We start from the raw sequence: 144,179 nt of genomic DNA, 5'->3' as shown, positions 1-144,179 counted from the left end.
ATCCAATCCATAAAGTTCCAAGCAGATAGGAGCCAGGCAATGTAAACCATTGTAAAACTGCAGCTGGGGGGGTCTCAGACTGGTTGCAGCAATACAAATTCACTTTTGAATACCAAAGATTTCACATTTTAAAGTGGACCTGAAGAAAGCGAAGGGTTAAGTTATGAGGACAGGTTGCATAGACTAGGTTTGTATTCCCTTGAGTATAGAAGATTAAGGGGCAATCTAATTGAGGTGTTTAAGATGATTAAAGGATTGGATAGGGTAGATAGAGAGAAACTATTTCCTCTGGTGGGGGAGTCCAGAACAACCTTAAAATTAGAGCTGGACGGTTATGGGGTGATGTCAGGAAGCATTTCTTCACACAAAGGGGAGTGGAAATCTGGAACTCTCTCCCCAAAAAGCTGTTGAGGCTGGGGCTCAATTGAAAAGGTAAGAGTATTAAGGGATACGGAACCAAGGCGGGTAGATGGAGTTATGATACAGATCAGCCATGATCTAAATGAATGGAGGAACAGGCTTGAGGGGCTGAATGGCCTACTCCTGTTCCTATGTTCCTCAGCTCAACTTGCCCCTAATTACTATACATTTAACAGAGCAAGTTTCCGCAAAAATGAGTGGGAGAAACTTCTAGCTTTTTTTTAAATAGCGTGCACTTAAACCTTAAGTTACTGCTTGCATTTCTAAGACTGCCTTCACAACAAAGTGTCTGGCAAACCTCCCTCTGTTTGGGGAAGGAGAAGAACAACAGATAATTTTTGATATGTTCATGTCACAGGTAATTCACCTCACACATTTGTGTATAAATGAAGAAAGATTTGCCAAATGCTTTTTTCATGAAGGCATTGCCCCCTAATAATATATTTGCTTCATAATGATTGGTGGCTCACAGGTGTATTATACGCTTAATTACAAAATGCACTAAACAAGTACACATTTAATTATAGAAAGAAAGACTTGTATTTATATAGCACCTTTCATGATGTTCCAAAGTGCTTCATCACCAATGAAGGACTTTTGAAGTGTAGTCACTGTTGTAATGTGGGAAAACGCAGCAGCTAATTTGTGCACAGCAATGAGATAATGACCAGATAATCTGTTTTAGTGATGTTGGTTGGGGGATAAATGTTGACCAGAACACCAGGGAGAACTCTTCTGCTCATCTTCAAATTGTGCCATGGGATCCACCCGAGAGGGCAGACATCAGTTTAACATCTCCTCTGAAAGATGGCACTCCCTCAGTACTGCACCAAAGTGTCAGTCTAGATTAGATGCTCAAGTCTCTGAAGTGGGGGCTTGAACCCACAACCTTCTCACTCACATGTGGGAGTGCTACTACTGTGCCAAGGCTGACATCTAATATGATGTACATATAACTTCAGCAGACGTGCGCTTAATCCTATGGTATATCCTTACTGGTTTAGATACATAATGGGTATACACTTAATTGTGTTGCATACTTAGCAGGTGTACATTTAATCATGAAATACCATTAACAAATTTACAAATAGGTGGAGCGGACTGTAGATGAGATCTCTCCCCTTTTATTATTTCACTGCCTAGCTACTACTGGTATTTATACAATTGCTCTACACATCAAACGTACATAATCGTAAACATATAATTTAGTTAGATAACTCTTCTGATACAAATAGGTCCTGGAGATTTCTGTGCTTTAACCAAGCTCAGGGAGAAGAGATGAAAGTCCTCAATCTCAAAGGCTATGAGGAATCCAAAGGGACATGATTATCCGCAAACCTCAAATCAATCCAGTTCCCAGTGGACTGCGCTCTGCAGCACCAAACCTCATTCACAATTTGCATAAGTAAAAATTCCACATTCCCCAGAAACCTGTAGCATTTCTGTATGATGTTCAGGAAAGAATTGACGCCAGTCACTGGTGATTTAAGAAAATAAATTGTCATTTTGTTCATAAAATACCCCAAGGTGCTTTTTAAAACATTTATTCTCAGGATGTAGACAAGCTATTGCCCATCCCTAGTTGTTCTTAAACTGAGTGGCTTGCAAGGCTAGTGCAGAGGTCACTAAGAATTCAACCACATAGTGTTGATTAGGCAGGTATAGGCCAGAGTGGGTGAGAGTGGCAGGTTCCCTTCCCTGAAGGACCTGTTGGGTTTTTATAACAATCCCAACAGCTTTCATTTAGGTAGAAAAAAAAGAAATAACTTGCATTTATATAGCGTCTTTCACAACCTCAGGACTTCCCAAAGGACTTTACAGACAATTAAGTAATTTTGTTTTGAAGTGTAGTCAATTTGCACACAGCAAGATCCCACAAATAGCGATGTGATAATAACCAGATAATCTGTTTTAGTGATGTTGGTTGAAGGATAAATATTGGCCAGGACATTGGGGAGAATACCCCTGCTCTTCTAAGAAATAGTGCCATGGGATCTTTTACGTCCACCTGAGAGGGCAGACGGGGCTTCGATTTAATGACTCATCCACAGAACAGCACCTCCAACAGTGCAGCACTCCCTCATTACTGCACTGGAGTGTCGGCCTACGTTATGTGCTCAAGTCTCTGGAATAGCAAAAGCCATTATAGAGCTTGAATTACAAGTCCATTATCTGTTAGACTATAACATTTTTGTTTGGCATCAGCCCACAAATTACCAGATTTATTGAATTCAAATTCACAACTTGCCATTATGGGATTTGAACTCTTAACCTCTGGGTTGCTAGTGCAGTACCATAATATCATTATCAGTCCCTTGTAAAACAAAGGCACATTCCTCAAGTCCACATTTTGTTACACTGTTTTAGCGCTCTGTTTTTCCCTCAGTGTTGTTTATAATAAAATAGTGACAGAAAACTAAAATATCCATCACTAAAAGGGTTACATTCACAATAAATAGTTTTCCTGCACTTCAGCTTGGCATTAAAACCTCAAACACGTTAATGAAAAGGTCATTGAAGGCACAGTGACTATATTTTATCAAGATGAGTGATAACAAGCACTGTAAAGCCAAACCAATCTCATCTTGCCAAATGGGGTTTGAGAGGTTTCAATTGAAACAACCTCCACATGTCCTCGCTCGCCTGCCACCCGACAGATTGTAGAGTAACTGCAGTGACATCGAACCCAGCCGGTAATCAGTAGCTCGCCAACCTGCTTCTCACATTGACTGATCATCAAGCGCCACCTGCTGCAATTCTTCCAGATTACATCTAGAAATTTCCAGACTGGGCTTGAATGGAGCACCCTCACAACATAAAAAAATCAGAGATAAGAATTGGTTCTGCTGTTGCCATTCGCAGCTACTCCAGACCCATTTTTTGTTTCTTTACTTGTCCCATTATCACCCTCCTTGCCTTGCACCATCATCCCTTTTGTCATTTAATCACTCTTGTCCTCCACCCGATCACAGACTTTCCCATTTGTTCTTTCCTCCCCTCCCCTCCCTCCACTGCCTTTCCCCAGCTCCGAACTTGCTTAAAACTTTAATTCTTCAACCTCTTCCAGTTCTGACACAAGGTCTTTGACCTGAAACGTTAACTCTGTTTCTTTCTCCACTGACGCTGCCTCACTTGCTGTGCTTTTCCAGCATTTTCTGTTTTTATTTTATATTAGAGATTGGAATAGGTCCAGTGAGGATCCAGCGATTTGACTCTCCCAACTCTCTCATTGTATTTTGAACGACCTCAATGGTTGTGCCTCCATTACCCTGCTTGGTAGATTATCCTAAACATTTATCACTCTTGGGATAAAGAGGTTTCTTTTCTAATACTTGTGCTAATTTTACTTTTCACTAATTTCTATTCAAGTTCTCTGGACCTGATTTCTTGGCGTATTTTTGAAGTAATCGTCTGGATTTAAGATTTTATGTCGTCAGATTACAAAGGAGGAAAATAAATAAGGAAAAACATAACATTATTATAAGATCTGGGTGATAATTTGAAAGAATGATACTCTTTGCTTCTCACTTACTTCAAAACTGTTGACATTCCCGCACTTGTTTTCATAATTCTGTCTGCAGTTTTATGGGAGATATATGTGCATCATGATATTTCTTTTTTGCTTTCATCCTGTGGTGCGCACCCACATGACACAATCTCAACTCGACTACTTAAAGGGCCAATGCAAAAATGGAATTTGGGGCAGCTAGGAGGTTTTGGAAGGAGACGGTGAGGGTTAGTCAACGTGGATTCAGGGCGAGCAAGGGCAGCAACCCGATTTAATGATGCTTCCCTTGACTTACTGCTGGGTGCAGACAGGGGCAGGAGGGAGATCAGTTCCCCAGCAATGGGAGGAAAAAAGCTGCTGCTCTCACTAAGAAGCCATGGTTAGAGGTGGCTGAGGAGGTGAGCAGCAGGAGCATTGTGTCCCGGTCTTGGATGCAGTGCAGGAAGTGCTTTAAAGACATAACCAGGTCAGGAAGAGTGAGTACAGTTGCTGATTCACCTACATCCTGTGGTATGCAACACCCACCCCCCCCCCAACTCTGTCTTGTCAAGCGTACTCCATCACATCAGTCCTCGCACCCACTTAAGTTTCAACAGCACCCATCCTTCAATTTGTATGCACATCCTCACCTCCCCATTTATCCATCCACCGCTGCCACTCACTCCAATCCTGATGCAATGTGATGCATCTGTCTGATAGTCACCCTCACCGAATGCACTGCGTCCATCAGGTAAATACGTGACCTTCAGTCAGTCACAGGTCTGTTCTTTCGCCCCTTGTAGGAGAAGAGTGCAAGACACAAGAGAGAGGGAGGGGATTGAAGGGGGACCTCCACAAATTGTGCAGCTCACAGATGAAGAGGAGGACGCCATGGAGATAAATAGCACATCTGCATCCCTGTCAATCAGAGATGTGGAGAGTGGGAACTTGCAGATGCCTGGTGACAGAATTTAAAATATCTCGGACACAAATACTGACTTTATTTCATTAATGACTGAACTATGAGAAGCCTGTGTATAGTTATTGTCAACATTGTTACTTTGCCAGGACTAATTCACATATATTTCCTTTGTCTTCCAAGGCATTCATGCGTAGAGCAACAGTCTGTGGACAAGCCTGACGATAATTCCTCAGAGGACCTTATTCCTTCTGAAGGTGCACCATCTCAGGACATACAACCATGCACCAGCGCAAATACTCACACTTCAGTGGGACAAGTTAGACAGTCAGTTGGTGATTCATAATTCAAAAGTGAGCTCGAGCAGACATTAGTGGCAGGGACAGCTGTGGAGAGTCCACGTCAGTGGGCGCACTCCTCTCCAAGCTCTGCTCAGCTGGACACAGATGCTGAACCTCGGGGGCCATCATTGAGAAGGAAAATGATAGAGGGACAGCAGCAACTTTGCGAGGTACTGGCAAACATGCCACGCTCAGTCTCCACAATAGCAGAGAGGATGGAGGAGTCCAATTCCAGCAGTAGTGGATTGGTGTTGCAGGTAATTGCAAGAATGTCTTCCATGAAGAGAGTGGCCGCCTCCATGGAGCTTCAAGAACGGCTCTCAAATGAGTATACGCAGGCTATGAAGGAGATGTCTGCCGCCTTAAATAGGATGACAGATACCTTATCTGTGACCTTATAACGCGTCACTGATCTGCACCAAGCTGTTCCCCTCACTCACTCTAACCTACCTCCCTCTGAACTCGCAGCACTCCGTCTCTCAGGTCCAACCCTGACATTGTCATTAAACCTGGTGACAAGGGCAGCGCTTTTGTTGTTTGGCGCTCAGACCTCTATCTTGCGGGGGCTGAACTCCAACTCACTGACACCTCCTCCTACGTCCCCCTAGACCATGACCCCACCTCCGAACATCAAGCCATCATTTCCCAGACCGTCACTGATCTCATCTCCTCTGGAGATCTTCCCCACACGGCCTCCAATCTCTTAGTCCCCTAAACCCGTACAGCCCACCTCTACCTCCTTCTCAAGATCCACAAACAGGACTGCCTAGGGAGACGCATTGTTTCAGCCTGTTCTTGACTCCATGGAACTGAACACTGTGCAATCATCAGCAAACATCCCCATTTCTGACCTTATGATGGAGGGAAGGTCATTGATGAAGCAGCTGAAAATGGTTGGACTTAGGACACTGCCCTGAGGAACTCCTGCAGCAATGTCCTGGTGCTGAGATGATTGGCCTCCAACAACCACTACCATCTTCCTTTGTGCCAGGTATGACTCCAGCCACTGGGGAGTTTTCCCCCTGATTCCCATTGACTTCAATTTTACTAGGGCTCCTTGGTGCCACACTCGCTCAAATGCTGCCTTGATGTCAAGAGCAGTCACTCTCACCTCACCCCTGGAATTCAGCTCTTTTGCCCATGTTTGGACCAAGGCTATATTGAGGTCTGGAGCCGAGTGGTCCTGACGGAACCCAAACTGAGCGTCGGTGAGCAGGTTATTGGTGAGTAAGTGCCGCTTGATAGCACTGTCGACACCTTCCATCACTTTGCTGATGATTGAGAGTAGACTGATGGGGTGGTAATTGGCCGGATTGGATTTGTCCTGCTTTTTGTGGACAGGACATACCTGGGCAATTTTCCACATTGTCGGGTAGATGCCAGTGTTGTAGCTGTACTGGAACAGTTTGGCTAGAGGCGCGGCTAGTTCTGGAGCACAATTCTTCAGCACTACAGCAGGGATATTGTCAGGGCCTATAGCCTTTGCTGTATCCAGTGCACTCAGCCGTTTCTTGATATCACGTGGAGTGAATCGAATTGGCTGAAGACTGGCTTCTGTGATGGTGGGGATATTGGGAGGAGGCCGAGATGGATCATCCACTCGGCACTTCTGGCTGAAGATGGTTGCAAACGCTTCAGCCTTGTCTTTTGCACTCACGTGCTGAACTCCGCCATCATTGAGGATGGGGATGTTCACGGAGCCTCCTCCTCCCATTAGTTGTTTAATTGTCCACCACCATTCACGACTGGATGTGGCAGGACTGCAGAGCTTTGACCTGATCCGTTGGTTTTGGAATCGCTTAGCTCTGTCTATAGCATGTTGCTTCCACTGTTTAGCATGCATGTAGTCCTATGCTGTAACTTCACCAGGCTGGCACCTCATTTTTAGGTACGCCTGGTGCTGCTCCTGGCATGCTCTTCTACACTCCTCATCGAACCAGGGTTGATCCCCTGGCTTGTTGGTAATGGCAGAGTGAGGAATACGCCCGGCCATGAGGTTACAGATTGTGCTGGAATACAATTCTGCTGCTGATGATGGCCCACAGCACCTCATGGATGCCCAGTTTTGAGCTACTAGATCTGTTCTGAATTTATCCCATTTAGCACGGTGCTAGTGCCACACATCACGTTGGATGGTGTCCTCAGTGCGAAGACGGGACGAAGACTGTGCGGTGGTCACTCCTACCAATACTGTCATGGAAAGATGCATCTGCGACAGGTAGGATGGTGAGGACGAGGTCAAGTAGGTTTTTCCCTCGTGTTGGTTCGCTCACCACCTGCCACAGGCCCAGTCTGGCAGCTATGTCCTTCAGGACTCAGCCAGCTCCGTCAGTAGTTGTGCTAGCAAGCCACTCTTGGTGATTGACATTAAAGTCCCCCACCCAGAGTACATTCTGTGCCTTTGCTACCCTCAGTGCTTCCTCCAAGTGGTGCTCAACATGGAGGTGGACTGATTCATCAGCTGAGGGAGAGCGGTAGGTGGTTATCAGCAGGAGGATTCTTTGCCCATGTTTGACCTGATGCCATGAGATTTCATGGGGTCCAGAGTCAATGTTGAGGACTCCCAGGGCCACTCCCTCCTGACTGTATATCACTGTACCGCCACCTCTGGTGGGTCTGTCCTGCTGGTGGGACAAGACATACCCAGGGATGGTGATGGAAGAATCTGGCATGTTGGCTGAAAGGTATGATTCTGTGTGTATGGCTATGTCAGGCTGTTGCTTGACTAGTCTGTGGGACAGCTCTCCCAATTTTGGCACAAGTCCCCAGATGTTAGTGAGGAGGACTTTGCAGGGTCGACTGGGCTTGGTTTGCCTTTGTCGTGTCCGGTGCCTAGTGGTCTGATACCGGGTGGTCCATCCGGTTTTATTCTTATTATGACTTTTTGTCGTGAGATTGTACAACTGAGTGGCTTGCTAGGCCATTTCAGAGGGCAATTAAGAATCAACCACATTGCCGTGGATCTGGAGTTACATATAGGCCAGACCGGGTAAGGACGGCAGGTTTCCTTCCCTGAAGGACGTTCATGAACCAAATGGGTTTTCCATCTGGTTCACCTTGTGCACCTCTCTCTTGTGCACCTTAAGATCCCACCATAGCACGACATTGCTGCCCTGGATGGTCATTGTCTTCCTCATCCGATGTCCGATTGAAAACATCCATGGCACCCCCCATCCTGCTGTACTCCGTTTGAAAACCTCCAAACTTCTGAAGCACGTCTACGATCACAGGAACTCTCTGCAAAACGTTTGCCAGAGGGAACTGAGAAAGCAGCTGTAAACCCTGAGCCTTTATTCATATTGAGCAATCAGAACGTTAATCACCCCTATGAGTTGCCGTTCAATCTCACCTCCATTTCACTGGTGAGTTTCCCGAGCCCCAGGAAAACTATGCTGGATGCGTTAAATTCAAATCCCTGTTGAAATCCCTTCAAATATGCCTCATTAGTATGTGATAAACATCAACCCCCTTGCGTTAATGATCGACCCCCTTGCGATAATGATCGACCCCCTTGCGATAATGAACGACCCCCTTGTGATAATGATTGACTATATTGTGTTATTGATCGACCCGCCTCCAACACAGCCAAACGCGTCTCCATTAAAAACGGAAGTTGGCGCGTTGGAGGCGGGTTGGCATTGGGTTTGAAAATTTTACAATTTTAACCTTCCCACCTGCCCCCAGTCCACCCGTCCTTTGGGGTTAAAATTCCCTCGGGATGCCTGTGCCACTGTGTCATAGTCCAATTTCTGTGAATCTGTAAATATGGACACAGTTGTTGTTACATGTAACATAATGGCTCTTATAACCAGCTTCAGATAGAAATATAAAATGCTATTGGAGGGCTTGAGTTACAGGTCCATTATCTGTTACACTATAAGAAGAACACAATGCCTTTCATACACTGGACTATTTCATATTACTGACAACTACAACCACAGTTTACAAACATTGGTTTCATTCTAGTGGCGTTTAACCCCATTTTAACTGCACCCCATTTTGGGTGGGTGAGCAGTGGTGTGAGTTAGAAACTCAGCCGCTGGTCCAAAATTGAGGCCCAGGCTATGTTAACTGCCGGGCCCCATTTAAATCCCGCCGGCCAACTTCCCACTCATTCCAGATGGGAAGCAGCGGAAAATTGCGCAGCCCAGAGGCCGTCCACCAACAGCCGGATAGTTGCTGGATCAACTACAAGGCTGTCTCCCGGGGGATCTGGCAATTGGCGGGGAGGGGTGCGGCGATCGTGGCAGGGGAGGCCTCAGCTTTCCTTGCGGGGCCTGGAGGAGCACTGCTGCCCAACATGCATAGGTTCCTCGGGACGTCCTGAAGTGCTTCATGGCCAATTAACTGCTTTTGAAGTGCAATTACTATTCATAGAAATTTACAGCACAGGAGGAGGCCATTCGGCCCATCATGTCTGTGCCGGCCAAAGAAGAGCTAACCAGCCTAATCCCACTTTCCAGCTCTTGGTCCGTTGCCTTGTAGGTTACGGCACTTCAAGTGCACATCCAAGGACATTTTAAATGCGATGAGGACCATTGTTATGTAGGCAAAGACAGCAGCCAATTTTTAAATAGCAAGGTTCCACAAAATGCAATAAGATGAATGACCAGTTTGGTGGTGTCGGTTGAGGGATGATTTTGGCCAGGACATCGGGGAGAACTTCCTGCTCTTCTTTGAATAGTACCAAAAGATCTTTTACATCCACCTGAACAGGCAGATGTAGGGTTTCCATCTCCGGTTGGAATGTATTGCTGGGTGTTGGATCACGTGATACCCGGTCACGTGACACTCGCTGATGATGACATTTTTAAAAACCCACATGCACCACTGGAATTTCTGAACTTTGTTCACTTTGTCTGACAAAATACTCTCAATGGGGAAAGAGTGGAACTGGAATGCAGAGTTTCAACCACATACCTACATGCTGCGCCTCGCCGACATCATCCGAAAACACGTCAGGTTCTACATTTAAACTAATGACACTCACCACACCACCACCTCCCTCGACCCTTCCACTCTCTCTCATTTGTCACACTGCTTATCTGACATCCAGTACTGGATGAGCAAAAATTTCCTCCAACTAAATATTGGGAAGATCGAAGCCATTGTCTTCGGTTCCTGTCACAAATTCCGTTCCCTAGCCACCGACTCCATCCCTCTCCCTGGCCACTGTCTGAGGCTGCACCAGACTGTATGCAACCTTGATGTCCCAATTGACCCTGAGATGAGCTACCAGCCATATAGTCACTCCATCACCAAGACTGCTTACTTCCACCTCTGTAACATCGCCCGTCTCCGCCCCTGCCTCAGCTCATCTGCTGCTGAAACCCTCATCCATGCCTTTGTTACCTACAGGCTCGACTATTCCAATGCTCTCCTGGCTGGCCTCCCACCTTCCACCCTCCATAAACTTGAGCTCGTCCAAAACTCTTCTGCCCGTATCCGAACTCGCACCAAGACCCGTTCACCCATCACCCCTGTGCTCACTGACCTACTTTGGTTCCCGGTCCAGGAATGCCTCGATTTTAAAACTTTCATCCTTGTTTTCAAATCCCTCCACAGACTCGTCCCTCCTCTGCAACCTCCTCCAGCCCTATAACCAAGAGTGGCTCGGTAGCACCACAACTGACCGAGCTGGCCGAGTCCTGAAGGACATAGCTGCCAGACTGGGCCTGCGGCAGGTGGTGAGCGAACCAACACGAGGGAAAAACTTACTTGACCTCGTCCTCACCAATCTACCTGTCGCAAATGCATCTGTCCATGACAGTATTGGTAGGAGTGACCACCGCACAGTCCTCGTGGAGATGAAATCCCGTCTTCGCACTGAGGACACCATCCAACGTGTTGTGTGGCACTACCACCGTGCTAAATGGGATAGATTCAGAACAGATCTAGCAGCTCAAAACTGGGCATCCATGAGGCGCTGTGGGCCATCAGCAGCAGCAGAATTGTATTCCAGCACAATCTGTAACCTCATGGCCCGGCATATTCCTCACTCTACCATTACCAACAAGCCAGGGGATCAACCCTGGTTCAATGAGGAGTGTAGAAGAGCATGCCAGGAGCAGCACCAGGCGTACCTAAAAATGAGGTGCCAACCTGGTGAAGCTACAACTCAGGACTACATGCATGCTAAACAGCGGAAGCAACATGCTATAGACAGAGCTAAGCGATTCCACAACCAACGGATCAGATCAAAGCTCTGCAGTCCTGCCACATCCAGTCGTGAATGGTGGTGGACAATTAAACAACTAATGGGAGGAGGAGGCTCTGCAAACATCCCCATTCTCAATGATGGCGGAGTCCAGCACGTGAGTGCAAAAGACAAGGCTGAAGCGTTTGCAACCATCTTCAGCCAGAAGTGCCGAGTGGATAATCCATCTCAGCCTCCTCCCGATATCCCCACCATCACGGAAGCCAGTCTTCGGCCAATTCGATTCACTCCACGTGATATCAAGAAACGGCTGAGTGCACTGGATACAGCAAAGGCTATGGGCTTCGACAACATCCCAGCTGTAGTGCTGAAGTCGTGTGCTCCAGAACTAGCTGCGCCTCTAGCCAAGCTGTTCCAGTACAGCTACAACACTGGCATCCACCCGACAATGTGGAAAATTGCCCAGGTATGTCCTGTCCACAAAAAGCAGGACAAATCCAATCCGGCCAATTACCGCCCTATCAGTCTACTCTCAATCATCAGCAAAGTGATGGAAGGTGTCGTCGACAGTGCTATCAAGCGGCACTTACTCACCAATAACCTGCTCACCGATGCTCAGTTTGGGTTCCGCCAGGACCACTCGGCTCCAGACCTCATTACAGCCTTGGTCCAAACATGGACAAAAGAGCTGAATTCCAGAGGTGAGGTGAGAGTGACTGCCCTTGACATCAAGGCAGCATTTGACCGAGTGTGGCACCAAGGAGCCCTTGTAAAATTGAAGTCAATGGGAATCAGGGGGAAAACTCTCCAGTGGCTGGAGTCATACCTAGCACAAAGGAAGATGATAGTGGTTGTTGGAGGCCAGTCATCTCAGCCCCAGGGCATTGCTGCAGGAGTTCCTCAGGGCAGTGTCCTAGGCCCAACCATCTTCAGCTGCTTCATCAATGACCTTCCCTCCATCATAAGGTCAGAAATGGGGATGTTCGCTGATGACTACACAGTGTTCAGTTCCATTCGCAACCCCTCAGATAATGAAGCAGTCCGAGCCCGCATGCAGCAAGACCTGGACAACATCCAGGCTTGGGCTGATAAGTGGCAAGTAACATTCGCGCCAGATAAGTGCCAGGCAATGACCATCTCCAACAAGAGATAGTCTAACCACCTCCCCTTGACATTCAACGGCATTACCATCGCCGAATCCCCCACCATCAACATCCTGGGGGTCACCATTGACCAGAAACTTAACTGGACCAGCCATATAAATACTGTGGCTACGAGAGCAGGTCAGAGGCTGGGTATTCTGCGGCGAGTGACTCACCTCCTGACTCCCCAAAGCCTTTCCACCATCTACAAGGCACAAGTCAGGAGTGTGATGGAATACTCTCCACTTGCCTGGATGAGTGCAGCTCCAACAACACTCAAGAAGCTCGACACCATCCAAGATAAAGCAGCCCGCTTGATTGGCACCCCATCCACCACCCTAAACATTCACTCCCTTCACCACCGGCGCACTGTGGCTGCAGTGTGCACCATCCACAGGATGCACTGCAGCAACTCGCCAAGGCTTCTTCGACCTCTACCACCTAGAAGGATAAGAGCAGCAGGAACATGGGAACACCACCACCTGCACGTTCCCCTCCAAGTCACACACCATCCCGACTTGGAAATATATCGTCGTTCCTTATCGTCGCTGGGTCAAAATCCTGGAACTCCCTTCCTAACAGCACTGTGGGAGAACCTTCACCACACGGACTGCAGCGGTTCAAGAAGGTGGCTCACCACCACCTTCTCGAGGGCAATTCGGGATGGGCAATAAAAGCTGGCCTCGCCAGCGACACCCACATTGCAGGAACGAATTTTTTAAAAACCCGCCGAGATCTCTGTGCTCCTCCAATTCTTGCCTCTTGCACATCCCTGATTTAAAATCGCTCCATCATTGGCGGCCATGCCTTCATCTGCCCAGGCCCTAAGCTCTGGAATTCCCTCCCTAAACCTCTCCACCTCTCGATCTCTCTCTCCTCCTTTAAGGTGCTCCTTTAAACCTACCTCTTTGACCAAGCTGTTCTAATATCTCCTTAAGTGGCTCAGTGTCAAATTTTGTTTGATAACGCTTCTGTGAAGCACCTTGGGACGTTTTACTACGTTAAAGGTGCTATATCAATGCAAGTTGTTGTTGTTCCAGTCACAGGCTGGTTAGACAGGAGATTCGTACAAACATATGAAAAGGTCATTGAAGTCAGGAAAAGAATTGCATACATAGAATTAACAGCACAGAAACAGGCCATTTGGCCCAATTGGTCTGCGCCCGTATTTATGCTCCACACAAGCCTCCTCTCACCCTACTTCATCTAACCCCATCAGCATATCCTTCTATTCCTTTCTCCCTCATACTTATCTGGATTCCTCTTAAATGCATCAATGCTCTTCACCTCAACTACTCCATGTGGTAGAGAGTTCCATATTCTAACCACTCTTGGTAAAGAAGTTTCTCCTTAATTCCCTATTGGATTTATGAGTGACTATCTTCTAATTATGGCCTCTAGTTTTGGACTCCCCCACAAGTGGAAACATCTTCTTTATGTCTAGCCTATCAAACCCCTTCATAATTTTAGACCTCATTCAGATCACCCCTCAGTCTTTTTCTGGAGAAAAGGGCCCCAGCCTGTTCAGTCTTTCCTGAATAGGAACTATATACCTGGGACAACTGTATGAGTACACAAAAAATTCAACAACCTCGTAACATACCCTTGCCAGGACCTACTAGTCCACCCAGTTTGTCCCACAGTCATGATGTCCTGTGCATCACAATCTCCTGGGAGAGGCAAAAAAACAAATTAAAAGCTCAGGTCAATTGGAAGGAAAAAAATCTGGAAAGTTCCTCTCCGACCCTCTCAGGCGATCAAAACTAGCCCAGGAGATGACGTTGGCCGTGATTAACGTTATACGGTTCCTACCTCTTGTACGAGATGATCTCTGCCCCAGCCAGAAAGAGGTCCAGCTCTCACTTGAGATGAGATTTGATTTTGAAGAATGATTGCAGGCACAGGTAATTTCCTCGTGGCTAGTCCTGCAGGATGCTTTTTAAGACAGGTTTCCCTTACTCCTGAATCATTCTGTGTATTGCCGAGGCTGAGATCATCTCTCCTTCTCCCCTTCCTTCGCTTTTTTTAAACCTTTTTTTTGTTCTAATCAGCGTGCAACAAGGGACATTGATTTGCATTACTGCACCGAGAACGAAAGATAAACCAATTTTATATCCATTAATTTCTTTATCAATATGCACATGGTTTTCAATATTTAAAAAAACTCGATGTTCCTTCCCCAAGTGAAAAATAATCAGAGTGAAATTGGGAAAGGTCAAAGACAGGTAGTTATTGGCCCTCTGGCTATGTGCAGTGCCTGGCGATGTTTTAATCCCTACCTTCCAGGAACTCCTGCAGGTTATATTCAGGTTAGAGCTGCCGGCTTTCTTTTTAACCCATCTTCCACCGAGTCCCATGGTCGTGGGGGTTAAATAAGATGGATTTTTTATTTTAAAAACATAGCCAGCGCAGGCACGATGGACTGCATGGCCTCGTCTGCTGCACAATTCTAGCAAAGTAACAGCAGTGAGTGAGGTTTATGATTAAAACAAATGAGACTTATCGCAAACGTCTCATCCGAAAGCCGGCACCTCCGGCATAGCAGCGCTCCCTCAGTACTGCACTGAAGTGCCAGCCTAGATTATGTACGCAAGTCTCTGGAGTGGGACTTGAACCCACAACCTTCTGACTCAGATGCTAGAGTGTTACCACTGAGCCATAGCTAACACTATAACTTACACTCAGTGATCCAGTGATGTCTATGCAGTTTATGCTAGGTTCTAACTGTTAATAATGTCACCTGGGCCCCTTGATTATATTACCATCTTCTGCACCATGCATTATTCCATAGATTATCGTATGTGTTTTTACACTGCTGTTGAATCAGATCGATTCCATGACACCTCCTTTGTGACTTAAAACTCATTGGTCAGCAAAGCCAGTGGTTTTTTCATTTAAATCTGAGAGGGACCTGTCGGTGCTACTCCTGCTGTATGTCTGCCTCTGCAAACTGATAATTTATTTGTTTTAAAGAAGTGTTTGTAGTCCCCCCCCCCCCCCCCCGATATATATTCATGGTGTATAAAAGTTTTGGATCTACTCCCTGCTGAGCTCAGTTCTGAATACGATCTGCCAAGCACTGCAGATGCATCAGACAATGGAGGAGCACTGTCTGCACAATCTTATCCAAAACATAGCTTCATGGGGAGAATGCAAAGAACTTCTTTGTTCCTCTCAGAAATAAATATAAAAACGGAGTGACTATTGACAACTGCATCATCCATAACATCACAATAACTATTGACTGGTGGTGCTGGAAGCAAATTCAATGGTAACTTTCAAAAGGGAATTGGATAAATACTTGAAAAGGAAAAATTTGCAGGGCAATGGGGAAAGAGCAGGGGCTTGGGACTAATTGGATAGCTCTTCCAAAGGGCTGGCACAGTCACAATGGGCTGAATGGCCTCCTTCTGTATTGTATGATTCCGTGATTCCGCAGTGACTATTGACAATGCAGTCGACCTGCATCATCGATGACATCACAATAACTACTGACTCTGCAGATGTCCCTGCATCGCACTACTGACACCGCGTGATTTAGTGGTTAGGGTTATGGTTTAGAGTTAGGCAATGCTGTTGTCACTAGACACGTCCAGAGATAAAAGTGTAGGTGTTGTGTTGCAAAACAGTAGAATAATCCTGGTTACAGCATTGGTATATATATCCGATTGCAGCAGATTGGGCATTATGGATATTCTTTTACATGTGGTTATTCACTGGTGCATTCTTTTTAATCTCTGGATTTGCTATTAATCACAAACACACATTGTTGATCACGAAAGTGATAATCAATGACCATAGTCAACTTTGTTTGCCCTGGACTTTGTAAATGAAAGTGAAAAAATATAGGAGACAGAAAAAATAAATACAAAAAAGAACTTACAGCAACAAATCTAAAACACTAAACACTTAAAAAAAAATAAAGTTGTAACTGAAATACCAATTGGTTAAGTGTAAAATAAATGATAGCCTAGCTCTTCATTTCACTTTTTTAAAAATTTGTTCATGGGATGTGGGCGTCACTGGTAAGGCCAGCAATTATTGGCCATCTCTAATTGCCCTTGAGAAGGTGGTGGTGAGCCGCCTTCTTGAACCGCTGCAATCCATGTGGTGACGGTTCTCCCACAGTGCTGTTAGGAAGGGAGTTCCAGGATTTTGACCCAGCGATGATAAAGGAATGGCAATGTATTTCCAAATTGGGATGGTGTGTGACTTGGAGGGGAACGGGCAGGTGGTGTTGTTCCACATGCCTGCTGCCCTTATCCTTCTAGGTGGTAGAGGTCACAGGTTTGGGAGGTGCTGTTGAAGAAGCCTTGGTGAGTTGCTGCAGTGTATCCTGTGGTACACACTGCAGCCACTGTGCGCCGGTGATAAACGGAATGAATGTTTAGGGTGGTGGATGGGGTGCCCCAATCAAGCGGGCTGCTTTGTCTTGAATAGTGTCGAGCTTCTTGAGTGTTGTTGGAGCTGCACTCAACCGGGCAAGTGGAGAGTACTCCATTACACTCCTGACTTGTGCCGTGTAGATGGTGGAAAGGCTTTGGGGAGTCAGGAGGTGAGTCACTCGCCGCAGAATTCCCAGCCTCTGACTTGCTCTTGTAGCCACAGTATTTATGTGGCTGGTCCAGTTAAGTTTCTGGTCAATGGTGACCCCCAGGATGTTGATGGTGGAGGATTCGGCGATGGTAATGCCATTGAATGTCAAGGGGAGGTGGTTAGATTCTATCTTGTTGGAGATGGTCATTGCCTGGCACTTGTCTGGCACGAATGTTACTTGCCACTTATCAGCCCAAGTCTGGATGTTGTCCAGGTCTTGCTGTATGCGGGCACAGACTGCTTCATTATCTGAGGGGGTTGCTAATGGAACTGAACACTGTGCGTTTTTTTATTCATTCATGGGATGTGGGCGTCGCTGGCAAGGCCAGCATTTATTGCCCATCCCTAATTGCCCTCGAGAAGGTGGCGGTGAGCCGCCTTCTTGAACCGCTGCAGTCCATGTGGTGAAGGTTCTCCCACAGTGCTGTTAGGAAGGGAGTTCCAGGATTTTGACCCAGCAACGCTGAAGGAACGGCGATATATTTCCAAGTCAGGATGGTGTGTGACTTGGAGGGGACCGTGCAGGTGGTGTTGTTCCCATTTCCCTGCTGCTCTTGTCCTTCTAGGTGGTAGAGGTCGCAGGTTTGGGAGGTGTCGAAGAAGCCTTGGGGAGTTGCTGCAGTACATCCTGTGGATGGTACACACTGCAGGCATGGTGCACCGGTGTAGGGAGTGAATGTTTAGGGTGGTGGATAGGGTGCCAATCAAGCGGGCTGCTTTGTCCTGGATGGTGTCAAGCTTCTTGAGTGTTGTTGGAGCTGCACTCATCCATCACACTCCTGACTTGTGCCTTGTAGATGGCAGAAAGGCTTTGGGGAGTCAGGAGGTGAATCACTCGCTGCAGAATACCCAGCCTCCGACCTGCTCTTGTAGCCACAGTATTTATATGGTTGGTCCAGTTAAGTTTCTGGTCAATGGTGACCCCCAGGATGTTGATGGTGGGAGATTTGGCGATGGTAATGCTGTTGAATGTCAAGGGGAGGCGGTTAGACTCTCTCTTGTTGGAGATGGTCATTGCCTGGCACTTGTCTGGCACGAATGTTACTTTCCACTTATCAGCCCAAGCCTGGATGTTGTCCAGGTCTTGCTGCATGCGAGCATGGACTGCTTCATTATCTGAGGGGTTGCAAATGGAACTGAACACTGTGCAATCATCAGCAAACATCCCCATTTCTGACCTTATGATGGAGGGAAGGTCATTGACGAAGCAGCTAAAGATGGTTGGGCTTAGGACACTGCCCTGAGGAACTCCTGCAGCAATATCCTGGGGCTGAGATGATTGGCCTCCAACAACCACTACCATCTTCCTTTGTGCCAGGTATGACTCCAGCCACTGGAGAGTTTTCCCCCTGATTCCCATTGACTTCAATTTTACTCGGGCTCCTTGGTGCCACACTCAGTCAAATGCTGCCTTGATGTCAAGGGCAGTCACCTCTGGCATTCAGCTCTTGTCCATGTTTGGATCAAGGCTGTAATGAGGTCTGGAGCCGAGTGATGTTGGCGGAACCCAAACTGAGCATTGGTGAGCAGGTTATTTAGTATCTGTCTGAGTGAATTTCTCTAAAATACATCAGGTTCTACTGAAATCCAGGGGAGCTTGGACCAGAAATTGAAGAAAAAGAAATAATAAAATAATTTGTTGAACATGGAGTACTTGTAAAATGTAATTACATTTAGAAATTAATTATAAGTTATGTGCTTATATATATATATATATATATATATATATATAGAGATAGATAGATAGGTATAGATATAGATATAGAGTAGTTTTCGCTTTGGGCGCAATCGGGCACTTGCGCCCGAAATTGCACTGGTTAGGTTACAGTTCACGTTTCCGATAAAATGCATTTGCATATAATCACAAACGTAAAATCTTCTATGAGCCACCGCAATCGGGCAGTGTAATAGAATGTAATCCTTTTTTTGCATTAATAAATATTCATTGATGTATTCTTTGGTGCAGTTTTATTAATGCAGCTGAAAATGGGTTCATCACAAAAAAATAAGCATTTTTAATAAAGGCTAGCCAGTCCTCCACCTGTAAATAATCTGGTTTTAAACCACTGAAAATGACTTTACAAAACTATACTGAACCATTTACTAGTTTGATTGGTGTACACTAGTCACTTTCTTAGTGAATTAAACATCTTTTGACATGTAAAAACTTTAAAACCGAGCCTACTAGTGCCTGTGCGCCTAAGAAAATTAGCGTAATTTGAAGAGCCTTCCCAAACCAGCGCAATTGGTGGAAACTCGCAAGTTCAACCTGGGGGCGTGGCTAGTTTTGTGGGTGGGGCCAGATCCGGATGAAGTGAATCTTAAACCAGCATAAAAGATTGTGGAAAACCCAAAAGTAAGTGGTTTTGGGCGTAACGCGTATTTAAAATTCCACGATTCTTTGCGCTGGTTCAGCTGATTGCACTGGAATCTGGGCGCAAAACTAGCTGAAACTCTCCCCCATAATTTATAAAATATTATGTGGGGCTTTTCATTTGTTAAGGTACAGTTTTTAAACACCAAGTTCAATTGCTGGAACGGGTTTCAACACTTCTCATGTTGGCCACCAGATGGGATAACTTTTCACTTAAACATGGCTAAAATGTATTCCCATTGCACTGCTGCTAAATTGCAGGAGTGGTTCGGTCTGTGACGTTAATGCAAGTTACTCGCACACAAACTACAAGTTTACACTTACAAGAAAGCTCAAGGGTTTTCTTATTGAAGTATTCAAGATCCTAAAGGGTATAAACAAGATAAACATCAATATGTTACCAAACAAAGAACAAATTTGCATTTTATATAGTGCCTTTCAAGACGTCAGGACGTCCCAAAGCGCTTTACAGCCAATGAAGTATTTTTGAAGTATAGTCACTGTTGTAACATTAGGGAAACGCGGCAGCCTATTTTTCACACTGCAAGATCCCACAATCAGCAATTAGATAAATAAGCAGATAATCTGTTTCTCTTTAGTGCTGTTGTTTGAGGGATAAATGTTAGCCTGGACTACCCTGTTCCTCTTCGAAATAGTGAGATCTTTACGTCCACCTGAGAGGACAGACAGGACCTCGTTTTAACATCTCATCCAGAAACAAAGGCCCAGATTTTACTTGAGGGCATAGCCTCAAAATTCGGAAAAGGGGAAGTGAAAAGACACTTTAGATTTAAGCATTTTACACAGAGGGTGGTGAATGTACGGAATGGAATCCCAAGGGAGGCGGGGTAACACTTGAATCAGCAAATTCTAGAGAGATTCGGATAGGTGCCTGGTAAAACATTTGATAAAAGGGATGCGAGTGGTATCATGGGATATATTTCGTCGACAATGGGACCAGGTAAATGGACTGCAGTGGTCTTTCCCTGCCCTGTACATATTTTGATTTGATTCCTTTCTAACAGCAGCAGCTGTGTGCCCACTGTGAAGAGGCTGAGGAAAATTGTTATCGTGGCACTGAATTCAGTGGCAACAGAGTATAAAAGATTTTCCACCTCCTAGGCCCTGTGTCTATACCAACACCATCGTGAAGGCAGGGGAATTATAGTCTGTACAATGAGTCACCAAAAATTGTGGGTGTGAACCCCATTGATTGCCTGAGTTAGGGTGCATTCGCATTAGCATCGCATCGCTGTGAGGTGGATTTGCTTCACTGCAGTTGTTCTGTGAATGCGTCCTCAATGTGGATTAAGGGCCCGACTTAAGGGACTTCTGGGATCAATGAGTCTGACTCATTTTCTACTGGGGTCTTCAGACCTCGACAGAAAATTCACACTCCAGGTTTAGCATTAGGATAAAGCCCTTTCAGCCTCGCATCAGCACTAAAAACTTAAGAGTACGAATGCACCGTTAGCAGATCTCAGCTAAGGCAGCTCCAAGGGCTAAAACTGACTTCAACATTGCCAGGCTACGGGAAGTAGAAATCTGAATCACCATTTAATGACTCTTACTGGAAGATGTGCGTGTGTGGGTGTGGGAGTGAGAGACATGGACAGGATGCGACTTGATGGTATTGGAGCATTACGCAGACACCTCTACCCCAGCATAAGGCCTCACCTTCCAGATGTTGGGGGGGGGGGGGGGGTGGGGGGGGTGGTGGGTGGTTGGGGGCAGTCACCAGGCAAGGACTTCCAACATCCTTGGTCTCTCCATAAATTGCATTTTTAGAGCAACCTTGAAAAAGTACAGATAAGCAACCATGGTCAACAAATGAGGTAAAAGACAGTATCAAGCTAAAAGAAAAGGCTTATACAAATGCAAGGAAAAGTGGATTGGGACAGTTGCAAAGGGATATGAAGAAAGGAATGAGATGCAAAAAGGGAATATGAAAAAAAAAACTGGCGGTCTTTGTGACGAAGAGGATATAGGCATAAAAAATGGCAGCCTAATAATGCCAGTCACATCTGTTAAGTTTTATTTATTTCGGAATGATTCTTTTCAAAAAATATTTATTTTATTAATTCTCGGGATGTGGGCGTCGCTGGCAAGACTGGTATTTATTGCCCATCCCTTAGACGGTGATGGTGGGCCCTCTTCTTAAACTGCTGTAAATAACGGTTTGATACAACTGAGTGGCTTTCTAGGCCATTTCAGAGAGCAGTTAAGAGTCAACCACGTTTGTAAGAGACTAGTCACAGTTAGGCCAGTCTGGGTAAAGACGGCAGGTTTCCTGCCCTAAAGGACATTAGTGCACCAGTTGGGTTTATACGACAATCCGACAGCTTCATGATCACTTTAACTGATACCAGATTCTTCATTTCCGGATTTAATTTAAACTAAATTTAAATCCTTATACTGTCATGGTGGGATTTGAACTCACATTCGTTTGGATTATTAGTCCAGTAACATATCCACTAGGTTTAAATAGGGTATTTCTTTTTTCCAATGAATACTGCTGCCTGCAACTCCCCGACTCTTTGTTTAAACAGGAGTTCAACCATTTTGTAACTACTGATGAATGTTTTCTTCACTTGAGGTGGGGAATATCATGTTAGAGGAAAGCAATGTCTTCATATCCGTTAGCCTCAAGCACTTGAACTCTCTCAACATGTTGCAGGTCGGAGGCTATGATTTGTCCTGTCCAAGTACCCGGGCTTCGGAAATACTAGCCTGACTGCTTCCATTGATACAATTGGTACAGTTTCCCCAAAAGGCAGTCTCTCATGGTTTCAACCAGAGTCTTCACTGCAGTAAGGTGTGACACCCAGAACAATGTGGAACTGTGGTGAAAAGGCACTTTAGGCCCAAATATGATGTGGTTGAGGAAGGAACGATTTCATGGTTTCTGGTTCTATAGCTAATCAGTGGATTCCTCCGAAAAAAGGTGCATAAAGTTGGAGATAAAACCAGTGGCCTTTCTCAGTATTCGTTTCTCACTATAACTCGCAGCTGGGCTTAAGTAGGCTCAAGTGTTGCAACTTCCATTCCTTTTATCCAAAAGAAACCAGATGATTGAGATAAAGTCATTCTAATACACTTCAAATTCATTATGATTCCACTTTCAGATTCAAACAGTGTATTCATACAATTGTCTTCCCCTTAACTTATAAATCATAAATTTAAATCTCTAGTGCATGTTTTGTGAATGTTTTAGTATCACAGATCAAAGCTAAGATTTCCCTTTTGGCTCTTTGAGGAGACCAAAAAAAAGATTTTTCAATGGGTAGCCAATTTCGTTGGTTAATATTTTTGACTTGCACTGTGCAGCGATGTCGTAAGTTTATATTAACATGCAAGGGAAATACACTGTTCGAAGTCAGAACTTCCTTTCGGGGAAACCCATTTGATTGCTCCAGGAGTTAAATCTTTCCACAGAACTGCCAGTTGGAGTTTCAATTTGTTCCAGACAAAAGTAAGTAATAAGAGACAATACATCAACCCCAGGGTTATCCAAAAGCCTCCAGACCAGGTTTATTCCTTTCTGCTCTGTACTTCTGTATCATGTACACTGCACCATTCTGTGCATGTCAATTTTGTAGAAATGTATGATTGTTGTAACTGAGAACAATTGAAATAAAAAGGAAACAATAACCAAGAGAGTTTGCATTTAAAAAATATAGCACTGATTTTATTATCAATATACAAAAGCTCTAAATTTCAAAAATAAATAATGTCAGTCTTTAAAAAAATCATTTTAAAACTTGTATCCCTGTACAAATTGGTTTTCCCTTTGTATCTTTTTGCACACATTTTTTTTTAAAAACCATTAGCCCATTTGCATCACTGGACATTCCAACCACTGTTCAGTTGGAATGCAATAACTAAATGATTTTTTAAACATCTTTTGAAGAGAGGAAATACAATCAGGAACAATCAAATACCCCATCCATTTTACAAGGAAGATACAAAAAAATACCTGCCTACCTTTGTCTGTTGGTTGCTGATGGACCCACTGTACATTTCCAGCATTTCCTGGTGTTAAATTTTCTCTCTCGTGATTAAATGAACTATTCTACTGTTCACTGCACATTATTTTTCTATAATGTGTCTATGAAGAGGGGGAGGGGATTTTTAAAAAATCACTGGAGAAGATGCATTAGCACTCACCACCATCTTGAAAATTCCCAAAATGGGAATTCCCAATGCCCCAAACACTGCTTCCAGCAGTAAGACAGCAAGTCCACAAGAATATCTAGCTTTGTAACTCAAAAAGGTGGAACATATTTTTCAAATTTCCACCAGTTGTAGGATGGAAAGTGACCGCACTCTCACACTTCAGGTCTACACAGGAGGTTGTATGGGCGACATTACTGGCGTCAAGGGGAGAAGTAATTTTGGTCACAAGTTTACCATATACATATACATGTCACAGCCAGTAAAGAGATGATAAATCTCTCAAGGATAGCTATTTAGCCAACTCACTCACCTGCTTCCCTCACAGGTGTAGGTATTAATCATGTCACCAGTGCCCATGACATATTCTATGTTTACCACAGATTAAAATATTTCAAAAAGTTTCTTTTTTTTAAATACAACATTTTCGGTGTGTAAATATGAAAGTTTCCAGTTCCTAAACCACATCTGTGACATATATTTAGTGTCACCATAGTTAATAATAAAAACTCATTGGCCAGTTTTAAGAACAAAACAAAAACCATAAGTTTTGAATAAATAAATTTCTGTAGAATCTCAGAACATCTCCCAGCATCAGAGAGGACAGACTCTGGTCCCTTGGGATTTGAACCTGGGCCCAGGAGTGAAAGGATAGTATACTAACTCACTGTGACAGCCCAACTGAAAGAAAGGTTTTAGATAAACTTTATACCCCATGATGCAGAATGCAACAGTGGGATACGGAGTTTTGCCATAGGTTGGTAAAATCTCCACAACCTTCTCAAGACATTGTCATTCATGGATTAGGTGGTCTTCCTCATTGATAGAGCAAATCAAATATCTGAGTCTGCTGCCCAAAAGACTTTCGCAACAACAGATCTTATGAGCCGCAAATTACTGGCACACGATTACCAAAATAAAAGCAACTATTTCACCACAAATTGGGAAACGTAAACTACAACTGCTCTGGATTGCGTGTGTTCAACAGAAGATCTCGTTAATGCCCATCCGCAGTTCCAAACTTCTGACAAACTCATATCATCAACTTTGGAAATCCTTCGTTAATTGATCCAGTAACATTTAGCAAAAAAATGAAAGACACCCACAATGAAAATATCTTTAATTATTAAACTCAACACATATATTTTAACATATTAAAACGGTAAAAAGGAAGTTTTAAACTTCGGAGTGCTGAAGACAAGAGTCATGATCTTGGATGCTTACTGCTGCTGATGTTATCTGTGAAACTATATACAAGGCAGGGGCCCTGGATTAACACCTTGCAAGTACATTAGTCTGAAATTCCTCTCCACTATTTTAGTGGAGGTGCCAGCACATTTATTTTAAACAGGTTAACTCATCCACTAAAACAGCGAGATAATCATTTCAGATAAAAACTCGTTTAAGCACCAAGATGCTGGCATCCCATGGCATAATTCCAAGTACAAGAAAAGTAATGATAATCAACATTGTACTGCAGGCTTTAAACAATAACTTGCATCTATAAAGCACCTCTCATGTAGAAAAACACCTAAGGTGAGATCTAAACTTTCTAATAGCAACAAGGTTTTGATTCTGGCCAGATGTAGAAATAATGAACACAGAATGGTTCCAATTTATTGCTTTTTTTGTTAAAAAAAAAGAAAATATATTCTGAGCTCTGTACCTAAAAGAGACCATATTCACTGTATATACTTTTGGTGAACTATGTAAGGGACATTTGTTCTTGGGTGGCAGGGGTACATTGTCCCCATTTTGCACACTGATGCTCCCAAGGTCAGTATGATGTATGCCTGTTGCAGTTAAAGTCCATTAGGAACTCCACACATCACAGTACCTACATCATCAGATTGCATTCGAATTGCTGCAGCTATTTCATGTCAAACAAACCTTTGAAAGGAAAATGTTCAAAGGATGAACATTTAAAATCTCCTAAGAACTAATTTACTGCTCAGGAACCATGGAAATATAATGTACCATCAAAACCAACTGTTTTAAACCAACCATTCACCCAATGTTTCACAATGGTACCAACAGTACAGATTATGAAAATCCAGGGGGAAAATGATTTCTGTATCATTTACTCATTCACAATTTCAATGTTTGCCATTTGTCAAACCAGTATCCTCTGTCTCTATGTAATCCTAACAATGTCCCATTACCAATACCAGCTGTATTGCTTGGGGTCTACACAACCCTCAGAGGACTACCAACCAGTACATTTCAGATAATTGAAGTATGCTAAATTACTTTTTCTTTTTGAAGCTATTATCTCAAATTGTCTCCATCCATCCACTGTACACAACTGTGTACCTGTGGCTGTGGTCTATGCTCTCATGGCCCTTTACTGGCTACAAGGAGTTGCTAGAGAGTGATGTGTGCGTCTCTCTCTCTCTCTCTGATTTACTTGCTCTCTCTCCCTGTATGGAACTGACCAGCCAAGATCAGGAATTTGTGAGGACTCTTGCAGGCGTGATCTATGTTCCATCACCTTGTGGCTAAGCATAGTGCTAAATTTTGCCATTAGCCCACCTTCCAGGGAACATGTTTCATCAATAAATACTCAATGGGGCATCAACATCAAGTGCAGTCTTCAGATGAAGCAGGGTTAGAGGGCACGGAATAATTGTACCAGGGCGAGTAGATGCAATTCAGATATCCTTTTAAAGTCATATATCCCGTTCTTATTTTTATACAATACTTCTATTTTATGTTACAGTTAAAATAGGAACATTTCCTAGAATTTGGGAAGCAGTGCAGAGTTAGTTGGGACATAGGAGTTTCTCTGCAGTACAGACTGGGAGAATGGAAACAAGCACTACAGCATCACCACTGGTGGGAGGTTGTATTTACAGCATGACTAGTTTACAAAGTTTCCATTATCACAGTGGACGCAGGAAAAAGTTGACAAAAATGTGGCAACGGAATGTAATGTTTTTGTAGATTGGAAGTACACACAGACAATATTTTTAATATATTACAGATGATATATAATGTTAAAACAAGAACGTTCTAGAAAAGGATGGTGAATTATGTTATAAATGTATCATAGGTTGCAATGTTTGTAAGTATGTTGTGTTGTGGTGACTTGGTATTATCAAGCTCACTTTCTCACTGCAGAAGCAAGAATATCTGGAAGCACTGAAGGGAGGGGGCGGGATTTTGGAGGGGAAAAAACACAAAACCAATTCAATGAGATTTTGACCGACGTAGATATGCTGGTTCAAACATATGCAGTTTCACTAAGATGCACAAACCAATGTTGTGACTGTCGCCCTTAGTAGGTTTCACGATAAGCTTTAAAAATAAAATTGCCAAACCTGTTCTACGTTTGATTGTGGGCTTGAAACACTACCAAGTAATTCAATGAGAGTAACCAATTTATCAAATGTGAAAGATAAGAAAGTGCAATGACTAACAGTAACATGAGGACATCACATCACCCACCTGATCTGCTGGTGAAACCTTTACATCTATAGCTGGAACTGTTTAAAAAAAAACACACACACACACAGCCCCCACATTGAACTGATTTATGTTGCAGCAGTTTTAGTAGCTGATTCAGTGCAAACCTTACCAGACTGTCAACGTGGTTGTCCTGAAGAGGTTTGTCATTGTAGGTGTTTAGAGAGCTGAACCTGCCCAAGAACTCACCCAAACTACAACAGTACTCCTTCAAAAAGGCACGACCAAGGTTTTTGTAGTCTCCACATGGTCCCTTGTCATTATCCAGTTATTTAACTACCCTCGTCAGGGTAGGAAGCTCAAGTCATACCTGGCAATCCTAGCACCCTGCTGGAAACTACAGTACACACATTTTGTACCCTTCCAGTCTGCATTTAAAAACAAAACCTTTGATATATCAAGTACTAGACTCATTACAAAGTTAAGCGGCTTTTATATTGTTGTTCTTTTTGTTTATATTCTGCGAGCCAGCTTCTTGTATTTATGGTGTTAAATTAGCTTTCTGCAGCCTGGCAGCAAACTCATAGATCCAGGTAAAATTGACTTGGCAAATCTGAATTAACACTTTAAACACCAATGAGACCCAACTCCTGGAATTCTAAAATATAAAAGCAGTTTTGGTGACCTGTACAAAACAGAGATGACCTTGTAGATTTTCCATGCTATCTTAATGCCTAATGCACCAAGCAGAGTAAGACTTATGACCCACAATAAATAGGGTGAAACAAACATCCTAGATGGGGTTAAAGTATCACATTTAATTGGAAGGTAGATAGCGTAATCATTGCTGTTTGGGATTCTGAACGGGAACTCACCCTTCTTTAAAAACAGAGTTAACGTTTCAGGTTGATCGACGAGTGTGTTCTGATTAAAAGTCAGTGACCTGAAACATTAAATCTGTTTCCCTCTCCACAGATGCTGCCTGACCTGCTGAGTGTTTCCAGCATTTTCTGTTTTAATTTCAGATTTCCAGCATCCGCAGGGTTTTGCTTTTGTTTTAGTACCTTGGTTATGTTTGGGAAAATACTGCATGTAACATTATTCTCGACTTCTTATAGCGCACTCTGGGTTTTATGACATCACGTCATTGTTGAGAGCTTGCAGGAAACGGATTATTGCTATAAACTTCCTGCAGAAATCTGGCTCATAAAATAGGAGTTTATGAGTCAAAAATATATCAAAAGTTACAGCACTGCAGACCAACAGTAATGTTGAGTAGGGGCCATAAACACAGATACCATTGGCATGCAAGCAGCAAAAGTGAGGCACCCCAGAGAACTGCCTGTAAATACTTATAAGTAAAAAGAAAAACACTGCAGATGCTAGAAATCTGAAACTAACAGGAAAGACTGGAAACATACAGCATGTCAATTAGCATCTGTGGAGAGAACAGACAATCTACGTTTTGTCAGAATGAAGGGTACACACCTGAAACTGACTGTTCTCTGCATAGGTGCTGACTGACCTGCGTGTTTCCAGCTTTTGTAAATACTAACAGTTGCTTTGGGCTGCATTTGCCACATGTGTGAGGCCAACTTGAATGAACTAGGTGATGACTAAACACAGTTACAACACAATTCCAGATGGTTAAACTATAGAACTTTCTCGCTTTCAAATTACAAGTCATTCAGTGGAGATTGAAAACAATTTCATTCGGTCTGTAAACAAACCGCAGGGACCAACCCCACTGTCACCTGCTCTGGTGCAATGCTTAAACACAAAACCTCATGAAGTTGTTGCCCAACTGATTCAATGCTTTATCCCAGTTTATGATGGTACTTCTTTTTAACTATTTCCAGGCCACAGAATCAGACTAGTGCCTTATTCAAATACATACCAAGGTATTTTGAGAGAGAGAGAGAAAAAAGAAAAACAAATCTTTCCCAGGAGATTACACGACTGCTGGTGGGTGAGGAGTGTTGGGGGATCATGACACTCAGTTGCAACAAGGCTACCTATGAGACAGGCTTGTTGGTCTTTTCCTCTCTGTCATTTTCAGATGTTTGTAAAACGCTTTGGGACGTCCTGAGGTTGTGAAGGGCACTATATAAATGCAAGTTCTTTCTTTTTATTGCTCAAGTATTCAGTTCAAATTAGAGAACGATGCTTGAATTCTCCAATTGGTGTGATTTTAACACTGGGCAGTAACTCAATAATCTCAAAATCCGGCACAGAAAGTTGAACTTGCAAGAAATTTGAGCTTGATCATTAAATCCTTTCTTTCTACACCTTACTTGTAACAAAATTGCAATTGTAACATAAAACTGTTCTAGATTCCCAACAAATCGCTCATTTTCAAAACCAAGATTACAGATATTGGAGACCAAGAAGAACTTGCATTTATATCGTGCCTTTCATGGCCTCAGGATGTCCCAAAGTACTTTACAGCCAATTAAGTATTTTCTGAAGTGTAGTGCCTGTTGTAATGCAGGAAATGCAGCAGCCAATTTGCACACAGCAAGGTCCCACAAACAACAAAGGAGATAAACGAGCAGATTATCTGGTTCAGATGTTGGTTGAGGGATAAATATTGGCCAGGATACCGGGAAGAACTCCCCTGCCCTTCTTCGAAATAGTGCCATGGGATCATTTACGTCCACCTGAGAGGGCAGACGGAGCCTCGGTTTAACGTCTCATCTGAAAGACGGCACCTTTGATTGTGCAGCACTCCATCAGTACTGCGAGGAAGAAAAGAGCCAAGATGCTGGCATACATTTGGGAACATCTTACAACAATAAGAGTGTAGTGCTATCATGACTGCTCATTGCCTCTCAGCTGCATCCTAAGTGTCAGGGATGTCTTCTCAGATTTCCTGAATTGAAGAGAAACTGAAATAGTAATTTTAAAACACTTTTCACCTTTCTAAAAGGTTGCTTTTCCTGTATATATAAAAAAAAAGGTGAATTTTTCTACCCATTACGGTGAGGGAGGGATGTTAACGATGAGGATGGAACACTTTCCATTTCAAGCATCCACTATCATTGGTTAAACACGTAAGAGGAATTCTCAGAAGATTTAAAAGGTCACTGCTACAATAGAGAACTTTCTGGCAAAATAAGTTTCCAGAATAGCCAGGAAATACATTGGTGCCGCACCATCACGCTCGTGACCCAAGATCTTGCAAATGCACCGTGTGGTAAGGCACTGAGCTCAAATGACCATAGTCTTGAGTTAGTCTATCTTAGCCACAGCAGCAGAGGGTGCTACAACTGAGTCAAGTATAGGACAGTTTGATGCAGAGCAGAGGCCATTCTGCTCCCCACCCCCACCCAAAAAAAAAACACGCCTCAGAGGCAAACATCTTTAGGCCCACTTCACACATAGAACCACCAACGGATAGTCCCAAGCACTCAAAACAGGATTATTTTTCTGGTATTGAGCATGTAATACTAGTGCTTTTAGACGTCAATGCTTCATTACTACAATGGTGACAGGATATCTTCATTAGAGGGTTTCAAGTCCTTTTATATTATTACTAAGATATTATTGTAACAATATATTGCTGTTAGTTAACCCAACAGGCTGCATTAACTAAAGTGGTTCTAATTTTAACCTAACAATCCCAAACTAAATGAGATAGCTCTAGTTCCTCCTTCAAGGACCCATTAAGGATTTGGTCAGTACCGTACTTCGTCATACAGAGAAGAGGAGGAAAGCAAATTCTGCAATGCTCCTTCCTCCGGCACACAAAAATTAATCTGTCTTCAAAAACACAGTTCCCTCATCATCCCTGCAAAAGACCTAGATAAACAAACAAACGTAGTGTCGGCTGCAATAAGTAAGGCTTTGGGCACTAAATAAAAGAAATAAATAGCTTTAATATATAAAAAGTATTGGCAACATCAAGTTTTCTATAATTATAAAATCTATTTGCATAACTGTAACGTAATGCTCTTACTTACAAGCGGTTTGGATTTTCGCGAAAATTTTACAAACAAAACAGAACAGTGAATCATTGCAAGCTCGGTGACTTTGTATTTAAGGCAATCTGCGGAACCTTCGCCCCCTGATCTCAATCACTGTAATCACTTAGCTGGGTTACTCTTCAATGAAACAATCCGCCACTCCAAGTGTACTGGATGATCATTTTCTCATTGCATGCCCCTGCCCCCGTTTTTAATCTGTATGCATTCTTCGTCCAGCTAAGGTGAAGGATGGGTGCATTGCCGGTACTTTTAAAGGGCTCCAGTCAGCAGAGGGGAGACCCACTTTCCTCAGAACAGCTTTTCTCCCCAAGTTGTGACTTGTCAAAACTAACCACAGATAGACCCAGAGGCTCAGAGATTATCAGATCACAAATCAATAGGTTGGAACTCCTTACTAAGGAAAGGAAAACCAGTGGCATGAATGCCTTGTTGATAGGGGGCAAACGTGTCACCTGGTGAGGGCAAAGGTTACAAGAAATACGGCAGAACAGCTTCAAATAACATTGGAAAAGGATAGGTTTTATAGCAACAGTATTAGTATTTTAACAATCTGGCCAAAAAAAAGTCCTGAACCATTACTCAACTTCAAGACTTCACCAGCAATTCTCTGGTAGCTGATGAGAGGTCATTATATACACACATATCATCCACAATGAAAGTGTCCAAAAATTCATGGGACAATCATATCATTTTGAGAGAAAAAAAACTCAACAAGGTGGCAAATTACAGCAAAGCCTGCATTTTACAGTCACCCCAGTGACCCAGGCTTAATCACTACAGCGAGTGTAGAGTCAGTGACAAGTGGCTGTTCAATGCAGGGATCTCTGTACAGTAAACAAACATACACTTCATTAAACTGTTTCATTCATTAAATCTTTAGTAAGGCACTCTTGTGATTAAGACCACCCAGATACAAACCGCTGGGTCCTCTCCACTCCCCCCTAACCTCACCGCAACAGTTTTTCTTTTTGCATATCTCACTTCCAATGTACTACTGTTCCTTCTTGGGTTGTTGGCGACTGGGGGCTGCGTTGGAGGAGTTGACATTCGAGGAGGTTGGATAAATTGGTGCTATCTTTTCAACACACTTGCGCTTCTTGATTGCCAGAACTGGTAGCACAAGGGCACACAGAATGTGGAAGTGAAAATACATTGACCTTTGAAGCAAAGACAGAGAGAGAATTTATTCAGTGTGCACCTTCCACAACACAAAGCTAACACGACCCAACACAATTACGTCAACCCTGCAGTTTTAGTGCTGTACCAGAGCCCCGCTTAAGACGAATTCTATGAAGATTCAAACGTTCATTGCTACAATAGAAGTTTCCAGAATAGCCAGGAAACACTTTGCTGCCACACCATCACACTCGTGACCAAGATCTTGCAAATACACCATGTGTTAAGGCACTGAGCCCAAATCACCTTAGCCTCGAGTGAGTGTATCTTAGCCACAAGCAGCAGGTGGTTCTACAATTGACCCCAAGTTAGAGAGTGAAAAAAAATTCAGCCAGGATGTCTGTTCCTGATCACACCCCAATGACCCCCTCCTCTCCACCACTGGAAAATGCATGTGCAGGCGTCAAATGGGACAGAATTAGGCTCAGCTGGGTTGCCTGTCACGGTTTAAATTGTTCACCATTCACTGTCTGGGCTCACATATTGTCATGTGGGTGAAATACCCGAGAGTTGCTGACACCCGTGGGACTGTACTTCAGTACCTTCAGGAGAAAACATATTTCTGAAGATTTCAAATGAAAACCATCGAAGAAAGCTGGAGTACAGCACAGATACAAAAAGAAGATTGAGAAATTAACAAGAAAGTACAAGTCTATTTTTGGGTTCGGTCCTGAATAGCACTCCAATTCTGAGAGGATTAAGTCTGGCAGCTGTTAAGAGGAAGAGCCCACATCTGGCCAACGGTAATCTAAACTGGAACTGGTTACATCCGGCTCGGCTGAAGCCGAGCTTTGGGCTCAGTTTTCCTTTTCAAATGCCAAATCCTTTAGCCAGAAAACTTGATGAGCAGCCAGTTCTTAAAATTCACCATCGAGTGAGATACGGAAGGCCATTTTGTTTTGTCTGTTTGATTCAAAATTAAGTTAGAATGAATTTGGAACACTGCATTCCCTGGGATCTCTCACAATTATATCAAGCCACGTCAAAAGTAAATGCATTACAAAAATACAAAAATCCGTGTGTTCACCAGTAACAGTCTGCTCACAAGAAGGCATCTGGCAGTACAGCAGAGCTGTCCAATATACAAGGGGCAAAACTGACACCTCACTCACCCGGCACTGTATTTATCCAGCTTAGTTTGCTGTAAATGGGCAAAATCGTACAGCTGTCATTACAGTGCAGTTCATAGTTGCAAACAGCGCAGAGACGCAAATCTATTACTTGTCTGTCAAGCAGTTAAATTGCTTACAGCTCTCCTGCAACTTACATTCTCTTGTGGGAGCTGTTTGCAGTTTGTACAAGAGAGTACAGTACAGATATTGTGTCAATCTACTTGTTACATATACTGGACTATTACTGCAGTACCATGAACTTTCACCTTCCATCAGAGTTAAAATCCCACCAGTGGGGGAGGGATGGGAAAGATTTCCTCTGTGAATTAGAGGCAACAAAATCATAACGAAAGAAAGACTTGCATTTATATCGGGCCTTTCACGACCTCAAGACGTCCCAAAGTGCTTTACAGCCAATTGAGTACTTTTTTGAAGTGTGGACACTGTTGTAATGTAGAAAACGTGGCACCAATTTGCACACCAGCAAGGTCCCACACTCAGCAATGTGATAAATCACCAGATAATCTATTTTAGTCTTGATGGTTGAGGAATAAATGTTGGCCAGGACATCGGGGAGAACTCCCCTTTCATTATAATGCCTATAAAGAACACCTTAACGATTTTGTTGCAAAGCCCATAGAGGAAATCATCTTCCCCTGGTGACCCAGGAAGGGGAAGGTATCCAGTGATAGGCAGAGACTGAACCAGAACATTCACTCTCTCTCTCTCTCTCTTTCACATTATCCCGAGTGGGTTTCCCCCTTCCTGCCCCAAGGGCAGAATCCTCCTGCTGGGGTCCGGTTCCCACAGGCACTGGCAGCTGTTCCAACAACAGCTTACTATGTTAAAGGCGCTTTATAAATGCAAAACATTTCAAGGTGCTTCACAGGAGCGATTATCAAGCAAAACTGGACACCGAACCACATAAGGAGATACCAGGACAGGTGACCAAAAGTTTGGTCGAAGAGATAGGTTTTAAGGAGTGTCCTAAAGGAGGAGAGAGAAGTAGAGAGGTTTAGGGATGAAATTCCAGAGCTTAGGGTCTTGGCAGCTGAAGGCATGGCCACCAATGGTGGAGCGATTAAAATCGGGGATGCGCAAGAGGTCAGAATTGGAGCAGGGCAGAGTTCTCGGAGGGTTGTAGGACTGGAGGAGGTTACAGAGACAGGGAGGGACGAGGCCATGGAGGGATTTTAAAACAAGGATGAGAATTTTAAAATTGAGGCGATGCTGGACCAAAGCCAATGTAGGTCAACAATGGGTGAACGGGACTTGGTCCGAGTTAGGAAACGGGAAGCAGAGCTTTGGAACCAGAGATCCTGGACGGTGAAATTCGGCAAGCTGCTCAATCATGCGAGGCATCGCGGCCGAGGCTGATGTCCACAGGTGCACCCACTCCTTCGGCCAGCGGGTCACTGGAGAGCGATCAGGAGCCTCTACTAAGATTAGCTTTCTTTCTTAATATCCCGAAAGCGCAGCAGTTAATTGTACTGCTCAAACTCTGCCTCGGGTGACTCAGTACTGATCGGTTATTGAACCTGTGCTTGATCTTGCCCTCACCAGACATCCACATACATGAGCTTGATAGCAATCAAGGAGCCAGGTAAACCCAAGAAGATTTTTCCCCTTCCTAGTCCAGGGACACGGAGTCCCACCGTAGCGCATCTACTGCCGCTCTCTGAGATCTGTATAGACAGGACAAAATCTAGAACCTTCTTGATCTGTGCTGCTCAGTTCCACACAAGGCACTGCCCGTTGCCAGAAAAACCGACCTGATTTGCTGATATCCTTCAGGGAAAGGAACTGCCACCCTGGCCGGCCTTCATGTGATTCCAGTCTCACACTATGTGGTTGACTCTTAATGCCCTCTGAAGTGGGTGGGCGGGGGCTCATTAAAAAACCAACCCGTTGTAAAAACAACTGCAAGAAGGCTCACCACCTTCTGAGGGCAACAAAGAATGGGCAATCGATGCCACCTTTACATTGTCAACTACACCCACATCCCGAGAACAAACAATAATACTAAGTTGAGCTGTTGTTGTAACTGTCTTGGTGATCTAATTTTTTTTTTACAACCAAGTTCAACCATCATAACATTCAAGGAATTACAAAGAAGAGGCTGGCCATTTTAGCAGCCAAACTACATAAATGTGTACATTTCTTTTGGAGGGAAGTAGAAAAGAAAAAAAAATCTCCTGCTGGAAAAATATTCGCAGATATGAATTTGAATTAGTTTCAATGCTTTTTTTTTGCTGTTTGTAGACAAACCCAGAATCAGAACGTAGTTCCACTTACTTGTAGAATTTGATGGTGGGTTCTGTAGCCAGTAGGAGGAAAGGCGTTACGATATAGCAGAGGGCCAGCTGAGTAGCAGCCCAAGTAACCATATCGTAGCCAACTTTCATCGTCTTGGAAGAAAGGAAGTAATGTCTGAAGTTGCTCCTCATCTAAAGGGCAGGAGAAAAGCAAACAAGCAGAAACTGAGCGCAAGATTCGACAAAAATAAAAGTGCCTTGAAGTTTATTTGTTAAGCCTGCATACTGTCAAAATGGCCACTTAGACCAATAATTTTTTTTTACAAAAGATTACGCCACACACATTAAGTGGCTGCATAACACACAGGCTCAGTAGAGTTGCAAACTCAGGTTGGATGTATTTCTGGACATTTCATCACATGACCTCCCGCCTCCAACTGCCCCGTTCCCCCATCTCCAATATTTTTATAACTAATAAACGAAAGTGTTCAAAGAAAATGAAAAAAAAAACACTTATTAAACGCCCCTTTGATTTCTCTCCCAGTGTCCAGGAGATTAACCTTTAATTCTTGGCGACTCCAGGACAATACTGGAGGGTTGGCAACCCTAAGACACAGCGACAATTGGGCTTTGGATCACAAACACTCAATGCCATGGAATGGGTTCAAACCCACACCCGTCCCAGTTTCCAGGTGGTGGGGAGGGGGGGGGCGGGGGTAGTCAATGTAGTTAGTGGCACCTCTCTACATAGCAAGAGAAATCGAACAAAACGGACATGATAGTCCAAGCTCGGTATTAGCTGTGACTCATTGGTAGTGCTCTCGCCTCTAAGTCTGAAGTCATTTGAAAGAATCACCCAGGAATGTCTTTTTTAGGGCTGAGAGGGCATCATGACTGACCACTTACAATTGCCATCAGTTCTGATAATGTGGTCGCTCAAACAGACAAACAATCAATGGCAACTGCTCAAGCCAAGGAGAGATGCAATCCATTTTAGTAATGTACCTGAACGGCTAACTTGCCTGCTCTACTGAAACTGAAGCCCCAATACATTGGCTCTAGCTGTCAACTATCAATCAAAATCTAGAGACAAAGATTGAATTCTGACAAAGGCACTTACACTACATCTGAAACATTAACTTATCTTTTCTCTTTACCGAACCTGGCTAACTTACTATGTATTTCCAGCAATTTGTTTTTATAAGAGTGGCCAAACCTCCCAGATTGTCCGGGATTTCCCCGGGATGGGACACGAATTTCCCGGGCACTGCTGCTGGCAGCCCGGGGCAGCTTCACCCTTTAAATTTCTCGGTGCATTAGCACACCCCCACCCCCACCCCGCTCCGTGACATCCCTGGCTGCTGCCGTAGATAGCCGACCCCCACTTGGTGGGGGGAGGGGTTGGGGACCAGAAACAGGACCAGCAATGGAGAAACAGCAGAGAGTCTGGAGAGAGAGAAAGATTGAGGAGGGAGAGGCTGGAATGCACTGCCTGAAAGGGCGATGGAAGCAGATTCAAAAATAACTTTCAATAGGGAATTGGATATATCCTTGAAAAGGAAACATTTTCAGGGCTATGAGAAAAAGTGAGGGGGCAGTGGGACTATTTGGATCGCTCTTTCAAAGAGCCGGCACAGTCATGATGGGCTCAATGGCCTCCATCTGTGCTGTAAGATTCTATGATTCTGTGAAAATGGTGTGTGGGAGCGGCACCGAGAGAGGAGCAGCCAGTAAAGGAGTGAGTGAAACCTTGGAAATTTACTGTGGGTAAATAGTGAAAGATTGTTTCCACTGGCGGGCAAATGGGGAGCAATGGGATAGAGACTGTGGATTCTCACTGCAAGAACCAAGAGGGAAGGTTTTTGCACTGAAGTCTATTAGACCAGGTAATGCTTTACCACAAGTGGCTATTGAAGCAGAGACTAGTACATTGTTTAAAAGGGAACGTGGTAAATATTTGCTTGCAGTTGGCCTCCTGGTTCTTGGAACTTCTCGCACAACAGCTGCTGGCGCAAAACCACGAATGAAGATTCTCAACTACAGGGGACCCCAGCTTTGTAAGGTAAATGCAATAACACTTGCAGATGCCCCATGACTAGACGTCACATGTTCAACCCTCCAGGCATACCTCCAGCTAGAGTTGTAAACTCAAATATCTTAAAACTACACTCAATATTAGCTGCTGCTAATAATAAAATAAAAATGAAATCTTAAAAAAGAGGGCGATATATCCTACCTTAACCGGCTGCCCTTTCCGTTATCTTATCAGCACCATTAGTCCCCATGCTGTAATAGGTTTTTGTTTACCGTGCGTAACATGGAGTCTTTGCACTTCAGTGACTCAAACTTCCTTATCACAGTACAAACTGAACACACTAGCATGACCCTCTGAGGCCTAGGAGTTTGCTGCTTACCACACCTGTAAATTCACTTTTTTCCAAGTTTACTGCCACCTCAAACTCTACTTTGCAGTCAGCATTGAGGGAACTGCCAGCTTGTTGCAGTAACAACGAAGATGGCTGTGCAAAATGCCATGGAAGGATTTAATTTTCAGTTTCAGAAACACATTCTTCACAATGAAACTTATGTATTGAGATCATACTTTTGAAACTAAAAGTAAGTTTACAAAAAAAAAATTGTAGACTTAACACTATGATTTTTAATATTACTAAACCAAGCTATTCTCTGAAAGTTGAGTAACAGGATTTTCTGGCCAACAATGCAGCTCCTTCAAAATTCATGCTGAAGCAAACAAGTTCGTATTATAGTAGGTACAGCACAGGAGGAACCCATTTGGCCCATCATGCCTGTGCTGGCTCTTTGAAAGAGCTATCCAATTAGTTTCATTCTCCTGCTCTTGTCCCATAGCCCTGTAAATTTTTTCCCATCAAGTACTTGTCCAATTCCCTTTTGAAAGTTACTATTGAATCTGCTTCCACCACCCTTTCAGGCAGTGCATTCCAGATCATTACAACTTGCTGTGTAAAAAAATGTTTCCTCATGTCGCCTCTGGCTCTTTTGCCAATCACTGTAAATCTGTGTTCTCTGGTTACCAACCCTTCTGCCACTGGAAATATTATCTCCTTATTTACTCTGTCAAAACCATTCATGATTTTGAACACCTCTATCAAATCTACCCTTAACCTTCTCTGTTCTAAGGAGAACAACCCCAGCTTCTCCAGTCTTTCCACATAACTGAAGTCCCTCATCCCTGGTACCATTCTAGTAAATCTCTTCTGTACCCTCTCTTAGGCCTTGGCATCCATCTTGAAGTGTGGTGCCCAGAATTGAACACAATAGTCCATCTGAGGCCTAGCCAGTGTTTTATAAAGGTTTAGCATAACTTCCTTGCTTTTGTACTCTATGCGTCTATTAATAAAGCCCAGGATTCCATATGCTTTTTTAACAGCCATCTTAACTTGTCCTGCCACCTTGAAAGGTTTGTGTATGTGCACCCCCAGATCTCTGATCCTGCACCCCCTTTAAAATTGTACCATGTAGTTTATATTGCCTCTCCTCATTCTTCCTACAAAAATGTATGATCTCACATTTCTCTGCATTAAATTTCATCTGCCACGTGTCTGCCTGTTTCACCAGCCTGTCTATGTCCTCCTGAAGTCTGTTACTATCCTCTTCACTGTTTACTACATTTCTGACTTCCGTGTCATCTGCAAACTTTGAAATTATACCCTCTATACCCAAGTCCAGGTCATTAATATATATCAAAAAGAGCAGTGGTCCTAATACTGACCCCTGAGTAACACCACTGTATACTTCCCTCCAGTCTGAAAACAACCGTTCACCACTGCTCTCTGCTTTCTGTCCCCTGGCCAATTTTGCTGCCAGACAGCTGCCACTGTCCCTTTAATCCCATGGACTTTAATTTTGCTAATAAGTCTATTATATGGTATTTTATCAAATGCCTTTTGAAAGTCCATATACTCAACATCAACCCTCGCCGTTACTTCGTCAAACATGATTTTCCTTCAACAAATCAGTGTTGATTTTCATTTATTAGCCCATGCATTTCCAAGTGCCAATTAATTTTGTCCCAGATTAGTGTCTCTAAAAGTTTCCCCACCACCGATATTAGGCTAACTGGCCTGTAATTGCCGGGTTTATCCCTCTCCCCTTTTTTGAACAAGGGTGTAACATTTGCAATCCTCCAGTCCTCCGACACCATCCCCATATCCAAGGAGGATTGGAAGATTGTGGCCAGAGCCTCTGCAATTTCCATCCTTACTTCCCTCAGTAACCTAGGATACATCCCATCTGGACTGGGTGACTTTTCTACTTTGAATACTAACAATCTTTTAAGTACCTCCTTTTTATCTATTTTTATCCTATCCAATATCATTACTGCCTCCTCCTTTACTGCTACAATGGCAGCATCCTCTTCTCTAGTGAAGACCGATGCGAAGTATTCATTTAGCGCCTCAGCCATGCCCTCTGCCTCCACAAGAAGATCTCCCTTTTTGTCCCTAATCGATCCCACGCTTCCGTTGACTACCCTTTCACTATTTATATGTTTATAAAAGACTTTTGGGTTCCCTTTTATCTTAGCCGCTAATCTATTATCATAATCTCTCTTTGACCCTCTTATTCCCTATTTTAGATCTCCTCTGTACGTTCTGTATTCAGCCTGGTTCTCTACTATATTATGAACCTTACATTTGTCATAAGCCTCCTTTTTCTGTTTCATTTTAATCTCTTTTTCTCTGGTCATCCAGGGAGCTCTAGCTTTGGATGCCCTTCCATTCCCCCGCACCGTAGGGATGTGTCTACTCTATACACCGAACTAACTCTTTCTTGAAGGCCTCCCACTGTTCAATTACTGTTTTGCCTACCAATTTTTGATTTCAATCCACCTGGGCAAGATCTCTTTTTAACTCACTGAAATTTGCCCTCCTCCAGTTAAGCATTTTCACATTTGATTGTTCCTTGTCCTTTTCCATAACTATTCTATACCTAATGATATTTTGATCACTGTTCCCCAAATACTCCCCCACTGAAACATGCTTCACTTGTCCCACCTCATTCCCCAGAACTAGATCCAGCACCATTTCCTTCCTGGTTGGGCTGGAAACACACTGTTCCAGAAAGTTCTCTCGAACACATTTCAGGAATTTCTTCCCATCTTTGCCCTTTACACTGATACTGTCCCAGTCTATACTGGGATAATTGAAGTCCCTCATTAGCACTACTCTATAGTGGAGCAGGATTACTCCTCTCATTGGCCTCATCTGTTCTTAATGCAAATTATTCCGTACTATGCTATTTTCTGGAACTTGTGGATCATGTAGAACTTCCTGAATGAAGCAATTTCTGTAATTTGCTGCTCTACCTCCTTCCCACTATTTGGTGGCCTATAGTATACACCCAGTAGGGTAATAGCTCCTCCATTGTTCTTTAATGCTAACCAAATAGATTCTGTCTTTGACCCCTCAACTACATCATCCCTTTCCACTGCTATAATAGTTTCTTTGATCAATATTGCCACACCCCCCCCCTTCTTTCTTTCCTTCTCTATCTTTCCTGAATACCTTGTAGCCAGGAATATTCAGTACCCAATCCTCTCCTTCTATGAGCCAGGTCTCTGTTATTGCCACTATATCATAGTCCCATGTGGCGACTTGAGCCTGCAGCTCACCAACCTCATTTACCACACTACGTGCATTTACTCACATGCACTCCAATCTCATCTTAGACTGCCTCGCATTTGCCCCCTGTCTGATCCCTCCTATTTCTGAACTATTTTTACTCTAGTGCTACTTGTCCCTCCCAGTCCTCTGTGCACCTTGTTTGTCCTCTCCTGTTTCATCCTGCTGTCCATCCCCCTGCCAAATCAGTTTAAACCCTCCCCCACAGCACTCGTTAACTTCTCCATGAGGACACTGGTCCCAGCCCTGTTGAGGTGCAACCCATCCATCTTGAACAGATCCCTCATGACCCAGAACTAGTCCCAGTGCCCCAGGAATCTGAAGACCTCCCTCCTGCACCCTTGCTCAAGCCACACATTAACCTGTCTTATCCTACTATTGCTATACTCACTAGCACATGGCACTGGGAGTAATCCAGAGATTACTACCTTTGAGGTCCTGCTTTTTAACTCCCTCCCTAGCTCCCAAAAATTCTGGCTACAGGATCTCGACCCTTTTCCTTTCTTTGTCATTGGTTCCCACGTGGACCACGACTTCTGGCCTTTCCCCTCCCCACCTCAAAATGATCTGCACCTTCTCAGTGATGTCCTTTATCCTGGCACCAGGGAGGCAACACACCATGTGAGACTCTGAGCTTGAGCGTGAGCAGTTAGTGGCACTTCCTGAACATGTGGTTTTCCAGGACACACTGAGTGTTCTGGAGTTCCCACATGGCACAGGATGAGCATGTGATGGGCCCCAGCTGTCTTGCCACATTAGCTAAAAGTTATTTAAACTGTTTGTTTAGCTTCAAGGCACCTCACTGTTTATCTGACACTAAAACACTAACCATTAAAAACCACTAACCAATGAACTAAATACTTACTGACTTACCCTCAGTGATCCTCCTTGTCTTGTGACAACACTTTTTGACTTTTTCTTGAATTTTGATTCCTCGTGCGGCTCCCTTTATGCTCCGCTCAGTCTTAGTCTATAGGCCCTTGGTTTAAATCACTCAGCATCTCCTTCCCCCTCTGCACCTAATTCCCATACTCACCAAATTCCCAGTTGAAAGTCCTCACTCTGTTAGCACTTCACTCCGTTAGAGGTTCACTCTCTGTCTTTCCCAACCTCTATCGAACAATTGTGATTCTAGTCAAGGAGTTTCCTCCAGTTCTGCCCTGTAAACCCAGGCAGGCTCGTATTGGCTAGTTTGGATAAAGGTGAGTTTAAGAGATCATGGGGACGAAATTTGGTTAAGATCAACCAACTCAAACCCGATCTTGAGAATCCCTACGTGGTCAGTAAAATATTAAGATGCCTACGTGGCAAAGAAGCAGAATGCAAAATGGTTAGAAAGGGTTAATTAGTTAGTAACTGAGATTGGTACAGGTGGCCTGGCCTCCTGCTGGGCCATATGTTTGCGTAATCAGCAGGTTTGCATTGTCTTATCAATGTAGAGTCTTTGATGTGATTCAAGGACTAGTCTGAATGTCTCCATGTTTATGGAAGATCAATATAGGTAACGAGCTTAGCCAAAGTTGAAAGACTTTCCAAGTTGGGAGATAAGGAACAGAAGGAACAGGAAAGAACATTCCAGGTTGGAAGGTGAGGAAGTATCCCCTTTGATGTCTAACAGCAGCATGATCAGCACATGGACGATCTATGATTGGCCGGCAATAATGTAACCTCGCATGGCAACCTATGCCCGGCTTATGATTGGTGTTGACCCTCGTTAAGTATGTTCCAACCCCTATTGATCTGTATAAAAACGTGTGGATTTCTGTATGTTTCTTGTTCTTGCTCTGCTAGCATGGAGGGACCATATCAGGAGTCCAAATCAATGCTGCAGACTAAGAACCCTGCTATTAAAGTTGTGTTGAACTTTAAAATGTATTCGACTCAGTTTTTACTGAACCAGACTGAGGGGAAAGAATCCGGATCGTCAATCTTATCAACAGTTCATGTAAAGAAAACATGGAGATAACGTTGTTTGCCTCCTCCACCCATCAATTAATACTAAGTTTCTGGGCAGTTCAAACCATGTTTGAAATAAGCAGCATTATGACCTTCCATACAGAAGCCATTAATGCTACACATTTTGCATCATCATCTACTAGCTTATTTTTTTGCACTTATTAAGGTGAAGGATAGCAGCACTGGGAAAACTTGGGCAGCAATGTCAGCATCAAGCACTCCAAGGTCAGGTATACAATGGCCAAATACACAGTAAAGTTTTGGGCTGTGGGGCTCCCCCACCAACTGGGATGAGTACCCAAATGTATTTAATTGAGGATCTATAGAGCTGGTTGAGAGGGGGCCTGTACTGCATTATCTTGGTCTGGATTAAAATTTGACTCCCTGAGGTACTAACATCTCAGGCTCCTTCAAACCGGGACTGAATGAAACTACCAATAACACACTGCCTTCACAGGCCACCTCGTCAGGGCAACTCAAATCAGATCATCCCCTTTGTTTGGAAAGGTACAGGAGTCAAGCCAAGAGGCTTCAAGAAAGTGTTGGATAATAATTCCACAGCCACCATGGAGCTTATGCAAGAGAAGTCATGTTTCATCATTTTTAGTAGAGTTCTTCGAGAATCTAACAGGATTGGTGGAGGCTATAGGTTTTAGCTATCAGAAGGCATTTGGCAAGGTCTGTTGCGGAGAGGTTTTTAAAGTTCAAAGCTACTTGAATGGAGGAGGCAGTAGTAAATGTAATAAATTAGCTAAATAATGGGACACAAAGGATATCGAAATATTTTGCAAAAAACAACTGTGATGAAAACATGAAAAATAGAGGACACCACCAAGCTGTACATTAAAGCTGGCTTACCTACAGAAACTATGCAGATAAATCACATGTGGAATTTAACACTGAACACAGTGCAGAACCTGTATTGAAAATAGCAAATCGAATTACAAAATAAAACCCACCCCCCTAAATGGGCTGGGTCGAGCCCACCATGGGGTCAAACTCTCCGTAAGTACTTCTTGGTCCTGAAAACTGGTGCGGTAAGAAATATTGTTTCTCTTCAGATGGCACCACTGTACCTTGAATGTACGTCTGAACACTTGTCGTTCACCTCATGGCTGTTTGTGGGATGGTGCTGGCAGAGACTAAGCTGCCTCGTTTGTCTTAACAACAAAAGGCACTGCACTTCAAGAAAGTAATTCATTGTGTGTTTCAAATTTCAGGGCTGCATTAGATATTTTCTCGGATTCAATGTCATCGATCACTTCCATAAGCGAACCCCATGTCCCCTACGATCTGGAGAGTACCTTTACCACCCGATATCTCGAGCTCAAGGAGAGGTCAGTAGTCAAGTCCCTGATTTCCCCTCTCGCTTTGAAGAAAGTCTGCAGAAATTTGGGAGCGAGAAACAGTCAGTCAGAGAGAAAGAATTCTCTTCTAAAAGTTAGGGCCAACTAGCATCAGGGATTTGCTATTTTGAAAAGTGAATTTAGCCCATTATCAGGGGGTAGCATGGTGTATTTTATTACTTTTGCTGTTAAAGGAAGCAAAACAAATCAGATATCATTTCATAAAAAAACTGTATTCTGTTTGTACCAAATTAAGTGTAAAATAAACCAGCTTGTTGGTTTACTGTTGCTCTTCTCTCACTGGAGTGTTTATCAGTCCGCATAAATTTAATGAACCAAGAAAGGTTTCAGAGCACATGGGAACACAAGCGAGATTACAATATCCAGAACTGACAACAGGAGGTCTCGTCGTTGCGATCCCCAGGTCAAACTACCATATGACTTGATATTGGGCAGTAAAGGTAAACTTCTGATTAGAAGCAGACGCCATGTCCTCTACAAAGAATATTCAGTGACACTAAACCCAACAAAATATTACAGGCCCAAAATTTGTAACAACCAATTAGAATTACATAGAAATGCCAACATTAATGATTGCACAAACTCTACTTCTCAGTTAAATATCAATGTAACTGTAGTCTAGACAGTGTAAATATTCACAACAGGCATAATGAGTGAATACAACTGGTGGCCTCCAATACTGCAACATTAGCACTCTAACATCTCATATCAATATGAACTTCATAAGGGGAGCTGCCCTGATGTAAAAGGATTCAGCCCTGCATGCATCCTGGGTACTACTGGAAATGGGGTTTTAATTTCACAGACTGCTAGATATGCATCCAACAGTTAACCTCCTCCCACCCCCCCCCCCCAAAATGAAGGTTGTATTAATTTCTACCCATTAGATTTTAAATTTGTTTAGAGTTTCAAAAAGGTAAAGACAAACATTAAATGCTTTAAAAAAAATGATGAGCCAAGGAAGGTAGCTCCATTTTACCACAAATACCCAATCACATCACTGTCAGAGCAATACACGACAGTGCAACAGCAAACCTGGCAGGATAGAAAGACCGAGAATTATACACACTGATGTTAGCATGCAGTGAAAAGCACCTCTCACTATTTTTCACTTTAGCATCGAACCCAATTTAATCAGAGCATATTTTCCTAGAAACTGGCCCTTTTTTAGTGCAATGAAAAACTAATTAGCAAATGAAAATTAGCAAAACCAATCTGTTTATGAAGATCACACACAACACTAACCCTGTCTACATGGACATCACTACTCCCAAATGAACCTGGAATAGATGCACCATTAGTGTGAAAGGTGCTGTGTACAGAACACAATCGGTTGCTGTTGCATTCATTCTAATTAACCCTCAAGCTGATAGTAAGGATATACATAACAAGCAACATTACTGAGAGTCTTTAGTCACATATAGCAGTGACACTTGGAGCAGGCACAAACAGGACCTGTGATTAACAGATGCTGGAGCCAACGAGGCTATGGGGAAGTTCAAGAGCTGGCGTAGCTGGGGTCCATAACTGTTGTGTTGCATCACAGTAGCAAGCTTTAGGAGACTTCTTAAGCACAACGCAACGGCATGGAACATAGGAATTGCTAGACGAAAAACAATCAAGGTTCATCTAGTTCGCCTTCTATCATCCTGGTAGTCGAATGGTACAATGACAATGGAGTTGTTGACCAACCATAGTAATCAATCTCCATCAATTAGTCTACAACAGTCTCAGAAATGACACGAGGAAAACCCCAGGGGTGGAGAGCTTTGGGAACCATAGGTCCAAAGTCACCTTTTTCCTCCCAAGCATCCTACACTCACCACATGTCATGTTTCGAATTACTAATATAATGCATCCCAAAATATTATTTTTCAGTGAAAGAAGAAATTTAACAGGAGTGTGCAACATTGTCAAGCATTTGAAGCGATGTAAAGCTGACAGAATGTTTATATATTGTATTACTGTAGAATGGAAAGAACAGTTTGTATTGCTCAATAAGGATCAGAAATTCCATCCATCTACCGCACAACAATTGAGGTTTATCCAAAGTCCTGCATGACTGACTAGAATGTTAGGAGAAAGCAATTAGTATAATCAATGAGAAGAGCTGAGCACAGACAGCCAGCAGCCAGGCCACACCGATGCAGAATAGTATTTTTTAAGACAGAAATGGCTCTCTAGTACGCCATAGTTCCTTTATGAAAGGCCACAAGAGATTTTTATTCTTTGTTAGTTTGTTTTGATTTGTTTTAATGTTCTTCAGCTAAGCTTGCTTTGGGGTTTTACTTGCCCCTCCCTATCTCTGAAACCTCCTTCTGCGCTACAACCCTCTGAGATCTCTGCACTCCTCCAATTCTTGCCTCTTGCACATCCCTGATTTTCATCAGCTCACCAATGGCAGCGGTGCCTTCAGCTGCTTAGGCCCTAAATTCTGGAATTCCCTCCTTAAACCTCTCTTCCTCTCTCGCATCCTTTAAGTTGCTCCTTAAAACCTACCTCTTTGAGCAAGCTTTTGATCACGCTTTTGATCACCTGTCCTAATATCTCCTTATGTGTCAAATTTTGACTGATAATGCTCCGTGAAGTGCCTTGAGATGTTTTATTACATTAAAGGCGTTATGTAAATGCAAGTTGTTGTTTACTGTAACCCAGCACAGGATAGTGCAAGTAACCAGCCTGGTACTGAACACTGTCACAACTGAACACAGCTATTATATTTCTACCACCATATTTACACTGTGGGTACAGTAAATTGCACCAAGGATACAGTATAATTATACTGGGGGTACCGTATATTTACACTGTGGGTACAGTATATTTACACTGTGGGTACAGTATATTTACACTGTGGGTACAGTATATTTACACTGTTACAGTAAGATTCCTGATCATTAAGAGTAGGAATGGGATTGATGAAAAGAATCCTACTCCCGACATCATTCCAGTACATCTATTCCCTGCAACCGTCTGAACTAAATGTTTTTTCAGGGATCCCGAAGGAGGCCGTATGTTGAGATGACTGCAGAAAAAGAACTCCAAAATTTTGCCATAGCCTACGGGGGATCAAGCAGGAAAAATACCAATTTGACACCGGTATGCATGCACAATTAGAACTGCCATACCTCTTAAACATAGATTTATGTGACCAATTAAACATTGATGTTAAAGGGGAACTACTTCATAGAATCATACAGCACGCAAGGAGGACATTCGGCTCATCGTGCCTGTGCCGGCTCTTTGAAAGAGCTATTCAAATAGTCCCACTCCCCTGCTCTTTCCCCACAGCCCTGTAAATTTTTCCTTAAGTATATATGCAATTCCCTTTTGAAAGTTACTAATGAATCTGCTTCCACCACCCTTTCAGGCAATGCATTCCAGATCATAAAATTTCACTGCATAAAAAAATTTCTCCTCATCTCCCCCCTGGCTTTTTTTTGGGCAGTGCTGAGCATTTATAATTTAAGTCAGCAGGAGGGATGTAACATACAAATGCTGTTCAATTAAATCTTAACTGAAATCTCTTAAATAAAAAGAAACAGGATTGTTTTTGAGGCACAACTGAAACAGTAACCAGCAAACAGTGGGTTAATGCAAGTGGCTAACTTAACTATTCCCACCAAACATCAGTGAATTATTTTTCGAGTTTGTAAAACAAAATCGGTGAATGCCCTTCTGCAATTCAATGGATGCTGAAGCTAAGAAATGATGCTTCCCGCTAGTCCACTACCTTGGTGCAGATGGATTCTGAGTACTCACTGCTCTTGCTGCCAGCGTGATAGGGATTGCCGTCATGAAAGTGAAGTAATAGCCAGGGTACACTCCATGCCACAAGGCTGAAAGGATAAACGTTAGAGCTGTGGGGAAGTAGGTAGCCCGATCGTAGCAGACACTGGAGAGAGAAAAAAAAAACAGAAAAAAGCGACCACGTTGAAGGTTAGGAAATTAGACTCTTACACTGCACTACTTCCAACCACTCTTCACTAAGATAGGATTAGTCCTTTCATCTTCTGATTGCCAATAGACTGAGAGGTATTTGAACACACATGATTAAGTTGAACCAAAATAGTGTCTATCACAGATGAAAGTGTACGCTGCCAAATTGGAAGTCAAACAATAGTCTGACTTTCATACAATTTACATACATAATGATCATAATGAATAAACATGCATTGGAAGAGTGCCTTTCACATTCTCAGGACAACCCAAATGGGCCACATTTGAAGTGCAATCACCGTCCTCGTGTAGGTAAACATGGCAGCCAATTTCCATACAGCTAAGTCTCACAAAAAAGAAAAAAAATAGTTCTGCAAGTAAAGCTTAGATTATGTGCTCAAGTTCTGGAGATAACCTGTTTTGATGGTGCTTGTTATGAAAGCAACCATGAAAGGTTTTATTAAAGAAACCATTTTATGTTCAGAACTTCATTTTCTAATAAAAAGGACAGTTTTGCGGAATCTGTTGAAACAGGCGATAGCTGTAGAACGTCAACAAATCAGCTCAAATTGCACCGATTGTCATCATTCAAGATAGCCCTGGGTAGCTCTAATCTTCCAATAGATATATCTATTGGTTTAGCAACTATATGTTTACCTTTTCTGTACTTGTAAGAATAGCTTTTGTTATGAGACCCACTCTCTGGAATGCTGAGTTGATGTAAGTTAGCAGTAAAACCAAGAGCGAAGGTCATGGAGGAGATGATGTAATGGCCTTTTAGCCAAGCTTTAAAAATTCAACCATTGTAAGGAACTTAGGGAAGACCCAATGGGTTAATCATCCTGCGACTGAACTCAGCAACTGTAATGTGAGGTCTCCCGCAGACATTGCATCGTCACGTGTGTCCTCTGTGAGTATCACTTCCTTTAATAAAATCTGTGAAACTAAGACTCTGCATTTAGAACCTTCATTCTTGGCACAGAGATAACAGCTCCAAGCTTGTCTCTCGAACAGTATTAATTAGCAGTGTTGATTGAAGGATGAATGTTGGCCAAGATACTGATAGAATGCCCTGCGCTTCTTCAAAAGTGGGATCTTTTACGTCCAGCTGAACAGGCAGGCAGAGTTTTGATTTAACATCGCATGTGAAAAACGGCACCTCCAACAATGCAGCACAACCTCAGTTCTGCACGTAAAGCCTAGATTATGTGCTCAAGTCCTGGAGTAGGGCTTGAACTCGAACTCTCATTTCTGGCTCACCGAGATGGCTACCGCTCAATCAAGCAGACACTGCAGGCTCATTTTAACCTTGGGCAGTGGTGGAAATGTGTGGTAGCAGATTAGCCTCTCATTATACACACCAAGCGATTTACCTTTTCAATGGAAAGAGAAATCAGGCGGGTGGATAACTGGTGGTCAATTCACTATCGCCCGTTTTCAACTACCACCGAAAGTTAAAATTACATGGTCCTGGGCAGAGCAACATATTTTTTAAATCAACACATTGGCAGGTATTAAGATGTGCCTACAATCCTAATTTACTACACAAGGGTGTGGGCTGCGAACAGTTGGTTATACCTCAGCGAGGTTTGGCTGCCCAGCATTCATTCTGGAAAAGGTTCCTTCCCCTTTCCTCTGCCTTTATGTATAATTGATCTTTACTGCAACTCAACAGCTCATTCTTCATCACTTCCTTGTTTTCAACCTTCAAATTTACTTAAATGTAACTAACAACTGCCGAACATATTGTGCAACTCTTATTCTCTTACATACATACATATTCTTTTTTTAGATCACGCCATTGACTAAACAAATTGATCTCAGTATCCAGTTTCAGTCGTTACCATGTATTAATCCTAGAATTAGAATCCTCAAGGGAATAACTTCAAAGAGAAAAACACTTCTATCTAACTTTATTCTGTTAAGTCCTTCGACATACTCTGTGCTATTAACTTGTTCACATTACACATTATGAGAACTAGAATTCCTTTCAAAGAATCTATTCATCACGCACACAAATGACCAATTACAACAATTCAGGCTCTCATCCAACACTCTATTTGTGCTCACATTAAAAGGTAGCTTCCATGGGCATCCCCCACAGGTCCTATGATTACAAACTACTAACCTCACGTGTAGAGTAACTGGGTCAGATAAACGAGTCTCTTACAAAGTTATCTTGAGTCGGTCCTTTCTCATAGGTGGAAAAATACCAGTCAGGCCATATAGTTCAGGCTAGACATACCGGTCAAATTTATTGCAAGAAAGATATACACACAGGAGCAACATAAAACAGCAGATAAACAGCAACATTGTACTTAACTTACACTGATACTTTAAGCCATTTTTTAAACCAAAACTACAAGCGTGTTTGCAATCATAGAATGATACAGCACAGGAGACCATTCGGCCCATCGTGCCTGTGCTGGCTCTTAGAAAGAGCTATCCAGTTAGTCCCTTTCCCCAGAGCCCTGCAAATTTTTCCCCTTCAAGTATTTATCCAATTCCCTTTTGAAAGCTACTATTGAATCTGCTTCCACACCCTTTCAGGTAGTGCATTCCAGATCATAACAACTTGCTGCGTAAAAAAATTCTCCTTATCTTGCCTCTGCTTCTTTTGTCAATTACCTTAAATCTGTGTCCTCTGGTTACTGACCCTTCTGCCACTGGAAACTGTTTCTCCTTATTTACTCCATCAAAACCCTTCATGATTTTGAACACCTCTATTAAATCCCCCCTTAACCTTCTCTGCTTTAAGGAGAACAACCCCAGCTTCTCCAGTCTCTCCACATAACTGAAGTCCTACATCCCTGGTACCATTCTAGTAAATCTCCTCTGCACCCTCTCTGAGGCCTTGACATCCTTCCTACAGTGGGTGCCCAGAATTGAACACAATACTCCAGCCGGGGCCTAACCGGCGGTTTATAAAGCTTTAGCGTTTGTACTCTTATGCCTCTGTTTAAAAAGCCAAGAATCCTGCACGCTTTTTTTTTTAAAAAAAACAAACAGTCTTCTCAACTTGTCCTGCCACCTTCAAAGATTTATGTACGTACAGCCCCAGGTCTCTGTTCCTGCACCTCCTTTAAAATTGTAAGGACTTGCACAACACCAGGTTATAGTCCAACAGTTTTGTTTTAAATCACAAGCTTTCGAAGCTTACCTCCTTCATCAGGTGAGTGAAGGGTTCTAAAAACGCACAGCATATATAGTCAGAGAACAATGCCTGGTGACACCTTTGATTGCTGTGATCGTCTCCCAGCTGAGGTGTGATAACGGGCAGTTGGAAAGATTATCTGTAATCACCAGGCATTGTTCTCTGACTATATATGCTGTGCGTTTTTAGAACCCTTCACTCACCTGACGAAGGAGGTAAGCTCCGAAAGCTTGTGATTTAAAATAAAACTGTTGGACTATAACTTGGTGTTGTGCAAGTCCTTACATTTGTCCACCCCAGTCCATCACCGGCATCTCCACATCATGTTTAAAATTGTACCATTTAGTTAACATTGCATCTCCTCATTCTTCCTACCAAAATGCATCACTTCACAATTCTCTGCATTAAATTTCATCTGCCATGTGTCTGCCCATTTCTCCAGTCTGTCTATGTCCTCCTGAAGTCTGTTCCTATCCTCCTCATTGTTTACTGCATTTTCGAGTTTCGTGTCATCTGCAAACTTTGAAACGATGTCCTGTAGACCCAAGTCCAGGTCATTAATACATATGCAGAAAAGCTGTGGTTCTCATACCAACTCCGAGGGGACACCATTGTATACTACCCTCCAGTCTGAAAAACAACCGTTCACCACTACTTCCTGTCCCTTAACCAATTTTGTATCCATGCTGCCGCTGTCCCTTTAATCCCATGGGCTTCAATTTTGCTAATAAGTCTATTACGTGGTACTTTATCAAACGCCTTTTGAAAGTCCATATACACATTACCCGCACTACCCTCATCAACCACCTCCATTACTTCAAAGAACTCAATCGAATTAGTCAAACACAATTTGCCTTTAACAAATCTGTGCCGGCTGTCATTTATTAACCCATATTTTTCCAAGTGACAGTTAATTTTGTCTCGGATTATTGTCTCTGAAAGTATCCACACCAACATTAGGCTGACTGGCCTGTAGTTCCTGGGTTTATCCCTCTCCCCTTTTTTTGAATAGGGGTGTAACATTTGCAATCCTCCAGTGAGGATTGGAAGATTGTGGCCAGAGCCTCTGCCTTCTCCACCCCTACTTCCCTCAGCAACCTAGGATGCAACCCATCTGGACCGGGTGACTTTTTCATTTTGAATGCTGCCAACCTTTTAAGTACCTCCAATTTATCTATTTTTATCTCATCCAATTTCTCCACTACATCCTTCTTTACTGTGACACTGGCAGCATCCTCTTCACTAGTGAAGACAGATGCGAAGTATTCATTTAGTACCTCAGCCATGCCCTCTGCCCCCACTAGAAGATCTCCTCTTTGGTCCCTAAATTGGCCCCACCCTTCCTTTGACTACCTTTTTGCTATTTATAGGTTTATCTTTTGGGTTCCCTTTTATGTTACCCACTAATCTATTCTCATACACTCTTTTTACCCCTCTTATTTCCTTTTTCAGTTTTCCTCTGTACTTTTTGTATTCAGCTTATATCATGAGCCTGACATTTATTATAAGCCTCCTTTTTGTTTCATTTTAACCTCTCTACCTTTAGTCATCCAGGGAGCTCTGGCTCCAGCTCCAGCACGGATGCCCTTCCTTTCCTCCTTGTGGGAACATGTCTAGTCTGTACCCAAACTATATCCTCTTTGAAGGCCTCCCATTGTTCATTTACTGTTTTACCAGCCAATCTTAAATTCCAAACCACCCGGGCCAGATCCCCTTTCAACTCATTAAAATTAGCCCTCGTCCAGTTGAGTATTTTCATATTTGATTGTTCCTTGACCTTTTCCATAACTATTCTAAACCTAATGATATTGTGATCACTGTTTCCTAAATGCTCTCCCACTGAAACATGACCCAATTCATTCCCCAGAACCAGATCCAGCACTGCTTCCTTCCTCATTGGGCTGGAAACATACTGATCAAGAAAGTTCTCTTGAACACATTTCAGGAATTCCTCCCCCTCTTTGCCCTTTACACAGTTATTTTCCCAGTCTATGTTAGGATAATTGAAGTCCCCAATTATCACTACTCAAAATTCTTGCACCTTTCTGAAATTTGCCTGCAAATTTGCTCCTCTATCTCCTTCCCACTATTTGGTGGCCTATAGTAAACACCCAGTAGCGTAATAGCTCCTCTATTGTTCTTTAATTCTAACCAAATAGATTCAGTCTTTGACCCCTCAACTACATCATCCCTTTCCAGTGCTAGGACAGTATCTTCGATTAATACTGGCACTCCCCCCATCCTCCCTTTTTTTCCTTCCCTATCTTTCCTGAATACTTTGTAGCCAGGAATATTAAGTGCCCAATCCTCCCCTTGTTTGAGCCAGGTCCCTGTTATTGACATTATATCAGACCCATGTGGCAATTTGTGCCTGCAGCTCACCAACCTGATTTACCACGCTCCGTGCATTTACACACATGCAGTCCAAACCCACCCTAGTCTGTCTCGCATTTCCCTTCTGTCGATCCTTCCTATTTCTGAACTACTCTTTATTCTAATGCTGTTCGTCTCTCCCAGTCCTCTGTGCACCTTGTTTCTCCTCTCGAATACTTCATCCTGGTGCCCCTCCCCCTGCCAAATTAGTTTAAACCCTCCCCCATAGCAATAGTTAATCTTCCTGCAAGGACATTGGTCCTAGCCCTGTTGAGGTGCAACCTGTCCATCCTACACAGGTCCCTCCTGCCCCAGAACTAGTCTCAGAAAAATCCGAAGAGTCTTATTCAGAATCATTAAATGGAGTCTTTTGATGATTCTATGTGGAGCATGCCTTTACCCTTGGAGTTTTACCTACCCACAGTGTCATGGAGATATGGTTATGCTCAATGAACTCAAGAAAAGGCTGCAGCCCAGTTATACCACTCATTTCCTTTTGAAGTATACTGACATTTCCCCCCCTCTCCACACCCCACCCCTCCCCACCCCTCCTCCTCCTCTCCCCACACCCCCCTCCTACACCCCCTCCCCCTCTCCCCCCAACTCACCCCCTCACTCACTCAGTCTCTCCCCCCACTACCTCAAAGCTGTCATTTTGTGTTACAAATCTCAAGACAACAATTTCCCAACACGATACCCCCTGATGAGTCGGCCATTATAGATAATGCAGTGGCAAACTCGCATTCATTATCTGAGGGACTAGTCAAACAATTTCGATCTGGTGAGGTGGGTCCACACGTCATATTATAAACAAAGGCAGGTAACCCTCTCTGATTCGCAATTGATTATTTACACTCACGCCCTCAAGCCAAGATAAAGAAAGTTCTTTTGGAAACAGTAGGCGTACAAGTTCCTTTGAAAACCTCATGGTAGATCTGTCTAGTCACTGTTTCAGATTTATAGGTTTAACAGGCACATTTAGAATTTGGACTGTCGGTCCACCTCACTCACGTTCAAATGGAAAAATGAAATGAGGACAAATGGACCGAGAAGGTACAGTGTTTGAAGTTGTACCATTCCTCATTCCAGAGCTTATAAACCCAACTTAAAATAAAATTGTATCGTAAACACTAGTGGATCTCCCCTGGTATTGCACATGGATACAAAGTTAACAAAATGTGAATTGTGAACACAAGTGCTCTCATGCACCAAAAGAAAAATAAATCATTTTGTACCCTCACGTACCACAATTATGTGAATAAATCTTTGCAAGTAATATACAGTAGGTACATAATGAGGCATGTTACTCGCTCGTTGCAGTTTCATAAAGCTTTCTGACTCACTCACTTCTGGTGTTCTTTGTATAATAATTAGAAATAGAACACATGAACAGGAGAAACATTTGTAAATAGATACATGTAGGAAGCAAATGGATACATACAATTATGAATGTGCATATTTCCAAATCATAGTGAAACATTATGGTTCTACGCATTTCATGTTCCTCATAACACTTTGAATGCTGCACTTTAGTGTTAAACTTTCACTGGATTCACTCAAATTTCATGTTCATAAAGCAACAACAAATCAGCATTCTTTAACTATGAGCAGTAAGGAACATTAGGAGCAGGAGTAGGCCATTCAGCCCCTCAAGCCTGTCATGGTTGTTCTGTACATCAACTTAATTTACCAGCTTTTGTTTCATATCCCCAGATTCCCTTACACAACAAAAATCTATCAATCTCAGTCTTGAAAGCTCAAACTGACCCAGCATCCACAGCTTTTGGGAGAGCGAGTTCCAGATTTCCATTACCCGATGTGTGAAGTGCTGACTTATTTCATTCCTAAATGGCCTAGCTCTAGTTTGAAAATTTTGCCCCTTGTTTTAGAATCCCCCAGCAGAGGAAATATTTTCTCTGTATCTACCCTATCATTTTGAACACCTTGATTAGATCATCCCTCAAACTTCTAAGTACAAGAGCATACAAGCCTTGTACAAGTTTATGCAACTTGTACACATAATTTAACCCTTTAAACCCTGGCATAAGTCTGGTGAATCTGCACTGTACTCCCTCCAAGGCCAATATCTTTCCTGAGGTTCGGTGCCCAAAACTGAATGCAGTACTCCAGATGGGGTCTGACCAATGCTCTGTATAAATGAAGCATAATTTCCTCACTTTTTAAATTCCAACCTCCTTGAGATAAAGGTCAATATTCCATTAGCCTTTTTGTATCTGTGCACTAGCTTTTTGTGATTTGTGTACTTGGACTCCCAAATCTCTCTACTCCCCCACAGCACCTAGTTGCTCACCATTAAGAAAATATTCCAAAGTGGGTAAACTCACACTTCCCCACATTGAACTCCATCTGCCACAGTTTTGCCCACTCACTTAAACTGTCTATTGTCCCTTTGTAACTTTCTGCTCCAATCCACACAACTTACTGTGCCTCCTAACTTAGTGTCATCTGCAAACTTGGATATACAACTCTCTATTCCTTCATCGAAGTCATTAATATACATGATGAGAAGCTACTAATAAAAGGAAATTCTACCAATAACAAAAAAAAGAAACAAATCCAACAAAACAGTTACTATATTTTTCTATAATCCTTCCCTTTTGTTCTTTCCTCCCCTCCCCTTTCCCTGGCTCTGTATTTGCTTAAAAACTGTTAAATCTTTACTTCTTCCAGTTCTGATGAAAGGTCATCAACTTGAATTGTTAACTCTGTTTCTCTCTCCACACATGCTGCCTGACTGGCTGAGTATTTCCAGCATTTTCTGTTTTTATTTCAGATTTCCAGCATCCACAGTATCTTGCTTTTGATTTTCTATAATTTGTAAATTTAATGGCAATTGATACCAGCTCAATTGCTAAATTTAAATCTGAGATAGATAGCTTTTTGACAACCAAAGGTATTAAGGGATATGGGCCAAAGGCAGGTACATGGAGTTAGATCACAGATCAGCCATGATCTTATCAAATGGCGGAGCAGGCACGAGGGGCTGAATGGCCTACTCCTGTTCCTATGTTCCTATGTTTGATTCACCACCTTGAATTTTTGATCTAGTTGAAAATTGTCAAGTAAAACCAACATTAAAAGGTGAGCACTGCCACACATTTTTTTTTAAAATGCTGCTCGAGTTGCGGGAATACAACGGCTTCTTGCAGATCAGGGGCAAGCCTGCAACTAGTCAGCAAGGCAAAGATGCCAAGGTCAGAACAGCAGGTCTGGCACGGTGTCCCTCAACAAGACAACACTGGGCCGGGATAAAACAGGAACACCCAGCAGGAAGTCAGGGTCAATCCAACAAAAAGGAGAGCAGTTATTTTCTGTAATGTAGTTAGCCTTCTCACAGTAAGCAAACTGAACAAAGGATCAATTCAATGAAACAAATGATGTTACATGTCACATGATTTAAGCAGAATTTTGATAGTCACAGATCCTGTGCTATTTGCATTGAATCTTTATACAAGACTGTTAGTAAAAGGCTTACACATGACCAACAATTTTTGCTTACCCCTTTAGCCAAGCTGCAGTTTGAATGTTCCAATTGTCCAGGCACATTTTAAAGCTTGTAGCAGTCTGGTAATGGAGAAGTATAAAAAGCAGTCAGTAATCTGAATGCAGGTTTCTTTCAGTATGAGGGAGGAGAGAAAAACAAAATTTCCCTCCCAGATCTTCAGATAAAGAGTATTGTACACTTTCTATATAATATGCTAAGTACCCATTTTAGCTTAGTTTTCTTTTAATTGGGGCTTTGTGAACTTTATCCCATTTACAGCTAATAAACAGGCAGCAGAAAAGTGTCAGGTTCAGTCTACGACTAATTGTTGAAGATTAAACGCAAACCTCAGCACTAACCTATACTTATCACACAAACAGTTATTCTAATTAGGTTCCTGAGAAACTAGTCAGGACAGGTATAACTTTTTTTTAAATACACCTTCTATTGAGGCAAGAATTGAGTAAAGAAAAGTCTGCACCTTGATATAAACTCCAGAAGGAAAAGAATAATCTGGAGTTGCCTAGGTGAGTGGAAACATCCAATGCCAGTAGTTGCGAGCATGCAGTCTCAGTGCCCATTAAGGGTTACATTTCCTTTTCTTTCCCTCCTCCCCCTTGCATTTTCAGCATTGAGGATTTAACAATTTCTGTACTTTTTAGTCTAAAGTTCTTCTGCAATAAAATCTCAAGCTAAACCCATTTGTCTAATCCCCCAGGTGCTGCACATGATTTAAGAGAGAAATCAGGAGGGCAAAAAGGGGACATGAGATTGCTTTGGCAGATAAGGCAAAGGAGAATCCAAAGAGCTTCTACAAATACATAAAGGGCAAAAGAGTAACTGGGGAGAGAGTAAGGCCTCTTAAGGATCAACAAGGTCATCTATGTGCGGAACCACAAGAGATGAGTGAGATCCTGAATGAATATTTCACATCGGTATTTACGGTTGAGAAAGGCATGGATGTTAGGGAACTTGGGGAAATAAATAGTGATGTCTTGAGGAGTGTACATATTACAGAGAGGGAGGTGCTGGAAGTCTTAACGCGCATCAAGGTAGATAAATCTCCGGGACCTGATGAAATGTATCCCAGGACGTTATGGGAGGTTAGGGAGGAAATTGCGGGTCCCCTAGCAGAGATATTTGAATCATCCACCGCTACAGGTGAGGTGCCTGAAGATTGGAGGGTAGCAAATGTTGTGCCTTTGTTTAAGAAGGGCGGCAGGGAAAAGCCTGGGAACTACAGACACCGCGCGCGGTGAGCCTGACATCTGTAGTGGGTAAGTTGTTAGAGGGTATTCTGAGGGACAGGATCTACAGGCATTTGGAGAGGCAGGGACAAATTAGGAACAGTCAGCATGGTTTTGTGAGAGGAAAATCATGTCTCACGAATTTGATTGAGTTTTTTGAAGGGGTAACCAAGAAGATAGATGAGGGCTGTGCAGTAGACGTGGTCTACATGGACTTTAGCAAAGCCTTTGACAAGGTACCGCATGGTAGGTTGTTACATAAGGTTAAAACTCATAGGATCCAAGGTGAGGTAGCCAATTGGATACAAAATTGGATTGACGACAGAAGACAGAGGGTGGTTGTAAAGGGTTGTTTTTCAAACTGGATGCCTGTGTCCAGCGATGTGCCTCAGGGATCGGTGCTGGGTCTGCTGTTATTTGTTATTTATATTAATGATTTGGATGAGAATTTAGGAGGCATGGTTAGTAAGTTTGCAGATGACACCAAGATTGGTGGCATTGTGGACAGTGAAGAAGGATATCTAGGATTGCAACGGGATCTTGATAAATTGGGCCAGTGGGCCGATGAATGGCAGATGGAGTTTAATTTAGATAAATGTGAGGTGATGCATTTTGGTAGATCGAATCGGGCCAGGACCTACTCCGTTAATGGTAGGGCGTTGGGGAGAGTTATAGAACAAAGAGATCTAGGAGTACAGGTTCATAGCTCCTTGAAAGTGGAGTCACAGGTGGATAGGGTGGTGAAGAAGGCATTCGGCATGCTTGGTTTCATTGGTCAGAACATTGAATGCAGGAGTTGGGATGTCTTGTTGAATTTGTACAAGACATTAGTAAGGCCACACTTGGAATACTGTGTACAGTTCTGGTCACCCTATTATAGAAAGGATATTATTAAACTAGAAAGAGTGCAGAAAAGATTTACTAGGATGCTACCGGGACTTGATGGTTTGACTTATAGGGAGAGGTTAGACAGACTGGGACTTTTTTCCCTGGAGAGTTGGAGGTTTAGGGGTGATCTTATAGAAGTCTATAAAATAATGAGGGGCATAGATAAGGTAGATAGTCAAAATCTTTTCCCAAAGGTAGGGGAGTCTATAACGAGGGGGCATAGATTTAAGGTGAGAGGGGAGAGATACAAAAGGGTCCAGAGGGGCAATTTTTTCACTCAAAGGGTGGTGAGTGTCTGGAACGAGCTGCCAGAGGCAGTAGTAGAGGCGGGTACAATTTTGTCTTTTAAAAAGCATTTGGACAGTTACATGGGTAAGATGGGTATAGAGGGATATGGACCAAGTGCAGGAAATTGGGACTAGCTTAGTGGTATAAACTGGGCGACATGGACATGTTGGGCCGAAGGGCCTGTTTCTATGTTGTAACTTCTATGATTCTATGCACATCCCTTTTGTATTTGAATTTCCAAGATTCCGATTTCTCTTTGAACAGGAACTTCATCTCCCTTTCTTTAAGCACAAGTTATTTTCCATGCTGCAGTTTACCATTTACCCAATCAATACAAACATCCTTACCACAACTTTTTAAAGCCTGCTTTGTGGGAATATAAAATGTGCATTTGCAAATTTTCCTCCTCTGACAAAAATCTAGTAACAGACTGCGGTTTGTACCAAAGATCTTGGGAACAGCGTGATGGCAATAAGACAGCAACAAAAGACTTGTGGGGTGATCGTGCAATTAATAGTAACGGGCAGAAAGTCACAGGCTGCGACCTGCGATTCACGAGATACACAGCCTGCGAGCGCAATTGCCCACTGGCGGCACTGGATCATAGAATCACTCCTCCGATTTTAGTCAATAAAAACCATAAGAAAAAGCTTCGGGATCTTTCTACCTTAATGACGCTAATGCTGTTCTCGATGAGTCATATGCTGGCAATAGCCAATGGGCCATGAAACCTTGGCTCCACAAAGGTCAATTAAGGGTAAGTACAAATAGCCACAGTACAGTACTCTCAACTGATGTGCATTTCCCAACATGAAAAACATTTAATGAGCAGAGAAATGCCTGAAAAAAACCTTACAAACTCAACTGCGGAGCATCTGATTTCCATGACAACTCATTTAGAAGCAGTGACCATTGAACTACAGCACTGGAGACAGTTTTTTTTGTTGAGAAGCATAAATCCATTTGTAGTAATTGTTCTTTGTTGGCCTTTAAAAAGGATCAATTCTAAACACGTTGGCACACTTTGGCATTCCGTGATGGGCACATTATCTCATCAACCTCTACTAGGCCAGAATTGCTCGGATGGCACATCACAGCTCTAAAACACGGGAAAGTATCATCATAAAACTATAATGTCGGGACACCACAGATCCTCCAGGCTGCTCAATGTAGACCAGGAAGGTGGTAGGTTCGATTCCTAGATGTAAGCGAGTGAGTCGATCCCAGGCTGGCCAGAGATGGGAATGTTACCAATTGGTCTATGGGGCAATATCAGCGAGGGTTCTCGATCGTAATAGTGACCCACTACTGCAACGTGCACATGTGGTTGTCAGGTGAGGGCAGGATCGAGCTCACCTTTGAAAATCCGCACTGACACTCATTATCCAAGCTCACATATTAAAATAGGTCACTTGGGCAAGGTGGCAAAGGGATGAAGGTGCAGGTAGAACCACACCCAGTGCGAGTGAGTCTCCACCTTCAGGTCAGAGAATTGGGGAAAAAAATAAACCGTTTTTTTTTAAATACAAAAGGGCATATTATTCATGACGATGTTAAACAGAAATACTTTTAATTAAATCTAATTTGCATTGTGAAACATATTCGATATACCCCAGTGCTATTTGAACTTCAGCTATACAGTACTGAGTTATCTAGTGTTAATGACCAGGAAGCACTATTCTGAATTTAAGAAAATTATTGCTGTCAGGCAAAAGGACGCCAATGAATCAGCAGCTAAATGAATAACAGCAAATTTATTTTAAAACTCTATTAACTGGTTTCATCTAACAGTCCCATTAAATCCCATGTATTGGTATACCGGTGAAAAAGCACACACTATTGTCTTGAAAAATCGCATTGGTACCTTAATCACGTTCCCACACGTGCAAATTAAAACTTGAATGAAGATGCAGTCATCCTTCCTGTAGATGGAAGTATGTCGGAGCATAGTGCATTGCGTTACAGGATTGTGATTTCCTAAATTGAGTCCTTGATCTCAGCAATGCAGTTAATGGGAGGCATTCAGAGGAGATCAGGCCCATGAGGCTAAAGGTGGATTGGGGGGGGGTGGGGAGGGAAGTGGGGAAGAGAGAGAAGGGAAGTAGGAAGGGAGAGAAAATAAATCTAACTGCAAATTATCCTAACAGTTCCCATACTCCGAGTAAAGGAATCAATAACAGCATTGGCCATGAAGCAGGTCAATTGCCCTCCTCCTTAATCAGTGTATGGCACAGGAAGGCAGGAAACCGAGAAAAGAACTTGACAAGTGGTGAAATATGAAACCAATAACAAAAAAAAAAATAAACTAAAATCCTTAAGACTTAAGGTCAAAGTTATGCTGCTTAGTGGAAAGTCCATTTAACCAGAGGGGCAAAGAACAAGATAAAGGGAAATGGAAAAGAACAACTTGCATTTATATAGCAACGTTATTTCAGCAACTAAAAAGTATTATGCATTCAGCACTCTGAACTCTGTTTAAATAAGGCAATGAGTGATCACAATTTTAAAGTGCATAGTTAAAGTTTGTGAAATCCTTCTGAATCTGATGAAATCCACATCACATTAGCTGTCAAATCACCAGAAGTCAAAGTGATTACATGTACATGTTCAACATGTCTTACACTGTGGTAGGGAGAGGGAAGAAAGACGTGAAGTAAAATGATTACAAAGACTTCTCTCTCATTTAAAATCCCAGCAAGTTACATCATCAATTCCAAAGCATTAATTACAGCGGGCGCCAGAGGCACGCAACAGAAACTTCGAAACAAAAACAGAAAGTGCTGGAAATACAAGGCAGGTCAGTCAGCATCTGCAGAGAGAACGGGCAAAAGTTCACATTTCAGGTCAAACTCTTCACCAAAACTAAAAGAAATTGGGACAAATGAACAACCATTTAAATAGAATCAGGACAAAGGTGGAGGGAGACGGCAAAAAAAAATGAAGTAGTGTAATTAAACAAACTATGGATACAAGAGAGACAAAGAACATGTGAATAACTGAAGCAGTGGGAAGTAAATCAGGTCTGAAATGAAAACAGGAGAAGCTGGCCAAACACGGCATGGTCTGACTGCCTGAAGGCTGGGCCGTCACCGAGGACGCAGACTCCTCTGCCAGCAAAGTGTTCTGATGAAGGGTCTCCACCCCGAGCACCAAACCATCTTTCCCCCTCCACTCTCAACTCCAACGCACCCATCCCATATCGCCGACAAAATGGAAGAATGTAGAAGGTCAAAGATGGATGGGTCAGAGTGGGATGGGGAATTATTAAAGCAACAGGGAGCTCAGGGTGATACATGCGACAGAACAAAAGCGTTTGGCAAAGTGGTCACCTATTCTACGTTTGGTCTCCGCAAAGCCACTGCGCCTGGCCCCAAATACTCCTTCCATGTGAGAGCGATTAACATGCACTTCCACGAATGTAATATACCATATTCGCTGCTCACGGTGCAGTAGCCACTCCATGGGGGAGCTTCACGCAAACTTGAGGTACAGCACCTCATCTTTCTCTTGGATGCTCCGACACTCCCTGGCTTTACCACGGATTTTAGAAACTTCAGACCTTAACCACAGTCACCACTTTCTTTGCAGCAGGGGCTATTTTGTCCCATTGTCTGTTGTAAAGGTCCATCATCTAACCATCTCCCATTTTTCTTTAAAGTACATTACAGGTCATTCCACTCTTACTTCTACCCTCTTCCCTTGGATCTGATTCCTTTTAGATGCTTGTGCATTTTTTTCAGTTCTAGTGAAGGCTTATGCCCGAAATGTTAACTTGTCTGTTCTCTCCACAGACGCTGATTAGCTTACAGTGCACTTCCAACGTTTTCTGCTTTTGTTTCAGACTTCCTGCATTTGCAGTTTATTTTTTCTTTTGCTTTTTATCTGCAACAGAGACGTAGGACTTGCTGCGCATGGTTTTCCAACCATTTAAAATAGATGGTCAGAAAATCGGCCCAGCGCATGTCCATATTTCTGATCCTCTAAATGGACGGAGCTGGCCGCTGGCAGCAGCAAGTCGATTAACCATTATATTTGTCAAACAGTAAAGTATTTCTCAAGCAGTAAGCTGGCCAACCAAATAAAAAACAATTAAAAGACATCAGGTGATAAAAACATTTACAATAAACAAGCAGCATATTAAGAAACTCATGATTCATTAACTTACCTAAGTGAAAGTAGTCAAGTCATTTTTGGAAACAGGTGTTGAAGAGAAACGTCACTTATGCAAGAACACATTAGGGGATCAAAATGAGTCATTGCTGTAGCAAGGTTTTGCAATGTTAGAATCTTTGATAATTTTATATTAATCTTTCTCAATCTCATTAAATGATCTATAACTTTAGAGCTGTGATTCCAGCTTGGAATATTTACCAAACTTAAACCATGAAAGAAGAGAAACATCCATCAGACACTCACACAAAATATTCAATTTTGTCTCTTTTGTGTAATAGAAAATATCGGTAATTGTGCAGAAAATAATTCTGTAGAGTTCTAGTCTAATTAAAATCTCAGACATGACACTAAGGTGTTCAACACTTAGTTTGCAACATCTAGCTTACATATTTGCAATATGAGAATCTCACCTCAATATTCCATATGTTTAGGTTCGAGATTAAGTCCCATCGAAAGTTGCCATTTCTATCAAGACCGTTGAACCCAAAGCCACCTGCGTTATTGATTGCATCAGCTAAAAGGGAAGCAGAAAACCAGCATTATTGCTCAATCTAGTTTGTGAAAGAACATTTAAATGTTTCAGCAATAGTTAGTGCAATCTCTCTGTTCTTAAATTTTGTTTAATCACACTCTGTTATAAAAGAAGATGCACTTCAGTAATAAACAATCCACAGGAAATTAATTTGAGCAGTTAATGCTCTCACAAAAATTCAATTCCCAGAGATACATAAGCCATGTAGAACGCAGGTGGGAAATTAGATGGGCCAACCAACATAGACTTATACATGTTACAGGAGTTTTGAAACAATAGAACAGCTTCCGGATTCCATTTAAAGATATCCAAGGAATATATCAGATCTCACAAACTCCTACATACAATTTAAACATTTGAGCCAATGTTTACATCCTGAGAGTTTAGGGTAATAGTAAGGGTGAAGTTCAACTATGGACAGAGAGAGAGTGCGAGAGAGAGAATATAAAAAAAGACAAATGAGAGGTAGGAAGATTTTTCCAGCTTTGCTTTATATAAACGCTCTCCTCCAGTTCATTGATGGGACTTGGCTTTACAAAAAAAAAGCATTTAGCAAGTATTCTTTCATTGGGAAGGAAAACACAAGTGAATTTTGCCATTTGATAAGTGGCTCAGTTTGCATCTGGATAGAATTAATATCCCACCACATGTTTGTAAAAAGCAAAGAAGTTTGCCAGACACTTAAATTGGACAGTGCCCCTTTAACCTCACTTGTAATACAATCATTTCCAAGGGTCACTGCTACCCATTTTTATTAGAAAAGCCATTGCTGCTCACAGACTCTCTTTATATACATTGCCTTTCTCTGGTTTTTAATCTCCTATTGTTCCCCTTCCACACAGCAATAAATTGAACGAGGAAGGAACGAAGGAACAAAGAAAGAGACAAAGAAAGGAGAGAAAGAAAGAGAGAGAAACAGATTGTGTTTACCAGTCTAAATATAGTTATTTTCTGTACCAGCAAGGACGAGACAGGAAATACAAAATTCAGTTTGATTCTACACTAGAAAGCTTCTTGGCAGTGTTAAGCTTGTGCAGACACACACACAATCACACAAAGGATAGTTATCATAATTTGCACTGTCCAACTTGGTACCTCAGCCACTTCTTATGGCTTTGAACCACTGACAGGTAGCTCTCGAAGTTTTGATGTGGAAACAGGCTTTCAGAAGGACACTGGCAGTTCACCACCTTGTACTTTGCAAACCTGCATCGTTCTACTTTTTATTCCAACAGCACCTTAAAATTCAAATCAAATAACTAGAGCAACACTAGACTCCAGGCTCTTCCTTTGCATCTCAAAATTTTGACTGTTAAATTGTGGTTCTCCTCTGATTAGTGTCCAAAAAATTAAGTCAAGCTTTAAATTCAGCTACCAATTTCATTAATATAAGTTAATACCAGCAGATCTCCTGTGGCATTACTCACAGTAAGTCACAGGGTACCTAGTCTTAAACGGACAGGAGCATTGCATTAAACTAGAACTGTCTTTAACCTTCCTTGTCTCTTTAAGGCCGCAAGCCTAATTGCAGGTCGGTACATCTTGAAGTTAATTAGAGCCTAATGATGAACTTTCTTTTTTTTAATACTTTAAATAAATGAATAGATGTGATTTATTAGTGTTTCATATAAAGTATGATGGATTCAAACTTTGACAAACTAGCAAACCTTCCATGGCCTTGCTCACAGTAAATCAGAGGATACGCTGTTTTATAATGACAGGAACACTGTTCCACGTTACAGCCGATGTATTATTCTGCATTAACAGGCTTGTCCCTTTGCGGCCCCAAGGTCTTATTGCTGTATAAAACCACATAATAGCTAAAATAGAATATATTTTCTATTGCTGGAGAAGTTTATTCTGAAGGCAGCAGGAAATGGCTGATCAAAATGTGACCCAGAAATCAGCATGGTGACAACATGTGGCACCTGAAGTAGCAGAGACACATCTCAAAACTTTTGCAATATACTTAGATCTGCCATGATGATGCTCATGGGTATTCTCTGGGCTGGCACGTATTTGTGATGTTTACCTGCTAAGCTGACCTATGCCTTTAAGGCCACTGATCTAAACAGGCAAATAGGAGGCAAGTTAGCAACTGCTGAGGGTAATCAAAGGGCATTTGTAATTTCTTGTAAATGTCAGGCTCCAAGCTAATGACTGGTTTTCTCTTCAAAAAAAAATTGTTTCGCGTCTGCAACAAAGTGACATATGAGCAAGAGAAAGAAACAGACAGACAAAGGGAAAGAAAATGAAACTGAAGAGCTCAATCTATCACGATAATCAAATTATTTCTTCTCAAATCTTCCTTGCCAAATTTATCACAAGCATTGGAAGGCATGGGGCTTCTTGAGGAGGGGAGGGGGGCGGAGAAATTAAACTGAGGGGACATTTTAAAATGATCAATCAGCATTTACGGCTCTACACATTGTCACTTTATTCCTCACATTTTAGAAAACACAACTTTCCACCGAGGCTCATTTCAAACAGTTCACTGTGGACAGGAAGAATTTATGAAAATCCTTCAAGCCGAATACTTCCCAACTGTCACCTGATCCGTCACCCATGAACAAAAACTTAAAAGGTTAAATTTCCAATAGGGTCAAACAAGCCATAGAGACAAATTAAAATTGTTTATTAAATCATTCATTATTTTGATAGCTTCTAAGTATAAATATTTTCCCTATTACTCATGGATTTATGAAGTTTAATTATAGTCATAAAGCTTTAATCAAAAAATGTAAGATACAGTTAAGGAGGCACACCAACTTACTCTACCTAAAGTCCAGGCAAAGTAATACTTGGGTCTGGATGCATGGACTGAGATGAAGAGGTAGCAGAGTCTCCAGAAGAATGAGGTTTCACTTATAAACTTGTCATCCACATTGTAGGAGATAGGAAAGTTCTTTGTAACTCCCATAAACCAAACTAGACATACAAATGTGATAACCACTTTGTTTGCTACAGCTCTCTAGAAAAAAAACACAAAATATATGACGTTTGTCAGCACTGCATCATCAGTAAAAAAAAATTAGATTTTAGGACAATAGCCAAAAGAAAATTATAATGCAATAAATCAAACTTAAACAGTTTTGTGTCAACACCAACCATAAGCACAATACTCAAGTGGTTTATGAACACTAGCAGAAACTTATTAATAAATGATTGGCACTGTTTCAGTCAGACTTGTTGAGCACATGAGAGGTAGACTGGTAGAGGTGAAAAGGTATTCATGATAGTGATATTGGAGTTGAAGATTATGGCATCATGTGCCTGGTAACACACAAATATGATTCCCTCTCCCAGCAGAACACAAAGTATAACTATGTATTAAATATTAAACATTTGTTGACTGAGTTTACAAGTTTATCAATGCGACACAAGTACGTGTGGAACAGGAAAGAGGGGTCTTTAGGTCAAAAAAAATGCATGACACAACTGTGACATTAGAGAGGCATTCAGTGCTATTACTGTAGTCAAGAGACTTTTGTCTATTTGACAAATATAATGGATTAGTCAAACTGTTTTGATCCAAATGAAAAGTTAACACAATACAATATCAACATGGAAGTTAACCTTCTGGCTAATCTTCTCTGTCTCGTTCCAATTTTAGAATTGTATTTCCTTCAGGTTTCAAAATAAATTTTGTGAAATCAAGTTTCTTTGAACCAAAGAAATTTAAAGGTTATTCCATTCTTTTGAAGGAATACATCAATCAGAATTAACATTAATACTTCTGACCTACATTACAACAGTGACCACACTTCAAAAGTACTTTATTCGCTGTAAAGCGCTTTGCAATGTCCTGAGGTTGTGAAAGGCACGATATAAACGCAAGTCTTGCAAGACTTTCCATATTTGTCTTTCCTGCTTCCAGTATTCCAGCATGCCATTTTTTTTGTGCATGCTTACCAGAAATGTTAGCGTTGGGGAATGCGATAGCTTTCATTTCAGGCACCCAGTGCCAGCATGGAGCATAAGTCTCAAGTTCAGAAGAGCATCTCCTGCTGCTCCAGCAGCAACATTTTGTCCCATTTCCCACACCAACCAGCCTTAGATATGTCAAAGTGGCAATGTGAATTAACACCAAATTAAGGGCAATGTTAAGCTGTAGGCCCATGCGCACTAAGAACTGGACTGAGACCAGCCAGACTTATTTTGCATGGGACCCTCGCAGCTCGCAGACAGAGCAGACTTGCATACCATTAATCTAGTCTGGATCTGAACCCAGGTCCCTGAGGTGAAAGTCCAGTGTCTAACCCATTGCAACACCCAGTTCCCCAACATCCACTTTTCATTTTGGTTACAATTTTGCTCTTTATGGGCAATCTCAACAGGACACCATGAATAAAATGATTGCTTGTATACATACCAATGGAGAAGGATCGGGGAATTTGCTATAGCCCCTTTGCTTCCAATGTTCTTCTACTAGTTTCATGTTTATATGGTTTCCTTCAATAAAAGCAATATAGTCCTTGTAACTGCTGGTAGGCCCAGCCAAAATACCTAGAAAATTCAGGTGATAGCTGCAATACTCCAGTAAAGTGGGCCGTGCACTGTAAATATAAAAAAATGGGAAAAACATCTCAATAAATGCAATACAATGGATCTGACAACCATATTTACAAAGGAGACTGGAATAACCATATACATATGCAGACTTGGTCTAACATCCCATTCAACCTTCAACAGCCGGGTAAGAAGGGATGTCACTGAAGTGTAGTTTCCTGTGACAGACCCATCTGAGGTAACAGCACTGCAATGACAATCACACCCACTGGTTGAATAGAATAGAGACCTCTTGGGATGGGGAGAGGGGCAAAGGTACAAAGCAAGCAGCATGGTGGCACAGGTCTTGTTTCAATACATTGAGTCATGCATTGCACAGACCAGCAATGGTGCCAGTACTTCACGCGGCAATAGTTTTTACAGCACCTCATCTTTCGATTAGGCACTTTACAGCTTTCCGGCCTGAACACGAGCTCAACAACTTCAGATCATAACCACCACTCCCATTTTCTCAGTAATGGTTCTGCAGTAACCATTCACACTTCCTCTGGGCCCACCTTTTGTTTCTTCACTTGACCCATTACCTTCCCATTTTGCCTGGCATCATCATCCCTTTTGTCATTCAATCACTCCTGCCCTCCACCCTATCAAAGACCTTTCCCCATTTGTACTCCCTCCCAACACCTTTTATCCCCCCTGGCTCTGTACTTGCTTAAAAAACTCTTCAATCTCTAACTTCTTCCAGTTCTGATGAAAGGGAACCTGTCCAATACGGACAGTTGCACCTCAACAGTGCTGGGGCCGATGTCCTCGCGGGGAGGTTCACTGGTGCTGTGGGGGAGGGTTTAAACTAATTTGGCAGGGGGGTGGGCACCAGGATGTAGCATTAGAAAGGAGAAACAAGGTGCACAAAGGAATGGGAGAGACAGACAGCACTAGACTAAGAAATAGTACAGTATTAGGTGTGATCAGATTAAGAGAGAATACGAGACGGTCGAAGATAGATTTACAGTGCATGTGTGTAAACGCACGAAGCATGGTAAATAAGGTTGGTGAGCTGCAGGCACAAATAGCCACGTAGGAATATAATGGATAACGGAGACTTGGCTCAAAGAAGGGCAGGATTTCAAAAGGAGTTTGCTAAAGTGCCTGTCAGCAAAATTGAAGCCCATGGAATAAAAGGGACAGTGGCAGCATGGATACGAAATTGGCTGAGTGACAGGAAACACAGAGTAGTGGTTAACGGTTGTTTTTCGGACTGGAGGTAGGTATACAGTAGTGTTCCCTAGGGATCAGTACTAGGACCACTGCTTTTTTTGATCTATATTAATGACTTGGACTTGGGTGTGCAGGGCACAATTTCAAAATTTGCAGATGTCACAAAACTTGGAAGTGTAGTAAACAGTGAGGAGGATAGTGATAGACTTCAAGAGGACACAGACAGGCTGGTGGAATGGGCAAACACATGGCAAATGAACTTCAATGCAGAGAAGTGCGAAGTGATACATTTTGGCAGAAAGAACAAAGAGAGGTAATAGAAACTAAATGGTACAATTCTAAAGGGGGTGCAGGAAAAGAGACACCTGGGGGTATATGTGCACAAATCTTTGAAGGTGGCAGGAGAGGTTGGGAAAGCGGTTAAAAAAGCATACGGGATCCTGGGCTTTATAAATGGAGGCATACAGTACAAAAGCAAGGAAGTTATGTTGAACCTTTATAAAACACTGGTTCAGCCACAACTGGAGTATTGTGTCCAATTCTGAGCACCGCACTTTAGGAAGGATGTGAAGCCCTTGGAGAGGGTGCAGAAAAGATTTACCAGAATGGTTCCAGGGATGAGGGTCTTCAGCTATGTGAATAGACTAGAGAAGCTGGGGTTGTTCTCTTTAGAGCAGAGAAGGTTGAGAGGAGATTTGATAGAAGTGTTCAAAATCATGAAGGGTTTAAGTAAAGTAAATAAAGAGAAACTGTTCCCTTTGACGGAAGGGTTGAGAACCAGAGGACACAGATTTATGGTTTTTGGCAAAAGGGCCAGAGGCGACACGAGGAAACATTTTTTGTTTTAAACGCAGCGAGTAGTTATGATCTGGAATGCGCTGCCTGAAAGGGTGGTGGAAGCAGATTCAATCGTGGCTTTCAAAAAGGAATTGGATAAATACTTGGAGAAAAAATTTGCAGGGCTACAGAGAAAGACCAAGGGAACGGGACTAACTGAATTGCTCTTACAAAAAGCCGGCACAGGCTCAATGGGCCGAATGGCCTCCTTCTATGCTGTAATCATTCTATGATTCTCGGTCTTCGACCTGAAACGTTAACTCTGTTTCTTTCTCCACAGATGCTGCCTGACCTGCTGAGTATTTCCAGCATTTTCTGTTTTTATTTGTAATAGTTTTTCCCATCCCAGTAGTGACTTCAGAGGACAACCAGGGACCAGGTGATCCTCCAGCAAGGAGCAGGGCTTGGAAAAAGGAGGAAGAAAGAAAAATTATTAAGTGGTGAGTCAACCCAGTATTTTGCATACCTCCCAGCAGGCATAGGTATATAACTGGCATATAGGCCCAAGGGCAGACAGTGGCATCCCCCCTCAAAATAAACACTAAAAAGAGAAAAAAAACTAAAAGACAGAAAGTGACAAAGTGAAGAAGGAAAGAGTGAAGAATGAAACAATGAAAAATATGATGTGCTAGAACATGGTTTCACCCCAGCAGTTCCCCACAAAAGGAGTTCCCAATCTCAGCCAGTCCCTCCAAGAAGGGAGGAAACAATCTCGCAAAATGTAGGATGGCCGGGGCGGGGGGGGGGAACCAAGAATGCACACGCACAGTCAAAACAGGCCAAATCTCACACACCTCCAGTGGCTGCACTGGCAGAGATCTGTGGACAGGTTCCTTGTCTGCCCCCTCAAAAAAAAATAAAGCTTGGCACTGGAGAAACCGAATAAAAAGAAGAACAAAGGGGAAATGGTTAGGGAAAAAAATATAAATTGAAGTTTATTTAATTTCCCTCTTTCCCATCCCTCCCTTAATCTCATACCATTTCACAGCTGCAAAGGCATCTTGCCATTCAATCAATGCCACTCTTTAAGACAGGCACTAAGGTTTTGTGAGGGTGATTCCCTCACATTCCCTCCTGTGTTGGAGGTAGGAGGCTGGAAGAAAAGGAAAGCAACTTGAAATAAAAGATAAGAAGGGATTGATGACACTAATAGGGGTATACTACAGACCACCTAATAGTGGAAAGGAGATGGAAGAAGAAATATGCAAGCAAATATGTGAAATGAGTAAAAGACTCATAATAATCGTGGGAGATTTTAACTATCCCCAAATAAACTGGCAAGAAGACGTAGGTAAAGGGGTACAGGGAATGGAGATTTTACAATGTGTGCAGGACTCCTTTCCTACCCAGTATGTAAAAAGCCCAAGAGAGGAAGCACCGCTGGATCTAGTAATGGGAAATGAAGCAGAACAGATAAGAGAAGCAAAGGGGGCGGGGGAGGCAATAGTGATCACAACATAATAAAGTTTAAGATAAAGATTGAAAAGGACATATGCAAGACAAAGACCAAAGTAACAAATTGGAAAAAAGTTGATTTTCAGGGGATGAGAATGGAACCGGGGAAAATAAATTGGAAAAATTTACTGATAAACAAAGAAATAGAACAGCAGTGGGAAACATTTAAAACAGTGATCAAGAGTGTCCAGGAGAAATATATCCCACTAAAAGCAAGAACAAACTAGCCAGTGGTGATACACCATGAATGAATAAAGAAATAAGGGCAAAGTTGAACCTGAAGAAAAAGGCATACACAAGTACATAGACAACAAAGGAGAGGATGACAAAAGGGAATACTAAAAGGTTAGGTTAGGAAAGAAGTTAAAAAAAACAATTAGGAAAGCAAAGAGAAACTACAAAATTAAATTATCAAGGAATATAAAAAGATATAGTAAAGTATTTCACAGACACAAATAACAAAAGAAAAATCAGGCTAGGGATAAGGATAGGGCCAGGGCCACTATGGGATACACACAGTAAACTCACAGGTAATGACAGCAAAATGACAGAAATATTAAATAATTACTTTGCCTCAGTATTTACCAGGGAGACTAACATGGTGGGCATGACATTGGAAGAAGAGATCAAAAAAGATAAAGACATTTAAGATAGAAAGGGAGGAGATAATTGATAAACCAATCAAACTTAGAGAGGGTAAAACCCCTGGTCCGGATAGATTGCATCCACGCATATTAAGAGAAGTTAGGGAAGGAATAGCAGAGGCACTAGTACATACGTATAAAATTTCATTAGAAAAGGGAATAGTGCCAGAGGACTGGCGGACAGCCAATGTGATTCCTATATTTAAAAAAGGGAGATAGAACCAGTCCAGGGAACCCTAGATCAATTAGCTTAACGTCGGTGGTCAGAAAGATAATGGAATCCTTACTCAAAGATGTAATAGAAAAACATCTAGAAATCAAAAATGTAATAAAGAATAGTCATCACGGATTTCAAAAGGGAAGGTCATGCCCTTATTGAATTCTCTGAAGTAACAGAAAGAGTCGGCAAGGGTAATACAATAGATGTAATACATTTGGATTTTCAAAAGGTCTTCAATAAGGTACCGCATAGTAGATTCATGACTAAGGTTAGAGCATATGGAGTCAGGGAACAAGGAGCAGAATGGATAGCAAGCTGGCTACAAAACAGAAAACAGAGAGTAGGGGTTAAAGGTAGTTACTCAGACTGCAGTGTAAAAGGTGGGAAGTGGTGTTCCATAAGGGTCAGTACTGGGACCACTGTTGTTCACCATTTAAATAAATGATTTGGACTCGGGAATCGGAAGTACAATTTCAAAATTTGTGGACGACACCAAATTGGGGGGGGGGTATAGATAATAGAGGAGGACTGCGACAAATACAGGAGGACATTAATAAACAGGCGTGCAATTGGCAAATGAATTTCAATATAGATAAGTGTGAGGTATTACATTTTAGTAGGAAGAATATGGGGGGCGCATACTGCTTGGATAATAAGAGTCTAAACGGGGTACAGCAGAAGAGGGATCTGGGGGTATAGATACACAAATCACTAACAGTAGCAACGCAGGTCAATAAGGCCATAAAAAAAGCAAACCAAGCACTGGGGTTCATTTCGAGAGGGATAGAACTGAAAAGCAGGAAAGCTATGCTAAACTTGTGTAGAACCTTGGTTAGACAACACTTTGGAGTACTGTGAACAGTTCTGGTCTCCATATTATAAAAAGGATATAGATGCACTGGAGAAGTGCAAAAAAGATTTACTAGGATGATACCAGAAATGAGAAGTTGTACCTATCAGGAAAGATTGAACAGGCTGGGGCTCTTTTCTCTAGGAAAGAGAAGATTTTGATAGGGTTTGATAGGGTAGGCGTAGAGCAGATGTTTCCACTTGTGAGGGAGACTGGAACCAGGGGTCATAAATATAAGATAGTCACTAATAAATCCAATAGGGAATTCAGGAGAAACTTCTTTACCCAGAGAGTGATAAGAACGTAGAACTTGCTACCACAAGGAGTAGTTGAGGTGATTAGCATGGATGCATTCAAGCGGAAACTAGATAAACACGAGGGAGAAAGGAATAGAAGACTATACTGATATTGTTAGATGAAGTATGGCGGGAGGAGGCTCGTGTAGAGCATAAACAACGGCATGTAGCAGTTGGGCCGAATGGCTGTACATTCTATGTAGTCTCCACTAAACCTCCAACATGGCACAGCCAAATGCTGTAACACATTGGGTGGGGAATGTTGGTACAATGTACAATCCATGCCCTTTCATTTCCTTTCTAAAATATATTTGGAGATGGGTGTGTCTCTCTCTAAACTCTTAATTGCATTTTCCAAGTGTATGGAAAGCACCATAACCTCCCCCAACTCTCCAGTGGAACATACAAGGTAAATAATTATCTAAGAAAAGGATAATAACTAGATTAAGATGGGCACAGGCACGGTGGGCCGAATAGCCTCCTTCTGTGCTGTATTATTCTATGATTCTAAGTTGGAAGTAACCTTCTCTTAAATATATAGAGATGTCAATTGCAGGCCTCCTTATCCTACCTAACAGCAAGACGGCGCTGTTCAATAGTAAGCTCTTCATCTTTACGTCCCAGCCCTATTGAAAATTAGAACAAAGAAATCAGTGAAAAAGAGGGGGATGAAAAGCACGTTAGTATCGGTAAAACTGGACTGATAGTCCGTTCACTCATACACTGCAATAACATTTGGCTTCTGCCCCATTAAAAGATGATGCAGAGCTCAAAGTATAAGTTTCAGAAATGCTAAACACACACACGTTTGTAAACAGTCTGCAGAAGTCTTCCCCTAATAGTGGAGTACATTCACCAGTTCACTGCCACAGGAACTTATGTCTGTCTAGCAGACCAAGGTGAGTTGAGCCCTGTAACAAGTCAAGTCAGCCCTGTCCCCTTAGAATTAAAAAGGCATTTGAATTAGAATTGTGCTAAAACATTCTCACAAACAGCTCTTCATGCTCACAAATAATGGTCCTGTGGAGCACCAGTGCTTCACAGCACAAATACATCGCTGGCTGGAGTTAAACTGTTCAAAATAAAATGTTCCCTAAAAAGTTACAATGTGGCAGCTTCCTTCAAGAAGGTAAAACTTAAACTCAAAATGAGCAGTTGTTTTTTCCTGTAATTCTTGCTGTTGGTCTGTGTTAAACAAAATTTGAACATCGAATTCAGACACTTTTCCTTCAAAACACTGGAGAGAATAAAAAACTCAAGACAGAAAGCGACAAAGTGTGCAAGGAAAGAGTGAAGAATGAAACAATAAAAAAAATATGAAGACTGGGCCACTGTGTGATGGAACATGGTTTCACACCAGCAATTCCCTGCACCAGGAGTGCCCAATCTCAGCCAGTCCCTCCAAGAAGGGAGGAAACAATCTCACAAAATATGGGTAGGGGGGAAACCAAGAACCAGAAAGGGGTTGGGGAGGATGTAGCACAAGTAAATATAACCGAAAGAGATTGAGTTTACCGAGCTCAATATGAAGTAGGGTTACTCATCTTGAATTTTTTTTAATGATATAACTAGCGAGATGATGCTATGTAAAACTAAACAATTTCAGTCAATTTATGTTACTTTTATTAATATAAAAATTTGTTCTTTGCACGTTCCAAAGCCACAATTGCGGAACAGGCTCAATGGACTGAATGACATGCTCCTGTTCCTATTGCCCATCCTTTGTTGCCCTGAGGTAATGGGCCTTCTTGAAGTGATTGATTGTACAATTGAATGGTTTGTTAAGTCACTTCAGGGGCCAGGAAGGGTCGACCATGCAGTGTGTACTCAAGTCACGTGTAGGCCAGACAGAGTAGGGGGTGGCACGTTCCCTTCCCTGAAGGGCATTAGTGATCTTGTTGGGTTTTTACAGCAATATTGCAGCATTCAAGGTGGAACAATTTTTTCCACCAATTTCACAGATTAAAGACAATACTCCATTTAGAAAGATAAGGCAACGACTGTACTAAACACGATACTGTGCACATTCAGTACTGATTGGGGTTGTTAGCATTATGATCTAGGGATCGATGAATCAAGTAGTCCCCTCCGTTTCTTCGACATGACTGATAAATAGTGAACATGGTGGTACTATAAAAAACACAGGAGGAAATCTGTTGTGATGATTTTCATCCACTTTCTCCACTGCTGCTCTTCAGCCTTGGAGTGCTTCATTAAAAAAAAACTTGCATTTATATAGCGCCTTTCACGACCTCAGGATGTCCCAAGGCACTTTACAGATAATGAAGTACTTCTGAAGTGTCGTCACTGTTGTAACGCAGGAAACTCAGCAGCCAATTTGCACAAAGCGAGATCCCACAAACAGCAACACGATAATGGCCAGATCATCTGGTCATTTCTGCTCACGGTTAGGAAGGCTATCGTCACTAGAAGCTACTGTGGCCAAAACGGATTTTTCAAATCTCTCAGAAGCATAAGCAGCAGCTACCACCTCACCTTTCACGCCTCCACGCATGGTTCTTCATCAATACTCTTGAGCTCATTATCTCCTGTGACCTCAAATGGAAGTTTCATATCTCCATTCCCAAAGCTGCCTTAAAAAAAAGTTTACTCTTTTGCCCCAATACTAGCCCTCAGGAATTCTTCACACTCTGTAAAGCCCCAGTCCAGCTAAGACTTGAGTGCGGCTCCAAGTTTAGACAGGCTCTTACACCTCACATGCCTAGACAGGATAGAGAAAAAAAAAATATCCCCCGACATGCAATCCTTTCTCATCTCTAGCCTCCAATTCCTCTCTCTTTTATTGAGAATATACCATTGGTCAGTGTTCTTCAAGTTCCATTCCTATTCCTTTTAGGTTCCATCCTGAAAGCTGCTCCTCTTCTGCGTCGTCAGTGTGCTAAGAAGATGAAATCGTTACTCAGTCCCACACTCTGACTCATTCTTTATTAGGACCTCAAAACTGTGGATCATCCAAATTAGTTCATCCATAACCTTCAGGTTTTTAAAACTGAAAATTAACACCTGCTCATTACTTCCTGATTTACTTTAATCTTTTAGTCTGTTTAAATCTTGGTGGTGCCTGCACTGCAGACCGTCACCCTTTAACTGAATCTCTCAATAAAAATAAAAATTATATGGAATTTTACAGCACAGAAACAGGCCTTTCCACTCAACTGGTCTATGCCGGTATTTATACTCCACACAAGCCTCCTCCCTCCCTACTTCATTTCACCCTATCAGCATTCCTTTCTCCCTCATGTGCTTATCTAGCTTCCCCTTAAATGCATCTATGCTATTCGCCTCAACTATTCCTTGTGGTAGTGAGTTCTACATTCACCATTCTCTGGGTAAAAAAGTTTCCCCTGAATTCCCTATTGGATTTATTAGTGACTACAGCCCCTAGTTTAGGACTCCCCCACAGTGGAAACATCTTCTCTATGTCTGTTATGTGGCAGTAAACAGAAGGGGCACTACGAAGGTGGAACAATGCAGGAGCACCGTAGAAGGAAGAGGGGACTGTTTTCCCCTCAGCCATTAGTTTGGTTTCTGACTTGATGAAAAGCAAACCTAATTAAAACTTTAAGCCCCACTCCTACTCCGCTTCAACCCTCTGTACGAAGCAGCAGCAGCCTGAATTTCAGGTTACACCAGTTTCACAGCGTTTCTCAGATGTCGAGCAAAGTCTTCATTTAAAAAAAATGCATGCAGAGTGCAATATTTCAAATGTTAAATCACAAAGTTATCTGTAGTGTAAAAAGCCCTTAAGTCATAAATCAATGACAAACTACTCCTGGTTCTTTTGCCATGCACAGGCACACTCTGAAAGCCATACAACAACTAAACACATCATTTTCTCCACAAATCTCCACATTTTTTGTAAGAATTGCTTTCACAACAAAAGTAGCAAAAAAAGGAAATTTGACACTTCAGTACTACTAATGACAACCCTAGTTGGCCAACAATGAAATACTGAACTCGTAAGATCTGACTGTGGGGATCTGTTGCTAGGAACTGCATCACCAAAACACAAGCAATGTTAATATCGACATGAGCCAGTGAACACTGTCCACTCGTACACTTGGTAATTTAAACGAGCTGAAAGAAGAAAGCCCTGGAATGCTCTCAAGAGTCACATTTGCAAGAGTGCCCTTACTGCCTGGCAGTTCCCACCAAAAATTACATTCAACAACATGCCTCTCACGTTTATTTTTCAGTTTCCCAGCTGACCTCCTATGTTATAATTTTAAAATTTGATTTTAAAATTCTTATCTGTCTTCAAATCCCTCCATAGCCTCGCCTCTCCCTCTCTCTAACCTCCTCCAGCCCTACAACCCTCTGAGATCTCTGTGCTCCTCCAATGCTGGCCTTTTGCTCATCCCCGATTTTCATCGCTCCACCATTGGCGGACGTGCCTTCAGCTGCCTAGGCCCTAAGCTCTGGTGATTCCTCCCGAAACCTCTCTCTCCTCCTTTAAGTTGCTCCTTAAAACTTACCTCTTGTCACCTATCCTAATATCCCTTTATGTGGCTCGGTGTCAAATTTTGTCTGCTAATGCTCCAGTGAAGCACCTTGGGATGTTTTTTGCTATGCTAAAGGTGCTATATATATATATATATATATATATATATATATATGCGCAAGTTACTGTGTTGTTATTGTTGTATGTCCAGCCACAGCCACCAGCCTGTTCCTGGGCCAGTGTTAGTCTGCCCCAAGGGGGCTGAGTTTTGAATGCAGTGAACCTAACTTCAATGCCAATAAAATATTATAGCCGCATTCCTTACAGAACTCCTTTTGGACCGTCCTTGATCCGAAGACTACAAAATTGCAGTGTGCTGCTGTAATATATCATTCGCAGTTTGCGGGCAGTTCAGTGCTGACACTATATGAGGGGTGAGGGAAGAAGAAAGGAGATGGGGAGGGGAAGAATTCCCACAACATCTAGAAATGTCTGTGTCCAGAATTGAGGAAAATGAGCCAATGCCCATGACTGTCTATAGAGTGTTCATGATCTGGAATGCACTGCCTGAAAGGGTGTTGGAAGCCGTTCAATAGTAACTTTCAAAAAGAAATTGGATATAAACTTGAAAAGGAAACATTTGCAGGGCTATGGGAAAAGAGCAGGGGAGTGGGACTTACTGGATAGCTCTTTCAAAGAGCCGGCACAAGCACGATGGGCCAAATGGCCTCTTTCTGTGCTGTAAGATTCTATGATTCTACGTGAAGTTGGAAATCATTGGAGGAAAACCAAAATCAAACACACACCTAATCCACCAATTAATTACAGTATTACACATAAAAAGCAACTAGATTGACGCATTCAAAAGAGACTTGGGGAACAGAGTGAATAGGTGAGTGGGGGAGAAAAGTGAAAACAATCAGTCTAGGTGTTGAAATTAAGCCCAAAACTAGATGGGCTGAAGGGACATTTATTGTTTCTACATTCTTATATTCTTAAATTACCAGTCTGTATAAACATTTCCTTGGGCATGTACAGAGCAGCACCAGTACAGATCTGGGAAGAGGCAGAATCACTGCCCTCTCCAATGGGACTAGCATCTACCCTCTCAGGTGGATGTAAAAGATCCCATGGCACTATTTGAAGGAGAGCAGGGAAGCTCTCCCTGGGGTCCAGGCCAATATTTATCCCTCAACCAACATCATTAAAAAACAGATGATTTGGTCATTATCCCATTGCCTTTTGTGGGACTTGCTGTGTGCAAATTGGTTGCCGCGTTTCCTACATTACAACAGTGACTACACTTCAAAAGTACTTCATTGGCTGTAAAGCGCTTTGGGACATCCTGAGGTCATGAAAGGGGCTACATCAATGCAAGTTCTTTCTTTCTTATAACAAAGTGGGAAGTGGTGAGAGAAAGAGGGAGAAATCAAAATTGTACCTTCGCTCCTCCACAGTATGATTTCTTTTCCCCCCAGTAATAACTTTTGAGGAAAATAACAAAATTTTACAGCCGAGTAAAAATTCTAAAAATGCATCAAAACAGGAAAGGCCTCCGACGTACAAGGAAATTCGTCAGCACCTTTCTAAGGGTGAACCTCGAAGTACATTTCCCCCCCCACCCCACCCCGAGAAAATAGACTGCCCAATTCAACAAGCTCATCTTGATGAAACCTTTAAACTAAGAAACGCAATATTAAAATTGGGCTCGGTATTAAAACACAGAGCTTTAAGAGAACTCCATGCTGTTGAATTGGAGATTTCTAGCACAGTAGACAATTAATGTGAAGTACAAACGTATAGCGTAAAAGTTAGTTGCTCAGTGAATATGCTGTCAAAACTCAATACTCCGTAATCAGTCACATGGTGCCATTACTTCAAGCCCTATGATTTCTTGCAAAAATAATCTTTCCACCAATGTCACATTGCCTCTATCACTGCCATAAACTATAACAAGAAGGAAAACAAAAGCTGACAGGGAACTTGAAACAGAAGGTCAACCCTGGGAACTGTGCGGAGGTTCGTAAACCAGTCAAGCTTCGTTTCCATGGTCTACTCCATCATCAGAACCACTCAAGTGAATTATTATTGTGCAGCTCACTGGAAGCCATCCACTACCCATGCCAAACATATAGAGACCAAGCAAGCACTAAAATTTTATAACACACACACACACACACACACACACACACACACGTTTTCACTGGCAGGAGGGTTGGTAACCAAAGGACGCAGATTTAAGGTAATTGGCAAAAGAACCAGAGGGGAGATGAAGAGAAATTTCTTTATGTAGCAATCTGGAATGCACTGCCTGAAAGGGCGATAGAAGCAGATTCAATGGGAACATTCAGTGAATTGGATAAATACTTGAAAAAGAAAAATTTGCAGGGCTATGGGGAAAGAGTGGGGGAGTGGGACTAATTGGCTAGCTCTTTCAAAGAGCTAGCAAAGGCACGATGGGCCGAATGGCCTCCTTCTGTGCTGTATGATTCTACGGACATGCAGTTCTTAGAAATTAAATCTCCCTCATTTCCTTCAATTTCTCAACATTTCCTCAACAACTATAAAACACGAAAAATTACCTTCCTCCAGTTTAAAATTCGTAACTTGGTCAGGGATTTTTTTTTTTTTAAAAACTTATTTCTCCTTGCTTGTATCCTCCTTTCACTTTCTCCAGTTTTCATAAGGTGTGTTGTTCTTTCACCTCTTTCTCTTTTCTCCCCTCCCCTCCCCATCTCTTGCACTTCCCATTCCCCCACCCTAGCCCTAGCTCAGAAGCTCTCCTTGTTAAACAACTAAGCACAGCAGGTGGCGTCTGTCTGGTCGGGGATGGGGAGGATTCCAGAGAACGCGGGGCTGCGGGTTGGGGCAGCCTGGAATTCCGGGGAAAGGAGATCAGGAGTTGCGGGGGTCGGGGATGGCGGCGATCGGGAGGGTCCTTTAATGTGGGGTCGGGAGGAGTACTCCTGCATCCTCCCGGCTCCACATTCAGGTAAGTTACTTACCTTCTTTGTTGCAGGCGATCTATAGGGCTGGTTTCCCCAAGTGCCTCAGGGCAAACGAATCTTGGAAGAGGAGACCTCAAGCAGGCATGAGGCCCCTTATTTGCATATGCAAAGGGCCTAATGCCTGCTTCAGGCGTGGGCAAAGGATGCCTCTTGTTTGGCCTTATCCAATATGGCGAGCGCACACTTCCAGTTGGAGATTTCTAGCGCATTGGACAATTAATGTGAAGTACAAACGTATGGCGTAAAAGTTAGTTGCTCAGTGAACACTTCCAGTTGGAAGTGTGCGCGAGCTTTCTGCCCGCCATTTTGGGTCCTTGGTAGGTCACGTAGCGCCTGAAAAACTGGCATTTTACATCCTAATTTCTAGGCCGATTACTTCAATTAGTTTTGCATCAGTATCCAGTGAAATTCTACATCATAAGAACATAAGAAATAGGAGGAGTAGGCCAAACGGCCCCTCAAGCCTGCTCCACCATTCAATCAGATCATGGCTGATCTTCGACCTCAACTCCACTTTCCTGCTCTATCCCTTGATTCCCTTAGAGTCCAAAAATCTATCTTTCTCAGCCTTGAACATATTCAATGACTCAGCATTCACAGCCTTCTGGGGGGTTGAGAATTCCAGAGATTCACAACCCTCAAACATCACTTGGCATTAACATAAAAATCAAAAGAATCCAACAACAAAATATATACATATATAAAGTAAGGTTCTGTTGACTGGCAGTAACCCTGCTTGAACTTCTGTTGGCAAACATCATGAGCGTCACCTGGTCAGTTTAGGGTGCCCTTTGAACACCTCAAATCGTTGAAGGTGGCAGGGCAGGTTGAGAAAGTGGTTAAAAAAAGCATACGGGATCCTGGGCTTTATAAATAAATAAATAAATAGAGGCATAGAGTATAAAAGTATGGACGTCATGATGAACCTTTATAAAACACTGGTTCGGCCACAACTGGAGTATTGTGTCCAGTTCTGGGCACCGCACTTCAGGAAAGATGTGAAGGTCTTAGAAAGGCTGCAGAAGAGATTTACTAGAATGATTCCAGGGATGAGGGACTTTAGTTACGTCGATAGACTGGAGAAGCTGGGGTTGTCCTCCTTGGAGCAGAGATAGTTGCGAGGAGATTTGATAGAGGTATTCAAAATCATGAAGGGTCCAGACAGAGTAGATAGAGAGAAAATGTTCCCATTGGCAGAAGGGTCAAGGATCAGAGGACATCGATTTAAGGGGATTGGCAAAAGAACCAAAGGTGACATGAGGAAAAACTTTTTTTTACACAGCGAGTGGTTAGGATCTGGAATGCACTGCCCGAGGGGGTGGTGGAGGCAGATTCAATCACGGCCTTCAAAAGGGAACTGGATAAGTACATGAAAGAAAAAATTTTGGAGGGCTATGGGGAAAGGGCGGGGGAGTGGGACTAGCTGGATTGCTTTGCATAGAGCCAGTGCAGACTCGATGGGCCGAATGGCCTCCTTCCGTGCTGTAACCTTTCTATGATTTTATGATTCTAACTGGATGAGGGACTTGTAGCCCTACCAACAGCCAATGCTACCTAGGTACAGCCTAGGTGCACTCAAGAGCTGCAGAGAAGGTTTAGAATGAGAGGGCAACAGACAAGTTGAGGCACTGGTAACAGTTTGATGTTTATCGCAGAAAAAAAAAATAGAAAACAAGTTCCAAATCCACTGAATCCACACATACACCTCTTAGAATCATACAGCACAGAAGGAGGCCATTCAGCCCATCGTGCCTGTGCTGGCTCTTTGAAAGAGCTATCCAATTAGTCCCACTATACAATTAGTCCCGCTCCCCCCTGCTCTTTCCCCATAGCCCTGAAAATGTTTCCTTTTCAAGTATATATTCAATTCCCTTTTGAAAGTTACTACCGAATCCGCTTCCACCACCCTTTCTGGCAGTGCATTCCAGATCATAACAACTTGCTAAGTAAAGAATTTTTTTTTCCATTTCCCCTTTGGTTCTTTTGCCAAATACCTTAAATGTGTGTCTTCTGGTTACCAACCCTCCTGCCAGCGGAAACAGCTTCTCCTTATTTACTCTTAGACTATAATTTTAGCAGAATTGCTCGCCTTCATAAACAGGCTCATCTTGAACTGGTGAGAGCTGTTCCAAACACAGTACTTCATAGAGGTTGTCCCATAGTCCTATAATGTTTTTCCAGATTCACTGGAAAAGCCAATTGGGACACAAAGGCCTCAATATTAAACCCCTGCCCAACCCCCATGATGGGGCAGAGAAGGTTTCATTAAAAAATGAAAAAAACGGGGACCATGTTCCCAACCCGCCATGTACCCGCCTGCCATGTACCGGTCACAACAAGTGTGGCATGGAAATCTGCAGGTACAAGTGGCCAATATAACTGTTCCTTCCTTGTTCAATCTTCTCAGAACCTGCACCGTACTCTGACTTGCAAGACAACTGGGCATCAGGCTCTGTACAATTAGGTAACAAAGGGAAAGCGGCCAAGTTTGCTGACGCCACTAAAATAAAAAGAATGAGAGAGAAAGGATGCAGCTGCAGAACAACTTTAACTGGTTATGCCATTGCGCATAATGAATAGCCAATGGAATTTAACTGTGGAAAATGTAAAGTAAAACACATTGCTTGAAAAACTGGGCACCACGAATGCAAGTGAACAAATACAGGGAAACTTTGAAAGTGACTAGTCTACAATTGCTTCCAGGTTCTTTTCTAAGTCTAGGCAACGAGGCAAAGCAAGTGAAAAGATGAATTGACTGCTGGGATACACAGCCAGAACATGGTACAAGTCTGCAGAGGTTATGCCAAGGTTTTACACTGCACTGGTCAGATCACAATTGAGTGCTGTGCACTGTTCTGGTCACCACACCATCGAGACAGAAGTACAGACAGACATCGGAAAGAGTACAGAGAAGAACATTACGACTGATGCCAAGAATAAAGGAGATGAGCTATGAGCAATGGTAAGAGAAACTGCTGCAAGGAAGAAGAAAGTTAAAGATGGATCTCAGCATAGATAAATATTAAATGGTAGAGAGGAGATAAATTCAGAATATTACTTCAAAGTAAGCCAGGAAAGTAGGACCAGGAGACATATTTAAAAGGGTGAAAAATAAATTGAAAACAAGGGATCAGGCCCAAAGAGTTGTAGGTGTTGGGAATAATCTGTTAGGCAAGGCAGTACTGACAAAACACTAAGGAGGTTTCAGCATTTGGACGCTGGGATGGGACAGTTAGGATATGAGAGGAATAATCCTCAACAGGTTGGATGGTTTTCTCCTTGTTCTTCACTTTTCTTATATGGATTTAGTTTTGTGGATGTGTTTTTTGGGGATGGATAATTCCCAACTGGTATTTCTACTAAAGTTGGTAAACATGTGGACTGGAATACACAAATATGCAGAAACAACAGTTTGGGTGTTTTGAAATTCAGGATGGCCAGCAAAAAAATAGCATGAAATGGTTACACTGTACCATAAAGATTAAAATAAAAGACATTGGTTAATATGAAACAGATGTTACTAAATTGGAAGCAACCTTAAAATCATATCTAATCATAAAGAATCCTCTCCTTAATAATTATGAATTAATTTTCTTGAGTAAGGTGGTCATATAGAAGTGGCATAGAGTCAAAACTATCAGCACATGGAGCACTCTGGTAGCTGCAGTTATTGATGCTAGGCTGCTGTTTCAGTTCTAAATTGACATTCACACACGCTGACTTCCCCAACAGATTGGATATCGTCACATCCGAAAACCGATGCGGGAAGGGGCCAAGTCTTGCCACGTCACTCAAGCACACCTTCCCAGTGAGTCATCCAACTGCGCACAAGATTCTTCCACAGGCTGAGCCATACTGCACGTGACTCCAGGGGTTTTAGGTTAGAACAGATGTTGGTGTGATTAACACAATAAATAGCTCTGCACAGTTTATATGCTGCAGGTTAGTTATAACAGATGTTCTCAAGAATGTGAAACATAAATCACAGTGGTTCAGTTGTTGAAAAGTAAGCAAAAAAAGTGACAAAATACAAATCAGTGCCTAGAATAGATCATCGGGTCCTTACCATCATGTATTTGAAAGGCAAGGCTGGTGATCTTCTGGGTGACTATCATCAATGGACTAGAAAGGAAAGGAAAATAACTTCAGCATTAAATTTAAAATTAACAGCAGAAAAATCTACTAAATTTAAACAGAAAATCTGAAACTGCTGGTCTGCAGAAAATGGCTCCCAAAAATCATAAGTTTTATTCCCGATATCGCAAGTCAACGTAGCAATTTGTTTTACAGTATACACAACTTCCGAGCTCCAAGGACACAAGTCTCAAATGTTCAGTTACAAGATAGAATTAATGAACTGGAACTCTTTTACATATGACAAAACTAGCTTCAAACTCTCTCTTCATTAGCTCTCCTAAAATGTACTTCTGATGTTGTCCATTCGTATAGGATTACTGGCTCCAAAATTTCAAGACACTGCGCTGATATTGAACAAATACATTCTAGTAATTGATAACCGATGTTCCACTTTTGATGCTTTACTCTGATAAACTGAACAATTTTATGGAGCCACTGCTAGTCAAGGCGTTATCTATTTTTTCCCCCAAATATCTATGCATTTGTTTGTAACAGATCAATACCATAATTCAAGTCACAGAGGTCTAAGATTCAGCAACATAAAGTTACAGTATTTACAGCAAACACATCTTTTGTTGCCAAGATGATATCTATACAACTTCTGCCAGGACCCTCCCCCCCCCCGCCAACCCCCGGTCTCCTCCCACCCCCCACACACCCATCTCTTTCTTCATAAACAAGTTGTTTTGATAATCTGCTTTCGTCTTTCAGAGGAATTGTCCAAGAATCACGGTGTGCAGTATCTTAGATATTGTTGTTTCAATCCATTTCTAGATTGGGCCATCTATTTTAGTGACATAAATCAATCACTGAACCAACTGATGTACAAACATTCAGCTACAATCACAAAATACATCCGTGGAACTTGTAAAATGAGAGATTTAATATTTACGAACAAATTTCGGGACGCAAGTTTTCTGGACGGTTGGTTGTACCAAAAATATATGACAGGCTGGTACAGTAGATTTCATTGTGCAGCTGGTCCATTCAGGCCCAGTTGTATTAACCTTACCCACCTGATTTTGCTTTTTTTTAAAAAAAACTTTCCTCAGGAGCGATTATTGACTTTCTACAGGATGGTCTGAGGCATAGACATTTGGGATTTAATTGAATCTGTTTCCACCATCCTTTCGGGCAGCGCATTCCAGATCATAACTCGCTGTGTAAATAAATTTCTCCTCACCTCACCTCTGGTTCTTTTGCCAACTATCTTAAATCTGTGTCCTCTGGTTACCGATCCTTCTGCCACTGAAAACATTTTCTCCTTATTTACTCTATCAAAACCCTTCAAGATTTTGAACACCATTATTAAATCTCCCCTTAACCTTCTCTGCTCTAAGGAGGACAATCCCAACTGCTCTAGTCTCTCCACGTAACTGAAATCCTGCATCGCTGGTACCATTCTAGTAAATCTCCTCTGCTCCCTCTCTAAGGCCTTGACATCTTTCCTAAAGTGTGGTGCCCAGAATTGGACACAATACTCCAGCTGGGGCCTAACCAGTGTTTTATAAAGGTTTAGCGTAACTTCCTTGCTTTTGTACTCTATGCCTCTATTTATAAAGCCATGGATCCCCATTATTGACTCTCCTCATTCTTCCATTTCAAGATGAATCACTTCACATTTCTCTACGTTAAATTGCATCTGCCACCTCTCTGCCGATTTCACCAGTCTGTCTATGTCCTCCTGAAGTCCGTTACAATCCCCAACAACAAAGTGCATTTATATAGCACCTTTAACGTAGTAAAACGTCCCAAGGCTCTTTACAGGAGCGTTACCAAACAAAATTTCACACAAAGCCACTTAAGGAGATATCAGGACAGGTGACCAAAAGCTTGGTCAAAGGGCTAGGTTCTAAGGAGAGTCTTAAAAGGAGGAGAGAGAGGTGGAGAGACTGAGAAGTTTAGGGAGGGAATTCCAGAGCTTAGGACCGATGCAGCTGAAAGCACGGCCATCAGTGGTGGAGCGATTAAAATTAGGTTTGCATAAGAGGCAAGAATTGGAGGAGCACAGAGATCTCGGAGGGTTGTTGGGTTAGAGGAGGTTACAAAGAAAGGGAGAGGCAAGGCCATGGAGGGATTTGAAAACAAGGGTGAGAATTTTAAAATCGAGGCGTTCCTGGACCGGGAGCTAAAGTAAGTCAGCGAGCACAGGGGCAATGGGTGAACAGGATTCGGTGTGAGTCAGGATACCGGCAGCAGAGTTTTGGATGAGCTCAAGTTCATCGTCCTCACTGTTTACTACATTTCTGAGTTTCGTGCCATCTGCCAACATTGAAATTATGCCCTGTATACTCAAGTACAGGTCATTAATATATGTCAAAAAGAGCAGTGGTCCTAATACTGACCCCGGGGGCACACCACTGTATACTTCCCTCCAGGGTAAAAAATAATCCAGCATGATTGACAGGGGAATTGCCCAATCATCTACAGCTGGAGCACATTTCCACTGTTTTGCTGAAGTTTCATTCAAATATTAAAGCAGCAGTTTTCTTGCCTAGTTGCAGTGTGCTACTTAAATATTCTGCAGTCACATTTACTCATGAGACTGTTAAAGTTAATACAGCCCTACCACCAGCATCTATACACAAGTAGGTTCTAAAAGTAAAGATTAATGCTGGGTAATAATGAAATTCATTGAATGCTCAGTTATCTCACGGCCAACATGCTACAATACACAGCACACCAAGACTTAATGCAAATGATACAGCAACTATGAGAAGGATGAACAACTCACCACAAGAATCCACTGAGCATAAAGAAAAAGAAAAAACAGATCAACAGGGGAATGGAAAAAATACAGCAAGACAGACGCAAAAACAGAAAGCCCAATGATTGAAATGAAGTGTAAAAATAACCACGGAGTCATCTTTAAAATGGCAAGTGACGTTCACAGGTCAGCACACACTGCAACACCCATCCCTCACTAGATGTTACAATGTTGCAGGTTTTTTTAATATAATATTCATGTGAAATAACCAAAAACTTAAGTGAAGCAGATGCAGGAGCTGCTTGGCAGCTTCAGAAGATGGGGCATTGGACCAGGAATTACCACCCGGATTTGGAATCCCAGTATTGGCAGTGGGATTCATAATAGAACTTCCCCAAAAAGGAGGCAGCGCTAGTTCTCCTTTAGGGAAGGAGAAAGGTTAGGAAATGAGCCTAGAAAATTCCTTCCTTCTTCACTCGAGCGTGGCTCCTGGCAAATCAGCCGTTGCACTAACTGGGCTGGCTGCAGGATGAACCCGCTTTAGTAAGAGGGTGGGAGCAGAGGGAACTGGGATTGGGGGTAATATTCTGGCATGGGTGGAGGATTGGTTATCAAACAGGAAGCAGAGAGTTGGGATAAATGGTTCATTTTCGGACTGGCAACCAGTAACCAGTGGTGTTCCACAGGCGTCGGTGCTGGGTCCCCAACTCTTTACAATCTATATTAACGATTTGGAGGAGGGGACCGAGTGCAACATATCAAAATTTGCAGATGATACAAAGATGGGAGGGAAAGTAGAGAGTGAGGAGGACATAAAAAACCTGCAAGGGGATATAGACAGGCTGGGTGAGTGGGCGGAGATTTGGCAGATGCAATATAATATTGGAAAATGTGAGGTTATGCACTTTGGCAGGAAAAATCAGAGAGCAAGTTATTTTCTTAATGGCGAGAGACTGGAAAGTACTGCAGTACAAAGGGATCTGGGGGTCCTAGTGCAAGAAAATCAAAAAGTTGGTATGCAGGTGCAGCAGGTGATCAAGAAAGCCAACGGAATGTTGGCTTTTATTGCTAGGGGGATAGAATATAAAAACAAGGAGGTATTGCTGCAGTTATATAAGGTATTGGTGAGACCGCACCTGGAATACTGCATACAGTTTTGGTGTCCATACTTAAGAAAAGACATACTTGCTCTCGAGGCAGTACAAAGAAGGTTCACTCGGTTAATCCCGGGGATGAGGGGGTGGACATATGAGGAGAGGTTGAGTAGATTGGGACTCTACTCATTGGAGTTCAGAAGAATGAGAGGCGATCTTATTGAAACATATAAGATTGTGAAGGGTCTTGATCGGGTGGATGCAGTAAGGATGTTCCCAAAGATGGGTGAAACTAGAACTAGGGGGCATAATCTTAGAATAAGGGGCTGCTCTTTCAAAACTGAGATGAGGAGAAACTTCTTCACTCAGAGGGTGGTAGGTCTGTGGAATTTGCTGCCCCAGGAAGCTGTGGAAGCTACATCATTAGATAAATTTAAAACAGAAATAGACAGTTTCCTAGAAGTAAAGGGAATTAGGGGTTATGGGGAGCGGGCAGGAAATTGGACATGAAGCTGAGTTCGGATCGGTCAATGCCCTGTGGGTGGCGGAGAGGGCCCAGGGGCTATGTGGCCGGGTCCTGCTCCGACTTCTTGTGTTCTTTAGATTTGTGGTTGGGATCAGATCAGCCATGATCTTATTGAATGGCGGAGCAGGCTCGAGGGGCCGATTGGCCTACTCCTGCTCCAATTTCTTATGTTCTTATGTTCTTAACTACATTATCCAGGAACCTGCCCATGTCTTGGATAAATGATAGGTTACACAATGGAATTACATGGTCTCACTCCTATCCTGTGTGTGCCACTCCTTGAAAATATAGTTCAAAAAAATCTGTGCAATTTTGTTCATTAAAGGCACACACAAACATTTCTGTTCATTAAAAAAAGAAAGCATAACAGAAATGGATTATTCAAAGGTCGGTGCTCATTTTCACCATTATATTCCCTTTCGTCCATATAGCAGCATTTAAAAGGTTAGCAACCAATGAACATCACTGTTATATTCAGCTGACATTAAATGAGCATTTTGGATGAAACCAATGCCCAATCAAAACTAATTCATAACCACTTAAGAAGAACAAATCTCCAATTGTTAACTATCATCACTGAGAACAATGGACTTGGGAGAGATTACATTCAATAAATAAACTCAGCTCCCAAACAAAAAGTACTGTAACTTTAGTACAGGTGCCACAGAGAGAATATTGTCACACCTGTGTCAAAGGCACTTCAGTTCCCACATCAGTTCAGTTGGTATATGCACCAAGTGTGGAACTGAGTCATTTTTTTTTGGTCCATTCTCTGGATCTGGGCATCGCTGGAAAGGCCCCCATTCATTGCCTATTCCTCGTTGCCATGTGAAGGTGGCGGTGGGCCTTCTCCTTGAACCACTGGTAGCGGTTTTGATACAACTGAGTGGCTTGCTAGGCCACTTCAGAGGGCAGTTAAGAGTCAACCACATTGTTGCAGGACTGGAGTCGCGTACAAGCCAGGCCGGGTAAGGACAGCAGGCTTCCTTCCCTAAGCGGACGTTAGTGAACCAGTTGAGTTTTTAATGACAATTCAACAGCTTCATGGTCACTTTTACCAATTTATTCATTTCCAGAATTTTTAAACTGAATTCAAATTCTCAAACTGCCAAAGTGGGATTCACAAAGGTCCCAGATTGGATTTGTGGTCTTCGCAGAGTTAGTTGATCTCAGGCAGGAGAGCAGAACACTGCACCAACTGGCCCCAGTGCCACAGGGCTAGGGGGAAGATCTAAATATGTTTATTAAAAAAAAAGAAAATCAGCCAGGGTCCCAACTCCTATTCGCTGACCAGTGATTCCAGCTGGAAAGTGCATGCGTAAGGACGCTGAGTATGGGTTTGGATGCAATGCATCGCACAGCCAAATGGCCTGCTAGCACTCACCAACTTGGTTCACACATGAAGAACAGCCACTGGGCTGAGGTAATTGGGAATGGCTGGCACGGACATAAACTATCCCCCAGCGCAAATTAGTGCCGTCCAGGAAAACATGGGAAATATTTGGCTGGGCGAGGGGGAAGCCAATTTCAGTACATGCAGTGTTACCTCAACCCAATTGAAGTAACCAAGACTACCCTTAAGAGGTAGTATTATGTAATTTTAATTCTAGATTAGGTTACCTACAATGGTGCAAAATTAATGGTATTACTCACTTTTAATTCTGCACTAGGATACCTACAATGGTGCAAAACATGCCTTTTATTTTCTTGTTCCATAAAGTAGTACAAATATCCCATTAGACATTGTTAAACCAGCAGAAAATTTACTGGCATCGCAGCAAACTGGAGAGTAATGCAGGATAACAGCACTAAATGCATGCACCACAAGTGTTCTCTAAACTGGTACCTCTCCCTGCGTGTTTTCTGAAGACAGAATAGCATCCAACTTACATGACACAGGTATGAAAGCCCTTTCGAAGAGGGGCTCTTCAGGGGTATGCTTAGAGCTCAATATCAATTTAGCGCCAGTATAAAGCTGAACGATAACCGGAATGCGCACATCACATGATATCACTGACCGCTCACACTCGTTAAAGTTGAGATGAGTAAACAGGAAAATGTTAAACTATAATTTATTTATTACAGATACAGTTGAGGTAGAAGATCAGCCATGATCTTACTGAATGGCAGAGCAGGCTTGAGCGGCCATATGGCCTACTCCTGCTCCTATTTCTTATATTTGTGATTGAGCCAAACGTTGCAGCCCAATCTGAGATCCTAGGACAGTATAACGTCAAGTGGCCTAAATCCTGAACATTTTTGACAGAGCCACTGTTTCATAAGCTATTAGTTAAATATATTCAAGTTTTCATCCTACAAAAATAGAGGTAATGCTTAAGTTATATGTCATACTACGTATTTTTTTAATGTTAGGTCAACCTTCCTCACCTCTCTCCATTGTTCAGCATCTATTCACTTATCTGTTTTTCCCTTACTCTCTCTCCCTCCCCACCCCCAGTAAAAACCCTTTCTTTGTTAAAGGCACTATATAAATGTATACAAAAAAATCCTCTTAAAATCAAACAGGAAAGAATTAGCAAAGTAACTATTTGCAAGATTGTTACAAACCATTCTAATGAGATTTCCCTATGGATTAGAATCCTGCTGACAGCGGTTATAATCCAGTTGACCAACGCAGATAAAAATTAGGTCAATTTATAGGACTATGGAGGTGCAGTGAACTAGCGTGTTGACATCTTGCAGCACAGAGCAGTAGACCAGTCATTTTGTTCCTCACAGGGCAAGTTCTCATTCTCAGCTGGAGCTGTTCAGAATTAGAGAATCAAAGGGGTTTGAAGAGAGTACCTAATGGAGGCTAGGAAGTTCCTCTAAAGGAAATATTGACCGGCTAGTCAACCCACACTATTCACATACCTTGTGTATAGCCAAAAGTAGCGGGGGTAGAGGCACGAGAACAGATTGCCTCCATTTGAGGGAATGGCATGTTGCATGGGGAAAGAGGATGTGAGCAAGCCAGAAACAGAGGAAGCCCCACTTTGAATTCCCCTGGTGTTAGTTGTCCCAATTAACATTAAAATAAACTTTGAACCTTTGAAAGAACGAATGGGACATTAGAAACAGATACCATGAATCAGTCTCCTTTGTTAATCAACACTCAAACTTTCCCCACACTCAGAAGGGCCTACGACTTGCAGATTTGGTGTTTTGTTGAATTCTTTTAGGCGGAATGGGGTTGGGGGGGGGGGGGGCGGAGAGGGGAGGGGGAATCAAAAGACAAAGAAACCAGATATTTTGTCATTTCGAAATTTCTTACTGGCTGATGAAAATCAAAACAACAGTCGGAAGCTGTGCGGACCTAAAAGGAACAAGAATGGTCTGTTTAACTTTGGGATGACAGAGAATGGGGATCCCTCTGTAATGTAGCTACATCCATAGTAATAGAGCATCTGCATTCAAGCAATTGATGTCAATAGGACAAATATCGACCTAAGAATGCTCCCTTTGTATTACATAAACACTTCGAATAGAAGGTGTTGGAGCTTCAGTTGCTGTGAAATCCACCCAACATTTACATTGAGGTACTGATTCCACAGCACCAGTGATAGCAGAAACAATTGCAAGTGTGCAATTCTTTAAAAGTCACGAATGGAGACTTTTATTTCTGGCCAAAGATCCCCCACAGGCCAGCGGGTGACCTGTAAAAGCAAATGGCACCCGCCACCAACTATTGACATTTGTCATGGCCTCTGGAAGAGCCCAGGAAAACGACCTGAGGTAATTGTCCACTCCACTGCAGCCCTGCTGCCCCTTCACATTATAACACTGCCAGTCACTGATGTCAGGGCCACTGCCCCGGGTAGTGCTGTAATACAAAATCGAGCAAACATCTGTTCTCCTCAGGCTTTGATGACCAGTCACAAGGAAAGCACTCCACAAGGTCAATAGGAAAAACAAAACTCCACAACGACAAATTGGATCACGGGACGTATATCCCACAAAAGAAAATATCGGAGTTTGCTGATATTTAACTTCTTAAAAGTACCTTTTAATTGACTCTAAAACAGAGAGAAAAAGTTAATTTCATGGTGCTGACCCAAGTCAATAATTACAATCCTTACGCCCTCTTAATGTTGCCTTTTAAAAGATTTCCTTTCAATTCAAAAACTTAATTACAACTGAGAAATGTCTGAAAAAGAACTCACCCGGAGAAATCTGTGGCCAACAGTCCATAATTAAAGATATATACTCTGCTAATCTGGCACAATGCGAGATAGCCCATTGCTGCTACAAATGAATACCTAAGAAACAAGAAACATAAATGTACTAAAATTATCACCATATTGGACATGTACAAAGAGAATACTAAAAGCTCCTGCATTTTCTGAAAGAAATGTTCTCAATTTCCTCGCCTCTCTTGCAAGTGTTGGTTCTAGCACACAGTTCCATGGACAGGACGAGCCCTCTGGTACTTCAGCCGTGCCTCAGTTGGTAGAACTCTCGCCTCTGAGTCAGAAAGTTGTGAGTTCAAGTCCCACTCCAGAGACTTGAGCACAAAATCTAGGCTGACACTCCAGTGCAGTATTAAGGGAATGCTGCAATGTCGGAGGTGCCGTCTTTCGGATGAGGCGTTAAACCATGTCTGCTCTCTCAAGTGGATGTAAAAGATCCCGTGGCACCATTTCAAAGAAAAGCAGAGGAGTTCTCCCCAGTGTCCTGACCAATATTTATCCCTCAACCAGATTATCTGGTCACTATCACATTGCTGTTTGTGGGACCTCGCTGTGTTCGAATTGGCTGCCGCGTTGCCTACATTACAACGGTGACGACATTTCAAAAGTACTTAATTGGCTGAAAAGCGCTTTGGGACATCCTGAGGTCGTGAAAGGCGCTATATAAATCCAAGTCTTTCTTTTTCTCATCCAGGTGACCATTCTTCATGTATCCAGACATATAACAAAATGTGCATTTATATAGCACTTTTAACCTAGTAAAATGTCTCAAGGTGCTTCATATGAGCTTTATCAGAAGAAGAAAACTGACACCAAGCCAATGAAGGAGACATTACGATGGGTAACCACAAGCTTGGTCAAAGAGGTAGGTTTTAAGGAGAGTCTTAAAGGAGGAGAGGTGGAGAGGCAGAAAAGTTTAGAGAGGCTCAGGTCTATATGACAGAAGGCACAGCCAATGGTGGGGTGAACGAAGTGGGGATGAAGAAGAGGCCAGAATTGGAGGCGAGTTACACACACTCATTCCAGCGGGTCACCAGCAGCAGAAACTGGTTTGATTTTTCCCTTCCTTAGCTCAGGGATGCTGAGGCCAACATTAGCTCCCTTGCCAACCACTGACCCAGCCAAGACCAGCTGACTCAGCACAAATCAGGGATAGAACCTAGTACCTTCCTGGTCTGTATGGCTTAGTATCACGCTGGGATGGTGCATAAACCACTGAGCCACCAGGATGTTAATAATGTTCATGAAAGTCAGCACATTTTTCTCAGTTTTTACAGCTTCAATATCACTCTGTATTTTACCAACTCTATCACCATCTCCATTGCTAAGGCCAAATATACACCTCACCATACATATTATATACTAGTCAAACACTTGTCTTCCTATGTGCTAGGCCACAAGACCAATTTTGAATTTTTCACATCAAGCAAGGTTAGTGGGTTGGGAAAATGAAACTAATGTGGGGGGGTGGGGGGGGGGGGAGGAAGCAGGGAGGGGAGGGAGAGGAAGGGGAGGAGGGAAAGGATGGCAGAGGAGGAGAGAGAGGCAGTGTGAGGGGAACAGAGGGCGCAAAATTCTTGATCGGTGTCCAGGGGAACTTTTTTAGCCAGTATGTGACAAGCCCAACAAGAGGGGATGCAATTCTAGATTTAATCCTGGGAAATGAAGATGGGCAAGTGGGTGAAGTGACAGTGGGTGACCATATTGGGGATAGTGACCACAATTCAGTTAGTTTTAGCATTATTATGGAAAAGGACAGAGTTAAATCAGGAGTAAACGTTTTAAATTGGGAGAAGGCAAATTTTACAGAACTAAGAGGTGATTTGGCAGAAGTGGACTGGACACAACTACTTGAGGAGAAATCAGTGACAAGCCAGTGGGAGGCATTAAAAAGTGAAATTCTACAGGTACAATGCAGACACATCCCCTCAAAGAAAAAGGGTGGCACTGCCAAATTTAGAGCCCCCTGGTTGTCTAGAAGTATACAGGGCAAGATAAAGCAGAGAAAGAAAGCTTATGACTGTCACAGAAAACTAAATACTGCAGAAAGCCTAGAGGAGTATACAAAGTACAGGGATGACGTAAAAAAGGAAATAAGGAAAGCAAAGAGATGGCATGAAAAAATATTAGCTAGTAAAATTAAAGAAAACCCAAAGATGTTTTATCAGTGCATTAAGAACAAGAAGATAGTTAAGGAAAAGGTGGGACCTATCAGGGATGATAAGGGTAACTTGTGTGTAGAAGCAGAGGATGTGGGTAGGGTTTTTAAATGAATATTTTGTCTCCATATTGACAAAGGAAAGGGATGATCCGGACATAGTAGTTAAAGTGGAGAGGTGTGAAATATTGGATAAGGTAAACATAACGAGAGGAAGTACTCGAGGGACTGGAATCCTTGAAAATTGATAAGTCACCAGGGCCGGATGAATTGTTTCCTAGGCTATTGAAGGAAGCCAGGGAGGAAATAGCGGATGCTCTGAGGATCATTTTCCAATCCTCACTAGATACAGGGGAGGTACCGGAGGATTGGAAGACTGCAAACATAGTATCATTGTTTAAAAAGGGTACGAGGGAAAGGTCAACAATTATAGGCTGGTCAGTCTTACCTCGGTGGTGGGCAAACTATTAGAATCAATACTGAGAGAGAGGATAAACTGTCACTTGGAAAGGCATGGTTTAATCAGGGATAGTCAGCATGGATTTGTTCAGGGAAGGTCATGCCTTACAAATCTGATTAAATTCTTTGAGGAAGTGACAAGGAGGATTGATGAGGGTAGTGCAGTGGATGTTTTCTACATGGACTTTAGTAAGGCATTTGACAAGGTCCCACATGGCAGATTGGTCAGAAAGGTAAAAGCCCATGGGATACAGGGAAATGTGGCGAATTGGATCCAAAATTGGCTCAGTAACAGGAAACAAAGGGTAAAAGTCGATGGATGTCTTTGCGAATGGAAATCCGTTTCCAATAGTGTGCCACACAGCTCAGTGTTGGGTCCCTTGCTATTTATGGTATATATTAATGATTTGAACTTGAATGTAGGGGGCATGATTGGCAAATTTGCAGACGACACAAAAATTGGCCATGTAGTTGATAGTGAAGAGGATAGCTGTAGACTCCAAGATATCAATGGGTTGGTAGAGTGGGCAGAAAAGTGGCAAATGGAGTTCAACCCGGAGAAGTGTGAGGTAATGCGCTTAGGGAGGGCAAACAGTAAAAGGGAATACACAGTAAACGGGAATATATCGAGAGGGGTAGAGGAAGTGAGAGACCTTGGAGTACACGTGCACAGGTCCCTGAAGGTGGCAGTACATGTAGATAAGGTTGTGAAGAAGGCATACAGAATGCTCTCCGTTATTAGCCGAGGTATAGAACACAAAAGCAGGGATGTAATGATGGAACTGTATAAAACGCTGGTAAGGCCACAGCTGGAGTATTGTGCGCAGTTCTGGTCACCACATTACAGGAAGGACGTAATTGCTCTGGAGAGAGTGCAAAGAAGATTTACAAGAATGTTGCCAGGGCTTGAAAATTGCAGCTACGAGGAGAGATTGGATAGGCTGGGGTTGTTTTCCTTGGAGCAGAGGAGGCTGAGGGGAGACTTGATTGAGGTGTACAAAATTATAAGGGGCCCAGATAGAGTGGACAGGAAGTACCTGTTTCCCCTAGCGGAGAGTTCAAGAACTAGAGGACATAGATTTAAACTGATTGGCGGAAGGATTAGAGGGGCCATGAAGAAAAAATTTTTTACCCAGAGGGTGGTGGGTGTATGGAATTTGCTACCCGAATTGGTGGTAGAGGCAGGGACCCTCAACTCTTTTAAAAAGTACCTGGACCTGCACCTAAAGTGCTGTAAGCTGCAGGGCTATGGGCCGGGTGATGGAAGGTGGGATTAGAATGGGCACCTGGTTGTTCTTCGAGCCGGCGTGGACACGATGGGCCGAATGGCCCCCTTCTGTGCTGTACCTTTTCTATGGTTCTATGAGCAGGAAGATGAATGAGGAGGGCAGGAGTGGGGACAAAGGGATGGGAACAAGAGAGTGGAGAGGGGGAGGAGAATAGGGAGGTAGTCAAGGGTCAGAAAATCATCTTGCGCAGGATGCTGCTGATGGAAAAATCAATTCAGCTGGTTGGGGGAAGAGGGCTGCCAAAAGACTGCTAGTGGAGCCGCAGCAGTTCAATCTCCATGGCAATGGATGCTGTCTCAGGTTTCATGTTGCACAGTTACCTGGGGGATGGGAATGGAGAAGGGGGAGGAGGGATGGAGTGAAAAATGGAGATGGAAAGGGGAGGGAATAAGAAGAGGGTAGGGAGAAGGGAAGAGGAGAGATGGGGGATGGGTGACAGTAAGGATGGGAAATGGGGAAAGAGGAGCACAATATAGGGTGCTGTTCAGTGGATAATTGGACCAGGGTATGCAGATGTAATTGAGTCCCCATATTGAAGTCATATTTTTAATATAATCCATTACAAATTTTACAACAGAAACTGCCTATGTAAACATCATGGTGTTATTGTACCCTCCCGCCAGTGGTGGCACTGAAGACATAGTTTTTGCTATTGTAAATTCCTAACAAGAACTGCATGCAAACATGATTTTTAATATATTAACATACCCCAAGATGCAGGACTGCACACACCACTGCAAAGCATCATACCATATACAACAGAAGTGTTCTTTTAAAATATGGAAAGTTAACCCCCGTTCTACATAAATTCATCAAAACAAAAGGAATTAAAATACTCTTGAATGGCTTTCAGGGTTTAAGTTTTTATTTTCAGTTCAAACTTAAGAATGAATTACATGTCAACTGCACACCAATATGGAGGGTAGCTTGGTTATTATTTCAAAAGTACAGCACATGTATTGTACTCGAGGATTTTCAGTAGAGCAAGGCTCCAAGCCTGGAACAAAATTCAGTGACACCACATGACACCCCATTACAGGAAAGTCAATGATATCGTCACCATTAAGCTGTTTATATATATTTTTAAAGCATTGAATGAAGTACTGTTTGAAAGTCCAAATACCAGACAGATGAGAAGTGGGATTTAAATATCTTCCATACTCAAATCAATCAAGAACAAAATTTAAACTTTGGAAACTTTGAACATAACCGATTAAGAGCCCATTGATAACCAGAATGTGAAGAACCACTGTGCAGCAGTAATGTCACCAAGGAATCTTGCGATTAGCCAGAGTTCACAGCAAGGCCTTGAACTGCAGGCTACATTTACAGTCTCACATTTCGGGTCTGTGCTAATACAGTGCCCCAGCTGGAATATTCATCAGCTGTCTAGGTATCGGGGAACCTTGGAAAAACAGCCTCACACCTCATTTAGCTCCTAAGTGACTGGGGGAAGGGGTGCGGACAGCAGCTTCATGTTAAACAATAGACAATAAAGTCTATACCTCTTAATTTGAAGTTGCTTAATTTGAGTTACCTGTTAATTCGATTACAAGCTGTGCAATAACACCTGCCGTTGAAAATTTGTCGCTTAATTCAAATTATTAATTAGCATGAACTCCCCATCCCCCGCCACTGTTGTAATGTAGGAACCTCGTCTTGCTGGAAAAGGCTAATGGATCTGAAGAGTTTGGAAGAGACTCTTGTTTTTGCATCATGGATCAAATAGCATCGCACAATCAAGGCCAGCCCCACACGTAGGGGACAAGTGACATTCTCAAAGAAAGGGACAACAATTGGTGAATGATAAAACAGTTGACATTTTACCTTCTTGCGAGCCTAAAGGCATCATGACTGTTCATGAAAGTGGTGCTTTTTTTTTAAAACAGAAGAACTGTACCCAAGCAGAATGCTGGAGGAGGAACTGCTCAGGTGGAGGAACCGCTCAGCATGACTTAGGGGAAAGAAAGTTACAGGTGATGGGGAAATCTAAAAGCCCTTGATGTTTTCATGGAATTGATCCTCTGGCTATAGCATACAGGAATAACAAAAAGGCATTGATGACCAGTGCTCTGTTTAAGGAGTGGCTGCATCACTTCGAATCATACAGCACAGAAGGAGGCCATTCGGCCCATCGTGCCTGTGCCGGCTCTTTGACAGAGCAATCCAATTAGTCCCATTCCCCTGCTCTTTATCCATAGCCCTGCAAATTTTTCCTTTTCAAGTATTTATCCAATTCCCTTTTTGAAAGTTACCATTGAATCTGCTTTCAACGCCCTTTCAGGCAGTGCATTCGAGATCATAACAACACTTCTGCTCATCTCCCACCCCCCCGCCCCCGGTTCTTTTGCCAATTATCTTAAATCTGTGTCCTCTGGTTACCGACCACATCACATGACTGACTATATTCACATACTTTGACCAAAGTATGGCGTTGCAAGGGAGAAAAGTCACCTAGATGGTTGAGAACTGTGGCACTCGCTAAAGTGCCGATGGTTTAAAAGCACTATCTGTTGCCAACTTTCACTCCATCATCAGAGGAAGCAGCTGCATCTAACACTGTAAAGGATCCCACACAGGCTTCGAAACAGCAAATCTCTGATCTCAAGCAGACTAGAGGTTTAAAGCCACTGTCCACTTCAATAAAGAAGTCCACATTCCTGGCCATTGCGGAATCTGTTGATGCTGTGTGGGCAAATCCTGCCTAGCAGTGGGAATGCCAGTGTGAGGAAGAGTAGATCCAGCAAGCAGAGAGGGGTAAAGGAACCAAGGGTGTGGCATCCAATTTTGTGCAATTGCGGAGTAAGTGGCTGATAAACTAAGCCAATATGTCCAAAGTGGCACTTTTCTCTGTTGTACTGAATACTTTTTGAGTGAATGTACTGTTGGCGAGAGGCAAGCCAGAATCATAGGGCGTCATTTTGTTCCTGGCGGGGAGGGCTCCGAAAATCGGAGAATCCCGGCGCAGGACCGGAGCACACCCCAAACCCACGCACTTCCGGGTTCCCCGCTGACGCGCCGGCGTGCGCGCTCAGCCCCGGCTGGTGGGAATCCCGCAGGCAATTAAAGCCAGCGGGATGCCACTTGAAAATATTTATTTAGGTATTTCAGGTCATTAACTGACCTGATTAAGGGATTATGTGAGGAGGGGTGGGATTTTAGAGCAAACTGGGACTGTTTCCCATACTGGGGGAAACACTTCCAGATCAAATGGACGTGTTGCAGCTGTCAGCCTGTGGCAGCTGCAAAGGTCCATTGGACAGGTGGGAGGGGGGGGGGGGGGGGGGGAGGGAGACACTCACCCATTGCGGGAGGCCACTCTGTCACTTGGGACAAAGTTTGGCCTCCACCTCCTTCCTTCTGACAGTCAAAGTCACCAACCTGCACACTTACCCCGGGGTCCGGAGACATGTACCTACCTTGCGGACCCCCTCAGATGTACATCTTGTGGATGGGGGCCGCCGTAGCTGCAGTCATGACCTCCTCGGAGGGTGAACAGCATCACCAGCCTCACCAGCCTCGCCATCCACGTCGTCCACCTCTGACACGTGGAGCTCCACAACAGAGTGCTGTGACACATCCACCTGCACAGCAGGAGGGAGGGCAACCGCAGAGACAGATGCGTCGCAGAGGGCACTACCCTCGCCACAGGGTTCACAGACCGAGGCTCAGCCTCCTGGACCTCTCTGAGCAGCAGTGCACACGGAGGCTCAGAGTCACTCTCCATGTAGTCGTGGACATCTGCAGCCTCTTTCATGCCGAGCTGCTCCTGGCTGGCCCGAGCACCATCTTCTTACCTGTCGCTGTCAAAGTCACCACTGCCCTCAACAACTTCTCCTCCGCATCCTTCCAGGGTGCAACCGGGGACATCGCCGATGTCTCTCAGTCGTCTGCGCAGAAGAGCCCTGCAAATACACCTACACCCACTCTGCAGTGACACAATGGGTGGCATCAGTTGTGGGTCCTCATAGTGATCCTCAGGAGAGGGCATTATTGCACAAACCAGACAGGATTCTCGAAGACATGGCAGTAGTGGTGCCAATATAATATGTAATGTGAGTTGGTCAGAAATTCAATATAAGTAACACCCATGACAAACCCTCAAACACCCTTGTGTATCCCCTTCATGTTCACGACACGTTTGCCTTACGCTGCCTACTGCACATATGTGATGCATGCCCTGTGGCTGCAGCACAGGTAGTGGCAGGTTGAGTGAGGCTGGCCGTGAAAGAGATGCATGAGAGAGTGAGTATGAGATAGAGCCATGAGATTGTATGAGGATTGGGTTGAGTGGTAGTGGCGGGATGAGTACTGGCGAGGTGAGTAGGTGCAGGTAAGATGAGGATGAGGTTTGAGTGGGTATGAGGGGTGATGTGACAGAGTAGTGTTGGCAGTGCTGAAGGAGATGTGGGGTGGGGGCGGTGATGTCGCAGACGGAGTGTAGGGGAAAGACGACGTGTACTCACTTTGGCTGACCTACTGAGGTCATTGGAGCGCCTCCTGCACTGTATGCAGGTGGGCGATATGTTGGTTGCGCTGGTGACCTCCTCTGCCACCTCAAGCCAGGCCTTCCTGGTGGCGGAGGCAGGCCGCTTCCTCCCGCCCGCCGGGGGGAAGATCTCTGTCCTCCCCCTCTTCCTCACCCCATGTATTGATACCTGGAGTGAGGCATCAGTAAACTGGGAGCAGCCTTCCCCCTGGGCTGCTCCATGCTGTAATTGTTGCTATTTGTTGCAGCATCAGTCAGTGGAGGACTGACCCTTTAAATAGAGCGCCTCCAGCTGACAGATCTTACTGCGCATGCGCAGTCCGCCCGCCGCGCAGATCAACAGTGGGGAACCCGGAGGACCAGGTAAGTGGATCCAATTAGTGAATTGGATGCTACAATCGCGCGGGAAGCTGACTAATTTCACCGGGCACGTTACCCATGTGCCCGATAGCCCCCCCCGCCCTGCTAACATCGGGCCCATAGTATTTTACAAAATGACTGAACATTGCGCTGCACAGCTTGTACAATACTCTGTTTTACGACATTTTTTGTTTTAAGTGTTCTGGTAGTGTTTTGCAGTGTTCTTTCATTAAAATTGCTTAAATTGAACTACTGAATAATATTAATTATTTTGAAGCAATAAATGACTGAATTAACAGAAGCAGGCTAATAAGGCAGGGGCCTGTTAAGGCTGTTCCTTCATCATCCCTGGGTCAAAATCCTGGAACTCCCTACCTAACAGCACTGTGGGAGAACCTTCATCACATAGACTGCAGCGGTTCAAAGCGGTGGCTCACCACCACCTTCTCTAGGGCAACTAGGGGTGGGCAATAAATGCCGGGATCTGGGCGTTGCCAGCAAGGCCAAGACTGAATTTTTAAAAAGCATTAAAATTAGGACTGAAAACAGAGCACCATGTTATTCCACAGGAGTGCAATTTTATCCTCTCATTTCCTTGTAAAGAAAACTTCAAAATACAAAATCTAATCCTTCAACCAATCTCCTGCCAATGTACAAAAGGAGCAGAAACAGATCAAAAATTAGACAAAGTCAGACACATATTAATATCTCTAATTAAAGACCTGCACCCTCAGAAGCAACTAAGAGAACTCAATACGACATTTTCATTTATCGGTCAGTTCTTTAATACGCAAACGTGAACTATTAATGACACAAGGTCACCAGCTATAGTCAGGTACAGAACCTTTCCCACTCTTAGCAAAAGTGACCAATGACAAACATTTGCAAAGCTGATCGACACAACTCATGATTTCAGTACTCACTTGTAACGTGGCTATAATACCGTCGTCTTTTGCCATTCTTCAGTTTTTATTACTCCTAGCCTATATATCTTTCCTCTTACATATTTGCTAATTCTCACACTATCCTCAAACAAGCTGATCTCTCTTCCCTTCAAACTGCCGCCCTATTAGCCTTACATCAGTGTTTTCCAAAATTATGGTTGTGGTTATCAGTATGGCCATTCCATTTGTGATCTCATCACCCACGCATGTTACACACTTCTGGAATTCTGCTCTTGGAAGTTTTGGTGAACTGTCCATCACTGCCTTGGGCACCGTGCACTTCTTCACAAGTTACCATCAAATGGCCACTCACCAAAGCTATGGGCTGGCCTCTCCAATCACTCCCTGTGCTGTAATTGAGGCTAAAGCTCTGACTTTTCCCATTAAATCAGATTTCCTCAAGCGCCGTCCTCTTTCCCATCCAGTTCCTTTTTCATGATAATGATCTACTCCACTCACCCCGGTCAACTCCTTTGATGATCATTCCACCCAAAATTCATTAAGTCCCTTAAAAGTGCACATCCTCAGTGCCAACTATCTCATCTTCCTGCAGTGTAATATCTGAATCACTCCTTCTTGATCTCCTCCATGTCCTCCAATGGAGCAATGAAAATCTAGTTTATTTCAATTCTTCTAAAACAGTGTCTTCACATCAATCACAAATCTAACCAACAGTGACCATCCTTTATCTTTGTCTATTGGAGCTCCTGGCCTCACTACTTCATCTGACCTCAAGTACAACTCCCCACTTCATCCATTGCTAAATTCTTGGTTTCCTCTCACACGCCAAACATTTCTTTCCCCTTCGACAATTCAACTCTCTATTAAGTCCAGTCCGTCCAAGATGATAATACTGCTCCAGCATCCATGTAGGCCTTTAAATTTCCTCCCCTCTCTCCTCTCCTGCAAGTATTAACTCCCTGTTGCAACATGGACCCATAGACACTAGACACCCTCCAGTGCCTCACCCACAAGCTCCTTATTCATGCACAAGCCTTGACAGTGAACGTTGGCAGGGTCTTCAATGCTGTGAATTCACCGCCGAGTCCCATCTCCTACTTTCCCCCGACATCCACACACAGAACGTACACATCCAGTAGTGGATGAACCTGGATAGTGATCAGGGGGAGGAAGCGTTGTCAATTTTCTCCTCTGTAACCCAAAAGGCAGAGAAGCCAACCGTATTATCACCTTAGTCAACATCAGTTAACTCAGCGCAGAGCAGGGATTGAACCTGGAACTTTGATATTCTGTATTTTTCAGCTACTCACTGAATAAAACTTGCTGAGCCATCAGGGGGAGGCTCTACTTCTTCACACATCTGGACAGGATACAAGAAAAAGCCCAAAAGGCAATCCATCTCAATACTAGCCTCCAACATCTCTCTCACAACCTTATTTGATACTATGGTCAACGCTTTTCTGAACTTTCCTCCCCCCTCTAACAAATATACCTCTTTACATCGACATTGTTTTGAAATAGAGTCTCCTACTCCAAGTTATTCTTTACAAAACCTCAAAACTGAACACCTCGGGCTCGATTTTAAACATAAATTGTCGGGTGCGTTGGGGGCGGGGGGGGGGCTGCGAAAATTGCAGAAATGCAGAGCGGGTTTGCCACGCGCACCTTCACCACCACCACCCGCACCCCCCACTGCCAACCCGCCACCATATCAAAATTGAGCCCCTCATCGCCCACCTATAATCTTATGGGTTTTAAAAGCTAAACCCCTAATGATTTCTTCCAAATTTACCCCATCTTGTCTTCTATTCTTTTCAATGCTGTTGGCGCCAGCACTACAGGACATGACCCTTCACCTTGGTCTCTTCGTTTTATTTTAAATTCACTTGCAATATAAAATCATACCCCACATTGGCAAGCTTGTATACTACAAAACAAAATAAAAGCCATGTGCAGTAAAACCAATAAAAACAGGCAAGGACCCAGTGGAATTTATACAAATTTGTAGTTGGGTTGGGCAACCAAAAATGGTCCAAAACAGTGGTTATTTAAAAAAAGACAAGTAGGACTGATCTATGAGAATGAAGCCACTTAAGAGAAGTGGGAACACAAAAGTAGAAATGTTGAAGAACAGACGGAGGAAAAGAGATGAGAATGAACAGATAAGTCAGAGATTCAACTTCTACTGCATCTGTGAGCACAAATATCAAGGTGTTCAAAAAAAATACTTGAGTTGCATGTCAGGTGCATTGTATGTAGTTTTGGGGCTTCAAACTCAGCAACTGCAACATTAAGGTTAGCATGAAACAGAATATGCATCACATCAAAATAATTTAGCCTTTCAAATTTACTAAGCAAATTAAGTTAAGATCATTTACTAAGTAGGTTCGACTGCATTAACTGCCTTCAGTTAGCTATTGCCACAAATTCAAATAGATGCAAAGTTCAGATAGCACTGCACACATTATTTCAAATGTACTTCAAATGCTGCCATTCAAGCCCTGATATATTAGCAAAACTGTGCCAAACACTGTTATATTGTGGTGACAAATGTTTTATGTTACAGCAGCAAAGTGTGCCACTCTAAGGCAGTAACAGTGCCCAATCTCAGCCACAGTGCAGAATGGAGGTGTTGATTGGACCTGTCATTGCCCATAAGAACGAGGGAAAATATATATTTTAAGTTTATCAGTTTAGTCATGCTTAGTGATCAGCAAGAGAGGCTTTGATAGAGGCCTAGAGGTGGGTCTCAGCACCCATTCATTCTCTTGACTATAGGAGGTTTATGACCTGGAAGTCAGGTGCGGAAAAAAAATAGAATCTTTCAAACAAATAATTAAATGCAAAATGCAACTATATAGTTATTTTTTGAAACAAACAGTTACCAGATTTACTTGAAACCTAGGCAGTACTTTCAAATTGATGCCTTTTCTTCAGAACGCATTACATACTGGGTTCTGTACCTGTGAATGTTTGAGACGCTTGCTGTTGTCATAATGCAGTAGCACAAAGAAACTTCTATAAAAATGTGCAATGAGTACCTGGAGAAGGAAAGGTAAATCAAAGATCAGGCACTTTGTTTCTAAGCACAAATAAAAACAGTTGCTGTTCATATTTTAACAACTACGAGTTTTAGCTTATATTTTGCATTTAGGAACATAAGAACAAGAGTAGGCCATTCAGCCCCTCGAGCCATTCAATTAGATCATGGCTGATCTGTATCTTGATTCCATCTACCCGCCTTGGTTCCATAACCCTTAATATCCTTACCCAACAAAAATCTATCAATCTCGTTTTGAAATTTTCAATTGACCTGCAGCCTCAACAATTTTTTGAAGGAGAGAGTTCCAGATTTCCACCACCCTTTGTGTGAAGAAGTGCTTCCTGACATCACCCCTGAACGGCCTAGCTCTAATTTTAACGTTATGCCCACTTGTTCTGGACTCGCCAGAGGAGATAGAATAGATAGGGAGAAACTATCAAATTCTTTAATCATCTTAAATACCTCAATTGGATCACCCCTTAATCTTCTATGCTCAAGGGAACACAAGCCTAGTCTATGCAACCTGGCCTCATAATTTAACCCTTTAAGCCCAGGTATCATTCTGGTGAATTTGCACTGCATCCCCTCCAAGGCCAATATATCCTTTCAAAACAGTTGCAGCAACCTCTGTGAACCCAATTTCTTTTTGAAAAATTAAAGATGGGTGCACATACTTTCTAAACATCAAAAAAATTGACCCCATGTTTGTTGATGAATTTGCCATTTTTATTTGAGTGAGTGTAGCGTCTCCTGGACCTGGACCAGGATCACGACTTGAGGGCGACCCAATGCTGCTCTGTCTGTTCTCATTCACTACCCGGAGTGCAATACAGTGTGTTTCTTTTTAAAAAAAAACTAGGTCACAACAACAACTTGCATTTATATGGTGCCTTTAACCTAGTAAAATATCCCAAGGTATTTCACAGGAGCATGAACTTTACTGATTTCAATCTCTACCTCAGCTCCCCTTGCCCTCTGAATTCACCGCCCACCTGTCCTCCCTTAACTTCTCCCTCCAAATAAACTCTCCTACCCATATCCATGCCCCTGAAACCTCTCTGCCTCTCTCTCCTCCTTTAAGACTCTCCTTAAAACCTACCTCTTTGACCAAGCTTTTGGTCACCCGTCCTAATATCTCCTCATGTAGCTCGGTGTCAAATTTTGTTTGATAACGCTTCTGTGAAGCACCTTGGGACATTTTACCACGTTAAAGGCACAATATAAATGCTTCTTGTTGTTGTACATGCTCGTACCCACTCACCAGGGGCTACAGACAAAAAAGATCTTACCTAGACTTTTCTGTTACGCCCTCAATCTCTCCATCATAGAGAAGGCCATCTCCAACGCCTATCCCTCATCACTCACATCCCCTACCCCCTTCCAACCCCACCTCCTTCTGCACCCATCCCTGGGAAAAAAAATCTGTACAGTCATTTACAAATGTCCTTTCAAGCTCCCAACTGCCTAGCCTTTGGCCTTCCATTCACCACAATACTTTTGCAGCCATTGATTTGCTCAACACCCACTCACCCGCACCTTTGAAACCCTTGTCCCCAGAAAAACTTCTCTCTCTCCGATCCTGGTCATCCTCCTAGTATGGCCCCCATCTTAAGTCAATGTCTTTGTCTCCTCCTGAGTCGAATGTTCCAGCTCTACACCACCCCACCTCCCCAACTCTGTTCGTCTGACATTCTTCTGCATCCCCCCTCCCTTCACCCCAGCACTGGTAGTCGTGTCTTTAGGCGTCCAGGCCCCACTCTCTAATTCCCTCCCTAAACCCCTCTATCTTTCCATCGCCCTCTCCTCTTTTAAGGCCCTCCTTAAAACCCACTTGTATGACCAAATTTTTAATCACCACTGCTAATATCTCCTTCTTTGGCTTAGCGTACATTTTTTTTACTAGGTCTCAGAGGTGCCTTGGGATGTTTTGTACATTAAAGGAACTATATAAATGCAAGTTATTGTTCTGGTTATCCCTTCATAATTTATAACACCTCTCTCAAGTCAACCCTGAACCTCCTCTGCACTAATGAGAACAGTCCCAATTTTTCCAAGTCTTTCTTCATATTTGCAATTTCCTCATCGACCGGGCAGCACCCTAGTTAATCTGTGCTGTTCCCTCTCAATTGCCTTAACATTCTTTGCACACTTCTTACTAAGGATTTATTATATCTTGACTTTTTTATTTTATACTCCCTTGCCATAAAACCCAGTATTCCAAGAGCTTTAATGGCCATATCCACTTCAAAAACATTGATTGGTCTTACTTTTTCAGTAATTAAGATAGACCCATTGATATAATGCAAGACAAGTCTAGTTTCATCAAAACAAAGAGTGAATAACAACACCACTGTGTTAGCCAATGAGTTGGAGGCAGGGTGGGACTTGTAGTTTTAATTTATTTACTCAGAAACTACAGCAGAGTCTCTACAGCGATCAGGGTGCCTACAGCAAATTCATAAACTACAGCAGAGTCTCTGAACTCATGACCGAAACTACAGCAAACAGAGGCTTCCGAGTACAGCAGGATTATTTCTCCAGCAAAATGCAGTGAGTGGAGGATAGTTACATAATACCAGTTATGTGCATAAAATTAATCCCCGTTCTTACAGCAGTGCGGTCTCCGGGCAAGATTAACCAATCATCTCCACTATGGCCGGGAATAGCGGTGTCACTATATGCAGCCTAAATCAAATGAGTCATAGCCGAACTAATCCAAACCCCATTTCTTTCTCCACTGTATATAATTTTTGTGGTCTTGGAACCATGAGAGTTTACAGCATAAAAGCCATTCGGCCCACAGAGGGAAGCCCGCTCGGCTACATGCCCCCATATCAAGATCAAAAAAGCTCTTTGAAGCCAATCTTGAAGTTATATTAGTCTACATTCCTAAATAACAAGGAGTAAAAAAAATGTAACTCAGAAATGTTATTGTTTGAAGCATAACAGAGTTCAGCTTCAATCAGAACCCGGACTTTCCAGGTCTGGAGGAAACATCACTACAGTTTTGAAATTTGATAAAATGTGTGTTATTTTCGAATAGCTGCAATCATAATTCAGCCCATGGACCATTTGCAGCCCACCTTCCCTTCAACTTCAGTGCTTTGCAGAAGAGCTGCTTTACATGGTTCTGGGCCTGCATTCATTGCCATGTTGACTGAGTTGGAATTCAGTGCTGGCAAAATGCAGAAAAGGAATACCATTAGGAGCACAGCTATCACAGCTTCTTTAAAAGCAAGTGACAGGGCTGTACTAAATCTGAACTACTTATCCTGTATGCTTTTTTTTCTTTTTGCTGGAAAGGCCCAAACTCCACTTGGCAACTCCCCATAGTAGCATAATTAAAACCAGAAACTCTGTGTGAGAAATCACTGGTGCAGACCCACATCCCATTGTACAGAAAAGGGGAGAGAGATAAACCCAGCAACAACAGGCCAGTCAGCCTAACGTCGGTGGTGAAGAATCGTTTAGAGACACTAATCCAGGACAAAATTAATTGGCACTTGGAAAAACAAGGCTTAATAAATGAAAGCCAGCACAGATTTATTAAAGATAAATTATGTTTGACTAACTTGATTGAGTTCTTTGATGAAGTAACAGAGAGGGTTGGTGAGGGTAGTGCGGTTGATGTTGTGTATAAGGACTTTCAAAAGGCGTTTGATAAAGTACCACATAATAGACTTGTTAGCAAAATTGAAGCCCATGGGATTAAAGGGGCAGTGGCTGTGTGGATATGAAATTGGCTAAGGGACAGAAAGCAGAGTAATGATGAACGGTTGTTTTTCAGACTGGAGGGAAGTATACACTAGTGTCCCCCAGGGGTCGGTATTAGGACCAATGCTCTTTTTGATGTATATTAATGACCTGGACTTGGGTATACAGGACATAATTTCAAAGTTGGCAGATGAAATTTAACGCAGAAATGTGAAGTGATTCGTTTTGGTAGGAAGAATGAGGCGAGGCAATATAAATGAAATGGTACAATTTTAAAGGGGGTGCAGGAACAGAGACCTGGGAGCATAAGTGCACAAGTCTTTGAAGGTGGCAGGACAAGTTGAGAAGTCTGTTAAAAAGGCATAAAGGATCCTTGGCTTTATAAATAGTGGCATAGAGTACAAAAGCAAGGAAGTTATGCTAAATGTTTATAAAACACTGGTTAGGCCTCACCTGGAGTATTGTGGCCAATTCTGGGCACCACACTTTAGGAAGGATGTCAAGGCCTTAAAGAGGGTGCAGAGGAGCTTTACTAGAATGTTACCAGGGGTGAAAGACTTGAGTTACATGTAGAGTCTACAGAAACAGGGGCTATTCTCCTTAAAGCAGAGAAGGTTAAGGGGAGATTTGATAGAGGTGCTCAAAATCATGAAGGGTTTTGATAGAGTAAATAGGGAGAAACTGTTTCCAGTGGCAGAAAGGTCAGTAACCAGAGGACACAGATATACCAGAGGTGACATGAGAAAATATTTTTTTATGCAGCGAGTTGTAATGATCTGGAATGCACTGCCTGAAGGGGTGGTGGAAGCAGATTAAATAATAACTTTGAAAAGGGCACTGGATAAATACTTGATGGGGAAAATTTTGCAGGGCTATGGAGAAAGGACAGGGGAGTGGGACTAATTGGATAGCTCTTTCAAAGAGCTGGCACAGGCACGATGGGCTGACTGGCCTCCTTCTGTGCCATATCATTCTATGATTCTGTGAATTGCCAAGAGTGACAAAAGTTAGTGTTCAACAATGCCTATAGGGAGCCACCTGGCAAACAACGCAATTAGAATACTGGGTACAGACCCTAAAAATGACACTTAGCTACTACAGATCTTATCCACTTCCACAAGCCATGCATCAATGGTAATCTTCAGCTGTCGGTCTGGCAACTACAATCACCACTGTTCAATCCCTTTCTCCCAAACCTGATAAACTTGGACCTTCAGTGCTCAGAAGTTGCAAGATAGATAGCCTGATCACTGAGATGGTTGTAGATGAGCACTATTTATCATAGGATCTAATGTTTTGGTACAAGAGGACACCATTGTATATATGGGAGCTCCCCTGCGAGGGTTGTCTATCCTAATCCCATTCCCCTCTTTATCCTTTCATATTTTTTTCTTCAAGTGCTTATCAAATTCACTCTTAAAATGTAATGATTGACTAACTACCCGTGGTGATGCAAACCACATTCCAACTACCATTTGCATGAAAAACATTTGTCTAACCTCCCCCTTTATGCCTCTGCTACTCACTTTGAATTAATCTCTCTCATTAAGGACTACTTGAAATAATCAATGAAGCTGCAAGAGCAGATCAGAGGCTGGGTAATTCTGTGACGGGAGGCTCACCTCCTGATCCCTCAAAGCCTTTCCACTAAAGATGGCCAGGTGTACAATGGAATACTCACTACTCATCTGGATTGGTGTAGTTGCAACAACTTGCATTTATACAGGGCCTTTAAGGTAGAAAAACATCCCAAGGTGATTCACAGAAGCGCAATCAGACAAAAATCAACACCAAGCCAAAGAAGGAGAAATTAGATCGGGTGGGTCAAAGAGGTGGGTTCTAAAATGCATCTTAAAGGAGGAGAGGGAGATGCAGAGGCAGAGAAGTTTAGGCAGGGGATTAATGCACAGCCACCGTTGATGGGGCGAAAGAAGTTGGTGTAACTCAGAGTTCTCAGATGGTTGTAGGGCTGGAGAAGGTACAGGGATAAGAAGGAATGAGGCAACAAAGCGATTTGAAGACGAGGATGAAAATTTTAAATTGAAGGTGAGCGGAACAGGATACGGGCAGCAGAGATTTCGTTGAGCTGAAGTTCATGGAGGACGGAGAATGGGAGGTGGGCTAGGACGGCTTTGGAATAGTCAAGTCTGGAGGTAACAAAGACATGGAATAGGGCTTGGGCAGCAGATGGGCTGAGGCAGGGTTGCAGTGGCTGATGTTACAGAGGTAGAAATAGACAGTCTTCATGAATGGTAAGGGTATGGGATCGGAAGCTCAGCCAAGGGTCAAATAGGACGCCGAGGTGGCGAAAAGTTTGATTCAATCTTCTGTGACTTCGACTTCGGCTGTTTCAGTGCTGTAACATGGGCGGAAACCTGATCGGAGAGATTCAAATAGAGTTGAGGGTAAGATGGGCACACATTTGAGAGGCAACCACATGATCAAGGAATTTGGAGAGGAAAGGGTGGTTAGAGTTGGGGCAGTACTTTGCAAGGACAGAGGGATTGAGCGTGGGGGGTTTTTGAGGAGGGTGTGAGAATGGCAGTTTTCAAAGGGAAGAGCACAGTATCCGAGAAGAGGGAACCATTTACAATGTCAGTTAGCATAGGGGCCAGGAAGGGAAGCTGGGTGGTCAGCAGTTTAGTGGGAATGGGGTCAAGAGCAGGGGGTGGTGGGTCCCAGACAAGGTGAGCTTGGAGAGGGCATGAGAGAAGATGGGAGAGAAACTAGAGAAAGATGTAGGTTCAATGCTAGGCATGGGGGAAATTTTGCTTAGTGGCCAAGAGGGAGAGAGAGAAGCAGTTGAACGGATTGTCTGAATCTTAGTGACAAAGAAACTGGAGGTCCACACACTTTGTTGGAGGCGAGGGTGAAGGGGACAGGGGAGAGGAGTTAAGCAGTCGGCTGGTAGCGGAGGAAAGAAGCAGGGGATTATCTTTGCTCTTCAGGATGATCCTGCAGCAGTGAGCAACTTTGGCAGGGGAGAAGGCGGCCCAATAATGCTTAATGTGGACCAACCAGATCTGGTGGTGGATGACTAAACCAATTGTGCGCCAGATTCACTTAAGTCTGCGTCCCTTGGACTTAAGGAAGCAATGGTGGGGGCCATGCTAGGGGTTCAACCAGGGTGGGAGAGTAAAGGTTTTACTGGGGACAATAGCATCAAAAGGTGGTGGTGAGGGAGTGGTTGATCAAGTTGACAGCTGAGAACTAGTGTGGCAAATGGAGGGCCTAAGGCTAGACAGCTGGGAGTTTAGAAGTGCAATTGCAAATGACTCGGAACAGAGTTTTCTTTCCAAGAACGGATGCAGAAGTGAGGTTGGAAGGAGGTAGGGCTGTGGGTGGTGAGGGATACAAGGGAGTGGTCGGAGATGGCCTTGTCTGTAATTTAAGACAATGGGAGTAAAGGCCATGTGAGATAGCAAGGTCAGTGGGGTGGCCATAAATATAGGTAGGAGAGTTTAAATAAAGGGAAAGGTTAAGGGAGGGCAGCAGTGAAATCAGAGAGAGGAAAAGGTAAGTTGAGATGGAGATTAAAATCACAGGGGATGAGGAGTCACTCAGTGCAGAGGCTGAGGGATGAAAGGTGGAAGAATATATCCGAGAGAAACTCGGGGTGGCTTGCCGGAGGGAGGGGGTTGAGAATGAGGAATTTAAAGGGCGAGAGAAGTGGAACAAGGTGCCAGAGGAGTAGGGGGAGAGCACGGTGTGATTTGGTGATAAGGACCACACCACAACCACGGGGGTTTGGGCAGGGCAGGTGGTGGAAAGTATAGCCAGGCGGCGAGGCTTCAGTAAGGGGCAAGGTTTCATCACCCTTGAGCCAAGTTTCTGTCGAAGCCATGATGTCAGTGCAATCAGCCACAACAGGGTTGTGGATGGCAAGGCCCTTATTCGCAAGTGAGTGGACATTCTGGAGGTAAATGCAGTGATGGGTAGAGAATGGGAGGAATTCCATATCTAACACCACAACCTGAGAACAAATAAATAAAATGATTTACTCTCAAACTTTTCCAGAATTTTGAACACTTCTCTTAGATCCCCTTTTATCTTTGCTCCAGTGTATAGGGCTCTTTCTTATTAAGTCTATCATGACAATAATGCTCTCATCCCTGGTTTCACCTTAAGTCAATTTATATCATATTCTTCCAATGACACCAATATTCTTTCCGCAACGGGATGCCCAAACTGCACACAATAATCCAAGTGCAGCCTAACCAATATTTTGCACAGATTCATCAACTCTTTGATTTTGCATCCAATGGGTCAAGAGGATCAAGATATAAAACCCAGAAGCCCATTCCCCTGTTGAGTGCTTTTTCTACCTGTAATCTTGTTTTCAAAAATCATTTGGCTTCAGCTTCTTTCAAAATAATAATGGCCACTCTCTTGGATGAAGATGACAATCATGTGGAGAAAAGTCTCATGAGGAACTGTGTATGTGCTATATCTGGAGTAAACCTGTATTTCCTGAAGTTGATGCTGCTTGAAGGGCAAAGTCAGTAACTGTGAAATCTTTACAGAGAGTTTATTTTTTCATAGCTATTATTGCTGGGATATAACTATGTTAAATTTTCTACATTACAACAGTGATAATACTTCAAAAGTACTTCATTGGCTGTAAAGTGCTTTTGGACGTCCTGATCCCATGAAAGGCACTATATAAATGCAAGTCTTTCTTTCCTTTACGTGAGTTGTCAAACAGTACTTCAATTCATTCATTGTAGACATCTGCAGCCATGTCAGTCTGCAGATTATCATTACATCATTTGCGACGTCCATACCCTGGCCATCAGAAGCCCAAGGGAAAGCTTGACTGGTTTATTATACAGTGAAAAGAATGCGAGCAGCTCAGCCATCCATTGGTGCACAAAATTTGACCAGTGTAATGGAAAGTCACTAACCTTCTATAGTGCTTCTTGAATGTACTTGTTACACTCCAAAAGAACACAAATAGTTCAAGTCCTTGCCTGGAGTATTGGGTTAAATGGTTCTTACTGTATAGCCCACTCTGCTTTGTCATTGCAGAATATAGATTCTGTAGTCTTAGTGTTACAAACAACAGCGTCCACAGATCTTGGGATAGGCTGAAGAATTTGACTACCCTGGATGAGGTAGATAGTCAATTTGATAAGAAGCTCCTATGAATTTTGCTACAGAGGTGGTGACACAAGATCTAGGAGCTACCATCATAGACAGCTATTCAATATGATCAACATAGCATCTCCTCAACTTTTCAACAGATTTAAGTGTCTTTGTTATTAATCGCTAATCCTGTGAGCTGAAAGTAGTTAATATTGATGTGGGTACTCGACACCTGTACACAAGACCTAAAACAACGCAGCCTGGCATGCTCTTCTTCCCCCTTGAGTCTAGCAGAGTTGTGGACACCGCCAACTAAGCTTCAGTGAATTGTAACTGCAGGTAGTCCTACATTTGTTCTAAAGCCGTGAAGAGGGATTCAGAATAGCCCATGTTGTCACATTTCAATCCTGAATATACATCAGGAGAAAGAGCCAAACAGAGGGAGCAAATTTCCTCTTCAAGAGGTTTTGTCCTCTCCTTATGCAGAAATAAGATAGTAGAAACAAAATTTTGATGCAACTCATTCTCTCTAATGCAAAGATGATTTTCCTCATCAGAGTGAGGACAGGAGAAGAATAAGTGGGAACATTCGAGAATCAAATGTCAGATTTTCTTATTTCTGACAAACAGCAGTTTGTAATTTCTTCCAATTATTTGGAGTCAATGATGCTCTTCTTTGACTTCCCATAAAACTCAAATAATGCAAACTCATGACTGATGTCAGGTACTGGCTATGTTAACAATGGGGTTTCTGTCATTTATATTCAAGGTCAGACCTTAACAGAAGTTCAAATTTACCATGGACTTCTACTGAAAACTAGCCAAACTTCCACAAAAATGCCTCAATTTTGATATCCAGAGACCAAAACCTTTTACTTTACAGAATGCACTTCATGTTTACAGAGACGGTGTAAGTTCAATTGATTGAGGGGGGTGGTGGGGAAGAGGAGTTGGAGAAACTGCATAGGATATTAATGCAGGTATGGGATAAGGGGTAGATGCCATGATAGAATCATAGTGTATGCTATTAAGAGGGGTAAGTATCCAGATAACTATCCCACTGGGAAAGCTAGCTTTGGGCCTTCACACAGTTTGTGTGGAGAGAAATCTATTTAAAACTAACTGGCACAGTTTTACTTTAAAAGAAAGAACTTGCATTTATATAGTGCCTTTCACAACCTCACGATGTCCCAATATGCTTTACAGACAATTAAGTACCTTTGAAGTGTCCACCCGAGAAAGCAGGCGCGTCCTCGGTTTAACATTTCATCTGAAAGACAGCACCTCCGACGGTGCAGCACTCCCTCAGTACTGCACTGGAGTGTCATCCTAGATTACATGCTCAAGTGAGACTTGAACCCACAACCTCCTGACGCAGAGGCGAGAGTGCTACCACTGAGCCACAGCTGACATCAATTACAGAGTGTTTTCCAGGTATCAACACTCTTCTTCAAAAAGGACAACAAATAGGTAAGTCATGGTTATCACAGTATCTTATACTGGTCACGAATTTGCCATTTAACCAACACCTCAGGTTTTTTGAGCACCAACCTACATACCTTGGACTTAGGAACATAGGAACAGGAGTAGGCCATTCAGCCCCTCGTGCCTACTCCGCCATTTGATAAGATCATGGCTGATCTGTGATCTAACTCCATATACCCGCCTTTGGCCCATATCCCTTAATACCTTTGATTGCCAAAAAGCTATCTATCTCAGATTTAAATTTAGCAATTGAGCTAGTATCAATTGCCGTTTGCGGAAGAGAGTTCCAAACTTCTACCACCCTTTGTGTGTCCTGAAAGGTCTGGCTCTAATATTTAGACTGTGCCCCCTACTCCTAGAATCCCCAACCAGCGGAAATAGTTTCTCTCTATCCACCCTACCCGTTCCCCTTAATATCTTATAAACTTCGATCAGATCACCCCTTAACCTTCTAAACTCCAGAGAATACAACCCCGATTTGTGTAATCTCTCCTCATAACTTAACCCTTGAAGTCCGGGTATCATTCTAGTAAACCTACGCTGCACTCCCTCCAAGGCCAATATGTCCTCCCGAAGGTGCGGTGCCCAAAACTGCTCACAGTACTCCAGGTGCGGTCTAACCAGGGTTTTGTACAGCTGCAGCATAACTTCTGCCCCCTTGTACTCTAGTCCTCTAGATATAAAGGCCAGCACTCCATTTGCCTTATTGATTATTTTCTGCACCTGTTCATGACACTTCAATGATCTATGTACCTGAACCCCTAAGTCCCTTTGGACATCCACTGTTTTTAACTTTTTACCATTTAGAAAGTACCCTGACTGGCATTTTTTGTATTTAAGCATTTTGACTGAATCAAAAACATTACCAGTGCACAAGAGACATAATAAATCCAAATCCAATCAGTACACAAAGGAATTCATACTAATCTGGGCGGGTGATGATCTAACCATCATTTTTACACTTACCATCCAAAGCAGAAGATTGCAAAATATATGCCAATCATTGTGATGACCACATGACGTACGATAGCACCAGCTCTACTGGGACTGAGATAAAGGCGGAACCAGAAGGCAGCAAACAGGGCAAACAACTGACAGACTGCAAAATTCACCTGCAAAACAAAACAAAAGGCAGCCTGAACCAACAGTGGCCAACTTTTAATTCTAGTCCAGTCTACCCTTTTTGCCCAGTAACTCAGCTCATAGGCGGAGGATTGCTGGAAGTCCATGTGTGAACTGAATGATGAAAGCTCAGCAGAGGACAACTGTTATTAAGTTTCATATTCCCTGGTCAAATAATCCAAGTTAATATTTTATGCAGGGTTTGCCATTACTATGTAGCACATGCTTTCCACACTCAGATATTGTTGGTGGGTACATGGGTAACAAGAGTTTTCCTCCCAGCTGCTCCACACCTTCGATCAGCATGGATACCAGAGTGAGCCACAGAAAGCGGGACAGAGACGTGAATCAGTCTCTGAATATGTATTTCAGCATAACATATAGAAGCTACAGCATTCTCTTGAATATAAATAGTTATACATTATCATACTGCACACTGTATCCACCGGTTCAGACAGTGTCAAGATTTTGATCATTTTTTGGTGAGCTTTAAAGGATATTTCTGCTATTATAAAACAAGTCATTTCTCTTCGGTTTCAAATGTGGTTACGCATCTTGAGTCTGGATTATTTCAGTACTGATGAATCATTTTGATCACGTAATAATTTGAGATGTTGTGGTTTTAATTAAATTAACATCATCTGACCGTGGTCTGTGTTCAAAGGATGATCATCAGTACAACTATACAACGTTTTTCTTCCCAATTTTGTGAGTTGGTGTGTACTTACCTGGTGGCACTTTAAATAAACCCAAGTCATGAATACCTGAATCTGATTATTGAAAAGGATTTTTGAGGAACTCTTATTTCCCATTACCACACCAATAAATCTATTCTTGTTCTAGTTGATCTCCTGTGATGTTACTCTCAAATAAAAGTAAAATATGGTCTTTCTATACACGATTTGCCTCCCTTGCTTGATTTTGTTTCCTTCCCTCCCTCTGTTCTCATACACTTTCTCTCAATACCGTCTCTGTATCTCATTCTAAAACTTCTCACTTTCTTTTTAATCTCTCTCTCTCTGTCTGTCTGTCTGTCTGTCTGTCTGTGTACCAGTCGCTTTCTCTGGCTGCACCCACATAAGGAAGAGGAGTCGGCCATTCAGTCCTTTGAGCCTGTTCCGCCATTCAATTAGATCATGGCTGATCTGCACCTCAACTCCACTTTCCTGCCATTGCTCCATATCCCTTGATATCCTTACCTTACAAAAATCTCTTGATCTCAGTCTTGAAAGCTCCAATTGTCCCCCAGCATCCACATCCTTTTGGGAGGAGGGGGGTGGGAGTTCCAAATTTTTACTGCCCTCTGGGTGCAAAAGGGCTTCCTGATTTCGCTCCTGAATGGCCTGGCTCTAATTTCCAGATCAAGTCCCCTTGTTCTTTTGATTCCCCCACCAGAGGAAATAGATTCTCCGTCTCTACCCTATCGAATCCTTTTAATATTTTAAGCACCTCGATCAGATCACCCCTCAATCCTCTATACTCAAGGGAATACAAGCCAAGTTTATGCAACCTGTCCTCATAATTTAACCCTCTATTCATAAAGACTGTATGCCAATAAGCACAAATTCTTGATCCACCTCTTGCCAATAATATGCTTTTAAAAAAGATATCCTCCCAGTGCTCACATTTTGACTAACGCTCCATTAAACAACTCATCAAAATGGCAGCAATCGAATTCATAAGCATCACTTTTCTCAAGTACTACAGTCCCATCTCCATCCCCATTCCAGAATATCAATTGGAAGCAGTCCAAAGCTGCTTGAACTGGACCTGCCTCTTCCCAGGTTTGCGTTACTGCCTGAGGTTCTGTATTTTTTTTTTAAAGAGAAGGAGCAGGGGAAACCTGACGCTGTATTATCATTGCCATGTCCATGTTGGTGCCAATGAGAGTGAACAAGGTTACAAGTCCAAGCAGCTCCGACCTTTCCTCCTCAGTTTTAACGGAGACTCACGGGTCACTAAGAAGCTCCTTGCAAATGAGCACCAGGAGCCCACCTTTGTCTAGGCTGAGGTAATGCAAGGACCCATGATTTCCAGGATATCATTGCTACTGAACCCTCATCCCTTTCATCATTCACATGTAGTCAGTCCCAGAACTCACCTTTTAACTGAGGGAAATAGGCAGTTTTCACAATGCAGAAGGAAATCTCAGGTGAAGTACATCTCAAGGTTGCTCCAGTTAGCATGTAACTAACTGGTTAACCAATTTTGTTTTTTCTACTTTTGGTGGGAATATTGTTGTCTCTTTAAAAATAAGTGACCACTAGAAAGAGAAACAGCAACATGAAAGTACAAATGCTGTGGCTAACTTTACCTCCCTCCTGCCCGCCCCCCCCCCCCCACCGCAACCAGCATTTATATTTTCTGAACAGCTGCCAGCAGTACTTGGATAACTAAAATCAGCATCTTCATCCCTGTTTGCTGTAGCCTAGGAAAAGCTTCAATTTTAAAAACAAAGTGTCCTGCAGACCTCATTCTAAATGGATTTATTGCCTTGGCCTGTCAAAGCCGGGGGTGGGGGGAGGACAAACAGTTTGCTATGCACAGCCTCACATCAACTAGTTATCAGGTCAATTGTAGAAACTATGTCTTTTTTCTTAAAGAAAAACAGACTAAAAAGTGAAAAAGACCAGTCACAATATCTCACCCTACTATTCGAATCTATAGGGCATGACATTGATGGAGCGGAGATCTAGAACAAAAATGTCATCCCTCCAACACATGATTCAGAACAGCTTCACTGTGAAAATATAATTCTAATACTGAACTATACTCATACCGGATTTTCAGATGTAAACTTTGTTCAAAGGGGAAAACTTTATGAATCCAAAATAATATTTCAAAAATAAAACAAAACAGCCAAACTTACCTTTCTTTCGTTACACTGATGCAGCGGCAGTTTTGTAAACCTGGGCAACCAAGAGATGTAAAAAAAAAAGTAAATCTTGAAAACAAAACAAGAATTCTATTCTTGCCGCTTGGCTAGTGCAGGAACATCCTGGCTAGCACCAAGGATCCCAAGTGTGGGCAATACAGGATTAAAATAACCTGTTGTGGCAAAATAAAATGTCCTCAAGATGCAGTCAAGTACTCTATGAGCATTGTTGACAGCAGTGTCATATTGACTGGACACACTCAGTGAATGGACAATGAATCACCTAATCTTTTCCTTTTTTCTCCCCCACCATTAGCAATGAACATCAATCCATTGTTTACTAATTTAATGTTTCCTGTTCTAATATGGATTGCCTCAGCATTCAAACTACAATCCCTCATTCTGATCCCAGACATTTTCCTTATTCCAGATATCTTTGAATGCTGTGAATCTTCTCTCAACTAATCACCTGCCAGCAGAAAACTTGACATTATTAAAAGTACATGTAAATTCTAAACGCAAGCCTTGATGCAGTGGTGGCACTCTCTCCTCGCGGAATCAGAAAGTTGTGGGTCCAAGCCCTGCTCCGAAGAGCACATAATCTAGGCTGACACTTCAGTACTGCATTCACGGAGGTGCAGTTTTCGAATAAGAGGTTAAACCCAGGCCCTGTCTGCCCTCTCAGGTAAACTGTAAAAGATCCCATGGCATTAAGCGAAGAAAAGCAATGGCGTTCTACCTGGTGTCCTGGGCAATATTTATCCCTCAACCAACATCACTAAAACATAGTATCTGGTCATTTATCTAATTGCTGTTTGTGGAACCTTGCTATGCACAAAATTGGCTGCCGTGTTTTGCCACATTACAACAGTGACTACACTTCAAAAGTACTTCATAAGCAGTGAAGCACTTTGGGACTTCCCGAGGATGTAAAAGGCACTATACAAATGCAAGTTCATCCGTAAGGAATAGGTCAAAACACCATGCAGCATAACCCCACTAACAAGAATCGTTTCCATCTGTCACCACCTTTCACTTTCTAATGGAAAGACCATTTTTATCCCAACCAACTAATTTCCAGGCTGCACCCATAACTTCTTTATCTTAATGCAAAGGGGTTTGGTGGGCATCGATATTAAAGCAGCAGAACAACTTGGGATTCAGTGATCCATCTTCCAAGTACATCAAAACCAAGAGCCCACTCTCAAGCTATTCAATCCTCCAACTTCCATAAAAATAAAGCAGTCGCTAATAAATCTAATAGGGAATTCAGGAGAATCTTCTTTACCCAAAGAGTGGTAAGAATGTGGAACACATTACAAGGAGTAATTGAAACAAATAGAATAGATGCATTTAAGGGGAAGCTAGATAAACACATAAGGGAGAAAGGATTGGAAGGATATGCTGATCGGGTGAGATGAAGTAGGGAGGGAGGAAACTCGTGTGGAGCATAAACGCCAGCACAGACCAGTTGGGCCGAATGGCCTGTTTCTTTGCTGTAGTTTCGATGTAACTAATACCCTATTTCCTACCTTTAAGGTTGTTAAGACATCTTGTCACCACCCAGCTCCACACTCACTTCTCCTTGTGAAAACCTTTTGGTTCTCGTTTCAGTCCTGTCCATACCAGGGACTGCCCTGGTCAAAGTCACCAGCATCCTTTCTGACTGTGTTATCCCTCTTTGTCCTCTCTATGACCAAGTTGACCCCTCTATCCTTCTCCACACTTCACCTCTGGCACCATCCTCACTTGGTTCCACTCCTACCTGTCCCAATGTAGACAACACAGCTCTTGTGACTTCTCTCCCAATTATTCACCTCAGAATGTCCCAAGTTTCCATCTTTGGCCCTCTCCTATTCCTTATCTACGTGCTGATCCTAAGTGACCTTCTCTGTAGGATCAGCTCCACATGTATGCCAACTACACCCAGTTTTACCTCCATCCTCAACTCCATGACTACCATTTTGCTGTCTCAGAGCTTGTCCAACATCAAGTCAAGAATAAGCCAGATCTTCCTCCAACCTAACATCAGCAGTGAAAGCCATCTGTTCAGCTGCCAAGGACTCTGTACCCTTGCCCTCCATTAAACCCTCTTCCCAGTTGCTCACTCAGGCTAAACCCACAGTTTGCAACCTCAGTGTGCAGTTTGATGCCAACCTGATACTTCAAACTTCACCATATCCATCAACAAAACTATATAATTCCACCTGTACAAGACTGCCTGCCTTCACTCTTGCTGTTGAAACCCTTATCCATGGTATCATCACCTCTCGGTCCAACTTCCTGCTCACTTGGCTCCCAAGCTCCGCCATACATATACTCCCAACACCTTCCAAATTCTTCCACACACATCCTATGCTGTACCAATTTGCACTCACCTATCCTCACCCACCATCATTGGCACCCTATCCCACAACAAGTGAGATTCAAAATCCTCAAACTCATTTACACATCCCTGCATGTTCTAACCCCACCCAACCTCTGCAATCTCCTACTTTTGATTTCTGCGTTCTGTGCAACACTCCCTCTACCACCCCCAGCTCCATCCATGGTGCTTGGTCTTTTAGCTGTCTTTACCGTAAACTCTGCATCACATTCCCTAAACTCCTCTGCCTTCTTACTTCTGTCCCCACCTTCAAAATACCCCTCAGTACTGCTCCCTCTTTGACCATACCTTTGGTTAGCTCTCCTGCTACTGTTAGGTTCCACCTCTCTTCTGCTAAGCGCCTTGGGATGTGTCTTCAAAGGAGCTATGTTAAGTGCAAGTTATTATAAGAATTAATCTCACACTATATGGGCTTTGCATCAGGTGTAGCACATCTGCAGCCCTGCGTGAAGTAAAGTTAAAACTTAACTTTGAATTTCAATGTATTTAAAACTAAGTAGTGAATCAAAATCTCTCCTAGCATTAAGATTTAACTGGCTGGCAAACAGATTTCTGCAAACAGATGTCTTCTCTTCCCACTCCGTTACCTCCAGAATCCCCCAAGGATCTATCCACGGCCCCCTCCTATTTCTCATCCAAAAACACAAGGTCAGGTTCCACAGGTACGCTGACGACACCCAGCTCTACCTGAAAACCTCCACCTCCGACCCCTCTAAGGTCTCTGATTTGTCACACTGCTTGTCTGACATCCAGTACTCGATGAGGAAATATTTCCTCCAAATCCGTTCCCAAGCCACTGACTCCATCCCTCTCCCTGGCCGTTGTCTGAGGCTGAACCAGGCCATTCGCAACCTTGGCGACCTATCTGACCCTGAGTTGAGCTTCCGACCACAAATAGGCTCCATCACCAAGACTGCCACCATATCATCAGCCATCTCCACCCCTGCTCAGCTCATATGTTGCTGAAACCCTCATCCATGCCTTTTGTTACTTCTAGACTTGACTATTCCAATGTTCTCCTGGCTGGCCTCCCATCTTCCACCCTCCATAAACTTGAGCTCGTCCAAAACTCTTCTGCCCGTATCCTAACTCACACCAAGTCCCGTTCACCCATCACCCCTGTGCTCGCTGACCTACATTGGCTCCTGGACCAGGAATGCCTCGATTTTAAAATTCTCATCCTTGTTTTCAAATCTCTCCATGGCCTCGCCCCTCCATATCTCTGTAACCTCCTCCAGCCCTACAACACTCCCAGGTCTCTGCGCTCATCCAATTCTTGCCTCTTGCACATCCCCAATTTTAATCACTCCACCATTGGCGGCCTTCAGCTGCCTAGGCCCTAAGCTCTGGAATTCCCTCCCTAAATCTCTCCGCCTCTATTACCTCTCTCTCCTCCTTTAAGACACTCCTTAAAACCTACCTCTTTGAGCAAGTTTTTAGTCACTTGTCTTAATAGCTCCTTACGTGGCTTGGTGTCAAATTTTGTTTGATAATGCTCCTGTGAAGTGCCTTCCGACGTTTTACTATGTTAAAGGCACTATATAAATGCAAGTTGTTGTTAGTGTATAACTCAGGACTGCTGGCTGTGCAACACACGACAGTCAAACCCCACCTGTAGCACATCATCCTAAAAGCTTCAAAAACAGAACCTCATTGAATATTTTCAGAGGAAATAATTAAATGATATCCACTGGATAGTCCTCATCCATTAACGTAGTGATCGCTTCAAAGAATTCCAAAGAAAGACTTGCATTTATATAGCGCCTTTCACGACCTCAGGCCGTCCCAAAAGCGCTTTGCAGCCAATGAAGTATTTTTGAAGTAGATTTGTACGGTTATAACCTATTGCTCCTGAAACAACGCCAACTTCTGTTCATGGTCCCAATATTCTTTGGACTAACATTGACAGCATTCCGTAAAGTGCTGTGAAGCATTTCCCCACTAGTGTATAATTGTCCAATGCACAAGATCCTATAATTCTAAGCTATATTGTTTTCTTTTTTCTTGAACTTTTTTGTACTCAAAGTGAAGGATATCACTGCTGGAGAAACAAAATAATTTTTGGGCACCTTGTCCAAGTATCAAAGCATTCCATGTCAGGTAGAGCAGGGTCAGCTGAAAAATATAGATTCTTCAAGTCAACCCCAGGCTCAGAAGTGCATCGCCAAATGGACTGGTGAACATTTTAATTTCTCTTAAGCCTCTCTGCACAAGATTTCCATTTGATGCCAAATTAGAGGTGGTTTTGTATTATGGACCTACTCTCACCAGTAGTTGCATTGAGACAAGCCAACCACACAAATAACCCAATTTCCACCTACTGTTCTTGAACTTACAGTGCATCCTACAAATATCCCAGCTTCTCACTCTCCACCTACCCCTTTCCCCCAAACCAGAGACTAACACTTTGCTTTTTGGCATCCACCTTCTTGCTCCACTGAGATGGGTTCTGCATTCTTCCCTGCAGAGATTTCTCATTCGCCCTCCCAAGGCAACAACTCCACATCCAATATCTCTCTCCGTTCCTTGCACGGTCAAGAAACAATGACACTAACATATGTGAGTTCCACTTCCCACCTAACCCCCAAAAGACAATGACTCCCACATCCCAACTTGCAACTCCTTCTACATCAGATCCCAGCTTCTCCAGTCTATCCACAAGCAAATGATTTTTAAAAACATCTTAGCAATGATAATATTAACTAAATATTATTTGAAAAAATAATTCAAATTAAAAAAAAACTCAATGCTCAAGTGCAGATGCACCTTTAAAGTGAAAAAAGATTGCCTGGCAGTGATGCGGAGTCAGCAATCTGAATTGTCATTATCCTACAGCAAGTTACTGCCATCATTTGAAGCATATCTCCAATTAAGTCACACTTAATTGAACTTGGAAACTTTTTAAATTTATGTGCCCTTAAATTTTTCATTCTCCAATTTTCATTACATTACATTACATAAAACATTAAAGAATGCAAAAGTACACAGGCAAAGGATATTGAAATATCTTTGTTTAAAAACCAAACAAAATGTTCCACAATATTTAAGGCAAATCACAATAAATCATGAATTTTGCTAGTCACATCAATATTTTCATGTGATATATCTCCCTATACAGCAGGTATAAGGTGCTGAAACGTAACTGGGCTCAACCGCTTTTCATGGCTGGTAAAAAAAAACTTTATTGCAGAACAATTTCAGGTAAAAGATGGGTATTTATATTCAAACATTCAACCGGGACATATTTTTCGCTATTTTACGCCAGGCCTACTTTTTTTCTCTCTAAAACGAGGAAACGTGTTTTTAAGAGACAGCAAGACATTACAATAGAAGTTATAGCAAGAGATTGAACTGCTGGTTTAAACTGGATAGAGCCAAGATGCTCAAGTGGGGCCTGCTAGAAGAACCTATCTCAAATACTGTACAAAAATACAAGGTTGAAGAAGCCACACGTGCAACCACCTTCAAACCGCACCTGCTGGAGATAAACCACCTCACACCAACCTCCATTCATTCATTCTGAGGCAGTATCACTTCTAACGCAAAGCCTCTCAATCCGTCGCTGTGGACAACTTTACAGTTAGCCACCAGTCGCACCTGGTGCATCAGAATACACCACGGATATCAAACTGAAAGGGGGTGGAGAAGCAGAAGCGATCCACTGGGGTTGGCGGACGAGGGTTCTCTTACCTGGTCCAGCGGCACATTAAAGAGGACGCTGAGAGGGTGTAACAATCTGGAACCAGTGGTTCTAAATGGAATGCTCGGCGGTTGTGCCATTCTACATGATTGTGACGGGCTCCCGTTCTACGAAGTATCAACAACGCCGCGTGGAACGTCACAATCGCAAGCCGCCAGCGCCCGTCGAAGCGCGGTCACTGACAGCCGCTCTCCTTCCGCCGACTCGTGCGCTTCAAACCCACCTCCCCGCCCCGGACCGGGCCAGCCCAGCCCAGCCCAGGGCCGAGCCCCGAAAACCCGCCGCCTCTCGTTGGCTGCGGCCGAGCTGGGGGAAGGCACGCGACTGGCTGGCGGAGCTGTCACTCAGCAACGCCTCTTTTTGTGAAGGGTTTTCTTGACTCGTGGTCTTGGTCCCTCTGGTGAAGATTGATGTCCTTTGAATGGGGGTGTTGGAAAATGATTGGTGATATTGGTTAGGGACGGGCTTCACATGTAGCCTAATCCTTAAATTAAAGATCCCCAAATGAGAAGGTTAAAGTGTTAAAGTGACGACTGAGAGAGAGCCAAAGCGAGAGAGGGTCCAGGAATGAATGCTTGGTAACGTATCCCAGGTTACGACTCCGGAAGGGGGCTGTTGGAGATATCATTTGCCAACTATATCTGTGGTGTTACCTGTTGTTATGACCTGCCGATCCCCAGTTACCTGACTTCTTGCATTTTTGGTAAACTTCCAACAGGAGAGAGTTTTCGACTTCACACTCTTCTTGATCTAATCCCCCCCCCCCCCCCCGTATTAATCATTGTACAAATCAAATATAACTCGCACATTTAAAACAGCAAGCTTTTCTTTCATTGTTGGTTTTCAAACACATCAGACAAATGATGTAGAAAATCGCAAGGAAATTCCAATCCTGTAAGACGCCACAGTGATTAAAAAAGACTAGGTCATTCTCCAAAAAAAAGTTTGCCGCAACACTTTTTTTCATGTAGTGGTGCTGCTTTAAAAAATGTTTCAGAGTCAAAAAGAGACACGGTGTTGAAGAATGGCAAACATTTTCTGTGTCTGTGTTAAAGGTTCCCCAAACACTCACTGCAATGCAATGGCACGTTTGTCACATAATTGGTCACTTATGCAATGCAATTCATGCCCTTGTGTTATTCTCACACACCTAATTGTCACATCAATCTCAGAACAGAAGCACATCGAAAACGTAGAACAGCAGAGCAGCCAAGTGTTCAGTTTGGAACCACAGGTTCAGTTAAACATTCAGCTAGACGAGGTAAATAAAGAGTCCCTCCTCCGACTGAGTAATTCCATTTCTAACTATATTATTAATCTATCATACATTTTCAATCAAAACGATGCACAATTGTTGTGGCTGTTCTCCCTTCATGATGGTACCCCTTCGAAGAAGTGTTGTTACTAATATAGCGGTCATTTGGGCAGGCTGAGAGCCAAGAACAGTCTGAAAACTTTTGTGCAACACTGCCACATTGGCTGCTGCCTTGTATTTCAGCAGATTGTACATCTATTGCAACATTAATGTTACGTTGCTGTTGTACGTTTTAATCAGTTTTCATTAGAAAGAGTAGAAGAACTTGCATTTATATAGTGCCTGTCACAACCTCAGGATGTCCCAAAGCACTTTTACAGCCAATTAAGTACTTTTTTGAAGTGTAGTCACTGTTGTAATGTAGGAAACACGGCAGCCAATTTGCACACAGCAAGGTTCCACAACCAGCAATGTGATCATTTTTTAGGTGATATTGGCTGAAGGGTAAATATTGGCCAGGACATCAGGGAGAACTCCCCTGCTCATCTTTGCATGGGATCTTTTACATCCACCTAAGAGGGCAGATGAGGCAAGATCCAGGTTTGCGTCTGCAATTCCCCCCATTGATGAACCCCTGATCTTAACTGTTCAGAGGTCAACAGAAATATTTTCCTCAGGTCTTGATCTGATGGTTAATTAAAGAGCAGCATTGAACTCACAATGTAGGAGAATGGAGAGAAAAATAATAAAATATCTTACAAAAAACCTGCATTTTTTGAATAGTTTTGGTGAATTTGTGCTCATCAAGATGGAGGGCATTAGTACACTTTTGTATACTTAGCACCAAGTGTTAGCAATTAGCAAACTGAATTGGGAAATTCCTGATTTGGTCAAATACTGCCAAATAAAAGCAATGTACTTTGAGTAATACTCTTCGAGTAAGTGAACAAGAGTCACATTTCCTTGTTAGGTTTTCTTTGCTTATTGGATTCTATAATTGCTATTCACTGATTTTTGTTTAGCATAAAGTAAAATGTGGTTAATATATTAATCAGATTAATTTCTATTTAGCATTATGTGAAGCTAATTTGGTACCATCTTTTATAAGAAATTTCAATACCCAATTTTTTAGCCAAGATAGGAGCTGAAATTCAAAAGGGAAATTACAATTCCACAGGAAACTATATGATTTATCAATCTTTGAATTTGTAGCAGTTATCTGTAATTAACTCTTCAATTTTAAATAGGTAGGCTGCAGGAAGCTATAGTGCCTTCCCTCACCCCAGCCCTCCCATTTAACGCTGTACATTGGAGCATGCCAGAATATATTTTTATTTACTTATATGGACCTTCATAGGTCAACTCTACCTGATGCACAGACACTAACTCCATAAAGAAGATCTTCCTCTCAAACCTTCCAATCTAGAACCTCCTCACTTATCAGGAACAGAGTGTTGCATTATATTTGAGGCCAGCTCATTAGCATAGTTTCATTTGTGATTTCAACAGATGTAGGGAGCACACTAGTGTTCGAACTGGAAAATTGCATGCAAGGTTAAATTTAAAGGCATGTGAACAATTAAAAGAGGAGTGTCGCATTAGGGTGCCATCAATTCTAAAAGCCTCTAGAGATCCTCAAGTGGCCTCTCAACCCATTAGCTGACATTGCCAAGCCTGAAGGGGCAGGGCACCAAGAAATGACAGGCAAAAATGGAAGGACCGAAAACCCATGGTGCAGAAAAGAATCTGCAGGCTAATGTTGGAACAAAGCAGCTCCGTACTACTACTACTACTACACAACAGCAACAACAACTCGCATTTATATGGAATCATAGAAAGGTACGGAGGAGGCCATTCCGCCCATCGAGTCCGACTCCCCTGCCCTATCCCCGTAGCCCTGCAAATGTTTTCCTTTCAAATACTTATCCAGTTCCCTTTTGAAGGCCATCATTAAATCTGCCTCCTCCACCCCCTTGGGCAGTGCATTCCTGATTCTAACCACTCGCCGTGTAAAAATGTTTTTCCTCATATTACCTTTGGTTCTTTTGCCAATCCCCTTAAATTTATGTCCCCTGGTCCTTGACCCTTCCGCCAATGGGAACCATTTCTCTCTATCTACTCTGTCTAGACCCTTCATGATTTTGAACACCTCTATCAAATCTCCTCGCAACCATCTCTGCTCCAAGGAGAACAACCCCAGCTTCTCCAGTCAACCCAAGTAACTAAAGTCCCTCATCCCTGGAATCATCCCAGTAAATCTCTTCTGCACTCTCTCTACCTTCAAATATTTCCTAAAGTGCAGTGCCCAGAATTGGACTCAATATTCCAGTTGTGGCCGAACCAGTGATTTACAAAGTTTCACCATGACTTCCATACTTTTGTACTCTATGCCCCTATTTATAAAGCCCAGGATCCCATTTGCTTTATTAACTGATTTCTCAACCTGCCCTGCCACCTTCAACAATTTGTGGACATATACCCCCAGATCTGTCTGTTCCTGTACCCATTTTAGAGTTGTGCCCTCTAGTTTATATTGCCTCTCCTCATACTTCCTACTGAAATGTATCACTTCATATTTTTCTGCGTTAAATTTCATCTGCCACATGTCTGCCCATGCCACCAGCCTGTCTATATCCTCTTGAAGTCTATCATTATCCTCCTCACTGTTTACTACCCTTCCAAGTTTCATGTCATCTGCAAATTTTGAAATTGTGCCCTGTACACCCAAGTCCAAGTCATCAATTTATATCAAGAAAAGCAGTGGTCCTAGTACCAACCCAACGTAGTAAAATGTCCCAGGGTGCTTCACAGGAGCATTATCAAACAAAATTTGACACCGAGCCACATAAGGAGGTATTAGGACAGGAAATCAAAAGCTTGGTCAAAGAGATAGGTTTTGAGGAGCATGTTAAAGGAGGAGAGAGAGGTTGAGAGCGGAGAAGTTTAGGGAGGGCCATGGAGAGATTTGAAAACAAGGATGAGAATTTTAAAATCGAGGCATTCCCAGACCGGGAGCCAATGTAGGTCCGTGAGCACAGGGGTGATGGGAGAATGGGTCTTGGTGCAGGTTAGGATATGGGCAGCAGAGTTTTGGATGAGCTCAAGTTTATGGGGGGTGGAAGATAAGAGGCCAGCCAGCAGAAGCATTGGAATAGTCTGGTCTGGCGGTAACAAAGGCATGGATGAGGGTTTCAGCAGCAGATGACCTGAGGCAGGGGTGGAGGCGGGCGATATTATGGAGGTGGAAGTAGGCGGTCTTGGTCATGGAGCAGATATGTAGTCGGAAGCTCATCTCAGGGTCAAATAGGACGCCAAGGTTGCGAACGGTCTGGTTCAGCCTCAGACAGTGGCCAGGAAGAGTGATGGAGTCGGTGGCTAGGACCAAAGACAATGGCTTTGGTTTTCCCAATATTCAGTTGGAGGAAATTTTTACTCATCGAGTACTGGATGTCGGATAAGCAATGTGACAAATGAGAGACAGTCGAGGCAGGTGGTTGTGAGGTGCTTACTCCTGATAGCTGCCAAAATGGAGGTGATGCTGCATGAGATGGTTGTGAGGATGGTGATCCTCTGTGGCAGTCTATAGCACCATCCCTAAAGGTCAGCATTGCGGCAAGCCAGTTGGGAGCTGGAGCCAAGTTTCAGGTCACAGCTGGCTATTACTTTCACTGGATGTGCTAGCCCTATGCTGCAGAGTAGCTGCAGGTTTCCCTGAAGCAGATAGTGCAGCTCTACATCTGCCTCTCTGCTGATTCAGGCCCTGCCAGGTTGATGTACAAGGACATGCTGATGTTATCAGTGGCATCCTGGTGGATATGGCTAATCGGGGTACTCTAGCTGTTGATCATCATATCATAGTATCAGAGTAGGTGCAGTACAGGAGGAGGCCATTCGGCCCATCGTGCCTGGGCCAGCTCTTTGAAAGAGCTATCCAATTAGTCTCATTCTCCTGCTCTTTCCCCATAGCCTTGCAATTTTTTTCCCTTCAAGTATTTATCCGACTCCATTTTGAAAGTTACTATTGAATCTGCTTCCGCCACCCTTTCAGGCAGTGCATTCCAGATCATTATAACTCGCTGCTTAAACAATTGTTTCCTCATGTTGTCTCTGGCTCTTTTGCTTATCATTTTAAATCTGTGTCCTCTGGTTACTGACCCTTCTGCCACTGGAAACATTTTCTCCTTATTTACTCTATCAAAACCGTTCATGATTTTGAACACCTCTCAAATCTCCCCTTAACCTTCTCTGTTCTAAGGAGAACAGCCCCAGCTTCTCCAGTCTCTCCACCTAACTGAAGTCCCACATCCCTGGTATCATTCTAGTAAATCTTTTCTGCACCCTAAGGCCTTGACATCCTTCCTAAAGTGTGGTGCCTAGAATTGAACACAAACTCCAGCTGAGGCCTAACCAGTGTTTTATAAAGATTTAGCATAACCATGGCACACCTTCTTTCAGGCAGTGCCACTAAAAGCTTGACACATCGTGATTTTTGTGCTTCTGAGGAAGTGTTCAACATTACGGTTAGTCAAGTTATTCATCTATCTTACGGTGCCATTGTGTTTACGGTGCCATTGTGTCTGTTGCCCCGGCTTCCTTTGGGAAGAAAAGCATCTGCATGCACTTATTATCTGCCAAAGCGAGGTATGCAGATGTAGGTATGCAGGTACCATCCCCACCACTTACACCATCCACACTTATCATGGGCAGCCACCGAATTCAAATGGCGCTGACCATTTGCCATTACCATAGGAGTCAAAGAAGCTTCTTATAAAGTATTAAGCATGCCAACTATTTCGGGCAGTTCAATAAATACTTTCCACCTTGTTAATCCCCCGTATTATACTTAGCGATTTAAAAAGCTCAGTTGATTTCAGGCAAAGTCGGGTCTTCAGCGGTTCAGCTGTCGCCTTCTTGTCTGTTACACTTTTGGAAGGAAGTGAGTACTTTGTTCTATACTAAAATTGGCTAATTATCGGCATTTCAGAGGCAGCTGCTAAGTGGAGACTTCAGGCGTTCGATTTTTGGTTTTACCGTCTTCCACATATAGCGTGCAAATCCCGTTAACACCAATGCACCCGCTACAAGCGGTGGGGACTATACTGGCAAGTGGCACAATGGAGCTGTCAAGCAGCCTGATCTGCCTGGCATCCCTCTGTAGATCCTTCTCCTCATTATTGGTGTCAATAATCATGCTGGCAACATATAAAATTGAACAAAGGTTCATTAGAACCAGTAGGAAAAAAAACACAAAAAAGGAGAGCAGCTAGGGAGAGGACATGAAAAAGTAAGTCTTCAGATAAGTCTTTGATTGTATGGATGGGGAAGGGGGAGGCATGGGGGTGTGGATCAGTATGGAGGCACTGATGGGCATGGGTGGGCATGGGGTACAATGGGCATGGGGGTCACGGGGGGGGGGGAGTCAGTCATGGAAGGAGGGATCGGGAGTCAGTCATGGGGGGGGTGGTGGTGTCGGGATCGGGGGTCATCGCGGGGGCCCGCGATTGATGGAGAGAAGGTCGGGGGTCATCGCGGGGGTCCGCCATCAATGGGGGGGGGGCTCGGAGATTGGGGGGATCTGCGATCGTTGGGGGTTCGCTGCAGGTAGACTTGTTGGGCCAGGGGAAGCACTCCTGGCCCACAAGCTGTGCCAGACAGCATTCTGTGAATCTGCGCTGCACTCCTTCCAAGGCCAATATATCCTTTCTAAGGTGTGGTGCTCAGAACTGTACACAGTACTCCAGATGTGGTCTACCCAGGGCTTTGTATAGCTGTAGCAAAACTTCCTCTCCTTTATATTCTAACTCTCTAGTTATAAAGGCTAACGTTTCATTAGCCTTTTTGTACCTCACTACTACATTTTAGTGATCTGTGTACATGGACTTCTAAATCTCTTTGGACCTCCACTGTTCCTAGCTTTTCACCATTTAAAAAATACTCGGATCTATCCTTTTTTGGTCCAAAATGGATGACCTCACACTTACCTGTGTTGGTGTGGGAGATTCCTAGTATATCCTAGAAGTTTATGCCTGACTAGAGAAGCAAAGTGTCACCATTGTCGCTGAAAGAGGCACTTCCAGGCCTTATGCCTGAAATGAAAAGCAGTTGGTAACTTTCTACAGGAGGCCAATAAAGAATAGAAACATGCTTTTCGAAGGCATGGTAGAAAGGAAGGGAATATCCCACAGATAATAAAGCTGATCCTTGGAAAAGAACTGCTAAGAGTTAAAATTGTCATGCAGCGACATGTCTCTATAATGATGGATTCCCAATATAAAGAAAAGGAAATGGAATCTCTCAGATGCCAGAGCAAAATGCTCTCGATGTACGCAGCTCGTTCTGAGTTTCCCTATTCTCTGAGGGAAAAAAAAGAAATATTCAATGTACAAAAGCTTAGACATGCACTAATAGAACATCCTTCAATTAAAACCCCTTGGACTGATATTGCGGCGACAATGGTGACACTTTGCTTCTCTAGTCAGGCATAAACTTCTGGGATCTCCCACATCAACGCAGGTAAGAGTGAGGTCATCCATTTTGGACCAAAAAAGGATAGATCCGAGTATTTTTTAAATGGTCTTCAAGGCAAAATCTTTCAAGCTTTTTGAATGTCTAAGTAAGCTTTCAAGTGAATACCACATTAAACTCGAGCCTGAAGCAAAGCCAATTTTAATACCAATTCCTAGGCGAATCTCTATTCCACTCTACTAGAGAGAGTGAAAGAAGAATTTACTGGGATGGGGAGGTTGGGAGTGATGTGAAGAGCGGAGGAACCTATGGACTGGTATATACAAGTAGATGTAGTCCTAGAGCCAAATGGCAGTCTGAATTTATGTAGACTTGACCAAATTTGACAAGTATCTATCCAGAAAATAACACGTGATGCTCCTTGGTACCAACCTGGGTTAGATATCCCACATCAGAATTTCAGGCCTCCTGATGGATGTCAGAGATGCACCCAGAGTGTCACATGTGCCCACCCGGAATATTTAAATTATGTGAACTTCCCCTGACACCACTTAATTTGACAGGGTCAGTACCAGAGGTCACCAGCGGGTAAATCCCAGTATTTATGCCAGGATTGACAGCCTGCAGATTTTAGGAGCCTTTCTATTTGTACGCCTAGGTCTTTTTCTTCACAAACACCGTTCAGCATCTTTCCCTTGATTGTATTGTCCCAGTCTATGTTTTTCCTCCTGAAATGCATTACGTCACACTTATGCATATACAATTGCATCTGCCAGCTGCTTGCACATTATGCTAACTTGTTTATAGCTTCCTGAAGATTTTTACAGTCCTGCTCGCTTTTCCCAAACCCCTTATTTTTGTGTCATCAGCAAATTTTGACATTGTGCTCCCTATGGCCAAATCCAAATATGATATATAACCCAGAACTGACCCCTGGGATAATTTACTTCCAACCCTTCTCCAGTTTGAGCAACTCCTGATTACCCTAACCATGTTAAGTAAAAACCACGCTATTAACTAAAACTACATCACAAGCAATGGTGACACATATGAAATCCATATTTAACCACTATGGAATACTGGGAGAAGTAATGTCACATAATGCACCAGGATACAGTAGTGCAATGTTATGGCACGAGACTAGCAACGCAGAGTTCAAATCTCACCATGGCAAGTTGTAAAATTGAATTCAATTTGTGGACTAGCACCAGAAAAGCTGTAGGATTGTTGTGAAAATCCAACTAGATGTTGGATGTCCTTCAGGAATATTCCATCCCGCCTGGTCTAGCCTATCTGTTGACTCCAGTTCCACACTAAATGGTTGACCCTTAACCCCCTCTGAAGTGGCCGAGCAAACCATTCAAAAGAAGACCTACCACCTTCTCCTCAGGACAACTGGGAAGTGGAAATAAATGCAGCCTTGCCAGCATCACCCACATCCCCGAAATAAATATATATAAAAGCACTTGGCATAAGAAGTTGTGAGGTCCCACAAGAATTTGAGTTTACTCAGCTTAGAAGTGGTCCTAAATACACAGGGTAATGGGAAAGCAGACGGTGTGGTGAAACCCAAAAAGGATCTGCTAAAGAAACCAACAGACCCATACCGGTCATACCCAGTTACACCATCGACAAACAGTTATAGTCCAGTAGAATTATTAACCAGAAGATAACTAAGAACAACATTGCCAGTACTAACAGCAAATCTTGCTCTTTAGTAGTTATATTAATCCAACTTCTGTGAAAAGGGGCAGTACAAGTCCTATCAAGTGAAAAACCATAAGTTCAGAGTCAGAGTGAAACATAGGAACAGGAGTAGGCCATTCACCCACTCGAGCCTTTTCCACCATTCAAGTAGATCATGGCTGATATGTACCTCAACTCCATTTACCCGCCTTTGTTCCATATCACTTAGTAACATTTCCTAAAAAATATCTATCAATGTCAATCCTGAAAATTTAAATTGACCCAGCATCCACAGTTTTTTGGGGGATAAATTTCAGAATTCTCCCACTCTTTGTGTGAAAAAAATGCTTCCTGATTTCACTCCTAAGTGGCCTAGCTTTAATTTTAAGATTATGCCCTCTTGTTCTGGATTCCTCCACCAGAGGAAATAGTTCTCCGTATCTATCCTGTCAAATCATTCTAAATACCTTGATTAGATCACCCTTCAACTTGCTAAACTCTGGGGAATACAAGCCAAGTTTATGCAATCTGTCCTCAAATTTAGCCCTTTAAGCCCTGGTATTATTCTGGTGAATTAGCACTGTAGCCCTTCCAAAGCCAATATATCTTTCCTGAGGTTCAGTGCCCAAAACTGAACGCAATACTCCAAATGGGGTCTGACCAAGGCTCTATACACTGAAGCATAACTTCCTCCCCATTGTATTCCAGCCCCCTTGAGATAAAGGCCAATGCTACATTAGCCTTTTTGATTACTTTTTATACCTTTGCACTAGCTTTTAATGATTTCTATACATGAATACATAAATCCCTTTGCTCCTCCACAGCTCCTCGTCTCTCACCATTAAGCATAATTAATTAAATTCTCTAGATCAACGCAGTTGCAGGAAGTAGTATCAACCTAGTCATCAGTGTAATTTTCTTAATGGTGAGAGTGCTGTCAAATCTGAGTGAAGGTTTCAAGTTAAGGTGAAAAATTGGAAGACCAATAGTGCAACAAGGAGCCTCATCAGGGTGGTGGGGATCTGGAACTCACGGCCTGAGAGGGTGGTAGAGGCAGAAAGCCTCAACTTATTTTAAAAATACCTGGATGTGCACCTGAAAAGCCGTGACCTGCAGGGCTACGGACCAAGTGCGGGAAAGTGGGATTAGGCTGGGTGGCTCGTTTCTCAGCCGGTGCGAACACGATGGCCTCCATCTGTGCCGTAAATTTTCTATGATTTCCTTGAACATCGATTACATGATACACTGGCACCAAATAGTCTGTAAAAAGATATCAGTCTCAAACCAACAAAAAAGGACATACCCAGAAAGCCTCAACCTAGAACATTGGAGGACATGGATAGCCAAAGTGAAGACAGGAATGGAATCTGGCAGAAAGGAATAGAATCCTTACAAGAAGTGAGGTGGGAAGAAGTACAACCCAGGTAGTTGTGGGAGCTGGTGAGCTTGTAATAGATGGCATTCCCAGAGATAGAGTCCAGGAAAGGAAGGAAAGAGTCAGCGATGGCCCACGCATAGGGAAGGGAGGGGTGGAAATTTGAAGCATAATTAATGAAATTCCCTAGATCAGGGCAATTGCAGTAAGCAGCAGCGACATAGTCATCAATGTAATGGAAGAAAGGTCGTGGAGGGAATCTGGGTAGGACTGGAACAAAGAGTGTTCAAGATAGCCTACAAAAAGACAGGCACAGCTCGGACTCATTTGGGTTCCCATAGCTAAACCTTTTATCTGGAGGACATGAGTTGAGTTAAAGGAAAAGTTGTTCAGTGTGAGAACATAATTCAGCCAGGTGGAGGAGGTAATGATGGATGAAGACTGGTTGGGCTGCTATTGGAGAAAAATTATTGGAATACAATTGTTTAAGTTGATTCAACAAAATGCACAAACATTATTGAAACCAGGATTTTATTGGTTCCTTTGTAGTTTACAACAAAGAATTTGAAATATTTGGCAGTATTTCTCATAAAGAGAGATGTGGGGGTGGGTGCTGTTATGTATATGTGTAATATAAATAAATGCCAGTAGAGCGATTGCTGAGTTATTAAAGAGAGGAACTGGGTATATTTTGTGGCATTGGCAGTTGGAGAGTTTTCATGATCTAGCTGGAAGCTGGAAAGCTCCTGGAAAACATGCACATAAGGTTACCTTTCAGCAAGGTTACATTCAAGGTTCTCTTTCTCCCATGTTGTGCTTTTCCTATATTGACAATTTCTCCTACTCATCAGCCAATGCTACCCTTCCTATATCTATATTCAAATCACATACCTGGAGTGCACAAAACCTCTTGTAATGTAACGGCTGAATCTCTTTTTGACCTCCGGCATGCTGTTTCACGTGACAAGGTACTCCTGGGTTCAGTCTTAGGACCCTTGCAACTTTTTATACAAGTTGTAAGGTGATACCAAAATAGGAAGCAGGACAACGCAACCAGATTAAGAATGATTTAGATTTTAGGTAACCGTGCTAATAGGTGGCAGATGGAGTTCAATGTGGTTAAGTGTAAAATAATTAGTATGGGAACAAAGACCAAAAAGAGGGAGCATGTCTTAAATGGAACAATGTTTCAGCATATTGATCAGAAAAGAGGTCTGGTAGTTATTATGAATAAATTTATAAAACAGTCATCATACTGCTTGGTTATAGTAAAAATGGTTGCACTAGCAGAGGGATAGACTAGAAATCAAAAGTGGTTGTATTGCTGATGTGTAAGCTGCTGGTCTGTCCCAAGGGGAGGGGAGATTTCCTCTGTGGGTGTATAAAGAATGGAAAGAAATAGCTTGCATTTATATAGTGTCTTCCATGTATAAGGAAATATAGGTTTAGCTGGTATTATGGGGAACCAGGCTCGAAAGGGTTAAATAATCAAGGCTTTGGCTGAAATTGCCGTGTCACCAAATAGACTGCTTTTGAATTAACTTACTGAGGCTGCAGGATGACTAACAACCATGAGCATCCTGTCATTGCAAATTAAGGGAGGAACATAACGGTATCTCCACTCCTTCAGATACACTGGAATGATGAAGCTAGCTAGAACTCCCATTATCTTCAAGGCCTATAGGGTGACTCATCAACTGCAGGGACTGAGAAACATTCTGCTAAGGATAAAGGAGAGATAAGGAGGGACCACAAGGCACTGTCTCATCTGGACAATGATTAGGTAAATTAAGGGGAGTATTAGGGAAAATACTTGATTGGATGTATTTTGCCGCAGTTCCCTTCTTTCTTTTAAAGGTATAAAAGTGAAGGTCCGTAATTGATAGGATGTAGAAGTGAGAGGAGCCAGAAGCGGACACACCTTCTACCCAGAACGGAACGGGTAATATAATTCTTGTTCTGTACTGTTAACTATTGCTTAGATACTTGCATGTGTTGCTCCTTGTGTGAAGTTAATGAATTATCACTATATCCAATTGGAGTCAAGTTGAATCATTCCGATACATGTCCTCAGAATGTCCAAAAGTGCTTCACAGCCAATGATGTACTGTTGGCATGTAGGCAGCCAATTTGCATACAGCAAGGTTACACAAACAACAATGAGGTAAATGACCCAATAATCTGTTTTAGTGATGTTGGTTGAGAGCTAATTGTTGGCCAGGACACCAGGAGAAATCACTTGTTCCTCCTCGAATAGTACCATTGTATTTTTATCGTCCACCTGAGAGGGCAGCTCAACGTCTCATCTTAAAAGGCTTGACTTCGATGAATGCAGCACTCGTTCAGGACTACAGCCAAGTGTCAGCCACGATAATGTGCTCAAGTCTCTGAAGTGGGGCTTGAACCGATAACTTTCTAACTCAGGCAAGAGTGCAATCGCTGAACCAACGCTGACACTTAAATGCATTTATGGATTCGTTATAAGTAATGCAGAGATGAAATCATCCCCCTGAAGTTCTCCTGTGCAATTCTGGTCCTTTAAGGAAGTATGTTATTGACCTTGATAGAATATAAAGACAAACAATGAAGGTGATTATGAGTGTTCCAGAATTTAAGTTATGAGGAAAGATTAAGGAATTTGTTCTTGTTTTCTTTGAGAAAGAGATTTGCAAGTTACTTAACTAAAGTTTTCAAGATTTGAAGAGAAGTGTCAAAAGTGATCCAGACAAATTGTTCACTATGTTCAAATACGAAGGAACACAAGTTAAAAAATTATGGAAGTTAGAAGGACAGTCACATGAAACTTCTTCAACCAAACATAAAATAGTTGTGGAATAAATGACCAGGGTAGGCCATTAGAGCAGACAGTATAAATGAATTCAAGATATACCTGAAACATTAACTTGTCTTTTTGCTTTGCAGATGCTGACCATCTGCTGTATATTTCTAACACTTGATGAATTATGAAGCTGCACAGTCAAATCAAAGGCATTTTAGTTCAGGTCAGTAAGTTTACAAAACAAAAATATTTTGAAGCATCATTGCAACAATATCAATGGTATGTATGATTAGATACCATGGTTATAGCAGCCATTGGTATGCATTGCATAATACAGTGCAGCAGGAGACAAGGACATTGCAATGCCACCACTGGCCTGAGGGTGCAATTACTGTATGATCAAGTTTACATAGGCAGTTTCATTTGAAAGATTTGGACCACAATATTTTACAAGTCTAACTTTACAGACCTTGTAGCTTTGTTAAAAAGACCTGATAACTTTTTTTATATATGTATATATATATATTTGTCCTGATTGATGGGATCAGAACAGTGCATGAATTGGTAAATTATTCTTTTGAGCTGGCTAAAAGTGAGCACTTTTGCACCTGGCTTTCCAGGGAAACCCACAGCCCAGAGCTTTACATTTTAAACAAATTCCTTTTTTTTTGTGGCAAAGCTATCATAGCAGCAGAAGTGTGCAATCTTTTGCTTGAATGTGACTCTGCATTTTGTTTTCGAAATGTAAGCTTGATTCAGAGCTGAAATCTTGAAATAAAACACAGAAACCCCAGTAGGTATTTTGTTTAATAAGAAAATGTGGATACATTCATATATAAAGGAAACTTTCTACCAGTGTCAAAAATTAACATCATAGCACGGAATACAAGCCATTCTGGAGCATGAAAGTTGGGACTGCCTTTTTGAACTGAGTGCACACAGGGCCTTGAGGGCAAGCCAGGATATTCTCAATTTCATTGAGCTGTTTAGCACAAATATTGGATTAATAAAGTTTTTGATATTTATATTGGTTCAGTGGTTTGCTAGCTGCTTGAAACAAGTTAAAAGGTCATTCTTACTGATGCATCTTCAGTGGCTATTATTTTTTCTTTCCTACCAGAGAAATCACCTTCTCAGGAAGTGCACATTTTAAAACTGTGCATTCCCACGATTTTGTTAAGTTGCAAAGAAACAAGGAATATTTCTCCCATTCCCATGCTGAGAAAGTGGGTAGCGGGGTTGATCTCTGAAAAAGGGTCAAGCTTATTGGGCCTAATGTGTAATTAGGTGTCAACTGTGGCTCAGTGGTAGCACTCTCGCCTCTGGGTCAGAAGGTTGTGGGTTTAAGTCCCGCTCTAGAGACTAGACGATACTATCGGAGATGCCGTCTTTTGGGTGAGATGTTAAACCAAAGCCCCGTCTGCCCCCTCAGGTAGATGTAAAATGTCCCACAGCATTATTTGAAGAGCAAGGGAGTTCTCCTAGGTGTCCTGGCCAATGTTTATCCCTCAACCAACATCACTAAAAAAAAAACAGATTATCTTATAAAATTACATAGAATGTACAGCACAGAAACATTCGGCCCAACAGATCAATGTCAGTGTTTATGCTCTATACGAGCCTCCTCCCACCCTTCTTCATCTAACCCCATCAACATACCTTTCCATTCCTTTCTCCCTCATGTGCTTATCTAGCTTCCCCTTAAATGCATCTATGCTAGTTGCCTCAACTACTCCTTGTGGTAGCGAGTTCCACATTCTAACCACTCTCTGGGTAAAGAAGTTTCTCCTGAATTTGCTATTGGATTTATTAGTGACTATCTTATATTTACTTAGTTCTGGTCTCCCCCGCAAGTGGAACCATCTTCTCTACGTCTACCATATCGAACCCTTTCATGATCTTAAAGACCTCTATCAGGTCACCCCTCAGTCTTCTCTTTTCTAGAGAAAAGAGCCCCAGCCTATTCAATCCCTCCTGATAAGTAAAACCTCTCACCTCTGGTATCATCCTAGTAAATCTTCTTGCACCTCCAGTGCCTCTATATCTTTTTTGTAATATGGGGTCCAGAACTGTTCGCAGTACTCCAAGTGTGGTCAAATCAAAGTTCTATACAAGTTTAACATAACTTCTCTGCTTTTCAATTCTATCCCTCTAGAAATGAACCCCAATGCTTGGTTTGCTTTTTTTTAATGGCCTTATTAACCTGCATCGCTACTTTTAGTGATTTGTGATCTGTACCTCCACATCCCTCTGCTCCTCTACCCCATTTAGACTTTATTTTCCAAGGAGTATTTCCTTATTCTTCCTACCAAAATGTACCACCTCACACTTATCTCTATTGAAATTCATTTGCCAATTACATGTCCATTCTGCAAGTTTATTAATGTCTTCCTGTATTTTCCTCATTGCTGTTTGTGGGACCTTGCTGTGTGCAAATTAGCTGCCGTGTTTCCTATATTAGAAGAGTGACTACACTTCAAAAGGACTTCATTTGGGACGTCCTGAGGTTGTGAAAGGTGCTATATAAGTGCAAGTTCTTTCTTTAATGGCTTTTTCCTCTTCCAAAAAATTCCTACTTTAGAAAGTACAGATGTATGGGCAATAGAGCAATATTTGGAAGGGTAAGAAAAGATCACTTTCTTAGGGATGGATGGAGAGGAGCAAATTTCCAAAGACATGTGGAATGGGAGTAGGAAAGGAGACATTGTAGGGCAGTGGAGCATTTGGAGGTACCTATTATGAGGGACAATAGGGAGAATACTGTCAGGCCCACA

General features: G+C 42.7%; 1 protein-coding gene across 2 annotated transcripts; it reads right to left on the bottom strand.

Moving 5' to 3' along the window:
• Window positions 1–30,872: 30,872 nt before the first annotated feature.
• mboat1 (membrane bound O-acyltransferase domain containing 1) lies at window positions 30,873–128,120 on the bottom strand. Of its 2 annotated transcripts, XM_068001638.1 has the most exons (13): window positions 127,836–128,119; window positions 118,729–118,874; window positions 107,399–107,476; window positions 94,749–94,844; window positions 86,188–86,243; window positions 75,223–75,277; window positions 68,995–69,178; window positions 67,401–67,593; window positions 64,501–64,604; window positions 57,510–57,574; window positions 48,286–48,418; window positions 35,584–35,735; window positions 30,873–32,157 (listed from the first exon to the last, which is right to left on the bottom strand). In XM_068001638.1, the coding sequence occupies exons 1-13, from the start codon at window positions 127,923–127,925 to the stop codon at window positions 31,992–31,994; spliced, it is 1,518 nt and encodes a 505-aa protein (XP_067857739.1). In that variant the 5' UTR covers window positions 127,926–128,119; the 3' UTR covers window positions 30,873–31,991. The 2 variants fall into 2 exon arrangements, with proteins under 2 accessions (XP_067857739.1, XP_067857740.1); XM_068001639.1 differs by lacking the exon at window positions 57,510–57,574 and having other exon boundaries at window positions 31,991–32,157; window positions 127,836–128,120.
• Window positions 128,121–144,179: the final 16,059 nt, after the last annotated feature.

The sequence above is a fragment of the Heptranchias perlo genome, chromosome 2, assembly GCF_035084215.1.
Source record: "Heptranchias perlo isolate sHepPer1 chromosome 2, sHepPer1.hap1, whole genome shotgun sequence".
Lineage (NCBI taxonomy): Eukaryota > Metazoa > Chordata > Chondrichthyes > Hexanchiformes > Hexanchidae > Heptranchias > Heptranchias perlo.
The sequence above is the reverse complement of the archived record's forward strand: the minus strand, read 5'-3'. Positions and strand labels throughout refer to the sequence as shown.

Coding starts and splice junctions, on each gene's coding strand:
- mboat1 (XM_068001638.1), bottom strand. CDS start 127,925: ATGGCACAACCGCCGAGCATTCCATTTAGAACCACTGGTTCCAGATTG. Junction 67,594..68,994: donor TCCCCGATCCTTCTCCATTG/GTATGTATACAA, acceptor TTTTTTTTCTAG/AGAGCTGTAGCAAACAAAGT. Junction 64,605..67,400: donor TTACTTTGCCTGGACTTTAG/GTAGAGTAAGTT, acceptor CTTCCCTTTTAG/CTGATGCAATCAATAACGCA.